We start from the raw sequence: 144,179 nt of genomic DNA, 5'->3' as shown, positions 1-144,179 counted from the left end.
CAATAGGCGGTTGGGGCCCAGCCAGCAATGTCAAATACATCCAGAAGAATTCAATCGCGAAAGGTAACAAATATGTCTCTAATTCTCCACAACACGCTTTTATAAAACAGAACTTATGCGATGAAGTCATAAGATTGTCTTTCAATACATTACCAAACCAGTTTTGTGTTTTAATCTTCAAAATTATAGCAGCTAATGCAATTGGGTGATAATTATCTAAATACTTCAACGACATTGTATACCCTAAATGGCAACTACATCTTCTATTACAAAATATCGGTACTAAATTGACCGCCAAAAATGACAAGCGAAAAATCCATCGCAAATATATTAATAAGACGCGCCATCACTTCATCATTCAGATGTATTAGATTTAGAAGCCAGAGTCATCTGCATTTGCTATGTACTTATTCTCTGAATATTTCATTGCGAGATGTCCAACTTTTATGCAATCCGGAGAGGGGCAATGTGGGACGTTATTTTTTAAGTTTTTTGCTAATTGAGAAATTTGAAATATGTTTGTCCTATCGGATAGATGAATGGTAAAAGTACCCGTGATATCATCAATTTTTTTTTCACGCTGAGAGACACATTCCATACAGTTAAAGAGTCAAACTTCAGCTTTCATAAAACTATATTATACAAAATCTATCTTTTTCACAAAGTTTCTGAACATTTTAATGATTATATAGTGCTTGTTTTCACAAAGGCCCTCATTCCACTGCGTCAGTTTTTTCGAGAGAATACAAAAACATTTTTTTCTTGATGTTTTCTTGAATAAAACACTCAAACAAAGGACATCTATTAACCAACGGAAAACAATAGAGACTGACATTAAACAGAAAATTACAAAGAACCAAAGAACAGAGTTGTTAGAAATCTCGCCTAGATCATTCCAAATAGCTTCCACCTCCTCGGTTTAATATACTCCTTTCTAGATATTTTGTTTTCTTTCTATTTGGCATATTCTCTTAGAAGAAACCTTTTGCTCGGCTTCACCTTTCGAATAAACAAGAATCCTAGAATAAACAAGATTTACGATACGTATTTCGAGTTATTATTTTTAAATCCAAAGCCACTACCGATAGCAGTAAATACTTTTTTTTCCTCCGGCCAATCTTTGTGGCCGGACGCACGTACTTCCTTATTAATAGATTTAAATAAAAAAAAAAAATTTTCTACTGAAAGTAAGGAGCAGCGTTAAAACTTAAAACGAACAGAAACTGTTCCGTAAATGAAAGGAGCTGTCCCCTACTCAATACTCAGCTTTTTACGCTAAAGTTCAATTCTTTTGTCTCAAGTCTTTAAGAACGATTCCTGAAACACAAGGGCCGTGTAATTAGAACCAGAATCTCTTTAAAGTTATTAAAAAACTTTGGCGTGAAGAGACAGGTATTGAGGAGGGAGCAACCCCGCTTTTGTACGGAATAATTTCTGTTCGTTTTAAGGTTTAATCAGGGGTATAATTTTCTATGGTCCAGGGGGGCAGATTCCCCTTCCAGAAATCAGAAATCAAACAAAATTTGCACTTGACTGAAAAAAATATAAATGTTTTTACTTTTATAACTTTAATAAATAAAATAATATTAAAATTTAGATTACTAAATATCAGTATATGTATATTAAACTGACAATGCACATTCATTTTTATTTTTTCAGTAAAGTGCAATTTTGTTCTGGTCTTGGGAAGGCACAGGGGTTTTGCGCACAACTTATGTCAATTTCTGCACGTTTTGAGTTTGACTCGGTTATTTATTGTAATTTCTGTTCGTTTTGGGTTTCATTTATTTATCGACGCTGATTTGTGGTAGTTTCACACTTGGTAGGTTATTTGATTTTATTTTTGCTCATTTTTTGCTTAATGGAGTTCTTTACTTTTTTTTGAAAAACTTATTCTGTAGAAAAAGTTTTTTTTAATTCATTTGTATTTTTCTCAGTAAAGTAAAAATTTTGATCTAACCTTGGGAAGGCATAGGGGTTTTGAGCCCTACCCATGTTAATTTCTTCTCGTTTTGAGTTTGACTCGGTTAATCGTTGTAACTTCTGTTTGTTTCGGATTTCATTTATTTTCCGATGCTAATTTGTGATACTTTCACATTTGGCAGGTTACTTGATTTTATTTCTGCTAATTTTTTGTTTAATGGTGTTCTTTACTTTTTTTGAAAAGCTTATTTTGTGGAAAAAGTTTTTTTTACTTAATTTATGTTCGTTTGATATTGACATAGTCTTTTCAGACAAAAAGAAAATAACACTTTAAATATTTTCGTTTTTTAAGACTTAATAGTTTGGCTTTATATTTATATACTGGAGAAACAATTTCAGCAAAATTTAACAACATACACCCTCTTAAAGTCTGGACACAAATAGTACTGTTTAATATCGCTTCATACCTCCATTAGTTGAACTGAAATGGAAAACTTGATACCATTCGTAAAAAAAATCTGTTTACTTTCTTTGATAGCTTGGATACACTTACGCTATTTTGATTTGGTTAAATTTAAAGAGCAGAAGTAGCCCCGAAAGTTTGAACATAATACTTATTTCTAGTCATGATTAACGATATTGGTAAGAACTTCCCCCAAAGGTGGAAATACGTGGATGACTTGTCGATCCTCGAAGTATGTTACAGGAATATTAAAAGTGATCCCCTTGAAATTCTAACCCACATTTCGGATGAAGCTAATAACCTAAATATGAAAGTAAATTCCACTAAATCAAATATAATGACGATAAATTTCTTGAAATCTACCCCCGCCTTCCTTGACCCTATCCCTCCAGATATTTCTGCGTCTTCCTTTGACTTACTTGGGGTTACAATTTCCTCTAATTTAAAGTGGGATATCCACGTGAAAGATATTGTCCGTAGAGCTAATGCGTCCATGTCTCTCCTTAAACTCTTTAATAAATTTAACGTCCCCTCATCCCATTCTTTAAGGATTTATACTTCCTTTGTCCGCCCGCATCTTGAATATGCTTTTCCAGTTTGGCATCCTAGCATCTCCCGTGATGAAGCAGATAAAATTGAATCTATTCAAAAAAGAGCCCTAAGAATAATTTTTAAAGAAACTTTGGTACCATATTCACCCCTTCTAAAAAAGGCCAGGCTGGAAACTCTTGACCACAGGAGAGGAACGCTGTGCCTCCGTTTTGCAAAAAATGCAATAATAAACCCTCGCACGGAAAACATTTTCCCCAAAAGACACTCTCCATCCAGACACCGCCTGCCACGTACTGTTTCTGAACCCGTCCCTACCTTGTCCCCCATCCGTTGTTGAGCCTCCAGATATGAAAAAACCTTTGTACCCTTCAATAATGATCAAATAAACAACTAGTTTTTTTTTTTTGTACTAGTGATACCCATGCTTGTGTCCATTTGGTTCTTCCGTTCCCTCCCCTTTTTATATAGTCTCTTTTAAACCTTTTTAACACTATTTTTATCTCAATTTTTAATTTTTTTTTGTTTTAGTTTTTGCCTTTTTAACTTTCTACCACTTGACACTTTTGTTTTTTAGACTTAAGAATGGCTTTGCCTTTCTGATATTGTTGTTTTTGGCATTGTTTAGCCAGTTTTTTAGTTGTTGTGCTATTTCTATGTTTTTTTTTTTATTATATGACCCCGAAATGCGAATTCGGCCCTTCGGGGCTTGTGATAGTCATTTTTTGAAATAAATATTTTATCTTATCTTACCTCAATCGTTCTTGGGATACTGCTGAAATGCCTTATTGGGAATTAGCATTATCACAGTGCATTTTGATTTAATCTTAAGGCGACATTTAGTTTTTAAACATAATGGGTAAATGACAGGGTGAGAGTGGAAGGGAGATTAGTTGCCCTCCAATCACTTTCGACTATTAAAAAGGGCATCAGCCCTTTCTATTTTCAGTCTAATGAGCCCCTTTCGAAGTTCCCACGACAACTCCTTCGATACGAAGTGCCTTGCTCTAAACAACAACAACAACAAAAACAAATATCACTAATCATTTTCGACTATTAAAAAGGATACTAGCCCTCTGAATTTCAAATAGAATGAGCCCTTTTTCAAGTTTCTACGACAAAGATTTCAATAAAAACCTTATATGCCTCCAAGGCATAGCTTATAATCCTTGCACTGTGGGTTGTGGGGGAATGTCCTCCTCAAAAACATATTTTCTATCTGAAAACCAACTACGCTGAACAAAATGGCTATCTCAAAATGTTGATTAGGTGTATTTGGGGAAATGAGGGGCGGGGGGGGGGCCCGGCTCGTGGCCCCCTAATTTATATCGGCTATTAAAAAGGGTACAATCCATTTAAGTTTCCAGTTGAATGAGCATGTTTTGAAGTTTCTACGACAACAGCTTCTATAAAAACCTTATATGCCCCCAGGCCGTAACTTAAAACCCTTTCCCTGAGTGTTGTGGGGAAGTGTCCTCCTCAAAAACATATTTTCTATCTGGAAATTAACTACGCTGAACAAAATGGCTACTCAAAATTTTGATTGGATGTGTTTGGGGAAATAATGGGCGTGTGGGGGGGGGGGGGGCTTGTTGCCCTCCAATCGCTTTTGACTATTAAAAAGGGCACTAACCCTTTGAATTTCCAATCAAATGAGCCTGTTTTGAAGTTTCTACGATAACGCCTTATATAAAAACCTTATATGCCCCAGGGCATAACTTAAAAACCTCTGCACTGAGGGTTGTGGGGGAGTGTCCTCCTCAAAAACATATTTTCTATCTGGAAATCAACTACGCTGAACAAAACGGCTCTCTCAAAATTTTGATTGGATGTGTGTGGGGGAATGATGGGCGCGGGGGGGGCCTAGTTGCCCTCCAATCACTTTCGACTATTAAAAGGGCACTAGCCCTTTGAATTTCCAATCAAATGAGCCCCTTTTGAAGTTTCTACGACAACACCTTCTATAAAAACCTTATATAACCCCAGGGCATAACTTAAAACCCTTGCCCTGAGGGTTGTGGGGGAGTGTCCTCCTCAAAAACATATTTTATATCGAGAAATGAACTACGCTTAACAAAATGGCTATCTCAAAATTTTGATTGGATGTCTTTGAGGGAATGATGGGCGTGGGGGGGGGCTAGTTGCCCTCCAATCACTTTCGATTATTAAAAAGGGAACTAGCCCTTTGAATTTCCAATCAAATGAGCCTGTTTTGAACTTTCTACGACAACGCCTTCTATAAAAACGTTATATGCCATCAGGGCATAAATTAAAACCCTTGCCCTGAGGGTTTTGGGGAAGTATCCTCCTCAAAAACATATTTTCTATCTGAAAATCAACTAGCCTACGCTGAACAAAATGGCTATCTTAATATTTTCATTGGATGTGTTTGGGGGAATGATGGGCGGGGGGGGAGGGGGCTAGTTGCCCTCCAGTCACTTTCGATTGAAAAAAGGCACTAGCCCTTTGAATTTCCAATCGAATGAGCCTGTTTTGAAGTTTTGTATGACAACGTCTTCTATAAAAAACCTTATAGTGTCCTCCTCAAAAACATATTTTCTATCTGGAAATCAACTACGCTGAACAAAATTGCTATCTCAAAATATTGATTGGATGTGTTTGGGGGAATGATGGACGTGGGGGGACTATTTGCCCTCCAATCACTTTCGACTATTAAAAAGGAAAAAAGCCCTTTGAATTTCCAATCAAATGAGCCTGTTTTGAAGTTTCTACGATAACGCCTTATATAAAAACCTTATATGCCCCCAGGGGATAACTTAAAAACCTCTGCACTGAGGATTGTGGGGGAGTGTCCTCCTCAAAAACATATTTTCTATGTGGAAATCAACTACGCTTAACAAAATGGCTATCTCAAAATTTTGATTGGATGTGTTATGGGGAATGATGGGCGTGGCGGGGGGGGCGCTAGTCTCCAATCACTTTCGACTATTAAAAAGGGCACTAGCCCTTTTAATTTCAATCGAACGAGCCTGTTTTGAAGAACACCTTCTATAAAAACCTTATATGCACCCAGGGAATAACTTAAAACCCTTGCCCTGAGGGTTGTGGAGGAGTATCCTCCTCAAAAATATATTTTCTATCTGGAAATCAACTAGCCTACGCTGAACAAAATGGCTATCTCAAAATTTTGATTGGATGTGTTTAGGGGAATGATGGGCGTGGGGGGGGGGGGGGCTAGTTGCCTTCCAATCACTTTCGACTATTAAAAAGGTCACTAGCCCTTTGAATTTCCAATCGAATGAGCCTGTTTCGAAGTTTCTACGACCACGCCTTCTATAAAACCTTATATGCCCCCAGGGCATAACTTGCCCTGAGGGTTGTGGGGGAGTGGCCTCCTCAAAATCATATTTTAAATCAGGAAATCAACTACGCTGAACAAAATGGCTATCTCAAAATTTTTACTGAATGTGTTTGGGGGAATGATGGGCGTGGGGGGGGGGGGGCTAGTTGCTCTCCAATCACTTTGGACTATTAAAAAGGTCACTAGCCCTTTGGTTTTCCAATCGGTTGAGCCTGTTTTGAAGTTTCTACGACAACGCCTTCTATTAAAACTTTATATGACCCCAGGGCATAAATTAAAACCCTTGCCCTGAGGGTTGTGGGGGAATATCCTCCTCAAAAACATATTTTCTATCTGGAAATCAACTCGCCTACGCTGAACAAAATGGCTATCTCAAAATTTTGATTGGATGTGGTTAGGGGAATGATGGGCGTGGGGAGGGAGGGCTAGGTGCCCTCCAATCACTTTCGACTATTAAAAAGGCCACTAGCCCTTTGAATTTACAATCGAATGGGCCTGTTTTGAAGTTTCTACGACAACGCCTTCTATAAAAACCTTATATGCCCCCAGGGCGTAACTTGCCCTAAGGGTTGTGGGGGAGTGTCCTCCTCAAAAACATATTTTCTATCTGGAAATCAATCACGCTGAACAAAATGGCTATCTCAAAATTTTGATTGGATGTGTTTGGGGGAATGTTGGGCGTGGGGGGGGGGGCTAGTTGCCCTCCAATCACTTTGAACTATTAAAAACGGCACTAAAACTCTCGATTTCCAATCGAATGAGCCTCTTTTGAAGTTTCTACGACGACCCCTTCCATATGAAGTACCCTGCTCTAAACGAAAAAAAAAATAATAATAAATGATACTTTGTGCCAACATCGTTCCTATAGGCTAATGCCCTCAGGGCATAGGTTAAAACCATTGCCCCGAGGGTTGTGGGGGAGTGTCCTCCTCAAAAACATATTTTCTATGTGGAAATCAACTACGCTTAACAAAATGGCTATCTCAAAAATTTAAAAGGATGTGTTTGGGGGAATGATGGGCGTGGGGGGGAGGGCAACGCCTTCTATAAAATTTCAATTGAATTTCCAATCGAACGAGCCTGTTTTGAAGTTTCTACGACAACGCCTTCTATAAAAAAAAACCTAATTTGCCCCCAAGGCATAACTTAAAACTCTTGCCTTGAGGGTTGTAGGGGGTGTCCACCTCAAAAACATATTTTCTATCTGAAAATACACTAGCCTACTCTGAACAAAATGGTTATCTCAAAATTTTGATTGGATGTGTTTGGGGGAATGAAGGGCGTAGGGGGGGGGGGGGGCTAGGTGCCCACCAATCACTTTCGACTATTAAAAAGGCCACTCGCCCTTTGAATTTCCAATCGAATGAGCCTGTTTTGAAGTTTCTACGACAACGCCTTCTAGAAAAACCTTATATGCCCCCAGGACATAACTTAAAACCCTTGCCCTGAGGGTTGTGGGGGAGTGTCCTCCTCAAAACTAATTTTTTGTCTGGAAATCAACTACACTGAACAAAATGGCTTGTGTGTTGTGTTTGATGTGTTTGAATGGCGATGTGTTTGAGGGAATCATGGTCATGGGGGGGGGGGGGCTAGTTGCCCTCCAATCACTTTTGACTTTTAAAAAGGGCACTAGAACTCTCGATTTCCAATCAAATGAGCCCCTTTTGAAGTTTATACGACGAACCCTTCCATATGAAGTGCCCTGCTCTAAAGGAAAAAAAAAAATAAATGATACATTGTGCAAACATCGTTCCTATATGCCCTCAGGCCATAGCTTAAAACCCTTGCCCCGAGGATTGTGGGGGAGTGTCCTCCTCGGAAACATATTTTCTATGTGTAAATAAACTACGCTGAACAAAATGGCTATCTCAAAATTTTGATTGGCTGTGTTTGGGGTAATGACGGGCGTGGGGGAGGGGGGCTAGTTGGCCTCCAATCACTTTCGACTATTAAAAAGGGCACTAGTCCTTTGAATTTCCAATCGAACGAGCCTTTTTTGAAGTTTCTGCGACAACACTTTCTATAAAATCCTTGTATGCCCCAGGGCATAACTTGCCCTGACGGTTGTGGGGGAGTGTCCTTCTCAAAAATATATTTTATACCTGGAAATCAACTACGCTGAACAAAATGGCTATCTCAAAATTTTGATTGGATGTGTTTGGGGGAATGATGAGCGTGGGGGGGGGGGGGCTAGTTGCCTTCCAATCATTTTGGACTATTAAAAAGGGCACTAGCCCTTTGGTTTTCCAATCGAATGAGCCTGTTTTGAAGTTTCTATGACAACGCCTTCTATACAAAACCTTATATGCCCCCAGGGCATAACTTAAAACCCTTGCCCTGAGGGTTGTGGGGGAGTGTCCTCCTCAAAAACATATTTTCTATCTGGAAATCAATAACGCTGAACATAATGGCTATCTCAATATTTTGAATGGATGTGTTTGGGGGAATGATGAGCGGGAGGGGGGCTAGTTGCCCTCCAATCACTTTGGACTATTAAAAAGGGCACTAGAACTCTCGATTTCGAATCGAAAGAGCCCCTTTTGAAGTTTCTACGACGACCCTTTCCATATGAAGTGCCCTGCTCTAAACGAAAAAAAACAACAAAATGATACAGTGTGCCAACATCGTTCCTATATGCCCTCAGGGCATAGCTTAAAACCATTGCCCAGAGGGTTGTGGGGGAGTGTCCTCCTCAAAAACATATTTTATATCTGGAAATCACCTACGCTGAACAAAATAGCTATCTCAAAATTTTGATTGAATGTGTTTGGGGGAATGATGGGTGTGTGTGTGGGGGGGGGGGCAGTTGCCCTCCAATCACTTTCGACAATTAAAAAGAGCATTAGTCCTTTGAATTTACAATCGAATGAGCCTTTTTTGAAGTTTCTATGGCAACGCCTTCTATAAAAACCTTATATGCCCCCAGGGCATATCTTTAAACCATTGCCCTGAGGGTTGTGGGGGAGTGTCCTCCTCAAAGTGATTGGGGGGCTAGTTGCCCTCCAATCACTTTCGACTATTAAAAAGGGCACTAGCCCTTGAATTTTCAATCGAATGAGCCTGTTTTGAAGTTCCTACGACAACGCCTTCTATAAAATTGGGGGAATGATGGGCGTGGGGGAGGGGGGCTAGTTGCCCTCCAATCACTTTCGACTATTAAAAAGGGCACTAGCCACTCCAATTTCCAATCGGATGAACCCTTTTCGAAGTTTCTACGACAACTCCTTCGATATGAAGTGCCCGGGTATGGAGAAGAAGAAGCAAAAAGAAAAAACCAATAAATAATACATTGTGTCCACATCGTTCTTTACTTAGGCAGCGCTATCGTGCTGCCCATGAAAACTAGCAGGACACTGAAAAAAAAAAACAAGAAAAAAAAAACAAAAAAAAGACATCTGTTTAAAAGCTCGTTTGAAAGGAAGTTGCAATATCTAGAGCCTTATGTTATTGACAAAAAATGGTATTATAATAAAATGCAATCTTTGACAAAATTGCATCTTCACATGCAAAATGACGCCATGAATCGTAGGTTACAACCATTAGTAACGTCATATTGAAACAAGTCAAGTAGTCTCATAAGTTACTTTAGAGGGTGGCTTGTGATAACACTAAAATAATTGTATTATATCATAGTGAGCAGTTAAATACTGAAGAACGAAAAATGTCTGACAAAAGAACTGAACAGCTAAAAAGCAATGATTTAGAAAAGTCGTCTACAAAAATCAACAAAGGTACAAAAATCAACAGTGAAAGACAAAAGAGTCCCATCATGAGTGGTTTAAGTGATTTATTTGCTCCAGATAAATCCAGCATTGGTACACATTCTGACAGTAAAAGTAGCACAGTTACTACTGATGAAGATCTAACACTACACAAAAAGTTATTTGGCAAACAAAGATACAAGAATGACAAAGATAAACGTCGGAAGAGCAAACAAACATCAACAGAGCAAAAAGACGCACGTCCAATAGAAGGCGAAGCAAAATTTCACGCGCCAATAAAAATTTTGGTTGAAAAGGGGAACGCGGTCAAGTGTGATGACACAGCCCCCCTCATGCACAAAGAAAAAACTAAAACACCTAAGACAAAGAAATCGTCACAGGAACCAACAAGCAACAAGCTCGGAATTGCTTTACAGAGAGGAAAGAAAAGGGTTGGATGTACCGAAGCAGTCTTCGAAAACTACTCGGACTAAAATCGCAGATAAACCTCAGAATCATTCATCATTTTCTTTAAAAAAGAGATTAAATATGGTCTTGGATACGCTAGAAACGAATCCGAAAGCTAAAAAACCAAGAAACGTAACTAAAGTAAATAACCCTAGTAAAAGACATTTTAATGAAATCTAAGTTGAAGACGCTGAACCTCGAATACATCGAGATGAGCGTGACAAAGAATCTTGTTCTCAATCTGAGAGTGAGAAAAATAGCAGGGATCTTAGAGCGAAATAAACTAAAAAACAAATTGACAAAAATTACCACGAAAAAAAATTATGCTCATAGAAGGATGAAAATGCATTTCTCGAAAGCTACACATTTGATATTACTAAACCTTTATTATATCTTGGATCCAGAAATGAAGACAAAATTAACGTTGCAGTTAAATTCGTGCGGAAAGATGATGAACTAAGTAAGTACTATCAATGCAAAACCTGTTTAAAGGACAAACACAGTCAGGATTCGTTTTACTTCAATATATAAGATATTTTGAAACAGAGAGACTAGGTATCTACATAATGGAATATCAGTGGTATTTAGATTTACCCTTTAATATAAGCAAAGTCGGTCCCTTGCTAGAATGGAATACATTTAAAATGTTTATAAAAAATTAAAAAAGCTGCCGAAATCCTGAAAATTGGGTTTACACCAGAGAATATACTGGTAAACAAAATTATTGAAGAGATAAAGATAAACGAAACAAATGAATGTTGCAGCTTTTGGCATCGAAGAATATGCGAAGAGCCCACGTGCATCTTCCAGACGTGCGTTAGAAAGAACTCAGAGGTTCCACGCCTCAATAAAAACCCGTTTAAAGTGAGGAATACGGTCAAAAGTGATGACACAGGCCAAGATAAGTGTGACAAAGAATATTATTCTCAATTTGAGAGTGAAAAAAATAACAGAAATTTTAGAGCCGGAATAAGCAAAGAGCCAAAGTGCATTTTCCAGACGGACGTTAGAAAGAACTCTGAGGAAAATATTGCCTGGTCCTTGGGATTGAATCTGGCACACATACTGGGACTCTTGAAAGTAAATTGGAGGATGAAGAAATTAAGAGTTGGAAACTCAACCAAGGACGGGTCATCTTACCATCTCGTAAACACTTGGTTTGTCGGTGTCTGGAAGAGAAATCTGTAAAACGCGTCTCCTTAATCGAAATCCTACACCATCCTTGGTTTGCAAACTTGGGATTAAGATCCTACATTCAATCTATACTCTTACCTTCACCGTTCTATGGTTACCTTTCCCGAGATATAGAACCTGTAACACATCTAGGTTCGGTTAATTTTGAGACAGTATCAGAAATAGACACCGGGGTTCGATCTCACCAGTATCAGGCCCTGGAATTGTATTGAAAACATGTATTAACGTTTAAAAAAAGGAAGAAAAGGAAAGAGATCAGCTTAATAAGTATGAAATTGTACAAAATTTGAAGTTGAGCTTTCAAAACAAAAGAAGAAAGATCCATTTAAGCAACTTGCAGAAAAAAAAATTGCAATAGCTTTGGAATAAGCCATAATTTCAAAATAAAGAATCCGTGAAAAGTAAAAATTTAGGATACCAAAAAAATGTACAAGTTGATTTACTGAAAGAACGAAATTCTATTGTTTCTAGGGCTTCTATTTTAGAATTTCTCAAAAAAAATTATTAGATCTTCTTTTCTTTTTAATGTTAAGGACACAGCCTCTGGCGACTAGCCTTTATCGTGCACCGTAGTACGGTATTAAATGAAATATTGGTAAGGACCCTAACTTTTGTCAACTTGGAGAGAAGGCTCAAGCCACCTTGGCCATCCTTTAAACAAACTCATTCTAATTGGGATTGAAATACTTCGTTCATAAAGAGACACTGTTGGTTTTTCACCACCAAGCTTGATGGCTATTAAACAATAATAAAAAAAAAAAAATCAGCTGAAAGCTAAGAGCAGCATTAAAATTTAAAACGAACAGAAATTATTACGTGTATGGGGGGGGGGGGCTGCTTCCTCCTCATTGAGTCACGATTCAGTGTTCATGGTGTTAAGACCCTGTTTTTGGATTTAACCGATCGCTAATGATTGGCAAAGGATTATAGTCGTTTCTTGAGCTACAGCGAATATTTTGAAAATCATTAATTCAGTGACCAAAGGATTAGAATTTGAATAACCATTGCAACTTGAGTGAGAATTCATTCGGGACTGAGGATTTTCTTATTGACATTTTCATAGCAGTGACCTATACGATATAGGTCAAGATCAAGCAGTGAGATTGTAATTAGGACTATTCGATACTTATAGACAACTACGGTGCGATAAAGGTGACAGGAGAGAAATAAGCGAACGAGGGGTGAGACAGCTGTCTGCAAGAGCCGTGGTACCCGCTGGGCTTGCCCCTTCAATTACGGGACAAGTTAAACAGCCTCCGACGCTTCCCTTACTTCTCTCGTAAGTGAACTTGCTTCTAGCAATCAGTAAAACCTACACTATCAAATACGGTCTGCGATTTCGGACCTGCTGTGTTAATGTTGTTGTATATTTGCGATGGCCGGTAAACTCATTTGGAATCCTGCATTAAACTTTTTGTCACGTGCAGGAAAAATTGTAAAAATCCATGATGAAGTTGCGAAGAGAGCAGCTCAGTTTTTCCAAAAAAAAAAAGATATTATGAAAGCAAAAAAGATCTTATGGACAGAAGCAAACTGTCTTGCTCGAATGTCTACAAAGGTTGCTATGAGTGACAATGTTTTGGAAATCATAAAACTGTTACAGACTTGTGATGACGATAAGGTTGCTCTGCTTACTTTCCTTATTTCTAAGCCAGAAGAAGTCCCCTCGATCCCAGGCGAAAGTTCAGTGATTGTTCCTCGCAAGATTACGGAAATGTGTAACAAATTAGACATTTTGATGAAACAAAACTTCTCGAAAAGTAAACCTGTAACTGCTGAAATCCTTTCTGAATATATCTTCAAACCATCCTATGCCGTGATTGTCAAAAATGTACCAAGTGACCTAGCCAAAACGGAATCAAGAAAGAACTTCCTCGAACAAGCATGTGGTGACGTTAGCTAAAAAATTGTTGAGCTAAAATGCACCCGAGGTGACTGGAAAGTTATCACTGCATCCAAGTATGATGCTCACGGAATAGAGAATGCGCTTCGTAGCTCTAGCAGCATCATTAGCGCTAAGGTTAAAAGTCTTTCCCACTTTGGAATAATTAAAAGTGTTCCAAACGATCTAGCCTCTGATGACATCAAGTCCCTTGTGCCAAATTGTAGTGAAGCAAAGCAAAGTGGCTCCACCAGATCTTTCAGGCTGAAATTTGAAACAAAAGAGGATTTATTACGAGCAATGAAGTTCCCATTAGTGATCAATTTTGAACGATTCGCCACTCAAGAATTTTTGTTTCTACCCCCTCGATGCTATAAGTGCCAGTCATACGGACATATTGAAAGTACATGTATAAGCGAAATTTGTTATTCCGTCTGTGGAGAAAAAGGTTCATGGAAGTTCTAAAACAGCCCCTTGCCAGAAACCGACAAAATGTGCTCTTTGCAAATCAGACAGCAATCCATGTTACAGTTACAAATGCCCTATTGCACAGGCTCTGCTCAAAGGTAAATCTTATTCAAAATGAGATTCAGATGCCGTATTTTGTCGTTGAGCATTAATGGAAAAGTTACCGATCGAATCCCAATTCTTTCGGAGTTATTGCAGTCCCATGACCTAGTTCTGATTCAGGAGCATTTCCTGTTGGAAAACCGCCAAAGCCTGTTACCCCTATTTTCAAATTTTAATCTCCTCTTTCACAGTGCAATTGTGAGACCGAGAGGCAAACCATCTGGCGGTCTCGCTATCCTTTCCCAATTCCCTTGCAAGCTATTAGCAGAGACTGCAAATACATTCTTAGACCACACTGGCTATACATGACAAACGAAACTCAGAGAAGAGAGAAAGTAACAAAATGAAAAATAAAATCAAAAAGGGTGAAAAAACGAGGATTTTGTCAGCCAGCGAACCATGAAGAAGACAAAATATAAGCAAATATATCGACAAGGACCTCCACCAAGTCGTCCTCAGTGCTAAACAAAAACAAAAAAGAGATGAAAAAAAAACGAGAATCTAACCTTTCGAAGTTTCCTGTACAAAGACAGAATAGACACTGAATAAAAAACCAGGCAGGAATCAATGAAAATGAAATTTACCAAGATGAGTGTGTAAGGATCTTTCGTCTTGCATTAATTTTGGCGGGTCTACAATTTCGGTTTTCATTAGATATGCAAATAGGTTCTTTTAAGTTTTTTCGGGTGAAAATATTGATTGAGTCCTTCAAGATTAAACTGTCGTAAATTGGGCTTAATGAAATATCTCCAGTATCTCTATTTATGGCTAAATTTTGGTTCATATATTTTTTTATCTCAAATACCTCCTTAAAAGTTTGTGGTACGCCATTAACAGTTGATATTAAAGTTGCCTCGTCAAACAGAACTAGATGGGTCGGGTTTACGAAAATATGCGAAGCCAATGCCGAATCAAAGTTGTCATTGTTATTTTTTAATCTCAGGGACTTGTCTATTGAAATTTTGTCCTCATGCAAACGTTCACCTAGTTGTTGATGGGTTCTACCAATGTAAAATTTTCCACAAGAACACGGGATTCTGTAGACACCACTACCCAGTAAAGGGTCTGTTTTATCATTTCCTGAGTTAAAAAAATGTTCAACCTTTTGTTCGGTTCTGAAAGAAACAGAGAGATTATGTTTATTTAAAAATTTTCGAAGTCTATCGCCAAGTTTCGGGATGTATGGTAAAACGATGAAAGTTTTTTCTCAATTGCCGGTGTAACTGAATCAAGGGGGACAAGCTCCCTATTTTGTTCTTTTATCTTTTTTAATCGTCTATCTAATATATTTTCAATGAGTTTGATTGGGTAACCATTGCAAAAAAGAATATCATTGACATAATTTAGTTCAGAATTTATATGATTACGGGAACAAATTTTTAAAACTCTGTCGACTAACGAGATTATTACACCTCTTTTTACAGAAGGAGGGTGATGGGAAGAGAAATGTAGATATCGATCATTATGAGTCGGCTTTCTATATATAGAAAATTCAAGACCATGATTCGTTTTTATAATCAGAACATCTAAGAAAGGCAGCTTACCTGAATCTTCGAGTTCCATTGTGAAATGGAGATTCGAATCATTAGAGTTCAAATGTGCCAAGAAATCCCTTAGAGAGTCTTGTCCATGTTCCCAATTCGAATCTCCAGTTCCATGTCCATGATTCGAATCTCCAGTTCACAATGGAACTCAAAGATTCAGGTATGCTGCCTTTCTTAGATGTTTTGATTATAAAAACTAATCCTGGTCTTGAATTTTCTATATATAGAAAGCCGACTCATACTGATGGATATCTACATTTCTCTTCCCATCACCCTCCTTCTGTAAAAAGAGGGGTAATAATCTCTGTAGTCGACAGAGTTTTAAAAATTTGTTCCCGTAATCATATAAATTCTGAACTAAATTATGTCAAAGATATTCTTTTTTGCAATGGTTACCCAATCAAACTCATTGAAATTATAATAGATAGACGATTAAAAAAGATAAAAGAACAAAATAGGGAGCTTGTCCCCCTTGATTCAGTTACACCGGCAATCGAGAAAAAAACTTTCATCATTTTACCATACATCCCGAAACTTGGCGATAAACTTAGAAAAATTTTAAATAAACATAATCTCTCTGTTTCTTTCAGAACCGAACAAAAGGTTGAACATTTTTTTAACTCAGGGAAGGATAAAACAGACCCTGTACTGGGTAGTGGTGTCTACAGAATCCCGTGTTCTTGTGGAAAATTTTACATTGGTAGAACCCATCAACAACTAGGTGAACGTCTGCATGAGCACAAAATTTCAATAGACAAGTCCCTGAGATTAAAAAATAACAATGACAACTTTGATTCGGCATTGGCTTCGCATATTTTCGTAAACCCAACCCATCTAGTTCTGTTTGACGAGGCAACCTTAATATCAACTGTTAATGGCGTACCACAAACTTTTAAGGATGTAATTGAGATAAAAAAATATATGAACCAAAATTTAGCAATAAATAGAGATACTGGAGATATTTCATTAAGCCCAATTTACGACATTTTAATCTTGAAGGACTCAATCAATATTTTCACCCGAAAAAACTTAAAAGAACATATTTGCATATCTAATGAAAAACTAAATTGTAGACCAGCCAAAATTAATGCAAGACGAAAGATCCTTACACAATCATCTTGGTAAATTTCATTTTCATTGATTCCTGCCTGGTTTTTTATTCAGTGTCTATTCTGTCTTTGTACAGGAAACTTCGAAAGGTTAGATTCTCGTTTTTTTTTTTTGTCTTTTTTGTTTTTGTTTAGCAATGAGGACGACTTGGTGGAGGTCCTTGTCGAAATATTTGCTTATATTTTGTCTTCTTCATGGCTCGCTGGCTGACAAAATCCTAGTTTTTTCACCCTTTTTGATTTTATTTTTCATTTTGTTACTTTCTCTCTTCTCTGAGTTTCGTTTAGCAGAGACTGATTACTTTATTGCCGCTAAGCTTGAAAATCATGTATTAATTAATGTTTATGTGCCTACAAATTACAACAAGAACAGTCTGATTCACGGTTTGCGTCTGCCTGCAAGCTTCTAGGCAGGTCTCTTAAAAAAGTTGCCTCTGAACCTGTTATCAACAGCGGATATTTTAATGTAGATATAACTAATAAAATGCCTCCCCGATCACAAATCTTTTGGGGCTGCGTTCCTTCTGACTATTGTGTATGGCCTAAGAATGACAACTTTTCATACATTGGGCTGCTTTCCTCAACTTATAACTTAGACCAGGTTGTTGCTTCGTTCGGCAGTTACGAGGTCAAATTTTTAAAAGAAGGATTCTATTCTGACCACCTTACCTATGGCTCAAAATAAAGAATCAAATTGGTTTTCCTACCGAGATTGGAAAAATGTTTCAAGTGAGTCTGTGACGAGATGCTGAGCAAAATCAAAGTGCCTTTCAATCTTTCATGCGATCGTGCTGTGCTGCCACAAAATGAAGAGAAGACCTCAATTGAGCTCACATCCTACTTGGCACAAGTAAATCACGCGCTGAAATAAGCGCCGTTCCTCTTCGACGTGTTCGTAAAAAGTCTCAGCTAGAAGATTGGTGAAAAAACAGAGATCTAGTGAATGCGTGTAACTCGGCCAAATTCGGCTTTCTGTTTGGAACGACTGTGGCCGTCTGAGAGTTAACGCTGAAAAACCGTCAGTTAACGCTGATCTAGAAATATGTAATCCGTATTGCTGAAGACCCCTCCATACTCTGGAAGTATAGCAGGCCTAACAAAGCCCAGAGCGCTAGCGTACCTGAAAAACAGTGGGTTGAATATTTTGCGAGGGAGTTCAGTGCTCCCAACCAAAGCACTGAGGAGTTTTTTTTTTGAAAAACAGCTTGACCTTCCCCTTTCAAATAAGACGAAATCTTTTCTGTTTGTGTCGCCAAGTGCTGTTCACTCTTTGATTCCGAAATTAAAGAAAAATCTTCCTCTGGTGTTAATTCTATTTCAGTTTGGCACTTGTAAGTGGCAAGTTCTTACATCCAGCAACATCTAACACTACTGTTACAGATGATCCTTCTCCATGGTGCGGTCCCTGTGCAATTTTGTGTCGGACAAATAACTCCCATCCTTAAAAAAGGCAAAAAGACGCTTCTCTGTGCAGTTTTTATCGCCCCATTACAGTTTCGTGTACTACTTTCAAGCTCTTAAGAGTCATTTTTGATAAAAGACATTGACAGGGTTCGGACAGGTCGGTTCGTTTCAAATTATAGACTCTGTACTATTTTTATAGGATTTCCCGGGCCCAAATATAGGCCAAATATAGGATTCGGAAGTCCTCGGGATCAGATCTGTGGTAGATGGCGTGGGATGCCTGGTCGCATAAATTCGTCATTTCCCAAGTTTTTTTTTTTTCTTATTTTTTTTGAAATAAAAAATGTAAAAGTAGTAAAAAACAGTAAAAAATCAGTTAATCATGCTATGGCAATAATTGACTGATATAAGTAAAACATCTGGACTCCCTCTTCCTGCTTCTTAGGTATTAATTTTGATATGAGGTCAGTTTTTCTCTTTGCAAGAGACTGCTCCATTCTCGCAGATTCCACCATCTGCTCTCTTTCACTTGTTTTGGACTTCACAGCTCCTTCGAGCAAAGAAACAGCTAGGGCAATGTCTATGGAACTCTTGGACTCGGCAGCCTTATTCATTCTGTTGGTCGCTTCCTGAAGTAGAGTATCTGCTGCTGTACTCTTTTCTTGCTCTGATGCTCCAAGTTTTTTCCTTTTGCTTTCCAGGTCTTCTATTTCTTTCTTTTTGTCGTGGACCTCCTTCAACTTCCTCTTGCTGTCCTCTTCGAAAGCTTCTTTCTCCTTCTCGGATAGCTCTTCTTTTTTCTTTTCATCCAGATATTGTTGATACCGAGACCGTGCGGGACGTGCAAGATTCAACAGATCTTTTGTAATAAAAAACCCGTTCTGGTTTTCCTCCATAAAACCTCAACAGGTCATATACCATAAGTCTCGCATCCAGAACACGTTCAGACATCAAGGCCTGGTCTTCACTGAGAATCCTACCAGAACGCGAGAACCCACGCTCAACATCTGCGCTGCCATGCGACAACGCCAGTACCGCTTTGATAAGCTTGGTAAGTTCCGGGTACTTGCTGTCCCCGCGCTCATTCACCAGTCCAAAATAATGACTCCAAAAATGATTGATCCGAGTAATGTCCTCACGGGGTCCAGTTTCCGTTCGCAAAAGCAGCCACTCAGCCTGAGCGATGTCTCAGCTTACTCCAATCACAATCTCGCGTGCCACAACTGCTATGTCTGCAATGCTTCTTGAATCCTTCATTGATCAGACTCAAACAGCGTAAAGCCTCTAAAAAACCCTCTTTTTCCAGAGGATATTTGTTCAAAATATGGCGAATACCCACAATAAAATGTTTTCGTACATTGACATAGAAAATGGCCTTGTCTTTCAGTGTTGCTTTCTCACCGAAAGCTCGTTCCACATTTTCTGAAACTATGGGCTTTTCTGCAAATTTTTCAGCAAGGTTCAACATTTCTGGTGAGCAATTTTCAGTCTCGGTCACAAAATCTGCAGTACAGACCCGTCCGCAAAGCGTCACAACTATTCTTTTGATCTTAAAGTGCAGAACATGAATGAGTGGCTCTTCGTTCTGGAATAGTTGGGTGAAATTCATGAACAGTTCTGCTGAGGCTAGAACAAACTCGAGTTGGGCCTTCATCGTCGCACTTTAGATATAAGCCACAATCTACAGAAATTTGGGAGTGGACAGAAGATTCTTCAGGTTTTTCTCTCTCGGCATGAAGTTCAGGAAGTACTCAAAGATTGCCGGCCACTGCTGTATGATTCTATGATTCACATGCTTCATGAAAGCATTCTCTGGCACTCCCACTTTCTTTTGGCACTTTCGATGGTCTTCGCAACGTGCAGGCCAGCCGTCAAAAATGAATGCACAAGAATAACAAAGTCGGAACTTTCTTCTCCGAACACCTGAAGATCTGCCAAGAAAGCATTATGGATTATATGGATCCTGCAAGTACCAACGTTCAACATTCCCTTTTCTGTCACTTTCTTTTTTTTTGCATTGAACTTGTTCCAAATGCTTTTGTTGATGTTTGGTCCATCACTTCCAAGCGTGATCAGTTTTTCAAGTGGCAGCTGATTCTGCTCAATGGCTGACATAATCTTCCTATACAGGTCATCACTTGTCACGTGGCCTATAAAACTTGTGCATAAATCTCTGCTCTGGATTTCGTTTCCGTATGAGGACCAATATCGAACACGTATCTGTAACTCTTTCATACCAGCGTTGTTGGCTGTCTCATCATATTCTAGCACAAAATATGACTGAATGTCCTTCACAAGCATTTGCTTACAGTAAGGATGCAGCGCACCGGTGATCCGATACGTGAGTATCTTCACACATAGGGACATTCCGTCGGGGATCTTAACGGGAAACATCACATGGAAGGTTGCGACAATATGGTCTGAAGAGTTAGCAGACATGGAACTCTGTACCGTCTGAAGTGCCCATATTAACTCAGCTTTATAAGCGGCATCACGCTCACAAAACATTCCGTCGGGGATCTTAACGGGAAACATCACATGGAAGGTTGCGACAATATGGTCTGAAGAGTTAGCAGACATGGAACTCTGTACCATCTGAAGTGCCCATATGAACTCAGCTTTATAAGCGGCATCACGCTCACAAAACATGTTTGTACCAACTAATGGTTTATCCTTGGTTGTTTCATCAACTTGAGATTGTCCAGTCAGGTGAAGCTGTAGTGGATGAAGTTGAGCAGTAACTGCGGCTTTGAGTTCTGCAGATCACACATGTTGGTTTAGCTGAGCAACCCCAGCTGTGCAACCAAGATTTTTCAAGCAGAGTTTGCAAAAGAACGAGTACTGGTCGTTTCCAGTCTTACACCATTCGCCAATCTTTCTACCGCTGCAATCCGTCTTAGCAAGCCATGAACTATTGAACTTGGTGGGCTCTATATTTAATTACCAAGCATCACTTGCAAAATTGCATCCCGCGATTAAAAGGCCATAAAAAGAAAAAATATGGATATATCTGAAACTGGGCCGTATTCGCATCAGCCTTTTGTAGCGTTCAGCCAGGAAACGCATAAGTCACAAGAACTCACAGTCTCATTAAGCAGAGACTGCTAGCCTACATACTGATCTTCGCTCATTTCGGACAGGCTCAACATGACAAAAGACAAAACATAGGCTACTAAGTCAACACAATAGCATAGCCCAGGCAGAAGCAGCTTACTAATCCCAACCCAAAGCATTAGTTAATTTCAAACAGCTCAACAGTTGTAATTAATTATCGATCTACACCGAAAGACAGCACATTCTACAAGCAGAGTCAAAAGCAAAGAAAAGTACATCTTGGCTTACTTAACGAGCAGTGAAAATTGCAAATCATGAGCAATGTTCTTGGTGCCCTTCAGCTGAAAATAAGGAATAATAGGATTTTAACCAAAATATAGGAATTTTATAGGAGTGCATTAAAATACAGGAATTTATTGGAATTTATAGGCGAGTCCGAACCCTGCATTGAAGAGAACTGTTCCACCCCTCCTCGTCAGTTTGGGTACCAGCGAGGCTTCGGTAGAGAGCACGCTCTCTTTCTGCTTGTAAATGTGCTGAAGGATATTGAAGAAACAGGTGATTTCTTAGTCTTGTGTGCGCTCATTGTTGCAACAGCCTTTGACTTGAGTATATTTCTCCGGATTTTGCTTGAGGTCCATTTGAAAGGTACTGATAATGCGGTAATTCCTTTTTTAATATGCATGTATAGAAATCTGAAGGCTGGAATTAAATATAGTAGTCAAATATTTCTAATTTTGAAAGTTTTATGCCAAGGAGTTCTGACTTCTCCGATTTTGTCTAATAATTGTGTTACCGGTGCTCAGGATAAGTTTAACTGTACATTTATCTTCAAAGGAGCTGATCTCCCGCTAGTTAAGCTTATGGATGACTTACTGAACTATTTCTTCACTTCCCAAGGATACTCTTCGACTTTTGAACTTCTTCAACAAAAGTATAAGCACTTATGTTTGAGTTTTAGTGTTGATAAGACAGTTGTTTTACCGTCTGACTATAAAGGGAATTGTAATTAAACAAGTAGATCTTGTTCTGAGGCTCCTTTAGCTAGCAGTCATACTTACCTGGGCATACCTATTGGAGCAAACCTGAAAGAAACTGTAAACCTGGCAATGAAAAACTATGGTAATAAGATCCGGGCTGCGTATGGCTCCCTGGCTTCAAACGTGTCGTATATGAGTAGAGGTTACCGTTCTCAGTTATATAATAGCCTAGCAGTTCCTCACTTACTTTCCCTTGCTCCTATTTGGTCTTTTTTTAATTGTGGTAAGAGAAAGCAAGTTCATCGCCTTTATTTTAAATTTGCAAAGTATTTAATTCAACTTCCAACTTGGATAAGTAACTCTTTTCTGCAAAGAAAGTATCAATTGGTAAACCCAGCTGAGGTTATTGAGAAGCGCATTTATAATTTCTCTACTGAATGCCAGAAGTCTTCACATCTTTGGTCATCTGTATTTATCCCTTGTTTGTAGTTGTGTGTGTTTTTATTTCTGTTGTTTCGTTTTTGTTTTTCTTGATTTTTACCCTGTCTTTTTCTGAGCTCTGCCCAGATTTTTGTGATGAGTTATAAATAAAATGATTGATGAATACCTCGCTCTTTACGTTAAAGTTTGACTTTTTGTTCCAATTATTTAAGAATGACTCCTGAAACACAAGGGCCGTTTTATTAGAATAATAAGCATTTTTAGAAGTTAAAAAAAAAACTTTAGCGTAGAGAGCGAGCTATTGAGGAGGATGCAACCGACCTCGTATAAGTAATAATTTCTGTTCGTTTTAAATTTTAATCCTGCTTCTTACTTTCAGTTGAAATAATTTGATTTTAATTTAATTTCTGATCGTTTTTTAAATAATGCCGGGAAATCCGGCTTCCCCTCCATTGAAAATCCCTTCCCCCACGAAATATTTTTTCATAGAAAGATCCTCCCAAGTAACCCCCTCCAAAAATCGCCCCCTTAATAATGTCTGTATAATTCCCAATACGATATGTAAATAACGGACAAGGCTGATAGCTTGCAGCCCTTCCCCCGGGGACTGTGGGGGGCCAGGTCATCTTCAAAGACATAGTTATTAAATCTTTCGACTATGGTGAACAAAATAGCTATCTCAAAATTTTGATCAGGTGACTTTGGGAAAAAGGGGCATGGGAGGGGGGCTAGTGGCCCTCCAATATTTTTGGCTACTTAAAAAGGACACTAGAACTTTTGATTTCCGATCTTAGAGCTGAATAAATATTCCTCTGGGGATGAGGTAGTCCAAACAGCCCAAGAGCAAATGGGACTAAGTTATGCAAATTTCCATTGTCCGCAGATAGTTTTAATTGAAAAAGGCAGGCATATTTAGTCTTGGTTGTCCGATCGGATTAAAATTTTCAGGGATTGTTTCCTAAAACAACGGGTGTCAGCTCTAATCGGTTTGAAACTTAAATTCATAAATCCCAAGACCAAGAGGATTCAAATATACCAAAAAAGTCGGTTGGGATCACCGAGCCCAGGAATAGAACCCAATTATTTTATTCCTATCGGCTAAAAACTTATACTCTTAGGCCTCTGTGCCAAGGGTACCTCACAACAAAAAAATAGAGACAAAACCCCAAAGATAGGCCCTGGAAAGCTTTTAGCTATCCGATCAGCTCGAAAATTTCAGGTATCTGTCCTAGATCAAGAAGACTTGAAATGTGTCTGAAGGAGGGCGTTGTTCAAAGCTTAAGTCCCTGGGCTAAGAGGAGCCTAATATTCCAGAAACATTAGGTTGAGGGCATGGGTCAACCAAAAAAGGGAAATAAAGTGGGTCAAATCTTTTTTTATCAAATCAGCTTGAAATTTCACCACCCAAGGGAGTTCTGATGCCCACAAAATAGAAAAAAAAGATTGTTTAAACAAAAATAAGGCCCAAAAAACTGTATATTGTGTCCAGTCAGTTTGAAAGCTTTAGGAATACTTATCTATGCCAAGGGGCTTAGGTTTTTGTGGGTAGAGGGTAAGGGCGCTAGAGAAGAGGTCCATAAATCGAAGAAACAATTTTTCTCGCTGATAGCTTTGAAACGTGCATCCGTAAGTTCTCGGGAGACCGGCTCTAGAATTTACAAAACTTTGGTTGGGGGAGGATGGCACCCCCCCCCTCAAAAAACAAGAATGGGCAAAAATATTTTCTTACAGTCGTCTTGAAAATAATATCCCTAAGTCATTGGACCAAGAAAAGCTGAATTTTCAAAAAATGAAAATGGGGTTTGCCCGAAAATGAGTCAAAACTTTTTTTCTGTCTCATCAGTTGATCAGTTGAGGTTGAGCTGAGGGATGCTAAAGATTAGCATCCCTAAGTCCTTGGATTGAGAAGATCCCACAGTACCAAAGCAATTTTAAGTTTGAGGCCCGGGCTCTTCAAAAGAAGGACAGAAAATTGGCCAGAACAGCTGTACTCCGATCAGCTTGAAACTTATCTGTAAGTCCTTAGGCCCTGGCGGACCTCAATGAACAGAAAAAACTACACTGAAAAAATGACGGTGGATTGTCAGTTTAATATACCTATAGGCCTACTGATATTTATTCCTTAAAGTTTTAATGGTTTTTTATTTATTAAAAGTCAAAAAAGTGGAAATATTTATAATGTCTTTTGTTTCCTGTAAAGTGCAAATTCAATTCTGGTCTTGAGAAAGCATGAGGGTTGTCAGCCCTACTTATGTTAATTTTTGCTCGTTTTCAGTTTGACTCGATTATTTATTGTAATTTCTGTTCGTTTTTGGGTTTCATTTTTTTTTATCGATAGTGAATTGTGGTAGTTTTACGCTTGTAAGATTATTCGACTTTATTTCTTCTCATTTTTGGTTTATTAAAGCTGTTTACTTTTCTTTGAAAAAAATATTTTGTATAAAAGTTGTTTATATTAATGCTCATATAAAAAAATACATGACAAATTAAAATATATATGCAACATCTTTGGTTGGACGTTCGTACACATCTGATGGTCCACAATTTCTGTATATTAAATACCCAAAAGGCTATTTTTACAAATTTATTTTGTATTACCCAAAATGGATATTTTGGCTGAAGGGCCAATAAAATTGTACAACAAATTCGTGTTTAGCACCTAAAATTAACATATGGCTCATCTGATTTGTTTTCGACTAGAACTGAGCTTGCTACTGCAAAACAAAGACATGCCTTTAAAAAAAGCGAAGTTCGGCTGAATAAATTGGGGTAGCAGCTCCATTAAATCGAAAACGTTTCGTATTTGAAGCATTATGCCAAGCTTATACATTATTTCACCGTATTTATTACTTCATGTATTATGTTCAAAATTGCTATATTCGAAAGTTTTTTTTTCTTCTTTTATCTAAGTGTCATTGTCAAGCTTTAAAGTATCGACATTTGAACAGGTCTTACGTTTAAACGCCACATTAGGTTATTAAGCCACGATCATCTTTTGGGGTGACCGATTCACAATTTCTATTGCTTAGTGCACCTATAGCTAATTTCTAATGTACAATGAAGCTAGTCTCAAGAAGTAAAAAGCTATGGCGTTTAAATAATGACAAAGAAAAAGAGCTAAACTATTACTGCCAGAACATTTGATCAACAAAGCCCACCAAAGATTAGTGCAACAGTTCAAGTTGCCAAGAAAAGTAAGTGTAGTTTAAATTCATTTTTTAGGAGAAATTGCGAAATAACAAAGAACCTACATCAAAGGACAATGAAAAAGAGAGCTAAAAGAGCTGGGAAGCCTAAAACTAGTTTAGGAAGGATAAAGGTATTTTGAGGGGGAGCGACCCAAATCATATATAGAATTTCAAATTAGTTAGGATTTAACTGTCGAAAATTACTAGCAATAATTTACAGAAACCAATATTTCGAAATAAGGTTAAGTAAATAAGTTTTTCGAATCATTGCTTTGCTAGACATCATTATTATAAAAAAGGGTGAAAAAAATGAAAAATAAGACGGTTCAGTAAAATTTGAACCATGGTTCTTGGTCAAAAACGCCTCTGAATTTATTATAGATCAAGTTTCATAGAATCTAAATTTAAATGAATGTAAATTCAAAGATGTTTAAAAATCCTTTAAAATTGTAACTAATAATTTCACTTTTAAAGAAATTGACGCAGCATTTATTTGGACAGTGATAAGCCCTTTTGAACAATTAAGATGAATATAAATTCAGTAAAGCATACCTTGACAAAAGTAGTATTGAGAAAGCAATCTTCATTCTCAATGATTTTGAACAATAACTCCAATGCTTGCTTTCTTTCCTTGACCGTTTTTTCAGTGAGTGAAGTAATTAAGCTGAACAAAAAATCTTCGATGTCTGGAAAACAGTTTGCAATTTCCTCATTATGAATCAACGCTTTGCAAATATCTACTGGTTCCTTACAAAAGTTGTTATGAGGTAATTTACCTTCAGAGCTTCTAAGGAAAAGGCTTAGTTTCTTCCTTATGACTACGACATTACTAGTTAGACATAATAAAACTGAGCCCATACACTTTGCACGAACACTTGGAGCAGCGTCCCACATTTTTCCTAGTATGGTTCCTAAAATCAATTCAGGAATATCAATAGATCCATGAAATGTTTGAACACGGGCATCTTCTTCTTCCTCTAAATTAGCAGAATGAGTATCATCCGTTGACCTTTGCGGGATTGATTGCTGGTCAGCATCATCTGTCATTCTCAGTGGAGCTGATTGCTGTTCATTTTCTTTGAAATACGTTATCTCTTCATCAAAAGCACTCACCAAGAAATGAATAATAGATTCATCTGTGGCTATTTTGGTCACAATTTCTAGAGCATAAGACCGTAATGATACAGTGTTATGAAAAGTCATGAGCATCAACCATTTCATCGTCTTTAGAAGAAGTTCATTGGGGATAAGTCTCATAAGGATAAATATTGTGTCAGTAGCACGCTTTCTTGAATCTACTTTATCTTCGACGTGCAAGCAAAGCAACTGAATAAAAGAAACAAGAGCTTTCTTGCCAAAGGTACCACCGCAATCTGTCAACAGTGCAACAAAGCTAATACTCCTAGTCCGAATGCTCTCAGACATTTTGTTATTTTTTCCAGTGCCAAGAATAATTGGAAATACACAGCTCATGGTTTCCTTTATTGTCTCAAATGGACTACCGTGCATATCATTCATAAGCAATCTTAAATTTTGGTAACAGAGAATAAAGGGATTTGAAGTAGAAATAGAAAAATCTTCTTCACTTAGATAAGCACGTGTAGGCTCTAAACTGGCTATTTCGATCAAAAATTCGACAACATTTTGAACAATTTCTCTTCTACCTTTCAGTTTATAATGGCTTAGCATAAGCTGCATGTTAACCAATGGTATGGACAATTCATCAAACATTTCTCGGGAACTAAAAGATTTTAAAATACCAAGCGATTGAATAAAAAGGGAATCAACAAAAACCAAGTATGCTGAGCTTCCCCGCATTGATAAAAGGAGATAATAAATGGATATGGAAACCAAACTAGTTCTTTGACATTCATCACTTTCGTCTTTTCTTCCAAGTTCAAAAAGATAACTCAGAAGTGCAAGCAATCGTCTCATTTCTATCTGTTTGCTTGGTAAATGTTTGAAAAGATCATTGGGGCAAGGATCTGAATTCTGTTCATGATCAATATCAGAAAAATTTACACCAATTGTAGAAGCAAATGAAACCCTTTTGTTACTTTGAATCTCTTTTTTGAGGGCTCTTTGTAATTTTTCTAATGTGTCAATGAGACAATTATCAATCACAAATGAATCATATGGTAGTGACAGATCATCAATGGCACTCAGTTGAAAATCTTCGTCCCATACTTTCCGTGTCCAATCTCGATGGATTGTATCGACTTGTAGCAACTGGAGGAGATCTAATATTTCTTCTAAGTTTTTTTCTTGCATCGGAGCCGCCATCCAGATGTCAGTTACCTTAAAAATTTAAAACTACATTAAACAAAGTACTTCTACTTCCTTGATGTGTTTTGTTAAAATAAGCGACTTTTAATACTTCTGAAAACTTCTTAAATGGGAAATAAGCATTGCCTCACAATTTCCTTGGAGGTGTCTATTTGCAAAATCATGGAGGCATTTACCCACATCAGTGGAAACAGAACAGCATTACCTTCATAAAGAGCCAGGTGCATGGCATACATTTTTTTCGTTTTGACCATATGGAAGGCATGGTCCTAGAAACTTTGGAGGATTTGAGTGGAAATTAGAAGTAATAGCACACTTTCCGAGAGCCACGGCAAAAGCTCCTCTCCCGTGCGCCTTTACCTACAGGCACCGCCGTAGCCCCAGAGTACTGGATCAAAGTTTTTTTATAGCCATATTTTTCAGAGCAGTTGAAAGGTCAAATAATTATGCCCCGAGATTGACATGACCTCCACAGTCTTAGGGGTTAATGGCCCTAAAATACGTAAATTACCCATTTTCACAAGAGTATGCTCCCAAAACGACTAAGTTACTTCACTAAATCAAAAGGCGTTACGTGTAACCAAGTTTTCTATATATGTCATCCGCAATATTTATTGAATGGCATTGATATTGACATGATTAAGAAATATGGAATGGACGTTTTTGCTAATATAAATGCAGTGAAGAATGCGAATGTTAAACTTTGGGAGATGTGTGCCCCCAATGAGGACTGCCTAGTGAGAAAGGGTTTATAATTTCTTAAACCACATTGGCCTGACATCACATAAAGAAAGAAAAACGAGCAAAAATGGGGTTTTTATAGGCCAAATGAAGATACTGAAAAAACGAAGCGAATATTTCGAGAGGACAAACGCCTCTCTTCTTCAGCGCGAAACGAAACGATGTATCAATAAAAGCCAAAAATTAAAAGAATTAAAACCAACTACCTAACAGGTTAGGTTTGTTAGGTAGTTGGTTTTAATTCTTTTAATTTTTGGCTTTTATTGATAGATCGTTTCGTTTCGCGCTGAAGAAGAGAGGCGTTTGTCCTCTCGAAATATTCGCTTCGTTTTTTCAGTATCTTCATTTGGCCTATAAAAACCCCATTTTTGCTCGTTTTTCTTTCTTTATGTGAGAAAGGGTTTTATTGCTATTTCAAGCCAATTTAGTGAAATTATTTCATTCCTAATAGCAAGAGATAACTGTGGCGACTCTGTGCCAACTCTTGTGATTAGACCTCCCCACCGAGTTGCCATGCCTTCCGGCAACTGCTTATTCTTTGCTATTTGTTAAAATCAGCCAGCTGCATCAGACTGTCGCTGGTATGTCTTCAGCCCTCGATAACTACCAGCTTGATTATCCGAAACTCCCGCTACCCGTATCAACTGCTGATACCTATGCAACCATAGTTGTTTCGAATATATACACTGCCCTTTCTAATCCTCTGAAACAAAACAGTTATTGATAAGATCAATGGTTATGAATTAGTACGCGGTGTCAAGCCTGTAAAAGACAAATGGTATATAAACATTGAGAAATCAGCTAGTGAGGAATTTGTGGCACTGCTGGCTGGCGACTGGTACCAGTCACAAATAACTGGTAGTGCTACTAAAGTGCTTTCTAAGTGTTTATTTTTTGGAATAATAAGAGATGTACCAACCGGAGTGGACATTGATATACTCTCTATTCAAAATGACCCTAAAAATGCAAAGAGACTTGGCTCATCTCTGTCCGTTAAACTCGGCGTTGAAGATTCTCATTCTCACACAATTTTTTTAAAAGAAGGAGTGAACCTTGGCTACGAATTCTTTTGGGACAAAGAACTGCCCAAGTACTTTTTTAAATGTCACTCCCCCAGCCACTTTCAACACGCTTGTCCGGTTGATACCCCCAAATGTGCCCGTTGTGCTGGAGCACACATTTCAACTAAGGATAAATCATGCACTGCACCCCCCCCCCTAGACGTGCTAACTGCGATAAAAATCATCCATCTTACAGCTTAGTTTGTCCTGTTATGCAAGAGAGACTAAAAAAGGACACGCATCCATATCAATGACTTTTCAGTTTTCTGTGACATCATACAATATTAACAGAACTAAGGAAAAAGGCTTTTTCATTGATGAACTACGCAGCAAGTACGATCTAGTTTGTTGGGAAGAGCATCTTTTGAATTCAGCTAGCCTTAATTTTCTGCACCGCAGTCCAAATCACATAGCATTTTTAACTGCTACCAGGGTAGCTGGTCTGGCATGCATCTTAAAGCGTAATGCACATTTCCCCACCTCTATCCTTTATCGTCATGATGAATTCTTCGTAGCAATTCTTATCAGATCAACTATTCTGATCAATTTATATTTCCTGTATGATAATAGATCTAACCACTCAATTACAATTTTTGCGAAGGTTTGTGCTTCTCTGAGAAAATTAATTAAACATTTAATGTCTCAATCTCTAAATTACATAGCTATTGGTGATCTTAGTACAAATATCAATATTGACTGTGCGAGAAAGGATTAAGTTCTTGATTGTCTCCCGCAATACCGCATCATTCCTAAATCTCTACCTTTCACCTATATCCATCAATCTGGAAGTACCACTGACATTGACCACGTTGTGGGTTCTTCGTGCATCTATTCTATGATTGTAACTGTCCATGATGTTGCTCATATTGACCACCTACCACTATCTGTGATTCCTTTGCTTCCCTGTGTTCCAAAAAATTCGAGATCCAAAAAGAAATCAAAATGGTTTTTGAAGTATAATTGAAAAAAAAGCAGATATCTCATTAAACATATCAAAACTTACATCCCTTTATCTATTATATGTGTACCCTCTCATTTATTGCAGCTTCAGTATGTGGGACCTGACAGAGTTTCTGAGCTAAATTCGTATTATAAAGAAAAAGTGTCTTGTCTGAAAGAAGTTGAATGTACAGCTGTTCTGTTAGAACGAATCCGTATTGGTATTCAAAAATCAATCTGGTCAGCAGATCCCAATTTAAAGGCTCTAAAAAATAAAGCTAAATTCTGGCTTAGGGTTTGGAACGACTGTGGTCGCCCACGATCAGAGTGTGTAGCAGATTTAAAACAAAGAACTAAAGCTGATTACAAGAGGTATTCCTGCAGTACAAGAGGTATTCCTGCAGTAATGCTATGCCACCATCTATCTAGCAGAAGCCTTATTCTTCTATTTTTTTCATTTGTTAATTATTCTGTACATGCTGTCTATTTTCGCCTCATTACACCTTTTTTCTCTATTTGTATTTCGCAGCAACATGCAATTCCCATTACATGTTCTACTATATGTAGCGGTATTACGAATTTAAAATCTGGTTCTAATGATATAGATAGAATATCTAAAGTTCATCTTTTGCAAAGTTGCCCTGCAATTGTTTTTCATTTACAGTTATTTTTTCAGATGTGTATTTGCACATTAAGTGTTCCTGAGAGTTTCCTGAGTGACACTATAAGTTCAATTTTAAAACAGGGAAAATCTCCCGCTGATTTTTCTTCATACTGGCCCCTTACTGTTTCTTGTAAAATAAGTAAATTACTTGAGAATATTGTTCTTCCCCACCTAGCTTACAGCACCAAGGAAGGAGACAACGAGTTTGGTTTTCGGGCTGCAGTGGCTTGTCAGCATCTTCGTCGTATTTTAGCATCTCTTCTTCTGAATATTCCAATTCTAAGAGTAATAGAATTTATTTAGACCTTTTGAAAGCATTTGACATAGAAATCTATTCCCAGCTTTTTTATTCCCTTGGTATTTCAGGTATTAATTTTTCAGTTATTAAGCTTCTGCAGTATTGGTATTCTAATTCTTTCCTTAGTTTGAAATCTTATCCAACTACTATTATTAAAATTGAAAGAGGTGTAAGACAAAGTGGCGTTTTGTCACCAACACTGTTTAAAATTTGTATTTCTAGCGTGCTTCCGAAAATATCCTACATATATTTTTGTGAAGTTTCAGATGTTTCTTATCTTGTATATGCCGAAAATTTGCTCCTGATAAGTTAGACTAGGACTGGTCTCTCTAAAATGGCATCTTCTGTTTCCAATACTTTTTCTGGGATTGGCCTTTCGTTAAATGAAGAGAAGTCTGAGTTTCTATCCTTTGCTTCAACTTCCTCATTTCCTCCTAATTGTGATACTTTCTGTATTCTGTCTGTTGATTCTTAGCGGTGGTTGGACATAAACCTTACTAATAATTTTTCCCATTTTCGTTAGCACTCTGTTTTAGATATTTCTAAAAGAATACAATTTGAATATGGGGAAAATCGTTCACAAAAAGTTGGAAAAGTTTCGAAGGAAGCTCTCAGATACTGCTCTTGATCAAATTTTCTCTTCATAATCATCTTGTTAATTTTTTTTCTATAGTTAATACTTTTTGTTTATTGTATGTTTTGTATTTTTTTTGTGTGTGAATTTCATTTCTTGTGTGTATTTAATATTCAATTTTTTTATAGCTAATATTTTTTGTGTGTATTTAATTTTAAATTTTTCTATAGTTAATATTTTTTGTTTTCTATATAGGCTATTTTGTATGTATTTAACTTCTTTTTACTACACACTCTTTAATACTTGTACAGTGTTTTTGTGGGTAATAAATAAATTATTATCATTATTAATATCTTGGGAATGGCTTGGGGGATCAAGTTGAAACTTTCAGGATGCGTTGCGGGGGAAAGGAGGGCAAGTAAACGTCAAATTTTTACTTAGGGGTTGATCATAGGGGGAGGGTTGAACATTTTTGTCTTGAATCCACCTCAACGTTTTGGCTCTATAAGCCTCTGTACATGGGCGCCCGCAAGGGGTGGCAGGGAGAGGTACCAATTTGAAAGTTTTAGCAGAAATTGGTGGCCAATTGGACCTGACAGAGGTAATTTGAAAGACGCTTTATGTGCCAAAGTATTTGCAACGGCATGTCCACAATACCCCGAGAATGGCTTGGGAGGAGCAAGTCAAATCTGTCGTTGTTATAGGAGATGGAGCAAGAGGGACTGAAGTCGAAGGGTTAAGGGATCCTCATAGCACAGAAAAAAAAAATCAGAAAATAGTTTTTTTTTGCATTAAAATGAACCAATTTTTTTCTCATTTGGCCAGGATTCATAATGTTTTTGTTCAGCACAGACCAAAAGTAGTTATTAAATCCTTTTGATTATCCGACGCCCAAAAGACTAAAAGATTCTTGACATCCAAAAATTTGGCCTAAATTTCGTGTCTCCTGTTGGCTTTAAAATTGTATTCCTAAGTTTTTGGGCCTGGTGGATCCCAATACAGAAAAGAATTGAAGCTAATGTGTGCCCTTATCGGCTGGTGACACCTTCGTTTTGGGTTCCATTTATTCACTTATATTAACTTCTGTTGTGATAGTAATTCTAGTCATTGACCAATAATTTTGAAATAATAGTCATTGACAAATAATTTATCAGTCATTAAAAGAAAATTTTTTAATATTTAGTCAAAATTTTCTTTCAACATTAGTATTATTGCAAAAGCTTTTAAAAGATATTTTCCTACAGAATTTTGGGTTCATGGAGAGAGAGAGAGAGAGAGAGAGAGAGAGAGAGAGAGAGAGAGAGAGAGAGAGAGAGAGAGAGAGAGAGAGAGAGAGAGAGAGAGAGAGAGAGAGAGAGAGAGAGAGAGAGAGAGAGAGAGAGAGAGAGAGAGAGAGAGAGAGAGAGAGAGAGAGAGAGAGAGAGAGAGAGAGAGAGAGAGAGAGAGAGAGAGAGAGAGAGAGAGAGAGAGAGAGTGACAGACAGAGAGAGTGAGAGAGCGAGAGAGAGAGAGAGAGGGAGAGAGAGAGAGGAAAGAGAGGAAAGAGAGGAAAGAGAGAGAGAGAGAGAGAGTGAGAGAGAGAGAGAGAGAGAAAAATTGTTGAATTGACAAATATATGAATTGACAAATCTACTTAATTTTTAGGTCTTCTATAGGGCTAAAAGCAGGCCTGAACCTCATACCATAGACACACATGAATGTATAAGCCTCGTAATGCACCATTTTATTAAAAGAATTCCATGTTATATTTTGTTACAACTATTGCTTTTAAAAAAATCCACTTCAGGATCATTTATTAAAAAGAATTGCAACTTGAGTTTGTATCAGGATTCATTTGTTCATTTATAGTCACAGTTTATTTATTTATTTTATTTATTTATTTATTACCCGTAAAAAAAGGTACAAAAGACGGAGTATCACTAAAAAAGAAAAAACGCACACAAAAAACAAATTACAACACATTACACATAATCGAACAAATTACAAAGACGAGAAACAAAAACTCAATTATACACTGCACTGCAAGTACATAAGACATTTTACTTTTTAAACTCCCAAGTACTGAAGAAACATAAGCAATATGATTGATAACTTCGATTCAACTAACCTAACCTACGGCAAAATACTTGATAACTTCAATTCATAATCAACGGTCTCTATCAGCTATTCTAAATATGACAAGAGACGGTAAAAAGACTAAATATGACAAGAGATATGCAAATAAAATTAAATGGACAGGGATTTAGTGCCTTAGCAAACGCTACCAAGGGTGGGAGAAAACTTTCTCATTGTACCGTTTAATTTGTTCAATTATAGCTGCCGTTGGGTCCGCAATTTTAAAATTTTTAAGAAGGTGCAAATTTCTTGTCCACGGCGGGAGCCGCAACAAAAACTTCACATGCTTATAAAACGTGGGTCTGAGCTTTCTTTTCTCTGGCTCAGGAAAAATTCTCCAAAACGGGCTTATATGCATGAAAGGGGGACGGGATGCTGCGTTATAAAGCCGAGACAAAATTAAACGTTTGAAACAGATTTTAGATGAGACTACTCTACTATAAGCAAAAGCCAGGCGTTTACGGAGATGATCAATAAGAAGGGAGCGGGTAGTTTTTAGATCCTTTCCAATTGGTAAACCAAGGTAAATAATTTTCGAGACAGGGGCTACAGAGAGTTCTCCCAGCCTCAGAGACGAGACCTCTTCTTGGCGCCAGTTGAACAGAAGAATATCTGACTTCTGTGGGTTAAATTCAAGACCAATGTGACTGTAATTTGATTGTAGCGTGGAGAAGGTAGTCTCTGTACCGGCGACTGTACGGCTAGGGTTCAAAATGTCAACGGCGTAAGCTATCATTGTAACGTCTATGCCACAAGCTATGCATGTTGTCTTGATAGTAGACTGTGGTTCAATAATACAATTATTAAAGCCACAAGGAGATGTTACTGATCCTTTTCGAGCACCTTTTTTTACTGGGACAACAAGATACCCTCGGTAGGACAGCATCACGTCAGGTGTATATTCAGTGAGGGCTCGACCATGGCCAGGAAGTAGGAGTTCAGCCTGTAGGTGGTCGTACATATCTTTAATGGGTAGTAGGATGTCCTTCTGTACACCTCTCTTTCCCATATCCAGAATGAGTTGGTCAAAGAGAAGTGAATCGTAGGCACGGCAGATGTCATGTAACCATAAAAATATGAACTCCTTTGATTCATCGGCGTCAATCAATACTAAAACAAAATAAGAAATGGTGTTATTACAAACAAGCCCCCTCTAAAACTTAAACTGGGAAGGAAAGATTGAGCTTTTTCGCTGGATTTCATCAATGACCAAAAGTTTGAAGATTTTGCAAAGCGTTGGTGCTACTGTGATCGGTCTGAACGAAGCACATTCCGAAGTCCTTTTCCCTTTCTTCAGGACTGGCCTAAGCGAACCAGTGCTGAATGCCGATGGTACGAGTCCAGTAGTGAAGATCATCTGAAAGAGAAGAGTTGGGTGCCCCATGAAAGTTGGGCTACAATGGCTAAGGTGAAGGGCGGATACACGGTCAATGCCAGCCGACTTCTTCTTTTTCAACCGTCGGACCGCGGACGCAACCTGTGATTGTGTAACTATGAAATCTGTATCTGGAATTGATGAGAGGAGGGATGAAAGCTTTTCTTGAACAGAAATGTTAAGATCCTGTTTTGGGGCTGAAAACTCATCAAGGTAATACTTTATCCATGTTAAAGATGGGATGTCTGACTCGGGACCCGCTGACTCCTTCTCATCGAACATTTTCCATAACAGATTAGGATTTTTAGTTACTTTTTCAGAAAGCTCAGATTTCAACTGCAAACGGTGACGAGCAAGTTCCTTCCCAAATCTACGCTTAGATGCAACTCTAATTATCCAGTAAGTTTACCGCAGTTAATTTCTGGCTCTTCATTCTGGGTGCGAACAAAAAGCTCCTCCTACTAATTTCTGCACTTATTGTCCACTTATTGGTGAGCCGGCCAAGTGGTTTTGTCAGTACTTGTTCCGTAGGTGATTATTCTTTGTCTACCCGTGAAAAGATCTAATGCCGCTTATGTTTATACCTGTTTATACGTTCTCTGGAGCAATCGCACCTCGGTCCAGGTTTCTATAATAGGTGAGATAGGGAAAGATCATACTGCTAATTATATAAACTGTGATTTATAGTAGAAGCCGTTATCTTTATGATTCATGCTCGTTTTTGGTGCATTGGGTATTCTTAGCACAGAAATTTGATTTTTTTTTCCCTTTTTTATGTTTATTTGCTACAAAATTAATGGCATTTAGACACATAAACTAAAATTATAGGACCTAGTGAACCTCAATTGAGACAAAATAAAAAATTAGGACAACACCTCTGGTTGTACTGATTCATGATGTCAATTCTTTATTTATTTTTGTTTAAGGCAACAAAACAGAACTCTTATTAACTCATGCTTGTCATGTATTTATTCAAACAAACAAACAATTACAAGACAATATAACCTAAAAGATTATTTTAATAAAATGGCAGAGTAAGGTACGTGTATATTCAAGGGTGTCTAGAGGATGGAGGTTGGGATGGTTTCAGCCATGTAGAAGACTGAAAGTTATGCAGATGTTTGGTTCATATGAATAATAATGCTTCTCCTTATCCACCAAAAATTCTATTAGTAAAATTATTTTTACAAGTCTATTAAAATCTATAGTACAAAACGATGGTTGATCAAAAGCTTTGACTGAATACTAAAATTTTATCCAACATCTGAATTACAATCCAATATTTTGATTCTTATGCAGAAAACCTTAGCAGCAAGCAAATTTGTTTTCAGCATAGAGGTCAACCTGCCCAAGAACCTTATGAAGGTGATCTTCAAGTTGATCAGAGAGATGAAATTTAAGGCTCTGTTCTTTTTCATCTAACTAATTTTGCAAATAACTAATTTCAACTGCTAAGTAAATCAGAGGTTTTTAATGAAGCAAAACAATCTTTTAGACACAAATTGAAAATAGATGACGATAATCACAGTATATATAATAGCAGTATGATCTTTCCCTATTGTACCGTGAGTAATATGTGATATATTTAAAATAAAAAAAATAAAAAATAAAATTCTTTCCTTCTTGGGATACTTCCGATATAAATTAAACTCCCCCTAATTAAGCTTAAATCCCGCTTCAAACTTGAGTCTAAATTCTTAATCAGCAAAAGAGAAATTGTATTTTATTCTCAGCCGAACATCAGCACTAATCAAGGAAGACGGTTTCGAATTTCGCGAAAATACTTGGCAATAAAAAAATCACGAGATACAAAGTTCACAGGAAGTTTCAAGTTATTATAGGAGTATGAATGTTTAATCATCAAAATATTGAAAATAAATTATTGGACGGGAAGTTAGCATAATGAGTTTAGTTTGTAAACATAATGACAAGGTAGCGGCCCCTCCACAGGAGTTTAGCCAATCGTGAAATAGCTCTCACGGCACAGAATCAGGACTTAGGATATATGGTGATGAAAAGAGTTGTTCGTGTCATTATTATTGTTATGGGCATTATGATTACAGACATTATGTTCCTACCATTCTGCGAGCAATTATGAATTGAAGTGAAGCCTTGCTCATATACATACATTGCTCTACACCTGAAATGTAAGTTTCAATAAATCCGTTACTTTTCTATTTGCGTTTTTTCTTATCATATGCCTCTATCTCATCGCACAGTCGATAACTAGTTCAATTGTACTCTATAGGCAGCGCTCCCATGGAATCTGATAACCCTACGAAGAATGATTAAGCTCCTGGATTGACGGCTCCCCAGACTAATTAATTACCTCACAAGAAAATTCAAATTTATTATTTAATCTATTTTATTTTCTCCCATAAGGAGTGGCGCGGTCACCCATTTATCTTACTCCCCCTTACAAGTGGTGTAATCTTTCGCAGCAGAAGTTAAAATAGTAACGGCTTAATAAAACTTAACGGCACAAGTGGCGTGATACTTAATGGTACGAGTGGTGCGGTCCTTTCCATCCCCCATTGCAGTTGGCGCAGTCATAAGCGGCACAGGGCTGACAACCGTTGAAATTCACGAACCACATAAAATTCCCACGGCAGAACTGGCTGTATCTGAAGCTAATTAAGCAAATCCCCCGGCACAACTGGCGCGGTCGGTCTTTATTGCTACAACTGGCGCTGTTATTACACTTGTGTGAAAAGATGTAATCTACCCCTTCAGCTAGCTACTTAATTTAAATTTAGCCCACCTTAAAGATGGAGATGTATAAAGAAAGTTTTCTTTTACTAGAATTTCCAGACTACTATAGGGAGACGTGGTTACAAAATCTTGTATAATATAACAGCCTCCTCTAAATAGGTTAAGTGGAAAAAATAAATTTATTTTGAGTTATTCAAACGCAAAAATGTCAGAAGAATTAAGCGAACTATTAATTGCGCAAAAGTTGGTCGCTAAAAATATAGACATAACAAAATCTATTCCGCAATATGATGGACAAACATATGTCGATGAATTCAATATCCAATTGGCCCAATATGTAGAATTGACAAAAACAGAGCTAGAAACGTTAGTCGGTATGCTCCTCTTAAGATTAAGAGGGCAGGCCTTAACCTTCCTAAAGAAAATTGAAAATACTGTAGGAGATCATGACAATTTGCCAATAAATACAATAAAAAAATTGTTAACAGTATTCAAAGATACATTTATCGAAACTAGTTCAACAAATAAACTAAAACACGGAACTGTATGCTTTGACCATACACAGAACGTGAGAAAATATTTACATAATATACGAATTTCAGTAGAAGCAAAATTCGGAAAAGGTTCAGGAGAATTGTATAATAAAATCATACTACACACCTTTTTGCAAGGACTTCCCCCAAAATTATATAGAATGGTAATATCGAAAAATATTCAGACATTGGATTTTGCAGTTCAGGAGGTGCGACGAATGATCGAAATTGACACGATTGTAGCAACTCACAGTAAAACAAAAATAAATAGCCTAGGCGAATCGACCGCAAGGCTAGCCTCACTTGAAGGTCAGGTTTCTCCAAATTTCTTTTCAAGGGATAATTCCCAAGTGCCACAAAGAAATAGAACGCAAGAAACGTTGAGGCAGAAAACAGAACGTTTTCAGCCCATTAAACCAATCAATTATGGAAATACTTCCACAATTGTAAGATGCTATAAATGTAATCGACCTGGGCATATCGCGAGAGAGTGCCGCTTTAGGTTTAGAGACATAACGGCACCAAGGAATGCCGTCGGTAATACGCAAAATTTTGGCAACCAGTTGTTCGGAAGAATAAATTTTAGCGCCAATGGTGCACAAGGTTGTTGGCAGGGAAGATTGCAAACACCAGTACATCACAATGCGTACGAACAGAATTTGTATAACCCTCCCCCCAATAGAAAAAATAATTATCGATTCGAAAACCCAAATACTCGTCAAAACCAATATGGTTTAAGGATGGTATATAGAAATCTCGAAAATTTGCCGACGGGAAATGCAAATTTTTCAAGCCAACGGCATTTGCAGTTTTCGCCAGCATCCGGCACTGGCGCAAGAAATCCAAACTATCGCAATAATACATGGCAAAATCGACAAACAAATGTAAATCAATTAGCTAGAGATTCTATCGACTTATCTGAATCTATTGCAGACACCGACGTATGAAATAAATCCACAGAGAAACGTGTCAGGCCCCTGAGAAGAATAAATTGGAGTGTAATCTTTAGCACAAGTGGTGTAATCTTTAGCGGCAGAAGCTTAAAATAGCTACGGCATAATAAAACTTAACGGCAGAAGTGGCTTAATACCTAATGGTATAAATAGTGCGGTTCTTTTCACCCCCCATTGCAGTTGGCGTAGTCAAAAGCGGCACAATGCTGACAACCATTGAAATACACGAACCACATAAAATTCCCACGGCAGTAATGGCGGTATTTGAAGCGAATTAAGCAAATCCCCCGGCACAACTGGCGCGGTCGGTCTTTATTGCCACAAGTGGCGCGGTCGGAAAACTTGGAGGAATACATGCGAACTAGTTATGCTAAGAACTTCTTAATTTAAATTTAAATCATTGGATAGATACAGACTTATAAGAAAAAGTGTATAGGCCTATAACCGCTAAGCTACAATAGAGTAAGGCGTTAGCGAAATTATTTTTAAAATTTGGCATTCCAAATAAGGTTATAAGCGATAATGGAAGTAATTTTGTTTCTAAGGTGACAAAAGATTTAATGAGTTTTCTTAATATAGAGAAGTTGGTGACGTCCCCATATCATCCACAAGCTAATGGTAAAATAGAAAATAGGTATAAATATTTTCGAATGTATTAAGCATTTATACAAAAGACAACAGGAACGACTGGGATCAATTCTTACCTTATTTAACCAACATAATCAATACTGCTTATTCAGAAACAACCAAAGAAAACCCTTTTTATTTACTATTTTGTCGCTATTAGAGAATACCGTATCATGATATTGTTGAATCCTGACAATACTATAGTAACTTGGAGGTTTACACACAAGAATTCATAAATTGGACGAGGAAAACTTATAAAATAGTAGAACAAGACTTGGAAAAATGTAAAATAAGTCAAGAGCTAAGAAACTTACCCAAAGTCAAAGGGAATATAGATTTTAAGATAGGAGATTGCGTCTACCTAAAGAACGAGGCAAAGACAGAAGGCAAAAAACTTTCCAATAAATACTCTGGACCGTATAGAATAGTCAAAAAGTATGATAAAGATTTTACTTTTAAAATGGCGAACCCCGATTATGGAAGAACCTATAAGGCACATGTTAGCCGAATAAAAAGAGCCAAATTCCCGGAAAGATGGGTATTGCGTCCCTCGTCTACCGTTTGTCAGACGCAGAAGACGAGCCCCCTAAATCAAGATTGGCAGAGCTAAAACCCTTTAATTTCAAGCAAGACTATTTCGAGAATGATAGTGATGAGGAAAACTTTGAAGAATTTTTAGCTATGAAAAATCTAGTTATTCCCAAAAGAAAACCCCTAGTAAAAGCAAGAATAAAACCGCCAAAAAGTCGAGAAAGCTAGTCATCAGAGAGCGCAGGAGAATTAGATAATACGATATCTCCAAAAACCCAATTTTTTCCTAATAAAATTTCTACCCCTTGTCCCCCTAAAATATTTCCAGACGATATAGCTTCCCCACCAAACCCATTAGAGAGACACTTGTCACTGCAGAAGGAATTTAACAGGGCTGTAAAAACTCAGGGTACTATTATGAAGCAAACTCCTTTCAAAGATTTAATTAAAACAAATCTGCGAGAAGCTATGGATTTAATAAATTTCCCCATAAAAACGAGGCAAAGAACATTGCATTGGAATCAAACTCCCAAGGATGACCAGCAAGGACAATAACATGATATAACTGTGTCCAAGGTCAAGCCTAAACAATGGAGTTCATGGAGGGAAACACTAGTGCAAAAAATTCCCCATCCCCCTGAAGACATGGCATCTAAACAGTGGAGGAACCCCGCAAAAACTGTTGATTTCTCTCAGAGTTCTCAAGAATCTTTCAAGTCTCCTGAATTAAAAACTCAAAGCAAGGATTTAGAGAATAAATCTTCTACTTCGAGAGGAGTAGAAATTTACGAAGGAAGGGCAGGTGATACCTCAAAAACAAAAAGTGCCACTTCTAAAAGTTCTAATGTGGAATCATCGGAAAACAGTTCCGAAGAATCTGACGGCGAATCAGACCATATGGTAGTTAAAGAAATAGGGAAATCAAAACCGAATTCAGCGGCCACGCACGCGAAGGAAACAAAATTAAAAATTCAAGAATTCCTGAAAAAACAATACAAAAAGTTTAATCTTATATCACTAGCAAAACCTAAAAAGAAAAACTAAAAGGGACCGAAGAAAAAGTAACCACACAGTCAGGTAGAACGGTTAAACAAAACTGATAGATGGAATTCCCCATAGTCAGTACAGGATTAAGAGATTTTTAATGGATAGGCGTCATAAAAGAATAATAATTTAAAAACTTTTAGCTCACAAGTAAAAATCATACAACTACAAAAATGCTATAGAAACATTTTAATATGAAACATTTATATCATTTTAATATGAAAATGCTATAGAAACATTTATATCAGTTCCCGAAAACAAATTCTAATTAAAAAGTCACATTGCATATAATTAATTCAAATAGTTTCCTTTAATATAAAAAGTCTACCCGTACTATTCCAGTACGATGTATCCAGTCCAACTGAAAGAAGTCGGGGTGTCGCCTGGCGGTTTGGAGTGTGGTGGGTAAAGATATTGAAGTTCCCCAGGCCATACTTCGAGCCGACAGACTGGCTCCCAAATCTCCCAATTCCAGGACAATTCCCAACTCCAAAGAACATTTCAAGTGAAATTAGATGAAAAATTGTGAAGGCACTGTTAATTATAAGACCAACCCAAAGGTCAGGCTAAGAGTTTTCATATAAATGACAATGTCTCATATTGTACTCCCCAGAGCAGTATTATCAACCGTAAATCACTATAGTTTAATTCAAAATATAAGTGGCTAACGAGAAAGGCCTGATGTAGGAAGCTCGTGGTCGACTGATGACGACAAGTGGTGTTTAAAGTTCTATTTGGCACATTATGCCTACATGCACAAATATACTAAGTCCCAAAATAATCAATTTTAAGGCAATCAACCTGTCGTACACTATTCCCAATATAGAAAGCGAGGAAATAAAAACCTCAATATGGTCCAAAATAGAAAAGAATAAAGGGACATTAAGGCTTACAAAAATAAGAAGCATTAGATTCCCAGATCCCCCTATTTACTAATGAAGACCAGAGATTAACGTACGTGGATAATAGATACGGATTATTCTCAAACAATTTTTGGTGGAACATACTACTGACCGTATGTTTCGTTTTCGCGATTTCCCTGACCATGAGAACCTTACTAACTTTTAATTATGGAAGAATCCTGAGACTCAGAAAGCAAAACCCAAAGGAAGAACACGGGGAAACGGCTGAAATGCAGAAGTTAAACCCGGAACCCCATGAGAACGTCCAAGCCTAGAAAAAGGGAAGACATTAGAAAACGAGTGGGTATAGAGGTCTGCATTCGTCCTTGCTATGTCTAGTTCCCTCATTGTAAGTGTCGTTTAGGTAAAACCGTGCGCTTACGACGCTGCAACATGCGTTTCTTAAACAGCAAGGACGTGCGTGAACAATGAAGGCATGAAATATGTTGTAAACTGAGACCTCAAACTTAAGGATGTAGCGTAACTTACGTTTAAATGGTTATTTTAAATCTAATGTAGAATTAAATAAGTGTTTGATGACATTAAAACAAAATGTGTGTGACAGCGCATACTAAAGAACATTATAAGATACCTTTCTTAAAGTTAAAGGAAACAATCTTTTATTTCGTCGTTATTTTATAAACACTTGTAAGAAAATTCAATGTTTTAGGTTTCCCAGTGCAAATTCTTTATATTTTAAACCAACATGAGAGTAATGTCGTTTTGTTAAAATCAATATATGTGTAATAATATTAGTGTATTTGTTTAATATTGTCTTGTAGCGTAAAATTCGCCATAAATGTACCCAATCGTATTACCTATTATGTATTATGAATACTCATTTTAACGAACGTGTGATTCTGCCTCGTTATTTTTATTACAGGAATTGGAATGACTTATCAGAAATCATTCATCACAATACGTAATCCAGGGCAGATACAACCTAGTAGCATCTATCTTCATCATCCCTCTACCAACGAAGAGTACTCACCATAAATTACAGGCAACGAAGCTAGGACGAAAATTACGGTTACCTTTTTGATTGCTGTTCCTCGATCACAAACCATATTATGTACCGGGTAACACTGTCTAATAAATCTCAGTATCCAGTGCATTATCAAACTATATAAACACATCAATTTTGAGAACCCCATCAACCAGTGCAAGATAAATGTACACAAATGTGAGCCGTGGTAATCCTTATGGACGCTTATAACATGCTCGTGTATGGTTATGATACTTAATAAGCCCAAGTTATTAACGTGTTACAAATTTACGCGTTGAATCCCTTTCGGAATTTTTATGGAACCCATTCTATCACCTCTATCAAATGCGAATATTTCCTATCTCTGTTATCCCATAAATGTTACGAGATAATTTCTGAAAAATGGACCTGGAAACCAACCACTGAATTACAGAGACCATTCAGCTCCTGGATTGACGGCTTCCCCGCCTAATTAATCACCTCACAAGGAAATTCAAATTTATTGCTTAATCTATTTTATTTTCTCCCATAAGGAATGGCGCGGTCACCCATTTATCTTACTCCCCCTAACAACTGGTGTAATCTTTAGCGGCACAAATTTAAAGTAGTAACGGCATAATAAAACTTAACGGCAAAAGTGGCGTGATACTTAATGGTACGAGTGGTGCGGTTCTTTCCATCCACCACTACAGTTGGCATAGTCATAAACAGCACAGGGCCGACAACCATAGAAATTCACGAACCACATAAAATTGCTACGGCAGAACTGGCGGTATCTGAAGCCAATTAAGCAAATTCCCCCGGCACAACTGGCGCGGTCGGTCTTTATTGCCACACTAACTCACCCATTATAAAAACCTGGACCGAGGTGCGATTGCTCCAGAGAATGTATAAACCAGCATAAACATAAGCGACATTAGATCTTTTCATGGGTAGACAAGTCAGATCTCTCTTGAACGCAAAACTTTGGCTTCAACGTTGGAACACAAATTTTGAAGAAACTAATTTTAAATTAATTTATTCCAATACATACATGAAAATCGGTAATTAGTAGTGCAATGTAATTATTAGATTTTTTAAGAACTAAAAATAGGTTTCGAAGTCTCCAGTTGGTTTTAAAGGCATTTTGAGAAAGTTTCTGGCAAAATACGTGTTCCAGGATAATTGGACTGCTGATGGCAGATCAAATAAGAGGAGCTGTTTGTAGATATCAATAAATATATATATATATATATATATATATATATATATATATATATATATATATATATATATATATATATATATATATATATATATATATATATATATATATATATATATATATATATATATATATATATATATACATATATATATATACTACGAAAACTGTATTATTTCTAAAAATGTATTATTTCTTACAGTTCCCCATTAGAAAAAAGTTTTAGAAATATTTTGGAAATTGTGCAGTAAAAGGTCTAAGATTATACAGACTCAGCAGTAAGAAATGCATTTTATTTATTTTCTGGTAAACAAACTGGAAGAATATTCTATAATAGGATTTTTTCTAGTGTAAAGCCCCTTAAAATTTTCGATATGGCACTAAAATGTGTGATGTCCTTCAATTTTCTGAAAACTCCCTAAGAATTTTACAAAAAAACGCTTCTTAACAGACGTTTGGTATTTTCTTTGATAGGGCTATTGTGGCAACTTTTACCACAGCAACCAATAATTAGAATCCAAGTCCTAAAATTGGCTCAATCAGAAACCCTTATCGCTATCTAAATTCACAAAGTGCAAAGATTTTCAAACAGATGTGTTTATTGTTAAAATTTCAAAAAAGTTCTGCCCATTTCATACAAAAACATTGCTTGAAAACGAAAATAGTCTTATCAAGAAAATAAATATCGTAGAAAATAAATATCACAACATGAAAAAAAAATTATAAACCATCCAGTGGCGGATCCAGAGGGGGGGAGGGGTGCCCCCCTAAAGTAGTCTAAAGTAATGTAATTTACCTAATTAACGCAAGTTTGAATTAATTAAACTTGCTCCTAACCTAAGTTTATTGGATCAACCTATTTTGGGCCCCCCCCCCATTAAAAAATTCTAGATCTGCCCCTGAAACCATCACACCTATTCCACCAGTTATTAGAAGAAAACAAAATTTTAATTAAGTCATAAAATATAAATTAAAAATAAATTAAGTCATACCTGTGAGATGGGACACTTGCAAACCCCTTGGCTGGCTCACCAAGTTTTTTTCTGCTTTTGCAATTACGAATAATGTACTTTGTAACCATTTCTCATTGATCGACGCATACACGCTAACCCATAAGTGCAGAAATAAGTGGGAGGAGCTTATTGATCGCACTGAGAATGAGGAGCCAGAAATCATCTGTGGTAAACTTACTGCTTAATTATATAAACTGTGACAATAATATACCCCCCTTGTCTAACCCATCTCCTAACTACTACTTCATCTGCAGAAATTATAGATCCCAAGGCAGTGCAAACTTTAAGTCCAGAATACCACAAACAAAAAACATTAACCAGGTTGTGTGGTAAACTATATTTTAGTAAGCTAAGTAGAGAAGATGCATGAGAAAGATTATCAAAAGCTCCTTTAATATCTATTAATAAACAACATAACAGGTCTTCTTTGAGCCATGAAGAATTTAAAATTTGAAAAAAAGTAGTATGTGCGTGATCACAACCCATACCCCTAGTGAACCCCGATTGATTCGAACCAAAATCAAGCAAAACAAAAAGAGATTTAACACTAAGTTCAAACATCTTACTGAATTGAGAGCCCTTAGTAACAGGCCAAAAAGAATTGCATGTCTGGTACTTGATTTTTCCATGCTTTGGAACCAGCATAATTATCCCTCTTTTAAAAGAAGTTGGCACTTGCCCAGACAAAAGAATCAGATTAAAAAACACAAAAGCTTAGCAAAAAATAAAGCCAGGCAAGTTTCAGATGATTGGAAAAAATTCCATCATGGTCTGGAGCAGTTTTATTTTTAAGACCCTTCATAGCTACATTCAGATCATAACTAGTAAGACAAAACTGAGGATCTTGGCGAGAAAGAAGTTCATCAAGCTCTTGGACCTCTTCAGGATTAAAATTACATAAAGACATTACATTCGAAAAATGGTCAACCCATATTTTCTTTCTTGGGGCTTTATGAGAGATTTTATTGGAACCAGCTCTTTTCCTATTTTTTAAAGTTCTCCACAATGACTGCTGATCATCATCAACTTTTTCTGAAGCAACTTTTATCAGATTATCTTTATGCTGCTGGAGTTCTCTTTGGAATGCCGCCTTTCTTGCTTTCATCTAAAAAAAAAAACGCGAGGTGATCTGGGGGCTTACCAATGTCTTGCCAACAGAGATAATTAAGCTTAGCTAAATTGTTTGCTGCTACCAAATCTGCATTATTAGACCAACAAGGTATCTCAGTTCCTACTTTATATCTTTTCTTCTCAAAAACTAGATCTGCACTAAATTTAAGGCAATGGACAATCTGGTGAAATGTACAATCTATATCTAATAGTGTAGACTCTGCAGGTTTAAGACTTGAATACTCTGGTATAATAAATTTCGAAACTTCAGAATCTACACAGACCCTATAAGAATCAACAAGATTTTGATCCCAAATCAACTTAGATCTCCAAGGTTGATTTTTTCCTTCATTTCTTTGCTGATACCAGTGAAAGCCAAAATTTTTAAGGTCTATGATCCCTAATCGGGAAATCTACAACCACTTCAATAAAACCAGAAACCAAACTAAAAGTAAGAACAATAATGTGATCAAGATTACTAGTTGACCCTGAATTATGAAAATAAGTACAATTATCCATTCCACTGCCTTTTACAACTGACTAATTATCATCTTTGTAATATGAATCATACTTTGATTCCTTCTGCTTCCTATGTAAGGTCAGACTTCAATCCTGTAATTACAAGTCGTATTGTGTGGAATATGATGCCTGAATTGGCTCAAAAGTGTCATTTGCTTAGCTTCTTCAAAAAATTGTTTAAACCTTTCAGTTTCTCTTTATGTGTGTTTTTTGGTGAAGGTTTAACTGGAATCTATTTTATATTTTCCATTCAATTGTTTTTATTTCTGAGCGATGATACAATTTTTATGATCTTACTTTTTCTCTTTGAATTAATCTTTAAATTATTTGTGTGTCCTCCTCCTCCTGTGCAGGTTAAGGAGGCTTCTTTGGGATTAGTACCATACATTTATTGCATCTTTATATGAGTAATTCTTATTTTATGATCACCAGGCAAAGTAGAGTCAATTTTGATTTACCTTGCTACTTCACCATGGATAAATTATGAGCCTGATAAAGGTTTAGGAGCAAAAACTTTAATGTAAATTGGAAAGAAATATTTTTAGCCCTGCCCCTCTGCCCTCCTCCCCCCAGACAAAACTTAAGACCCAATTGGCCCCTAACAATCCCAGAAAGTATCAAACTAATACCCCAAGCCACTCCAGAGATACAGCATTTTGAAAACCTCATATCAGATAACACCTTCACAAGCTGTGGTGGCAAGTTATTGGACCAGTTACTCTGGACAGTCTAAACAACAACAGATTAAGACTCCTACAACTTTGCAGCAGTCACAATCTTGTCACCTTAAACACCCTGTTTGCCAGGAAAGACATCCACAAATACACATGGTACCATAATGATGGCCGTACCAAAAATTATCAGTCATATCATCATTGCACAGAGATGACAATCATGCATTAGCAATTGTAAGATCTATAAAGGATATGGAATCAGCAATATTCATCTAGGCCTAGTAGTTGCAAATGTCTGTCTATAGCTCAGAGCCTAGATGATCTCAAAACATTAATGTACCACATCTCTGCAAACCTGAAGTATGCTCCATATACACCTTGTGATATTTTGGATTGTTTTAATGTGAAGTTCAAGTTCTTTTCATATGATAATATTATATATATATACACATATAGTTTCAATCAGTAGTTTATAAATAAGTTGTTCAAGAGTAATATATTCCAAAAATACATATTTACAACAATTCAAACCTCCTTTAATGGGCAACTCAAATATAAACCATTTTCCTAACGTTTAAAGTTTCTCAAATGCCATCAACAAAAATATATATAAAAATAAATATATATATATGTATATATATAAATATATAAATATATAAATATATAAATATATATATATATATATATATATATATATATATATATATATATATATATATATATATATATAATAGTGCTATTTTAATTTAAAATTTAAATTTGTAAATTTGGCAACCATGCTGTGACAGAAATTTTTAAAATAAAATTCTATTCCATGTGTGGACTCAGAGAAGACATGGTGTTTGTTGTAAAGCAATGTACTTGACTCCTCAACTCCAGTTGCTGGAGAACAGAAGCATGCAGACCAGCCATGGATCAAGGCAGACACAATCAACATAATAGAGCAGAGACATCAGGCCAGGCTGCTTGGCCACATGCCAACCTACAGAAGACTCAACAGTGTCCACAGTAGGCTTATTCAACAAGACAAGAAACTCTTTCTAGAAAGGAAGACAAACAGTTTGGAGGAAGTTGCCATGAAAAGTGATGTCAGAGGCCTCTACAGAAATATTTTTGATCATACAGGAGATTATGCTCCTTTGCTTGAACCAGTTGTGTCTGTAGACAGCCATCAATTCAATGACAAAACTGCCCAGTTAAATCAATGGACCAACCACTTCTCTAATCTCCTAAATATTGATGTTGTTGTGCAGATCAACAAGGACTTAGCAAGCTTTGCAGGTAGCATTCAAAAACTGCCAACAGAGGAAAGTAAAACCTTTTTCACACTAGAAGAAATCTAGTCATCAACAAAGCATTTGAAGAACAATAGAACTGCAGGATTCATGGAATATCAGCAGAACCCAGAAGAATGCAGGCTAGCTATGCTGCTCTGGCTCCAGATGTTCTTCTCTCTAGTGTGGCACACAGAATGGGGTCTGAAGATCTGGTGTGCAAGCATCATATATACTTTTATTTTTGAGATGTCTTAATAATCCATAGGGGTATGCCATTGTGGTTCTATGTAATATTTGAACACCAGACAAAGAGCCTTTGGTGAGACAGCCAATATCCAATGCCTAAATCCAGAAACAAGGTGAAGGGGTGTATGGCAGTTGTTTACCACACCCAACCACTTAGATAACAAAAAAAAAAACTGAAAACTGTCAGGGTCAAATCTTTTGAAAAAATAGTTGTTAGAGGGCCTGAATGGCTAAACTTTGATAGGGATACTATAGTTTCACTACTTCTGTAATTTATCTTTACTTATATATAGATACTGACAGACTTTCAACCTTTTTAGCAGGAAATTTAGCCTTCTTATTGGTCCAAAATTATTTGTTATCTGCAAAGAAGGTGAATACTTTAAACCTCCTTTGCCTCCCTATTTTATTTCTTTACTTTTCTAAGAAGTCCCAATGAGTAGGCACAGGAAACTAATTGGGAAACTAACCTTAAAACCAAATAAGATTGATCAGATCTAATAGATGTAGGTTGCAATAGGGATTGTAATTTACAGGCTGAAGAGGACATCAACAAAGGTGCCTAATATGGGTTTACAAAACTCATATTAAGGTTTACAAAATGGGTTTTACAAAACCCACAATGGGTTTACAAAACCCATTGACGAGACTGCATTTTGAAGGAGGTTTACTAAACATGTCTCTTTTTCAAAAACATTTGCTAAACTTCGGTTCATTGCAGTCAAAGATAATCAAACACCTACTCGCAGGTAAATACTACGACTGTTGTTGATCTGAAAGAGAGGAAGGCGTGGACTCGGGATATGGCGTAATTAGCGAAAATCGTAAACACAAAGAGGAAAAAGCAAAAATTGATAGCAAGATTTGTTGATGTGCTTTAAAGACCATACACGTTACTTAAAAACGCCAAATAAATCAAATTCACTTATAAATTACTGTTAAAAAAAACTAACGAGTTTTTCGAAAAATGTTAACAAAAAACTGCCAGAAACAGATGTTGGAAGCACAATACTTTTAGGAAGCGGTGTATTTAGTCGGAGGTTTGCTAAACATATTTTACAAATTATGTTAAATGTTGATTATTAATTTTAAAGTTATTTTACAAAATCAACAAACAAAAGGAGGCATCCCTCCACCTAAGATTAAAGCTAATTGTTAATTATTTAGGCTATCATGGAAATGAATCCTATCAGGTGTAGGGTCGATAACCTATTTATGAAAAAATAAATTTTAAATTCAAAATAAATTTCTAATTAAAATAAAACCTCAACTTGATTTTCTGTTTTTCTCGAAAAGACAGTGGCTGCATTACTTCCAGACTTTATATGATACTTTTGTTCATTCTGAAATAGCCTGTCATTAACCGTCAATTGAAGGTGAAACTAATAAACAGGAGGAGGCAGATGCAGTTTTCTTATACTTCATTTAAGCAGAAAATCTGTTTTTGCAAGGTTTCACTTTCATAACACAAAGATTTTTAGATAAATTTGCAGGTGGCACTATAATTTAGCTAGGATGAAAGTGAAAATATCATTTCATGCCTGTTTTTATGTTCTTTCATAATTCAATAATTGCTTCTGTTGCAAATTGCATCTTGAGGCCTTAAAGGAGCCCCAAAGGTATTTCATTTTTGTAACCACACAAAGAAGTTATCAACACTAGTTAAGTCATTTAAAAGTTGTTAAAAACATATTACTAGTTTATAAATAAGTTTTTCAAGAGTAATATATTCCCAAAACACTTATTTATAACAATTCAAACCACCTTTATTGGACAATTCAAATACAAACCATTTTCCTAACATCTCTTGTTTCTCAAATGCCATCAACAAAAATAGCACTGAATTTGGCAATTTGAAACTTTGCTGTTGACAATTCAGGGTATATATTTTCATATGAGGGGGGGGGGAGGAATTTCATGGTAACTTTGCAGTGGCCAATATAATTTAAGGGGTTTTTCTGCTGTCCAACAGTAAACTGTTAGCTAACATTTTTCCCAACAATTGTTTTTCTGCCATCCAATTAAAAACTGTTACCTAACACTATTAGAGGATTTCTCTATAAATCAAATACTTTTTGAAGGAAATTATTGGGGAATTTAAAGCTAAATATTCAAAAATCAGCAAGATGGGTACTTTTTATGCTTACAGTATTGATAGAGACTCAAGGACTGCTACTATTTCTTATTTTTCTTCATTTTCTCTTTTAGTTTCTTAGAAATATCTTTTCTGGTAATCTAATTGAAAAAAAAAATCAAATCTTCTGCCGAAAAAAAAAAATAAAATTGCCACATAGTCATAGCAATTTGATATGATCAAAAATATAACAATTTCACTTATGCAATCAAATTATGTTTTTTACTAGGTTGATCCCCATCCCCTATACATGGGACAATTTATCTAAATGCACTAAACAGTTACTTTAGGAAAGATTAAGCATTAGTAGGCTATTTTAATTTTTGCCTAAATTCAATGTATTTTGCCAATTAATAAAATGTTTTGTGCCTCTGTTTCACTTGCTGGCATTAATAGTTATATTTTTTTTCTATTCTTATTCATATATTCTATATCTTATAGAAAAAAATATTAATTGAATTTCAAAGCTTTGGTGTCAGTTGGGTATTATCAAGCTGAAATAAACTCACAGCAACACTATCTTGGTCAGAATTTTTCTTTGAATTTCCTGCCCAATATCATGTTTCTGCGAATTGTGAGCCAACTATTTCTGTTAGTGAACAATTCTGTTTCCACTGTCCAAACAAATTTTTGTTACCTAACCTGTCTTGGCTTTACTGTTAGGCTACCTAACCTAGCTAACAATTGGACAGCAGAAAAAAACCCTTTAGCTAGGATGAAAGTGAAAACATCATTTGATGCTTTTTTTTTAAGCTCTTTCATAATTCATATAAAATACCTTTGGAGCCCCTTTAAGGGCTCAAGATGCGATTTGCAACAAAAGCGATAGTTGTATTATGAGAGAGCATAAAAAAAGGCATCAAATGATGTTTTCCCTTTCATCCTAGCTAAATTATAGTGCCACCTGCATATTTACCAATTTTTAAAGGTCATAAAAGGTCACTACCCTCTATAGGGAGAAGGAGTGGATGTAGGTAGGCTACTTCAAAATACCTTCCAGGAACTTACTTCAGTCTGTAGACCCATCCCTGAATGTTTCATTTCCCTAGCCTAACCTCTTTTAAAGATAGTAAAAAGTAGCCAAACTAGAATTTTACCAAAATAGGCTGAAAAACATACAGTTTTCCGGTCAATATAATAATTTACTTGTTTCTATTCAGGCCAACGTGATTTTTAAATTAAAGTTTTGCCTTAAATAGTTTAATCCCTAAATGAAAAACATTATATCTATAACTACTTAAAAAAGCAAAATACTTCAATAATCTATATTCAATTACTCTGTTTAATGAAATGCTGAATCTAATCAATGAAATATGCTTTATAGTTGATTTTCGTACAATGGATTTTGCTGATTTATTTAGGGATCATTGTAGCGCAAAAAAATATAAAACGTAAACTGCATGTTCCGTGTAGTGGCTTTGCAAAGCAGGAGAATATGTCTTTTTTCATAAGAAACTCTAGAAAACCAACAAAAAGGGTAGATATTTTCGATAAATCAGCAAGCTAGTAGATGTTGCGGTAAAATTCTACTTTAATTACTTTTGGCTATATTGGAAAGGGGTTGGGTTAGGAAAATGAAACTTTCAGGGATGGATGTACATGCTAAGGTATGTCCCTGGAAGGTACTTTGAAGTACTGGTAAAATTCTACTTTAGTTACTTTTGGCTATCTTGGAAAGGGGTTGGGTTAGGAAAATGAAACTTTCAGGGATGGATGCACATGCTAAGGTTTGTCCCGGGAAGGTACTTTGAAGTACCTGCCTCCACTCATCCCCCCCTCTATATAATGGTAAATTACTGCACATTACTAGTTGTTTTTAACTCCCATTTCATCCTATATTACTATCATAAATATAAATCACTGCTTACCTTACACAACTTCTGCTTTTAACCTTGTTCATTAAAATATATTCCAAAATCCTATTTAAATCCTAAGCCATTTAATTTTCAACCCATGCCAACTCTCTTTATGGTATATGAAACCAGGTTTGTTGTGATGTCACACTTGTCTTATCAGAAACCCTTACCCTTAAGGGTAGCAGGCACATGCCAAACAACTCTGTTGATAAGACCATTTAAACTGTATTAATTAGGGAAGGGATTTGACAAGAGAGACCAGTAAAAATAACCCAATCCTTTTTAGAGGACAAATTATGTCGTGGGAAGATGTTTTTGAAAGTCCCATGCTACCCAAACTTAAAATTTTCTCAAATTCTACTCAAGAGGTTTTTAAAACATTTCTAAAGTAGTAAAAGATACAGTACTTAAATCATTAGAATTGACTTCAGAGGACATATTATATCACAGGAAGAGGTTTTTGAAATCCCCCTCCCCCCAAACTCAAAATTTTCCAAAATTCTACTTTAGAAGCTTTTAAAATATTTCTAAAGAACTAATACATAGAGTTCTAAAAACATCAGACTCAAATTCATAGGACAAGTTCTTTCACGAGCCGATGATTTTAAAATCCACCATCCCCCACAACTCAAAAGTATCCAAAATTATACTGTAGGAGCTTTTAAAATATTTCTAAAGCTCTAAAAGGTAGAGTGCTAAAAACATCAGAATTGACTTCAGAGAACACGTTCTATCACGGGAAGATATTTTTTAAATCCTCCTTCCCCCCAAACTCAAAATTTTCCAAAATTCTACTTTAGAAGCTTTTAAAATATTTCTAAAGCACTAATAGATAGAGAGCTAAAAACATCAGAATCGACTTCAGAGCACAAATATTGTTACGGGAAGATGTTTTTGAAATCCCCCTTCCCCCAAACTCAAAATTTTCCAAAATTCTACTTTAGAAGCTTTTCAAATATTTCCAAAGCACTAATAGATAGAGCGCTACAAATATCGGAATCGACTTCAGAGGACAAATTATGTTATGGGAAGATGTTCTTGAAATCCCGCTTCCCCCAAACTCGAAATTTTCCAAAATTTTACTTTCGAAGTTTTTTTAAATATTTCTAAAGCGCTAAGACATAGAGCGCTACAAACATCAGAATCTACTGTTGAGGATAAATTTTATTAAGGGAATATTATTTTGAAATCCCCCGTCCCCCCAAACTTAAAATTTTCTAAAATTATACTTCAGTAGCTTTTTAAATATTTCTAAGGCGCTAAAACATTGAGTGCTAAAACATCAGAATCGACATCAGGGGACACAGGATATCACGGGACGAGGTATTTTAAATCCTCCTTCCCCCCAAACTCAAAATTTTCCAAAATTCTACTTTACAAGATTTTTAAATATTTCTAAAGCACTAATAGATAGAGTGCTAAAAACATCAGAATCGACTTCAGAGGACAAATATTGTTACGGGAAGATGTTTTTGAAATCCCCCTTCCCCCCAAACTCAAAATTTTCCAAAATTCTACTTTAGAAGATTTTTAAATATTTCCAAAGCACTAATAGATAGAGCGCTACAAATATCGGAATCGACTTCAGGGGACAAATTATGTTATGGGAAGATGTTTTTGAAATCCCCCTTCCCCCAAACTCACAATTTTACTTTTAAAGTTTTTTTTAAATATTTCTAAAGCACTAAGACATAGAGCGCTATGAACATCAGAATTAACTGTAGAGGATAAATTATGTTATGGGAAGATGTTTTTGAAATCCCCCTTCCCCCCAAACTCAAAACTTTCTAAAATTCTACTTTAGGAGCTTTTTAAATATTTCTAAAGCACTAAGACATAGAGCGCTAAAAACATCAGAATCGACTTCAGAGGACACGTTATATCACGGGAAAAGGTTTTTAAAATCCCCTGTCCCCCCAAACTCAAAATTTTACAAATTTATACTTTAGAAGCTTTTTAAAATATTTATAAAGCTCTAAGACATCGAGCGCTACAGACATCAAAATCAGCTTGACAGGATAACTTATATTATGGGAAGATTTTTTTTAAATACCACTTCCCCCCAAACTAAAAATTTTCCAAAATTCTACTTTATAAGCTTTGAAAATATTTCTAAAGAACTAATAGACAGAGTGCTAAAAACATCAGAATCGACTTCAGAGGACATGTATCACGGGAAGAGGCTTTTAAAATCCCCCTTCCCCCCAAACTCAAAATTTTCTAAAATTCTACTTTAGAAGCTTTTAAAATATTTCTAAAGCGCTAAGACATAGAGCGCTACAAAAATCTTGATCCTCTTTAGAGGACAAATTATATTATGGGAAGATGTTTTTGAAATCCCCCTTCCCCCCAACCTCAAAATTTTCTAAAATTCTAGTTTAGAAGCTTTTAAAATATTTCTAAATCACTAATAGATAGAGTGTTAAAAACATCAGACTCGACTTCAGAGGACACGTTATCTCACGGGAAGAGGTTTGTAAATTCCCCCTTCCCCCCTAAATGGAAATTTTCAAAAATTCTACTGTAGTAGATTTTAAAATATTTCTAAATATTTCTAAACATAGAGCGCTACAAACCTCAGAATCATCTTTAGAGAACAAATTATATTATGGTAAGATTTTTTTTAAACCCCCCTCCCCCCAAACTCAAAATTTTCTAAAATTCTACTTTAGAAGCTTTTAAAATATATATAAATCACTAAGACATAGATCTCTCAACACATCAGAATCTACTTCAGAGGACACGTTATATCACGGGAAGAGGTTTTTAAAATCCTCCTTCCCGCCAAACTCAAAATTTTCCAAAATTCTACTTTAGAAGCTTTTAAAATATTTCTAAAGCACTAATAGATAGAGTGCTAAAAACATCAGAATCGACTTCAGAGGACAAATATTGTTACGGGAAGATGTTTTTGAAATCTCCCTTCCCCCCAAACTCAAAATTTTCAAAAATTATACTTTAGAAGTTTTTTAAATATTTCCAAAGCACTAATAGATAGAGCGCTACAAATCTCAGAATCGACTTCAGAGGACAAATTATGTTATAGGAATATGTTTTTGAAATCCCCCTTCCCCCAAACTCAGAATTTTAAAAAATGTTAAGTTTTAAGTTTTTTTTAAAAATGTCTAAAGCAATAAGACATAGAGTGCTAAAAACAACACAATATTCTGTATAGGATCACTTATTTTATGGTAAGATTTTATTCAAATCCACCTTCCCCCCAAACTCCAAATTTTCTAAAATTCTACTTTATTAGCTTTTTAAATATTTCAAAAGCACTAATAGATTGATCGCTAAAAAAAATCAGAATAGAAGTCAGAGGAAAAGTTATTTCATGGGAAGATGATTTTATAATCCCCCTTCCCCCCAAACTCAAAATTTTCCAAAATTCTACTTTAGAAGCTTTTTAAAATATTTCTAAAGCGCTAAGACATAGAGCGCTACAAACATCACAATCATCTTTAGAGGATAAATTATATTATGGGAAGATGTTTTTGAATTCCCCCCAAACTCAAAATTTTCCAAAATTCTACTTTAGAAGCTTTTTAAAAATTTCTAAAGCTCTTATAGATAGAGTGCTAAAAACATCAGAATCAACTTCAGAGGACACTTTATATCACGGGAAGAGGCTTTTAAAATCCCCCTTCCCCCCAAACTCAAAATTTTCCAAAATTCTAGTTTAGCAGCTTTTAAAATATTTCTAAAGCTCTAATACATAGAGCGCTACAAAAATCATTATCCTCTTTAGAGGACAACTTATATTATGTGAAGATGATTTTGAAATCCCCCTTCCCCCCAAACTCAAAATTTTCTAAAATTATAGTTTAGAAGCTTTTAAAATATTTCTAAAGCACTAATAGATGGAGTGTTAAAAACATCAGAATCGACTTCAGAGGACACTGTTTATCACGGGAAGAGGTTTGTAAAATCCCCCTTCCCCCCAAACTCGAAATTTTCAAAAATTCTACTTTAGGAGCTTTTAAAATATTTCTAAATATTTCTAAACATAGAGCGCTACAAACCTCAGAATCATCTTTAGAGAACAAATTATATAATGGGAAGATGTTTTTGAAATCCCCCTTCCCCCAAACTCAAAATTTTACAAAATTTTACTTTCGAAGTTTTTTTTAAATATTTCTAAAGCTATAACACATAGATTGCTACAAACATCTGAATAAACTCTAGAGGATAAATTTTTTTATTGGAAGAAGTTATTGAAGTCCTCCTTCTCCCCAAACTCCAAATTTTCACAAATTCTACTATAGGAGCTTTTTAAATATTTCTAAAGCACGAAGACATAGAGCGCTAAAGACATAAGAATCGACTTCAGAGGACACGTTATATCACGGAAAGAGGTTTTTAAAATCCCCCTTCCCCCCAAACTCAAAATTTTCAAAAATTCTACTTTAGAAGTTTTTTAAAATATTTCTAAAGCGCTAAGAAATAGAGCGCTACAAACATCACAATCATCTTTAGAGGATAAATTATACCATGGAAAGATGTTTTTGATATCCCCCTTCCCCCCAAACTCAAAATTTTCATAAATTCTACTTTATAAGCTTTTAAAATATTTCTAAAGCACTAATAGATAGAGTGTTAAAAACATCAGAATCGACTTCAGAGGACACGTTATATCACGGGAAGAGGCTTTTAAAATCCCCCTACCCCCCAACCTCTAAATTTTCTAAAATTATACTTTAGTAGCTTTTAAAATATTTATAAAGCGCTAAGAAATAGAGAGCTACATACATCACAATAATCTTTAGAGGACAATTTTTTTTATGGGAAGATGTTTTTTAAATCCCCCGTCCCCCCAAACTCAAAATTTTCCAAAATTCTAGTTTAGAAGCTTTTAAAATATTTCTAAAGCAATAATAGATGGAGTGTTAAAAACATCAGAATCGACTTCAGAGGACACGGTATATCACGGGAAGAGGTTTGGAAAATCCCCCTTCCCCCCAAACTCGAAATTTTCTAAAATTCTACTTTAGGAGCTTTTAAAATATTTCTAAAGCGCTAAGACATAGAGCGCTACAACCTCAGAATCATCTTTAGAGAACAAATTATATTATGGGAAGATGTTTTTGAAATCCCCCTTCCCCCCAAACTCAAAATTTTCTAAAATTATACTTTAGAAGCTTTTAAAATATTTCTAAAGCACTAAGACATAGAGCGCTAAAAACATCAGAATCGACTTCCGAGGACATGTTTTATCACGAGAAGAGGTTTTTAAAATCCCCCTTCCCCCCAAACTCAAAATTTTCCAAATTTCTACTTTAGAAGCTTTTTTAAATATTTCTAAAGCGCTAAGACATAGAGCGCTACAAACATCAGAATCATCTTTAGAGGACAAATTATATTATGGGAAGATGTTTTTGAAATCCCCCTTCCCCCCAAACTCAAAATTTTCCAAAATTATAGTTTAGAAGCTTTTAAAATAATCTTAAAACACTAAGAGATAGAGTGATAAAAACATCAAAATCGACTTCAGAGGACACTTTATATCACGGCACGAGGTTTGGAAAATCCCCGTTCCCCCCAAACTTGAAATTTTCTAAAATTCTACATTAGAAGCTTTTAAAATATTTCTAAAGAACTAATAGATAGAGTGCTAAAAACATCAGAAACGACTTCAGAGGACAAATATTGTTACAGGAAGATATTTTTGAAATCCCCCTTCCCCCCAAACTCAAAATTTTCCGAAATTATACTTTAGAAGCTTTTTAAATATTTCAAAAGTACTAATTGATAGAGCGCGACAAATATCAGAATCGACTTCAGAGGAAAAATTATGTTATGGGAAGATGTTTTTGAAATTCCCCTACCCCCAAACTAAAAATTTTCCAAAATTTTACTTTCGAAGTTTTTTTTAAATATTTATAAAGAGATAAGACATAGAGTGCTACAAACATCAGAATCAACTTTAGAGGATAAATTTTGTTATGGGAAGAAGTTTTTGAAATCCCCCTTCCCCGAAACTCAAAATTTTCCAAAATTCTAGCTTAGAAGCTTTTAAAATATTTCTAAAGCACTAATAGATGGAGTGTTAAAAACATCAGAATCGACTTCAGAGGACACTTTATATCACGGGAAGAGGTTTGTTAAATCCCCCTTCCCCCCAAACTCTAAATTTTCTAAAATTCTACTTTAGGAGCTTTTAAAATATTTCTAAATATTTCTAAACATAGAGCGCTACAAACCTCAGAATCATCTTTAGAGAACAACTTATATTATGGGAAGATGTTTTTGAAATCCCCCTTCCCCCAAACTCAAAATTTTATAAAATTTTAATTTCAAAGTTTTTTTAAATATTTCTAAAGCTATAAGACAAAGAGCTCTAAAAACAACATAATCAACTTTAGAGGATAAATTTTGTTATGGGAAGATGTTTTTTAAATTCCCCGTTCCCCCAAAATCAAAATTTTCTAAAATTCTACTTTATGATCTTTTTAAATATTTCTAAAGCTAAAATACATATAGCGCTATAAAAATAATAATCTACTTCAGAGGACATGTTATATCACAGGAAGAGGTATTTAAAATCCCAATTCCCCCCAAACTCAAAATTTTCCAAATTTCTACTTTAGAAGCTTTTTAAAATATTTCTAAAGCGCTAAGACATAGAGCGCTACAAACATCACAATCATCTTTAGAGGACAAATTATAATATGGCAAGATGTTTTTGATATCCCCCTTCCCCCCAAACTCAAAATTTTCCAAAATTCTACTTTAGAAGCTTTTAAAATATTTCTAAAGCACTAATACATAGAGTGTTAAAAACATCAGAATCGACTTCAGAGGACACGTTATATCACGGGAAGAGGCTTTTAAAATCCCCCTTCCCCCCAAACTCAAAATTTTCTAAAATTCTACTTTAGGAGCTTTTTAAATATTTCTAAAGCGCTAAGACATAGAGCGCTACAAACATCATAATCATCTTTAGAGGAGAAATTATATTATGGGACGATGTTTTTGATATCCCCCTTCCCCCCAAACTCAAAATTTTCCAAAATTCTAGTTTAGAAGCTTTTAAAATATTTCTAAAGCACTGATAGATGGAGTGTTAAAAACATCAGAATCAACTTCAGAGGACACTGTATATCACGGGAAGAGGTTTGGAAAATCCCCCTTCCCCCCAAACTCCAAATTATCTAAAATTCTACTTTAGTAGCTCTTAAAATATTTCTAAAGCGCTAAGACATAGAGCGCTACAAACCTCAGAATCATCTTTAGAGAACAAATTATATTATGGGAAGATGTTTTTGAAATCCTCCTTCCCCCCAAACTCAAAATTTTCTAAAATTCTACTTTAGAAGATTTTAAAATATTTCTAAAGCACTAATACATAGAGCGCTACACACATCAGAATCGACTTCCGAGGACAAGTTTTATCTCATGAAGAGGTTTTTAAAATCCCCCTTCCCCCCAAACTCAAAATTTTCCAAAATTCTACGTTATAAGCTTTTTTAAATATTTCTAAAGACCTAAGAAAGAGAGCGATACACAAATCACAATCATCTTCAGAGGACAAAATATATTATGGGAAGATGTTTTTGAAATCCCCCTTCCCCCCAAACTCAAAATTTTCCAAAATTCTAGTTTAGAAGCTTTTAAAATAATATTAAAACACTAATAGATAGAGTGTTAAAAACGTAAAAATCGACTTCAGAGGACAATTTATATCATGTCAAGATGTTTGTTAAATCCCCGTTCCCCCAAAACTTGAAATTTTCTAAAATTGTACATTAGAAGCTTTTAAAATATTTCAAAAGAACTAATAGATAGAGTGCTAAAAACATCAGAAACGACTTCAGAGGACAAATAATGTTACAGGAAGATATTTTTGAGATCCCCCTTCCCCCCAAACTCAAAATTTTCCAAAATTATACTTTAGAAGCTTTTTAAATATTTCAAAAGTACTAATTGATAGAGCGCTACAAAAATCGGAATCGACTTCAGAGGAAAAATTATGTTATGGGAAGATGTTTTTGAAATCCCCTTTTCCCCAAACACAAAATTTTCCAAAATGTTACTTTCGAAGTTTTTTTAAATATTTCTAAAGCGCTAAGACATCGAGCACTACATACATCTGAATCAACTTTAGAGGATAAATTAAGTTATGGGACGAAGTTTTTGAAATTCCCCTTCCCCCCAAACTCAAAATTTTCCAAAATTCTAGATTAGAAGATTTTAAAATATTTCTAAAGCACTAATAGATAGTGTTAAAAACATCAGAATCGACTTTAGATGACACGGTATATCACGGGAAGGTTTGTAAAATCCCCCTTCCCCCCAAACTCTAAATTTTCTAAAATTCTAATTCATGTGCTTTTAAAATATTTCTAAAGCGCTAAGACATAGAGCGCTACAAACATCAGAATCATCTTTAGAGGACAAATTATATTATGGGAAGATGTTTTTGAAATCCCCCTTCCCCCCAAGCTCAAAATTTTCTAAAATTCTACTTTAGAAGCTTTTAAAATATTTCTAAAGCACTAATAGATAGAGTGCTAAAAGCATCAGTATCGACTTCAGAGGACAAATTATGTTATTGGAAGAAGTTTTTGAAATCTTCCTTCCCCCCAAACTAAAAATTTTCCAAAATTCTACTTTAGAAGCTTTTTTAAGTATTTGTAAAGCGCTAAGACACAAAACGTGCAGAAATTATTTAAAAAAAAACTACGTTTTTAACGTTACTATGTTTTACTTTAAATAGGCTGAGTCACAAGTTCAAACAATAAACCGGACAGGGGTTAGGAGGAACAGTTGGGGGGGCCTGCCACCCCCCAAACTCCCGATTTTGCATCCTTTAGATAAAAAAAACAAGTTTTTTAAACTGAAAATAAGGAGCGACATTAAAACTTGAAAATGAACAGAAATTATTCTATATATGAAAGGGGCTGTCCCCTCTTCAACTCCTCGCTCTTTACGCTAAAGTTTTTTATTGTTTAACAAAAATAGTACCTCCTAACCCCTGTATGTTTTAAGGTTCGAACTTGTGACTCAACCTATTTAGTCCCCCCCCCCCCCCCCCCCCCGCTATCAAATCCCCGTGCAGCTAACCTTTCCACCCTCGAAAGAAAATTTTTATATAAGTTCCAGCATTTTCTACATATTTTGAATCGCGGATGTAAAAAAGAAAAGTAAAATTTTTCAACATTATAGGATTAAGCTATTTGAAAATGTTTTATGTGGTTACCCAACTCAAAATGTTAAGGGGTTTCCAAAAAAAATAATCAAAACGAATATAGATTATTTGGTACTTGTGCATTATAAATAACCCACCGCTATAGACTGTACATGGAAACCAGACAAACGGGTATTTGTTAGACAAATGGATCAAAAAGCGTGATTTCTTATTGCGTTTACAATATTTAAACTGTTGTTTTTTTGGGTTTAGAGAGGGAAAAAGGTACCTAGGTTAGGTTACGTATTTAATATATGCTCTAATTTACACCCACCCCTAAATATGCAAATATGTAGCCCAAATTTGTTTCTAAAATAGTATATTCATCCTATTTTATTTTATTTCATTAGCAGTAACCAAACTTAAATTCTTTCGTGTATGGTGGTGGGTTATTTATAATGCACAAGTACCAATTTTTCTATAGTTAAATATTTACTTCCGCCCCCTCTCTCCCCCGCACTCTTTACACTTCAATAACGTCTCGCAGCTTCAAGACTGAATATTGCTACACTAAACTATTTGGAAAACAAGATTTGGATTGCTTTAAGAACAAATGGGGTTAGATATCCTAAATTGCCATATTTTCTGTTACAACGTTTTAAAAATTAACTAGTAAATAATACCCATAAAAAACAAATTAGTTGGGGTTATAAAGCTCCGATATATGTTTCATGAAATGGTGCATTCTCGAGGAGATTGAATATTTTTTAGAAATAGTGCTCTGCTAGATATCCTTCCATATGTTCTTCTCTTCTGCCATATGTGGGTATATTTTCTTGAACTTCAAGCCAGTGTCTTTCAATGTTTTGTGTGAGCACCTGTTGCAGCGTCAACAAAATTTATGCTGTGGTTGACGTGTAAATGCTAATAGCTCTGGCTAGCTAGGCAATCGTAGGCCCTCCAACAGTCACTGATAATTGTTGTCCCTGGCAGGATTCGGTTTTGGATAATTCCCAACAACGTGGCACTACTTCTATCCGGCACAGAAACCATGAATGAATTACCAGTTCCTCACTCTATTCCACCAAATACCCAAGCACCCGTAAGAATCCAACCACGTTTATATTTACGCTTCCCAAATTTGGCTTCATCTATCTCAACAATGACCCCTTCTCCTCCCAAATGAGCGGAGTTTGAATGACATATGTACATACAAACCTCTCTGTAGAACTGGCTCCAATCCACAAAGGTTTTTTTTTACAACAAATAACATTTTTGATCATGAAATTCTCCCTTGGAGGCGGTATTTGAAGCCAAATCATCAAAAAACAGAAATTTTTTAGCAGAGAAAGGTGTGAACCAGCCATCCATGCTTTGTCATAGACCGATTTTGAAAAATTACACTTTACCTGAGAATATTCTCGGCCACCTCGGATAGGTATAAGCCTATACTTCTGGCAACAAAACGAATTTCTATATTTTACGCAAATCTGGCCACAGTTATCACAATTCCTGCTTCTCAATAACATGCTATGGTTATAATACAACTCTAAGACTGCCTCGACAGTAGAAAATTGAATCATTTTGCTTGTTTAGTCCCAGGTTGCAGAAATTTAACTTTGGTAGAAACCGTAATGCTTTCGAGTCGGCACTGATGTCTGTTCAAAAAAAAAAAACTTAAATGAAATATTAAATTTAATTTATACAAGGATGTTCTTTTTTTTTTTTTTTTTTTTTTTTTTTTAAAAAAATTTAAAGAAACCTAGCTATTCTTCTGTAATTTTTTTGTGGGCCTATTACCTAGAAATAATTATTTTCTGACTTCAAACTGTCCAAATACTTTACCCCCCGGGGAAAATATCCCCCCCCCATGGAAAAGAAGGCTAGAACTTCACAAAATTGTGAGTTTGTGGCGAAGGGGGATTTCAAAAACTTCTTCCCATAATATAATTTGGTCTCTAAAGTCGATTCTTATGTTTGTAGCGCTCTCTGTCTTAGCGCTTTACAAATATTTAAAAAGCTTATAAAGTAGAATTTTGAGTTTGGGGGGAAGGGGGATTTCAAAAACATCTTACCATGACATAAATTGTCCTCTAAATTCGATTCTGATATTTGTAGCGCTCTATCTATTAGTGCTTTAGAAATATTTAAAAAGCTTCTAAAGTTCCTTTAACATTCCTTTTTAATCCATTTAAACTTGTTTTCTATATAACTGACCTGCTTAGGAAACCGGTTTGTGATGTCACAACTTTGCTTATCATAGCATGCAAATGCCATGGGGTTGAAGAGTGTGTTGATAAGCCAAGCCATTTAAACTGTATTAATTAGGGAAAGGATTTGACAAGAGATAGCCTTGACCAGTAAAAAAAATCCAAATTGTTTTTAGAGGACAATTTATGTTATGAGAAGATGTTTTTATTTTTACAGGTCCATGCGCTCATAAAGTTTCTGTTGAGTTTATTGAAACACTAGCATGGACTTCGTGTAGTTACGGACTCTCCATAAAACGTTTAGAAGTGCAAAGATGCACCTTACCCCGGGGGGAAGTTGTACTTGGGGTGGATTTCGCAGGGAAGAATTTTCCTGTGGGAGGGAACTTTCAGATGACTGAATATTCTGGGGGACATGTTACACTATGGGGTCCTGACAGAATTACTATATTAAATTCTGTTTAATTGTTTTACATTCTCTGCAAAATTTTTTATTTGGAAATGTTCTGGAAGCTTTTTTCTGTGCATTTTATTTTCTGGAAAATAATTTCCATAGAAGGGGGTATTTCTGGAGTGACCGAGACACAGATATAAAGATTACAATCTTATTCCAAGTAAAAAATGCTACTGAGCCTAAGTCAGGGTGAAGCGGAAAAAAACAATGTTCCAGAGAGGGGGGATACTCGAAAAAGAAAGACTTGTCTGGAGGGACGGGTCCGGGGGGAGGTGAACTTTACGTTGGATGAAATGTCCACGGAGGAGGTCCGTGAGGGGGAGGGGTATATTTCATAGAAGGTGAGCCAGATTTAGCAGCATTATTCAAAAACAAACAGAAATTATGCCATATATGAAGGATTGCCCCTCCTCAATACCTTATTCTTTACGCTAAAATTTGACTTTTACTAAAATTGAAAAAAAGGGCTATTTAATTAGAATAGGAAGCTTTTTTAAAAGTGCTAACAGCTTTAGTGTAAAGAGCAACCTATTGAGGAGGTGTGACCCTTCATATCTTGAATAAATCTTCCAAAACTAATAAGCCAATTGTGTTTTAATTTTTCATGCACTGGGAGCCAAAATCAAACCAGTATTAGTTGAAAAACGTTCAGAAATTAAATAAAAGCAAATTTTATTAACTGAAAGTAAGGAGCGACGTTAAAACTTAAAATGAACAATAATTATTCAGTATATGAAAGGGGCTGTCCCGTCCTCAACCCCTTGCTCTTTATGCTAAAGTAACATAAAGAGCACGGCGTGAAGGAGCGGACAGTCCCTTTCATATACGGTATATTTGCTGTTCGTTTTAAGTTTTAATGTTGCTCCTTACTTTCAGTTAAAAAAAAACTTGTTTTTATTACTTAATCTCATAAAGACGATACTTTTTTCAACATATGAAGAACCGTGTATATTGCAATTATATCTGTCTGGTTTATATGCAAAGTAACACAAGAGACGAAAATTGACAAACAAGAGAGTAGTGAAGAATTATGGTGTAACTAGTGATAAATCACTTGGGGTGGCAACATGATTGGATGATTTTCGGGGATTTGGGGAACCAAATTTTTTTGTGGATAGCAAATAGATTTTTGGGGAAATCTCCGAAAATTTGGAAATAGTACCAGCCCTGCTTGATTTCTAATCAGGAAATCGAAACACTTAAACCACACGAGAAAAGAAAAGCTTCGACTTTGCGGTTGACGCAATAAAGAATTGCCGCCAAATTAATTCAAAGTCAACCAAACACCGCCGCCCCTTCCAGCGGCACGCCAGCGACGTTGTGACACTTCAGTGGCGGTCAACCGAGCCTCTCGTTGGCAGCGGTTGGTTGATGCGCCGGCGTGGTGCTGGGGTCTAGGTAAGACACAGAGCGCTACACACATGTTTTTGTAGATCGTGTTTTTGTAGATGTTATTGTAGTGTTTGTAGTGTTTGTTTTTGTAGTGTTTTGTAGTGTTTCTTGATAGTGTTTTTGTAGATGTTAAGTTAATCTGAAGATCAACTTAAGAGCACAAGTTATGTCATGGGAAGATGTGTTTGAAATCCCCCTTTGCCCCAAACTCAAAATTTTCCAAAATTCTACTTTAGAAGCTTTTTTAAATATTTCTAAAGCGCTAAGACATAGAGCGCTACAAACATCAGAATCAACTTTAGAGGACAAATTATGTTATGGGAAGATGTTTTTGAAATCCCCCTTCCCAGAATCGACTTCAGAGGACGCGTTATATCACGGGAAGAGGTTTTTAAAATCGCCCTCCCCCCAACTCAAAATACCCCCGTGGACAATTTGGCTTTTCAAATTTCAAATTATCAACCAGATTTTAGAGTATGTAGGGGGACTGGGATGAAAGGTAAGGGGGATTTCAAAATCATCTTCCCATAACATAATTTTTCCTCTGAAGTCGATTCTGATATTTGTAGCGCTCAATCTATTAGTTCTTTAGAAATATTTAAAAAGCTTATACAGTATAATTTTGGAAAATTTTGAGTTTTGGGGGAAGGGGGATTTCAAAAACATCTTCCCATGACATAAATTGTCCTCTACATATTCCCATGACATAAATTGTCCTCTAAATTTGATTCTGATGTTTGTAACGCTCTCTTTAGAAATATTTAAACAAGTTTCTAAAGTAACAATTTTGGAAAATTTTGAGTTTGGGGAGAAGGGGGATTTCAAAAAGATCTTCCGATGACATAAATTGTCCTCTAAAGTCGATTCTTATGTTTGTAGCGCTCAATGTCTTAGCGCTTTACAAATATTTAAAAGGCTTCTAAAGTAGAATTTTGGTAAATTTTGAGTTTGGGGCGAAGGGGGAACTCAAAAACATCTTCCCATGACACAAATTGTCTTCTAAAGTCGATTCTTATGTTTGTAGCGTTCTATGTCCTATCGCTTTAGAAATATTTAAAAAAACATCTGAAGTAGAATTTTGGAAAATTTTGAGTTAGGGGGGAAGGGGGATTTCAAAGACATCTTCCCATGCCATGAATGGCCCTCTAAAGTCGATTCTGCTGTTTGTAGCGATCTATGTCTCAGCGCTTTAGCAATATTTAAAAAAGCTTCTGAATTAGAATTTTGGAAAATTTTGAGTTAGGGGGGAGGGGGATTTTAAAAACCTCTTCCCGTGATATAACGTGTCCTCTGAAGTCGATTCTGAAATTTGTAAAGCTCTATCTATTAGTGCTTTATAAATATTTAAAAAAGCTTCTAAAGTAGAATTTTGGAAAATTTTGAGTTTGGGGGGAAGGAGGATTTTAAAAACCTCGTCCCGTGATATAACGTGTCCTCTTAAGTAGATTCTGATGTTTTTAGCACTCTATCTATTAGTGCTTTAGAAATATTTAAAAAGATTCTAAAGTAGAATTTTGGAAAATTTTGAGTTTGGGGGGAAGGGGGTTCCAAAAACATCTTCCCGTAACATAATTTGTCCTCTGAAGTCGATTCTGATATTTTTACTTCTCTATCTAATAGTGCCTTAGAAATATTTAAAAGGCTTCTAAAGTAGAATTTTGGGAAATTTTGAGTTTGGGGGGAAGGGGGATTTCAAAAACATCTTCCCATAACATAATTTGTCCTCTGAAGTCGATTCTGGTTTCCGTAGCACTCTATCTATTAGTGCTTTAAAAATATTTAAAAAGCTTCTAAAGTAAAATTTTTGAAAATTTTTGAGTTTGGGGGGAATTGGGATTTAAAAAAGATATTCCCTTAAGATAACTTGTCATCTCAAGTCGATTGTGATGTTTGTAGCACTCTATCTCTTAATGCTTTAGAAATATTTAAAAAGCTTCTAAAGTAGAATTTTGGAAAATTTTGAGTTTGGGGGGAGGGGGGTTCCAAAAACATCTTCCCGTAACATAATTTGTCCTCTGAAGTCGATTCTGATATTTGTAGTGCTCTATCTAATAGTGCTTTACAAATATTTAAAAAGCTTCTAAAGTAGAATTTTGGAAAATTTTGAGTGTGGGGGGAAGGGGGATTTCAAAAACATCTTCCCATCACATAATTTGTCCTCTGAAGTCGATTCTGGTGTTTGTAGCACTCTATCTATTAGTGCTTTAGAAATATTTTAAAAGCTTCTAAAGTAGAATTTTGGAAAATTTTGAGATTGGGGGGAAGAGGGATTTTAAAAACCTCTTCCCGTGATATAACGTGTCCTCTGAAGTCGAGTCTGATGTTTTAGCAATCTATCTCTTATTGATTTATAAATATTATAAAAGCTTCTAAAATAAAGTTTTTTAAAATTTTTAGTTTGGGGGGACGTAGTATTTGAAAATACTCTTCCCGTGACATAACTTGTCATCTAAAGTCTATTCTGATCCTTTTAGGTCTATATCTATTATTGCTTTAGAAATAATAAAAAAAGCTTATAAATTAGAATTTTGGAAAATTTTGAGTTTGGGGGGAAGAGGGATTTTAAAAACCTCTTCCCGTGATATAACGTGTCCTCTGAAGTCGATTCTGATGTTTTTAGCACTCTATCTATTAATGCTTTAGAAATATTTAAAAATCTTCTAAAGTAGAATTTTGGAAAATTTCGAGTTTGGGGGGAAGGGGGATTCCAAAAACATCTTCCCGTAAAATAATTTGTTCTCTGAAGTCGATTCTGATTTTTGTAGTGCTCTTTCTATTATTGCTTTAGAAATATTTAAAAGGCTTCTAAAGCATAATTTTGGAAAATTTTAGAGTTTGGGGGGAAGGGGGGTTTTAAAAACCTCTTCCCGTGATATAACGTGTCCTCTGAAGTCGATTCTAATGTTTTAGCACTCTATCTATTAGTGCCTTACAAATATTTGAAAAGCTTCTAAAGTAGAATTTTGGAAAATTTTGAGTTTGGGGGGAAGGGGGATTTCAAAAACATCTTCCCATGACACAACTTGTTCTCTAAAGTCGATTCTGCTGTTTGTAGCGATCTATGTCTTATCGCTTTAGAAATATTTAAAAAAGCTTCTTAAGTAGAATTTTGGAAAATTTTGAGTTTGGGGGGAAGGGGGATTCCAAAAACATCTTCCCGTAACATAATTTGTCCTCTGAAGTCGATTCTGATGTTTTTAGCACTCTATCTATTAGTGCTTTAGAAATATTTAAAAAGCTTTTAAAATAAAATTTTGGAAAATTTTGAGTTAGGGGGGAAGAGGGATTTTAAAACCCTCTTCCCGTGATATAACGTGTCCTCTGCAGTTGATTCTGAAACTTGTAGCGCTCTATCTATTAGTGCTTTAGAAATATTTAAAAAAGCTTCTTAAGTTAATTTTGTGAAAATTTTGATTTTGGGGTGTATGTTGATTAACTATAAAAATTCCAGTTATAAAACTTGACATCTCACTTTTATTCTTATGTGTGTAGAAATCTCTCTCTTAATGATTTATAAAAATTTTAAATTCTACTAAAGTATAATTTTGGAAAATTTTTAGTTTGGGGGGAAGGGGGATTCCAAAAATATCTTCCCGTAACATAATTTGTCCTCTGAAGTCGATTCTAATATTTGTAGTGCTCTATCTATTAGTGCTTTTGAAATATTTAAAAAGTTTCTAAAGTAGAACTTTGGAAAATTTTGAGTTTGGGGGGAAGGGGGATTTCAAAAACATCTTCCCATGAAACAAATTGTCCTCTAAAGTCGATTCTGCTTTGTGTAGCGATCTATGTCTTAGCGCTTTAGAAATGTTTAATAAAGCTTCTTAAGTAGAATTTTGGAAAATTTTGAGTTTGGGGGGAAGGGGGATTTCAAAAACATATTCCCTTAACATAATTTGTCCTCTGAAGTCAATGCTGGTTTTTGTAGCACTCTATCTATTAGTGCTTTAGAAATATTTAAAAAGCTTCTAAAGTAGAATTTTGGACAATTTTGAGTTTGGGGGGAAGGGGGATTTCAATAACCTCTTCCCGTGATATAACGTGTCCTCTGAAGTCGATTCTGATGTTCTTAGTACTCTATCTATTAGTGCTTTAGAAATATTTAAAAAGCTTCTATAGTAGAATTTTTGACAATTTTGAGTTTGGGGGGAAGGGGGATTTAAAAAACCTCGTCCCATGACATAACGTGTCCTCTGAGGTTGATTCTGATGTTTTTAGCACTCTATCTTTTAGTACTTTAGAAATATTTGAAAAGCTTCTATAGTAGAATTTTGGAAAATTTTGAGTTTGGGGGGAAGGGGGATTTCAAAAACATCTTCCCATTACACTAATTGTCCTCTAAAGTTGATTCTGATGTTTGTAGCGTTCCATGTCTTAGAGCTTTAGAAATATTTAAAAAAGCTTCTGAAGTAGAATTTTGGAAAATTTTGAGTTTGGGGGGAAGGGGATTCCAAAAACCTCTTCCCGTAACATAATTTGTCCTCTGAAGTCGATTCTGATGTTTTTAGCACTCTATCTATTAGTGCTTTAGAAATATTTAAAAAAGCTTCTAAAGTAAAATTTTGGAAATTTTTGAGTTTGGGGGGAAGGGGATTTTAAAAACCTCTTCCTGTGATATAACGTGTCCTCTGAAGTCGATTCTGATGTTTTTAGCACTCTATCTATTAATGCTTTATAAATATTTAAAAAGCTTCTTAAGTATAATTTTGTAAAATTTTGTGTTTGGGGGGAAGGGGGATTTTAAAACCCTCGTCCCGTGATATAACGTGTCCTCTGAAGTTAATTCTGATGTTTTTAGCACTCTATCTATTAGTGCTTTAGAAATATTTAAAAAGCCTTTAAAATAAAATTTTGTAAAATTTTGTGTTAGGGGGGAAGGGGGATTTTAAAAACCTCTTCCAGTGATATAACGTGTCCTCTGAAGTAGATTCTGAAACTTGTAGCGCTTTATATCTTTGTGCTTTAGAAATATTTCAAAATGCTTATAAATTAAAATTTTGTAAATTTTTGAGTGTGGGGGGACGGGGGATTTTAAAAACATCTTCCTGTGATATAACGTGTCCTCTGAAGTCGATTCTGATGTTTTTAGCACTCTATCTATTAATGCTTTAGAAATATTTAAAAAGCTTCTAAAGTAGAATTTTAAAAAAATTTTGAGTTTGGGGGGAAGGGGGATTCCAAAAACATCTTCCCGTAACATAATTTGTCCTCTGAAGTCGATTCTGATATTTGTAGTGCTCTATCTATTAGTGCTTTTGAAATATTTAAAAAGTTTCTAAAGTAGAATTTTGGAAAATTTTGAGTTTGTCGGGAAGGGGGATTTCAAAAACATCTTCCCATGACACAAATTGTCCTCTAAAGTCGATTCTGCTGTTTGTAGCGTTCTATGTCTTAGCGCTTTAGAAATATTTAAAAAGCTTCTGAAGTAGAATTTTGGAAAATTTTGAGTTTGGGGGAAAGGGGGATTTCAAAAACATATTCCCATAACATAATTTGTCCTCTGAAGTCGATTCTGGTTTTTGTAGCACTCTTATCTATTAGTGCTTTAGAAATATTTTAAAAGCTTCTAATGTAGAATTTTGGACAATTTTGAGTTTGGGGGGAAGGGGGATTTCAATAACCTCTTCCCGTGATATAACGTGTCCTCTGAAGTCGATTCTGATGTTTTTAGCACTATATCTCTTAGTGCTTTAGAAATATTTATAAAGTTTCTAAAGTAGAATTTTGGACAATTTTGAGTTTGGGGGGAAGGGGGATTTTAAAAACCTCTTCCCGTGACATAACGTCTCCTCTGAAGTAGATTCTGATGTTTTTAGCACTCTATCTTTTAGTACTTTAGAAATACTTTAAAAGCTTCTAAAGTAGAATTTTAGAAAATTTTGAGTTTGGGTGGAAGAGGGATTTCAAAAACATCTTCCCATGACATAATTTGTCCTCTAAAACCGATTAGGTTATTTTTACTGGTCTCTCTTGTCAAATCCTTTCCCTAATTAATACAGTTTAAATGGTCTTATCAACACAGAGGTGTTTGGCATGTGCCTGCTACCCTCAAGGGTAAGGGTTTCTGATAAGGCAAGTGCGACATCACAACAAGCCTGGTTTCATATACCATAAAGAAAGTCAGCATGGGTTGAAAATTAAATGGCTTAGGATTTAAATAGGATTTTGGAATATATTTTAATGAACAAGGTTAAAAGCAGAAGTTGTGTAAGGTAAGCAGTGATTTATATTTATTACCTTTATGATAGTAATATAGGATGAAATAGGAGTTAAAAACAACTAGTAATGTGCAGTAATTTACCATTATATAGAGGGGGGGATGAGTGGAGGTAGGTACTTCAAAGTACCTTCCTGGGACAAACCTTAGCATGTACATCCATCCCTGAAAGTTTCATTTTCCTAACCCAACCCCTTTCCATGATAGCCAAAAGTAACTAAAGTAGAATTTTACCAAGTTCAGTAAAATTCTACTTTAGCTACTTTTGAATATCTTGGAAAGGGGTTTGGTTAGGAAAATAAAACTTTCAGGGATGGGTCTACAGGCTAAAGTATGTCTTGGGATGGTATTTTGAAGTACCCACCTCCACTCCTTCTCCCTCTAGACGGTCCTGACCTTTGATGACCTTTAAAAATATGTGAGTTATAGAAGTGAAACCTTTATATCACGATTTTACGGGAAGATCACGTTATATCACGGGAAGAGGTTTTTAAAATCCCTCTTCCCCCCAAACTCAAAATTTTCCAAAATTCTACTTTAGAAGCTTTTAAAATATTTCTAAAGCACTAATAGATAGAGTGCTACAAAAACCAGAATCAACTTCAGAGGACAAATTATGTTATGGGAATAGGTTTTTGAAATCCCCCTTCCCCCCAAACTCAAAATTTTCCAAAATTCTACTTTAGAAGCATTTTAAATATTTCTAAGGCACTATTAGATAGAGCACTACAAACATCAGAATCGACTTCAGAGGACAAATTATGTTACGGGAAGATGTTTTTGGAACCCCCTTCCCCCAAACTCAAAATTTTCCAAAATTCTACTTTAGAAGCTTTTTAAATATTTCTAAAGCACTAATAGATAGAGTGCTAAAAACATCAGAATCTACTTCAGAGGACACTTTATATCACGGTAAGATGTTTTTAAAATCCCCCTTCCCCCCAAACTCAAAATTTTCCAAAATTATACTTTAGAAGCTTTTTAAATATTTCTAAAGCACTAATAGATAGAGTGCTACAGAAACCAGAATCGACTTCAGAGGACAAATTATGTTATGGGAATATGTTTTTGAAATCCCCCTTCCCCCAAACTCAAAATTTTCCAAAATTCTACTTTAGAAGCATTTTAAATATTTCTAATGCACTATTAGATAGAGCACTACAACTATCAGAATCGACTTCAGAGGACAATTTATGTTACGGGAAGATGTTTTTTTAACCCCCCTTCCCCCCAAACTCAAAATTTTACAAAATTCTACTTTAGAATCTTTTTAAATATTTATAAAGCATTAATAGATAGAGTGCTAAAAACATCAGAATCTACTTAAGAGGACAAGTTATATCATGGGAAGAGGTTTTTAAAATCCCCCTTCCCCCCAAACTCAAAATTTTCCAAAATTATAATTTAGAAGCTATTTAAATATTTCTAAAGCACTAATAGATAGAGCGCTACAAATATCAGAATCGACTTCAGAGGACACGTTATATCACGGGAAGAGGTTTTTAAAATCCCCCTACCCCCTAACTCAAAATTTTCCAAAATTCTACTTCAGAAGCTTTTTTAAATATTTCTAAAGCGCTGAGACATAGAACGCTACAAACAGCAGAATCAACTTTAGAGGGCAATTCATGTCATGGGAAGATGTCTTTGAAATCCCCCTTCCCCCCTAACTCAAAATTTACCAAAATTCTACTTAAGATGTTTTTTTAAATATTTCTAAAGCGCTAAGACATAGAACGCTACAAACATCATACTCGACTTTAGATGTCAATTTGTGTCATGGGAAGATGTTTTTAAAATCCCCCGTCCCCCCAAACTCAAAATTTTCCAAAATTCTAATTTATAAGCTTTTCAAATATTTGTAAAGAGCTAAGACATCGAGCGCTACTAAAATAAGAATCGACTTTAGAGGACACTTTATGTCATAGGAAGATCTTTTTGAAATCCCCCTTCTCCCCAAACTCAAAATTTTCCAAAATTGTTACTTTAGAAACTTGTTTAAATATTTCTAAAGATAGCGTTACAAACAACAGAATCAACTTTAGAGGACAATTTATGTCATGGGAAGATGTAGATGACAAATTATGTTATGGGAAGATGTTTTTGAAATCCCCCTTGCCCCCAAACTCAAAATTTTCCAAAATTCTACTTTAGAAGCTTTTTAAATATTTCTAAAGCACTAATAGATAGAGCGCTACAAATATCAGAATCGACTTCAGAGGACAAATTATGTTATGGGAAGATGATTTTGAAATCCCCCTTACCTTTCATCCCATTCCCCCTTCATACTCTAAAATCTGGTTGATAATTTTAAATTTGAAAAGCCTTATTTTCCACGGGGGTATTTTGATTTGGGGGGAGGGCGATTTTAAAAACCTCTTCCTGTGATATAACGCGTCCTCTGAAGTCGATTCTGGGAAAGGGGATTTCAAAAACATCTTCCCATAACATAATTTATCCTCTAAAGTCGATTCTGATGTTTGTAGCGCTCTATGTCTTAGCGCTTTAGAAATATTTAAAAAGCTTCTAAAGTAAAATTTTGGAAAATTTTTAGTTTGGGGCAAAGGGGGATTTCAAACACATCTTCCCATGACATAACTTGTGCTCTTAAGTTGATCTTCAGATTAACTTAACATCTACAAAAACACTATCAAGAAACACTACAAAACACTACAAAAACAAACACTACAAACACTACAATAACATCTACAAAAACACGATCTACAAAAACATGTTTGTAGCACTCTGTGTCTTACCTAGACCCCAGCACCACGCCGGCGCATCAACCAAACGCTGCCAACGAGAGGCTCGGTTGACCGCCACTGAAGTGTCACAACGTCGCTGGCGTGCCGCTGGAAGGGGCGGCGGTGTTTGGTTGACTTTGAATTAATGGTGCGACAAGTCTTTAGTGCGTCAACCGTAAAGTCGAAGCTTTTCTTTTCTCTGGTGGTTCAAGTGTTTCGATTTTCCTTATTAGAAATAAAGCAGGGCGGGTCCTATACCCAAATTTTCGAAGATTTTCCCGAAAATCTATTTGCCATCCCGAAAAAAATTTGGTTCCCCAAATCCCCGAAAATCATTCAATCATGTTGCCACCCCTAGTGATTTATCACTAGTGACTATCCCTCCCAAATATTACTTTGTATACGATAATTCTTCGCTACTCTCTTGTATATTAATTTTCGTCTCTTGTGTTACTTTGCTTATAAACCAGACAGATATAATTGCAATATACACGGTTCTACATATGTTGACAAAAGTATCATCTTTATGAGATTAAGTAATAAAAAAAAGTTTTTTTTTAACTGAAAGTAAGGAGCGACATTAAAACTAAAAACAAACAGCACATAGACCGTATATAAAAGGGACTGTCCCCTCCTCCACGCCTTGCTCTTTATGTTACTTTAGCGTAAAGAGCTAGGGGTTGAGGAGGGGACAGCCCCTTTCATATACGGAATGATTATTGTTCATTTTAAGTTTTAACGTCGCTCCTTACTTTCAGTTAATAAAACTTGTTTTTATTTAATTTCTGAACGTTTTTCAACTAATGCTGGTTTGATTTTGGCTCCCAGTGCATGAAAAATTAAAACACAATTGGCTTATTAGTTTTGGCAGATTTATTCCGGATATGAAGGGTCGCCCCTCCTCAATAGGTTGCTCTTTGCACTAAAGCTGTTAGCACTTTTAAAAAAGCTTCCTATTCTAATTAAAAAGCCCCTTTTTTTCAATTTTAGTAAACAGTCAAACTTTAGCGTAAAGAATAAGGTATTGAGGAGGGGCAATCCTTCATATATGGCATAATTTCTGTTTGTTTTTGAATAATGCTGCTAAATCTGGCTCACCTTCTATGAAATATACCCCTCCCCCTCACGGACCTCCTCCGTGGAAATTTCATCCAACGTAAAGTGCAGCTCCCCCCGTCACAGTCCCTCCCGACAATTCTCTCCCCTCTGAAACTCCCCCCTCTCTATAACAGTGCTTGTGGACAATTCACCCTGAAAAATTCTCCTTAGGATTTTTTCATTGGAATAAGACTTTAATCTATATATCGGTGTCTTGGCCACTCCAGAAATACCCACTTCTATGTAAATTATTTCCAAGAGAACAAACCACCTAGAAAATAGCTTCCGGAACATCTCAAAAAAAAAAATTTTGCAGAGAATGTAAAACAATTAAACAGAATATAATATAGTAATTCTCTCAATACCCCCCAGTGTAACATTTCCCCCAGAATCGTCACTCATCTGAAATTTCCCTCCCAAAGGAAAATTCTTCCCTTAGAAATCCACCCCAAGCACAACTTCCCCCTGGCTAAGGTGCATCTTTGCACTTCTAAATGTTTTATGGAGAGTCTGTAACTACAGGAAGTCCATGCTAGTGTTTCAATAAACTCAACAGAAACTTTATGAGCGCATGGACCTATAAAAATAAAAACATCTTCTCATAACATAATTTGCCCTCTAAAAAAAATTTGGATTTTTTTTACTGGTCAAGGCTATCTCTTGTCAAATCCTTTCCCTAATTAATACAGTTTAAATGGCTTGGCTTATCAACACACTCTTCAACCCCATGGCATTTGCATGCTATGATAAGCAAAGTTGTGACATCACAAACCGGTTTCCTAAGCAGGTCAGTTATATAGTAAACAAGTTTAAATGGATGAAAAAGGAATGTTAAAGGAACTTTAGAAGCTTTTTAAATATTTCTAAAGCACTAATAGATAGAGCGCTACAAATATCAGAATCGACTTTAGAGGACAATTTATGTCATGGGAAGATGTTTTTGAAACCCCCCTTCCCACCAAACTCAAAATTCTACTTTATAAGCTTTTTAAATATTTTTAAAGCGCTAAGAAATAGAGCACTACAAACATAAGAATCGACTTTAGAGACCAAATTATATTATGGGAAGAAGTTTTTGAAATCCCCCTTCCCCCCAAACTCAAAATTTTGTAAAGTTCTAGCCTTCTTTTCCATGGGGGGGGGATATTTTCCCCGGGGGTAAAGTATTTGGACAGTTTGAAGTCATAAAATAATTATTTATTGGTAATCGGGCCACTAAAAAATTAAAGAACAATAGCGAGATTTATGGAAATTTTGTTAACTAAAAAAAAAAAAAAAAAAAAAATAAAATCCTTTTATAAATTAAATTTAATCTTTCATTTAAGTTTTTTTTTTTGAACAGACATCAGTGCCGACTCGAAAGCATTACGGTTTCTACCAAAGTTAAATTTCTGCAACCTGGGACTAAACAAGCCAAATGATTCAATTTTCTACTGTCGAGGCAGTCTTAGAGTTGTATTATAACCATAGCATGTTATTGAGAAGCAGGAATTGTGATAACTGTGGCCAGATTTGCATAAAATATAGAAATTCATTTTTTTGTCAGGAGTATAGGCTTAGACCTATCTGAGGTGGCCGCGAATATTCTCAGGTAAAGTGTAATTTATCAAAAACGGTCTATGACAAAACATGGATGGCTGGTTCACACCTTTCTCTGCTAAAAAATTTCTGTTTTTTGATGATTTGGCTTTAAATACTACCTCCAAGGGAGAATTTCATGATCAAAAATGTTACTTGTTGTAAAAAAAACGTTTGCGGATTGGAGCCAGTTCTGCACAGAGGTTTGTATGTACGTATGTCATTCAAACTCTGCTCCTTTGGGAGGAGAAGGAGTCATTGTTGAGATAAATGAAGCCAAATTTGGGAAGCTTAAATATAATCGTGGTCGGATTGTCGCGGATGCTTGGGTGTTTGGTGGAATAGAGCGAGGAACTGGTAATTAATTCATGGCTTCTGTGCCGGATAGAAGTAGTGCCACGTTGTTGGGAATTATCCAAAACCGAATCCTGCCAGGGACAACAATTATCAGTGACTGTTGGAGGGCCTACGATTGCCTAGCTAGCCAGGGCTATTAGCATTTACACGTCAACCACAGCATAAATTTTGTTGACGCTGCAACAGGTGCTCACACAAAACATCGAAAGACACTGGCTTGAAGTTCGAGAAAATATACCAGCATATGGCAGAAGAGAAGAACATATGGAAGGATATCTAACAGAGCACTATTTCAAAAAAAATATTCAATCTCCTCGAGAATGCACCATTTCATGAAACATATATCGGAGCTTTATAACCCCAACTAATTTGTTTTTTATGGGTATTATTTACTAGTTAAGTTTTAAAACGTTGTAACAGAAAATATGGCAATTTACGATATCTAACCCCATTTGTTCTTAAAGAAATTCAAATCTTTTTTTCCAAATAGGTTAGTTTAGCAATCTTCATTCTTTAAGCTACGAGACTTTATTGAAGTGTAACTAGGGAGTGGGAGAGAGGGGGCGGAAGTAAATATTTAACTATAGAAAAATCGGTACTTGTTCATTATAAATAACCCACCACCATACACGAAAGAATTTAAGTTTGGTTACTACTAATTAAATAAAATAAAATAGTATGAATATACTAGTTTAGAAACAAATTTGGGCAACATATTTTCACATTAGGGGGTGGGGGTAAATTATAGCATATATTAAATACGTAACCTAACCTATGTACCTTTTTCCCTCTCTAAACCCAAAAAAACAACAGTTTAAATATTGTAAACGCAATAAGAAATCAAGCTTTTTGATCCATTTTTCTAACAAATACCCGTTTGTCTGGTTTCCTTGTACAGTCTATAGTGGTGGGTTATTTATAATGCACAAGTACCGAATAATCTATATTCGTTTTGATTATTTTTTTGGGAAACCCCTTAACATTTTGAGTTGGGTAACCACATAAAACATATTCAAATAGCTTAATCCTATAATGTTGAAAAATTTTGCTTTTCTTTTTTACATCCGCGATTCAAAATATGTAGAAAATGCTGGAACTTATATAAAAATTTTCTTTCGAGGGTGGAATGGTTAGCTGCAGGGGGATTTGATAGCAGGGGGTGGGGGGGGGGGGGGACTAAATAGGTTGAGTCACAAGTTCGAACCTTAAAACATACAGGGGTTAGGAGGTACTATTTTTGTTAAACAATAAAAAACTTTAGCGTAAAGAGCGAGGCGTTGAAGAGGGGACAGCCCCTTTCATATACGCAATAATTTCTGTTCGTTTTAAGTTTTAATGTCGCTCCTTATTTTCAGTTTAAAAAACTTGTTTTTTTTATCTAAAGGCTGCAAAAGCGGGAGTTTGGGGGGCGGCAGGCCCCCCAACTGTACCTCCTAACCCCTGTCCGTTTTATCGTTTGAACTTGTGACTCAGCCAGTTTAACGTAAAACGTAGTAACGTTAAAAAAGTATTTTTTTTTTTAATAATTTCTGCACATTTTTTGTCTTAGCGCTTTACAAATACTTAAAAAAGCTTCTAAAGTAGAATTTTGGAAAATTTTTAGTTTGGGGGGAAGGACGATTTCAAAAACTTCTTCCAATAACATAGTTTGTCCTCTGAAGTCAATACTGATTTTTTTAGCGCTCTATCTATTAGTTCTTTATAAATATTTTAAAAGCTTCTAAAGTAGAGTTTTAGAAAATTTTGAGCTTGGGGGGAAGGGGGATATCAAAAACATCTTCCCATAATATAATTTGTTCTCTAAAGATGATTCTGAGGTTTGTAGCGCTCCATGTCTTAGCGCTTTATAAATATTTTAAAAGCTCCTGAAGTAGAATTTTAGAAAATTTCGAGTTTGGGGGGAAGGGGGATTTTCCAAACCTTCCCGTGATATACCGTGTCCTCTGAAGTCGATTCTGATGTTTTTAACACTCTATCGATTAGTGCTTTAGAAATATTTTAAAATCTTATAAGCTAGAATTTTGGAAAATTTTGAGTTTCGGGGGAAGGGGGATTTCAAAAACTTCTTCCCATAACATAATTTATCCTCTACAGTTGATTCTGATGTTTGTAGCGCTCTATGTCTTAGCGCCTTAGAAATATTTAAAAAAACTTCGAAAGTAAAATTTTGGAAAATTTTGAGTTTGGGGGAAGAGGGATTTCAAAAACATCTTCCCATAACATAATTTGTCCTCTGAAGTCGATTCCGATATTTGTAGCGCTCTATCAATTAGTACTTTGGAAATATTTAAAAAGCTTCTAAAGTAGAATTTTGGAAAATTTTGAGTTTGGGGGGAAGGGGGATTTCAAAAACATCTTCCTGTAACAATATTTTGTCCTCTGAAGTCGATTCTGATGTTTTTAGCACTCTATCTATTAGTGCTTTAGAAATATTTTAAAAGCTTCTAATGTAGAATTTTAGAAAATTTCGAGTTTGGGGGAAGGGGGATTTTCCAAACCTCGTCCCGTGATATACCGTGTCCTCTGAAGTCGATTTTTATGTTTTTAACACTCTATCTATTAGTGTTTTAGAAATATTTTAAAAGCTTTTAAACTAGAATTTTTGAAAATTTTGAGTTTGGGGGGAAGGGGGATTTCAAAAACATCTTCACATAAAATAATTTTTCCTCTAAAGATGATTCTGATGTTTGTAGCGCTCTATGTCTTAGCGCTTTAGAAATATTTAAAAAAGCTTCTAAAGTAGAAATTTGGAAAATTTTGAGTTTGGGGGGACGGGGGATTTTAAAAACCTCTTCCTGTGATATAACATGTCCTCTGAAGTCGATTCTGATGGTAAGTACTTCAAAGTACCTTCCCAGGACATACCTTAGCATGTACATCCATCCCTGAAAGTTTCATTTTCCTAACCCAACCCCTTTCCAAGATAGCCAAAAGTAACTAAAGTAGAATTTTACCAAAGGATTTGACAAGAGATAGCCTAGACCAGTAAAAAAAAATCCAAATTGTTTTTAGAGGACAAATTATGTTATGAGAAGATGTTTTTATTTTTATAGGTCCATGCGCTCATAAAGTTTCTGTTGAGTTTATTGAAACACAAGCATGGACTTTGTGTAGTTACGGACTCTCCATAAAACGTTTAAAAGTGCAAAGAGGCACCTTAGCCAGGGGGGAAGTTGTGCTTGGGGTGGATTTCTAAGGGGAGAATTTTCCTTAGGGAGGGAAATTTCAGATGAGTGAATATTCTGGGGGGAAATGTTACACTGGGGGGTATTGACAGAATTACTATATGAAATTCTATTTAATTGGTTTACATTCTCTTTGCCAAAATTTTTTATTTGGAGATGTTCTGGGGGCTTTTTTCTGTGCATTTTGTTTTCTGGGAAATAATCTCCACTGAAGGGGGCATTTCTGGAGTGGCCAAGAAATTGATATATAGATTAAATTCTTATTCCAATGAAAAAATGCAAAGGAGAATTAATCAGGGTGAATTGTCCACAAGCAATTTTACAGAGAGGGGGGATTCTCAGCAAGGAAAGAATTGTCTGGAGGGAATTTGACAGGGGGAGGTGCATTTTATGTTGGATGAAATTTCCATGGAGTTCTGTGAGGGGGAGGGGTATATTTCATAGAGGGTGAGCCAGATTTAGCAGCATTATTAAAAAAAACAAACAGAAATTATGCCATATATGAAGGATTGCCCCTCCTCAATACCTTATTCTTTATGCTAAAGTTTGACTGTTTACTAAAATTGAAAAAAAAGGGGCTTTTTAATTATAATATGAAGCTTTTTTAGAAGTGCTAACACCTTTAGCGTAAAGAGAAAGATATTGAGAAAATATAATCCTTCATATCCAGAACACATCTTCCAAAATTAATACGTAGGTTATGTTCTAATTTTTAATGCATTTGAAGCCAAAATCGAACCATCATTGATTGAGAAATTTTCAGAAATTAAATAAGAAACAAGTTTTATTAGCTGAAAGTAAGGAGCGACATTAAAACTTAAAATGAACAATAATTATTCTGTATATGAAAGGGGCTGTCCTCTCCTCAACCCCTAGCTCTTTATGCTAAAGTAACGTAAAGAGCAAGGCGTGAAGGAGGGGACAGTCCCTTTCATATACCGTATAATTGCTGTTGGTTTTAAGTTTTAATGTTGCTCCTTACTTTCAGTTAAAAAAAAACTTGTTTTTATTACCTAATCTCATAAAGATGATACTTTTGTCAGCATATGAAGAACCGTGTATATTGCAATTATATATTTCTGGTTTATATGCAAAGTAACACAAGAGACAAAAATTAACATACAAGAGAGTAGTGAAGAATTATGGTATACAAAGTAATATTTGGCAGGGATAGTCACTAGTGATAAATCAGTAGGGGTGGCAACATGATTGGATGATTTTCAGGGATTTGGGGAACCAAATTTTTTTGGGGGTGGCCTATAGATTTGTGGGAAAATCCCCAAAAATTTGGGAATAGTGCAAGCCCTGCTTGATTTCTAATCAGGAAAATCGAAATACTTAAACCACACGAGAAAAGAAAAGCTTTGACTTTGCGGTTGATGCAATAAAGAATTGCTGCAAAATTAACTCAAAGTCAACCAAACACCGCCACCTCTACCGGCAGCACACCAGCAACGTTGTGATACTTCAGTGGTGGTCAACTGAACCTCTCATTGGTGGCGTTTGGTTGATGCGCCGGCATGGTGCTGGGATCTAGGTAAGACACAGAGCGCTACAAACATCAGAATCGACTTAAGAGGACAAGTTATGTCATGGGAAGATGTGTTTGAAATTCCCCTTTGCCCCAAACTCAAAATTTTCCAAAATTTTATTTTAGAAACTTTTCATAATATTTTTAAAGCACTAAAACATAGAGCGCTACAAACATCAAAATCAACTTTAGAGGATAAATTATGTTATGGGAAGATGTTTTTGAAATCCCCTTCCCTCAAAACTCAAAATTTTCCAAAATTTTACTTTAGAAGCTTTTTTTAAATATTTCTAAAGCGCTAAGACATAGAGTGCTACAAACATCAGAATCAACTTTAGAGGACAAATTATGTTATGGGAAGAAGTTCTTGAAATCCCCCTTCCCCCCAAACTCAAAATTTTCCAAAATTCTACTTTAGAAGTTTTTTTAAAATATTTGTAAAGCGCTAAGACATAGAGCACTACAAACATCAGAATTGACTTTAGAGGACAATTTATGTCATGGGAAGGTGTTTTTGAAATCCCCCTGTGCCCCAAACTCAAATTTTCCCAAAATCACACTTTAGAAGCTTTTGAAACATTTCTAAAGTACTAATAGATAGATTGCTACAAACATCAGAATCGACTTCAGAGGACAAATTATGTTATGGAAAGATGTTTTTGAAATCCCCCTTCCCCCCAAACTCAAAATTTTCCAAAATTCTACTTTAGAAACTTTTTTAAATATTTCTAAAGCGCTAAGACACACATCAGAATCGACTTTAGACGACAATTTATGTCATGGGAAGGTGTTTTTGAAATCCCCCTTTGCCCCAAACTCAAAATTTCCCAAAATTCTACTTTAGAAGCTTTTTAAATATTTCTAAGGCACTAATAGATAGAGCGCTACAAATATCAGAATTGACTTCAGAGGACAAGTTATGTCATGGAAAGAGGTTTTGAAATCCCCCTTCCCCCAAACTCAAAATTTTCTAAAATTCTACTTTAGATGCTTTTTTAAATATTACCAAGGCTCTAAGACATAGAGTGCTACAAACATCAGAATTGACTTTAGAGAACAATTTATATCATGGGAAGATGTTTTTTGAAATCCCTAGTCCCCCCAAACTCAAAAATTTCCAAAATTATACTTTATAAGCTTTTAAAAAATTTCTAAAGCACTTAGAGATAGAGTGCTAAAAACATCAGAATCGGCTTTAGAGGACAGGTTATGTTACGGGAAGATGTTTTTGATAACCCTCTTACCCCCAAACTCAAAAATTTTCCAAAATTCTACTTTAGAAGCTTTTTTAAATATTTGTAAAGCGCTAAGACATAGAGTGCTATAAACATCAGAATCGACTTTACAGGACAATTTATGTCATGGGAAGATGTGTTTGAAATCCCCCTTCCCCCCAAACTCGAAATTTTCCAAAGTTTTACTTTAGAAGCTTTTTTAAATATTTCTAAAGCGCTAAGACATAGAGCGCTACAAACATCAGAATCAAATTTAGAGGACAAATTATATAATGGGAAGATGTTTTTGAAATCCCCTTCCCCCAAAACTCAAAAATTTTCAAAATTTTACTTTACAAGCTTTTTTTAAATATATCTAAAGCGATAAGACATGGAGCGATAAAAACACCAGAATCTGCTTTAGCGGACAATTTATTTCATGGGACGATATGATTGAAATCCCCCATCCCCCCAAACACAAAATTTCCCAAAATTCTACTTTAGAAGCTTTTAAAATATTTCTAAAGCACTAATAGATAGAGTCTTAAAAACATCAGAATCGACTTCAGAGGACACGTTATATCACGGGAAGAGGTTTTTTAAATCCTCCTTTCCCCCAAACTCAAAATTTTCTAAAATTCTACTTTAGAAGCTTTTTAAATATTTCTAAAGCACTAATTGATAGAGCGCTACAAACATCAGAATTGACTTTAGAAGACAAGCGATGTCATGGGAAGATGTTTTTGAAATCCCCCCTCCTCAAAACTCAATAATTTCTAAAATTCTAATTAAGAAGCTTCTTAGATATTTCTAAAGAACTAATAGATAGAGCGATACAAATGCAAGAATCGACTTTAGATGACATTATATATTAGGGGAAGATGTTTTTGAAATCCCCACCCCCCCAAAACTCATATTTTTCCAAAGTTTTACTTTAGAATCTTTTTTAAATATTTCTAAAGCGCTAAGACATAGTGCTTTATAAATATCAGAATCAACTTTAGAGTATAAATTATATTATGGGAAGATGTTCTTTAAATCCCCCTTCCCCCAAAACTCAAAATTTTCAAAAATTCTACTTTAGAAGCTTTTTAAATATTTCTAAAGCACTAATAGATAGAGCGCTACAAATATCAGAATTGACTTTAGAAGACAAGTTATGTCATGGGAAGATGTTTTTGAAATCCCCCCTCCCCAAAACTCAATAATTTCTAAAACGCTACTTAAGAAGCTTTTTAAATATTTCTAAAGCACTAATAGATAGAGCGCTACAAATATCAGAATCAACTTCAGAGGACAAATTATGTTATGGGAAGATGTTTTTGAAATCACCCTTCACCCCAAACTTAAAATTTCAAAAATTATACTTTAGAAGCTTTTTAAATATTTCTTAAGCACTAATAGATAGAGCGCTACAAATATAAGAATCGACTTCAGAAGGACAAATTATGTTATGGGAAGATGTTTTTGAAATCCCCCTTCCCTCAAACTTAAAATTTTCCAACATTATACTTTACCAGCTTTTTTAAATATATCTAAAGCGCTAAGACATAGAGCACTACAGAAATCGGAATCAACTTTAGAGGACAAATTATGTTATGGAAAGATGTTCTTGAAATTCCCCTTCCCCCCAAACTCAAAATTTTTCTAAAATTTTACTTTGAAGTTTTTAAAATATTTCTAAAGCACTAATAGATAGAGTGCTAAAAACACCAGAATCGACTTCAGAGGACAGTTATATCACAGGAAGAGGTTTTTAAAATTCCCCTTCCCCCCAAACTCGAAATTTTCTAAAATTCTACTTTAGAAGCTTTTTAGATATTTCTAAAGCACTAATAGATAGAGTGCTAAAAACATCAGAAACAACTTCAGAGGACACATTATATCACGGGAAGAGGTTTTTAAAATCCCCTTCCCCCAAACTCAAAATTTTCCAAAATTTTACTTTAGAACCTTTTTTTAATATTTCTAAAGCACTAATACATAGTGCGCTACAAACATCAGAATCAACTTGTGAGGGCAAATTACGTTAGGGGAAGATATTTTTGAAACCCCCCTACCTCTCAAACTCAAAATTTTCTAAAATTTTACTTTATAAGCTTTTAAAATATTTCTAAGCACTGCTAAAAACATCAGAATCGACTTCAGAGGACACGTTATATCACGGGAAGAGGTTTTTAAAATCCCCCTTCCCCCCAAACTCCAATTTTTTTAAAATTCTACTTAAGAAGCTTTTTAAATATTTCTAAAACACTAATAGATAGAGCGCTACAAATATCAGAATCGACTTCAGGGGACAAATTGTGTTATGGGAAGATGTTTTTGAAAGCGCTCTTTCAAAAACATTTCACAGCGCTCTTTCACGGAAGATATTTGTTGCGCTCTATCTATTAGTGCTTTAGAAATATTTAAAAAGCTCCTAAAGTAGAATTTTGGAAATTTTGAGTTTGGGGGGAAGGGGGATTTTAAAAACCTCTTCCTGTGATATAACGTGTCCTCTAAAGGTGATTCTGATATTTTTAACGCTCTATGTCTTAGCGCTTTAGAAATATTTAAAAAAGCTTCTAGAGTAAAAATTTGGAAAATTTTGAGTTTAGGTGGAAGGGGAATTTTTAAAACAAATTGCCATGATATAACTTATCCTCTAAAGTTCATTCTGATGTTTTTAGCGCTCTATGTATTAGTGCTTTAGAAATATTTAAAAATCTTCTTAAGTATAATTTTTGAAAATTTTGAGTTTAGGGGGAAGGGGGATTTTAAGAACATCTACCCGTGATAAAACGTGTCCTCTGAAGTCAATTCTGATGTTTTTAGAACTCTATCTATTAGTGCTTTATATATATTTTAAAAGCTACTAAAGTAGAATTTTAGAAAATTTTGAGTTTGGGGGGAAGGGGGATTTTAAAAACCTCTTCCCGTGATATAACGTGTCCTCTGAAGTCGATTCTGATGTTTTAGCACTCTATCTATTAGTGCTTTTGAAATATTTTAAAAGCTTCTAAAGCAGAATTTTAGAAAATTTTGAGTTTGGGGGGAAGGGGGATTTCAAAAATATATTCCCATAACATAACTTATCCTCTCAAGTTGATTCTGATATTTTTAACACTAGATGTATTATTTATTTACAAATATTTAAAAAAGCTTCTAAAATAGACTTTTCTAAAATTATGAGATTGGGGGGAAGGGGATTTAAAGAACAATTCGACATAACATACTGTATACTCTGAATTTGACTACTATGTTTTAAGCACTATTTGTCATAGCGCTTTAGAAATATTTATAAAAGGTTTTAAAGTAGAATTTTGTAAAATTTTGAGTTTGGGGGGAAGGAGGATTTCAAAAACATCTTCACACAACACAATTTGTCCTCTAAAGTCGATTCTGATGTTTGTAGTCCTCTATGTCTTAGCGCTTTAGAAATATTTAAAAAAGCTGAAGTAAAATTTTGGAAAATTTTGAGTTTGGGGGAAGGGGGGTTTCAAAAAAATCTTCCCATAACATAATTTGTCCTCTGAAGTTGATTCTGATGTTTGTAGCGCTCTATCTATTAGTGGTTTAGAAATATTTTAAAAGCTTCTAAAGTAGAATTTAGGAAAATTTTGAGTTTGGGGGGAAGGGGGATTTCAAAAACATCGTCCCATAACATAATTTGTCCTCTAAAGTTGATTCTGGTGTTTGTAGTACTCCATGTCTTAGCGCTTTAGATATATTTAAAAAAGCTTCTAAAGTAAAATTTTGGAAATTTTAAGTTTGGGGTGAAGGGGGATTTCAAAAACATCTTCCCCTAACATAATTTATCCTCTAAAGTTGATTCTGATGTTTGTAGTGCTCTATGTCTTAGCGCTTTAGAAATATTTAAAAAAGCTTTTAAAGTAAAATTTTGGAAAATTTTGAGTTTGGGGGAAGGGGGATTTCAAAAACATCTTCCCATAACATAATTTGTCCTCTGAAGTCGATTCTGATATTTGTAGCGCTCTATCTATTGGTGCTTTAGAAATATTTAAAAAGCTTCTAAAGTAGAATTTTGGAAATTTCAATCAATCATGGTTTAATCAATCGATTGACGGAAGCTTTCAATCCAAATGATTGGCCGTCTAGGGCGTCCTTTACTTGAAACTGAGGTTTTTTCTTCCATGATGACTCAAAGGGAACTTAAAAAAAAAAATATCAAATATTATTCATGCACGTAAGAATATATTTTTTAAATAGTTTATAACCTACTTACTTGAAACTTAGGTTTCTTCTTCTATAAGTCTTAAGGGAACCTGAAAAAGAAAAATATTAAGTATTATTCATATGCTTAAGAACAATGTTTTTCAAATAATTTATAACTTACTTACTTAAAACTGAAGTTGTTTTCTTTCATGTTGACTGAGAGGGAACCTGAATAAGAAAAATATAAAATACTAGATATTTGGTTAAGAACAATCTTTTTGAAATAATTTATAACTTAATTACGTGAAACTAGAGTTTTTTCTTCCATGTTGACTCAGAGGGAATCTGAAAAAAAATATCAAATATTAGTCATATGTTAAGAACAATATTTATCAAGGTGCTGATAGGGTGGTAAATGAGTTTCTTAAATATGGTGGCTCTGAGGTTAGAAATAAGTTACTGAAGATTATGAATATGATTTTTGAAAAAGTCGAAGTACCTAACGATTTTAGGATAACCTTAATTAAGCCACTTTATAAGAAAGGTGATAAAAGTGAGTGTGGTAATTATCGAGGCATTGGTCTGGTATCTGTAGGTAGTAAATTACTTAGTAATATGATAATTTTTAGACTGAGAGATGCTGTAGATAAAGTTTTAAGAGAAGAACAGTGCGGTTTTAGAAAAGGCAGAGGATGTGTTGACCAAATTTTCACTCTTAGGCTAATAATTGAGAAGTGCCTGAGTTTTCAAACACCTTTGGTCCTCAGTTTTATAGATTATTAGCAAGGGTTCGATTATATTAGTCATATGCTTTAGAACAATCGTTTTGAATTAATTTATTATGCTAAACCTACGTGAAACTAAATTTTTTTTTGTTTCATGATGACTCAGAGGGAACCTGAAAAATGCAAATATCAAATATTAGTCATATGCTTATGAACAATCTTTGTCAAATAGTTTATAACTTACTTACCTGAATTTAAAGTTGTTTTCTTCCATGTTGACTCAGAGGGAACCTGAAAATATCAAATATTAGTCATATGCTTAAGCAAAATTGATTTGAAATAATTTATAACTTACTTATATGAAACTAAAGTTGCTTCTTCCATGTTGACTCAGTGGGAACCTGAAAAAGAAAAATATCAAATATTAGTCATATGCTTAAGAACCATCTTTTTTAAATAATTTATAACTTACTTACATGAAACTAGTTTTTTTTCTTTGATGTTGACTCAGAGGGAATCTGAAAAAAAATATCAAATATTAGTAATATGCTTAAGCATAATTTTTTTGAAATAATTTATAACTTACTTATATGAAACTAAAGTTGCTTTTTTCATGTTGACTCAGAGGGAACCTGAAAAAAATATCAAACATCAGTCATATGCTTAAGAACAATCGATTTGAAATAATTTATAACTTACCTATGTGAAACTAAAGTTGCTTCCATGTTGACTCAGTGGGAACCTGAAAGATAAAAATATCAAATATTAGTCGTATGCTTAAAACAATCTTTTTTCACATAATTGATAACTTACCTATGTGAAACTAAAGTTGTTTTCTTCTATGTTGACTCAGAGGGAACCTGCAAAAGAAAATATCAGATATTAATCATATGCTTAAGAACAATACTCTGCGAATAATGGATATCTCACATTCCTGAAACTGAAGTCGCTGTCAGCAACTTTGACTCAGAGCGAACCTGAAAATGAAAAATGTAAAATATTAGGCATATGCTTATGAACAATTTTTTTCAAACAATTTATACCTTACTTACGTAAAACTAAAGTTGTCTTCTTCCATGTTAACTCAGAGGGGACCCGAAAAAATATCGAATATTAGTCGTATTCTTAAGAACAGTCTTTTTTAAATAATCTATAAGTTACTTATGTGAAACTAAAGTTGTTTTCTTTCATGTTGACTCAGTGGGACCTGAAAAAGAAAAATATAAAATATTATTCATATGCTTAAGCATAATCTTTTTGAAATAATTTATAACTTACTTACGTACCTGAAACTACAGTTGTTTCTCAGAGGGAACCTGTTCTTTCATGTTGACTCAGAGGGAACCTGGAAAAAAACCATATCAAATATTATTCATATGCCTAAGAACCATTTTTTTGAAATAATTTATAACTTACTTACATGCAACTAAGTTTTTCTTCCATGTTGACTCAGAAGGAACCTGAAAAAGAAAAATATCAAATATTAGTCATATGGTTAAGCACAATGTTTTTGAAATAATTTATAACTTACTTATATGAAACTAAAGTTGTTTTCTTCCATGTTGACTCAGAGGGATCCTGAAAAAGAAAAATATCAAATATTAATCATATACTTAAGAACTATCTTTTTAAAATAATTTATAACTCACTTGTGTGAAATTGAAGTTGATTTCTTCCATATTGACTCAAAGTGAACCTGAAAAAGAAAATTCAAATACTATTCCTATGCTTGAGAATAATTTTCTTTAATTGTTTATAACTTACTTAAGTGAAATTGAGGTTTTATCTTCCATGTTGTCTCAAAGGTGTACCTGAAAAAGAGAAATATAAAGCTATGCTCTTGTGGATTAGAACAATCTTTTTCAAATAGTATGTAACTTATATGCAGGAAAGTGCATTTAATTTCTTCTATGTTGATAAAGGGAAAATATGAAAAAGAAAAAAGAAGAATGTTATCTTAGGGCTTAAGATAATTTTTCTTGAAATAATTAATGATTTAATCACGGGGAACTAAAGTTCTTTTTTTCCATGCTGATTCAGAGGAAACCTGAAAAATGCAAATATCAAATATAAGTCACATCCTTATGGACATTATAACTTACCTACGTGAGCTTAAAGTTGTTTTCTTCCATGGTGACTCAGAACACACCTAATAAAGAAAAATATCAAATATTAGTCATATGCTTAAGATCAATCTTTTTCAAAAAATTTATAACTCACGTACATGAAACTAGAGTTGTTTTCTTTTATGTTGACTCAAAGGGAACCTGGAAAAGGAACTATCAAATATTAGTCATATGCTTACGGGAAATTTTCTTGAAATAAATTGTAACTTACTTACGTGAAACTAAAAATCTTTTTCTTCGTGCTGAACTAGAGGTAACCTGAAAAAGAAAACTATCAAATATTACTCATATGCTTAAGAACAGTCTTTTTCAAATTATTTATAACTTACTTATGTGAAACTAAAGTTGTTTTCTTCCATGTTTACTCAAAGAAAACCTGAAAAAGGAAATGTAGAATATTAGTCATATGCTTAAGAACAACCTTTTTGAAATAATTTACAACTTACTTATGTGAAACTGTAGTTTTTTCTTTCATGTTGACTCAGAGAGAACCTGAAAAAGAAAAATATCAAATATTAATCATTTGTCGAAGAACAGTCCTTTTGAAGTAATTTATAACTTTCTTACGTGGAACTAAAGTTGTTTCCTTCCATGTTGACTCAGAAGGAACCTGAAAAAGAAAATTATAGAATATTAGGCATATGCTTAAGAATCTTTTTCAAGCAATTTATAACTTACTTACATGAAACTAAAGTTGTTTTCTTCACTCAGAGGGAACCTGTAAAAGAAAATATCAAATATTAGTCATATGCTTAAGAACAATCTTTTTCAAATAATTTATAACTTACTTACGTGAAACTAAAGTTTTTTCTTCCATGTTGACTCAGAGGGAATCTGAAAAGAAAAAAATATCAAATATTAGTCATGTGCACAATCTTTTTGAAATAATTTATAACTTACGTAGCTTATATGAAACTAAAATTGTTTTCTTTCATGTTTACTTAGAGGTAACCTTAAGAAGAAAAATATAAAATATTATTCATATGCTTAAGAACAGTATTTTTCAAAAAATTTATAACTTACATTTGTGAAACTAAAGTTGTTTTCTTCCATATTGACTCAGAGGGAACTAGAAAAAGAAAAATATCAAATATTATTCATATGCTTAAGAACAATCCTTTTGATATAATTTATAACGTACTTACGTGAAACTAAAGTTGTTTTCTTTCATGTTGACGCAGAGGTTACCTGAAAAAGAAAAATATAATATCCCTCATATGCTTAAGAATAGTCTTTTTCAAATAATTTATAATTTACTTACTTGAAACTAAAGTGGTTTTCTTCCATGTAAACGCAAAGGGAACCTGAAAAAGAAAATGTCAAATATTAGTCATATGCTTAAGAAGAATCTTTTTGATATAATTTATAACTTGCTTACGTGGAACTAAATCTGTTTTCTTTCATGTTGACTCAGAGGTAACCTGAAGAAAAAAAAATATCAACATTTAGTCATGTGCTTAAGAACAGTCTTTTTCAAATAGTTTATAACTTACTTGCGTGAAACTAAAGTTGCTTTCTTCCATATTGACTCAGAAGGAATCTGAAAATAAAGTATCAAATTTTATTCATATGCTTAAAACAGTCTTTTTGAAATAATTTATAACGTACTTTCGTGAAACTAAAATTGTTTTTTTTATGTTGACTCAGAGGTATAATTTATTATAATAATTTATAACTCACTTTTGTGATACTAAAGTTGTTTTCTTCCATTTTGACTCAGAGGGAACCTGAAAAAGAAAAACATCAAATATTAGTCACATGCTTAAAAACTATATTTTTGAAATAACTTATAACTTACTTGGGTGAAACTAGGTTTGTTTTCTTCCATGTTGACTCAGAAGGAATCTGAAAAAAAATATCAAGTATTAGTCATATGCTTAAGAACAATCTTTTTGAAATAATTTATAAGTTACTTATGTGAAACTAAAATTGTTTTCTTCCATGTTGCCTCGGATGGAACCTGGAAAAGCAAAATATTAAATATTGGTCACATGCTTAAGAACCATCTTTTTCAAATAATTTATAACTTACGTGAAATTAAAGTTATTTTCTTCCATGATGACTCAAAGGGAAACTGAAAAAGAAAAATATCAAATTTTAGTCATATGCTTAAAAACAATAATTTTGAAATAATTTATAACGTACTTACGTGAAATTAAAATTGTTTTCTTTCATGTTGACTCTGAGGTAACCTGAAAAAAAATATCAAATACTTGTCATATGCTTAAGAACTGTCTTTTTCAAGTAACTTATAATTTACTTACGAGAAACTAAAGTTCTTTTCTTCCATATTGACTCAGAGGGAACCTGAAAAAGAAAAATATCAAATATTAGTCATTTCTTTAAGAACAATCTTTTTGAAATAATTTATAACTTACTTACGTGAAACTAAAGTGAAACTAAAAAGAAAAATATCAAATATTTACGTGAAACTAAGAAACTAAATTTATAACTTACTTATGTGAAACTGAAGTTGTTTTCATCCATATTGACTCAAAGGGAACCCGAAAGAGAAAAATATCAAATATTATATTAGTCATATGCTTAAGAACCATATTTTTTAAATAACTTATAACTTACTTACATGAAGTGTATTTAGAAAATTAAAAATATTGCTGACAGTTCATAAGGTTATAGAAGACTAAGGGCTGCTTAAAATCAAAATCAATTAAATTGACCAGTCTGTTGAGTAATGTGTTCTTTTGTTACCAAGCTAAATAATGTAAAAAAAAAGATAATAATAACTAAAATACCATATTAGACTTACAAAATAGCCAGCCTTCATCTAACTTCTTCTTTACAAGATAGGCTTAAGTCTAGCAAAGAGCTCCTTACTTAAAGTTCTATAAATGTGCATTCAGAAAAAGTTGGTGTTTACCCCATTGAATGGAGATACTTTTAGTTCAGTCAAACTTTAGTCAGATGTTGGCTAATATCAAAGATTTTTGGTTGAGATACGCTAGCAAGCTAATTTCGAGTCAAGTAGTGTGGTTTCCAAAGCCTGATTCAGTTGGGGGGGGGGGGGTACCGGAATTGAACCTCCCACCTAGGAAGTTTAGTCCGAATCGTGAAAATGTAACCACATACATATAAAAAAAAATTGTGTTTTTAAACCTATCCCCCCCCCCCCGAAACAAAAATACTAGATATGCCCTTGATGGTTTATACTGCAGATATCCATATAAAAGTCTAAAATTTTAATCATCCTTCGTGCGTAAGAAATATCAAAAAAAATCTATGAGAAAGTGTATTCATACACATTAATTTCAAGATTCTTAGGAGTATCATTGTACGGAATTCTATCAACTGTCTATTTGGATAAGACACATTATGTCCCGCCCATTTTAAATTAAACTCCCGACTAGAATTAAAAATAACTAATTATTTTACAAACGCTGAATAGAAATTACTATTGGGCTTAGCCTCCCCTTTTTTGTTTATTTAGGTGGCGTGGAGCAAGTTTTATCTAAAAAATTAATCATCATTAATTATGATCGTTGCGCGGAATGCGCCCAATGAAAAGGGAAATTTCAAGTATTAGCTATATGCTAAACCTGAAGTTTTTTTTAAGTAATTTGTTACTTACGTAATCGAATCAGAAGTTTCTTTCTCTACGTTTACTTAAAAGAGAATCTGAAAAGGAAATTTCAAATATTTGATAAAACCCTGAAGTTTGTTTTAATAATTCTTAACTTTCTTACTTGAAACAAAAGTTACTTCCTCCTTGTTCACTCAAAAGAGAACCTTAAAAAGGGATGTATAAAATATTATTGTTGAATATATTGACGTACTTCTATCTGACTATCACCTTTCTCTTCTACGGATCGCAAAAAACTGAAGTGACGCGAACATTACTTCTATGGGTATAGCTTTCTTTTTAATATGACGTCATCCTATCTTATGAATGCATCTTGTAGAGAGAATGTGACGTCATGTTTTCTTTCAAACAGTGGTTGTAATTAGTTTGTGATACCTTTCTTTAAATATGATTTTGTTAAAGTCATCTAATTTTGTTAATATATCATCTAATTTTGTTAATACATCATATAGACAGTAGGCCCATGTGAGTCAAAATAACTGTGCTCCCTTGCTCTCGCTTGAAACGGAAGTTTCTTACTCAATGTCGATACAAAAGAAAAATTGAAAACAAGAAATATCAGATATTAGTTATACTCTAAAGTGTACTAGGTTCGTCAAATAGCTTAGATCTGATTTGCTCGAAACTCGTTCTTTACTCCATAATTAAATAAAAAAACAAGTTTTTTTAAACTAAAAATAAGGAACGACGTTAAAACTTAAAACTAACAGAAATTATTCCGTGTATGAAAGGGGCTGTCCCATCCTCAACGCCTCGCTCTTTACGCTAAAGTTTTTATTCTTAAAAAAAAGAGTTGTGAGAAAGTCTTTGCATTTAAAATTTGCATTTAATTTTACTTTTATTTGGTTAAATGACTTTCTCGAAACTTGTTTAACTTTATTTACGAACGTTTTTATTAGCAATAAACATGCGTAACTTGCGAATTAACTTACGTAACGAACTTCTATATTCATATCTTTTTAATACGTATATTAGGGGGTCCGTCCCCTAGTCAATACCTTGCTGTTTAAGCTAAAGTTCGAATTTTGTTCCAATTCTTTAAAAATTACCCCTTAATCACAAAAGCCGTTAATTAGAATAAATAGCTCTTATGAAAGTACTAAAAAATCTTTTGCTTAAAGAGCGAGGTGTTGACTAGGGGGTGAACCCAATCATATACGTAATATTTTCTGTTCGTTTTAAGTTTTGATGTTGCTCTTTACTTGCAGTTGAAAAACTTGTTTTTTTATATTTAATTTCTTATCTTTTTTTTAAATAATACTAGGAAATCCGGCGCCCCCTTTATAGCAATGTCCCTTCCGCCATGAAAACTTCCTTCATGGAAAAATCCTCCCAAATAAACCCCTCCCCCACCCCCCCACTACCTGAAAAAATCTCCCCTGAAAACGTCTGTATACTTCCAAATAACCAATACTATATGTTAACATTGGGCAAAGTTCATAACTTTCAGACCTCCCCCCGGGGACTTCGGGGGATTAAGTCATCCTAAAAGACGTATTTATCATGTTTTCGACTATGCTGAACAATATGGCTAGCTCAAAATTTTGATCAGGTTACTTTAGGAAAAAATGAGCATGGGAGGGGGCCTAGTTGCCCTCCATTTTCTTGGTCACTTAAAAAGGACACTAAAACTTTTAATTTCCGTTCTAATGAACCCTCCCACGATATTCTAGGACCAGTGGGTCGATACGATCACCCCTGGGAAAAAACAAAAACAAATAAACACGCGTCCGGGATCTTTCTTCTGGCAAAAAATGCAAAATTCCACATTTTTGTAGATAGGAGCTTGAAACCTCTACAGTAGGGTTCTCTGATACGCTGAATATGATGGTGTGATTTTCATTAAGGTTCTATAATTTTTAGGGGGTCTTTCCCCCTTTTTTCGAAAATCAGCCAAACATTCTCAGGCGCGTAACTTTTTATGGGTTGGACTAAACTTGATTAAACTTATATATTTGAAATCAGCATTAAAATCTGATCCTTTTGATGTATCTATTGGTATCAAAATCCCGTTTTCTAGAGTTTCGGTTACTATTGAGCAGGGTCGCTCCTTACTTACAGTTCCTTACCACGAACTGTTTGATTACCACGAACTGTTTGATAACTGAAATCGGAAAAAAAGTCAAACATCACACAATTTTTGTCAGCACAATTTTGTTTTCAAATAACCTTTAACGTTTTTACTCGAGATGGAGATTTCTTCCTGTATGTTGACCAAAAAAGAAACGGAACTACGGAACAAAACGGAGAAACGGAATTTTGTTACGTAGCCTACTCGAAACTGAAGTTTAATCCTCCGACAAATATCAAACATTAGTCATAAGCTAAAGTAAAGCATATTTTTTTTTTTTTTCAACTGATTTTTCAATAGTTTTAATATCTTTTAAGAAATATCAGATATTGGTTTTACCCGAAAATACAATAGGTTTTTCAAACAGCATAGAACTTATTTTGCTGGAAACGTGTTTGAACCCCCCCCCTGGTTATTTCTTTGTGCTACATACTTTAATCTTTACAGATTTTCTTATTTAAACCCGGAAAAAGAAATTCCTTACAAAAAATTTAACAGCATATGTGTAAAAAGAATCTTCGGTATGCTCATTGGAGCAAAACAGTTTGGATATTTTCTCTTTGTTTTCATCGGTTACAGTTTTGAGCAATATTCTCTGGCTTTTTTGGCGGAGGGGGGGATTTAGGCATTTTGAATTTTAAAAACGATGAAATTATCAAGATCTTTTTTGTTTTCTATTCCAAATCCAAACGTAATCAGATGTTTCCCTAGCACCCTTATAATGATTACGTAGTGATTTTTAAGTTAAACAAGTGATTATACAAACTAAGGGCTGACTCGAAATTTCAAATGCCAAATTATCTAGTGAACAACCCTGGTGGCCCAATGAGCCCGGTGTTCCGATTCACAGCCATTAATGCAAGTCGGTGTCCTTGTAGATACTCAGTTATACATACAAGTATAAGGAACATATTACAATGTTGTTTTTTTCTTGATTGAGTACTCAAAACCTATTTTCCAGTTTCTTAGATACAACCCTTTCAAAGGATTTTTATTTACTAATGTTTTTCCTTTTGTCTAACTTGTTTTATAATTTTGTGTCATTTGTTTTAGAGCTAATTTCAACTCTATGGACCATCATTTTGGCCGTATTAGCAGTTGCTCCTATGTTTACTGGATTTATTTTGAATTGAATAAAAAAAAAAAGTTTTTTTTTTGAACTGAAAGTAAGGAGCAATGGTAAAACTCAAAGCAAACCGAAATTGTTCCGCATATGAAGGGGTTGCCCCGGCCTCCTCAATACCTTGCTCTTCACGCTAAAATTTTTAGCTCTATTAGAATAGCTTCCTATTCTAATTAAACGGCCCTTGTTTTTCAGGAGTCGTTCTTGAAAAATTGTGAAAACAGTTAAAATTTAGCGTAAAGAACAAAGCATTGGGGAGAGGGGCAACCCCTACATATACGGAACAATTTCTTTTCGTTTCGAGTTTTAATGTTGCTCCTTACTTTCAGTTGAAAAAAAACTGTTTTATTTATTTAGTTTCTGCTTACTCTAGTCTTGCGTCCTCTCACTTTCCTACCTTATAAGGAATGAAGTTCATTAGCTCTAATGTTCATAGCCTCCCTAATAAGCTTTCCGAACTTTCCTTTCGTATGATAAGAGAAGAAGTGGATGTTGCAGCAATTCCAGAAGTTTCACCAAAAAACACCTTGTCTGTCTTGTCACCTCGTGAAATCAAAATCAATGGTTACCAACTCTTTTCTAACCTGAACTGCCCACTTTGCCACAGAGGAGTGTGCTTATAAACGAGGCGTGTTTTTTTAATTAAGGTTCGTTTGAACATTAGGACACAACGAAAGATTATTTTAAAAAAAGTAAATTTATTTTCAGAAAGTGCATACTTTACTCTATTTTTCGAAATACTTACCCAAGTTTTTTTGAAACACTTATCATACCTCTTAACTAATTTTAAAGTAAAGTCTTTATAAGAACTTGTCGCCGGCCCCAATACCCAAGAGTTTACTACTGTCTTACATGGTCGTCATCTTTTTAACGGTTGCCACTGAGGTGGCAACCGGTTGAACTTGAGCCGAAACATGGGTTTTGTATATCACGCCCAGATCGAAGCAACAGAACATGGAATGGAAACACACACACTCCCCTGAAAATTTGAAGGCCAAACATCCTCTCTCCAAGCGGAAAATCATGGCGTCGGTGTTTGGGAATAGGCATGGTGTTTTTTCGGTCGACTTCATGCAACGGAGGAACCTCTATCAATGCAGAAGCATACTGCCTAACCCTCAGAAAGCTCCGCAGAGCGATTAAAAAAAAAAAAAAAAAAAAAAAAAAAAAAAAAAAAAAAAAAAAAAAAACTTGGCATGCTGACAAAGGAAATTTTCCTTCTTCATGATAATGCAAGACCTCACACTGCTGGTTAGATTTGTAATTTGTTGGGCAGTTTTGGCTGGGGAGTTTTAGATCACCCACAATACAGTCCTGATCTTGCGCCGAGTGATTACCATCAGTTCCTCCGCCTCAAGCAACACCTTAGTGGCAAACGTTTCAATGATGATGACGATATAAAAATGGAAGTGATGTCTTGGTTAGCGAAACAGGTATAAAGTTTTTATGCAGAGGTTAATTTTAAATTAGTTAAGAGGTCTGATAAGCAACTATGCTTTCAAATACAATAAAGTATATACTCTTAGAAAATAAATTTACTTTTTTTAAATAATCATTCGTTGTGTACTTATGATCAAACGGACCTTAATTAAAAAACACGCCTCGTATATAAGAGATGGACTAAAGGTTAGTCTCATTCATTTTAATTCTATGACTACTGATGGAATTGAGTGTTTGGATAAAAATACACAATCAAACAATCTCAATTATTGTAGGTGTTCTTTATAGAAGCCTCAGTGCCCCCTGTGTTTTGGACTCCAAATCTAATTTGACTGCGATGTTATCACATTTGATTTCGCCAATTTCGCCAATTATGATCTTGTTCTCCTGGGGGACTTTAACCTTCCTGAAATCCAATGGATTGATGGATCTTGTTTTTGCACTAGAGATTCTCCTTTTTTGTCTGCCCTCTCTGATAATTCCGTCTGTCAAACAATATCTCAACCAATACGTTTCAGGGAATGTAATAACTACACCTCTTGGCGTGGTTATAATAGTGACCTTGTTGTAATTATTTCAGAGTTATGTTTACCTACTAAACAACCTTCTTCTAAGCAACAAAAATATGTCAACTACAAACTAGTCTACGAAAGACTCGCAAATGTCAACCGGAAATAGCTTATTACTGATGATATTGCTGAGAGTTGGTCAAATGTAAAAATGGAAATTCTGCATGTTGGAAAGTCTTGCACCAGAATTTTTGGGCAAATTAGGCAAAAGGTTTACCCTTTTTAACTACCAAAATTAGTAAACTAATCAATAGAAAACACCAAGCATGGAATCGCTATAGAGAAAACAAGAAGGAGTTGAAGCGAAGGTTTGAGGAAAAATTGGCTGCGGATGTTAAGGATAACCTTAAATCTTTATAGCGTTATGCCACTCAAAAATTTAGCAACAGGCGCACAGTCCCAGATATCCTGCACAATAGTCAATCAGTTGCTGATCATGAGCTGAAAATTTAAATTTTAAAACAACAATTCTCATCTGTTTTTTCCTCGAATTCCAGTATTATTTATCCCGCACATCCTTTTATGATGTATCACCTAAAATGGAACCAATTCTGATTACTGATACAATTGTTTTAAAGGAACATATATCCCTCAAACTGAATGAATCTGCTGGTTCAGATGGTATTCACCCGCGTATCCTACCTGAATGTTATACAGTTTTGTGTCAACCTCTTTCCCTGCTGTTCCAAGTTATCATTAAATCTTTCCAGACTACCTCCGGATTGGGAAACTGCACATATCATTCCTATATTTAAAAAAGGTAGAGGGCCTAGCTGAAAACTATCAAACCCATAAGCATGACATCAGCAGTTGTTAAGGTTCTTGAAAGAATAATCAATTCTGTAGTTGTTACGCATCTTGAAGCAAATAATGTTTTGCACAGTTCAAAAAATGGCTTTTGTTTCGGAAGATCTGTTGATACCAATATCCTTGAATCATATGATCACATCACCAAGTGGCTTGCAATGGGGGTGCTTGCTCACATGATTCTGCTTGACTTTTCTAAAGCTTTTGACAAAGTTTGTCACAAGCAACTTGCAATTAAATTACGTGCAGTCAAGCTTGAAGAGAAATCCCTTTTCTGGATCCTTGATTTTCTTTATTTGCGATCTCAATGTGTTCAGTTTTTTTATGATTCTGGTAATTGTATTCTTTCTTCCTCTATGCGTGTTTTGAGTGGAGTTCCCCAGGGAAGTTTTGGGTCCTAGACTATTTAATATCTTCATCAATGATACTCCTTTTATTATCAGCAGTAAATCGATTCTAAATGCAGACGACCTGAAGCTTCTTGGATCAGCCTTGTCCTGTGAAGATCATCCCCTTCTACAAAATAATCTTTGACTGCTTGGTCAGTGGGCTGAGGCTTGACTTCTTGAATTCAATGTTTCCAAGTGCCATATGATTCACTTTGACAAACAAAACCCTTGTTGCTTTTATTTTTCTTAGGCCACCCACTCTCCTCTGTAAATAATGAGCAAGATCTTGGTGTCACTATTGACAATGAACTAAAATTCAGCACTCATGCTAAGAGGCCTGCTGATGGTGCTAGTCCAAATCTGGGACTGATTAAGTATACTCTTTCTACTCGTTCCCCTAAAGTCATCAGTCTTCTGTATAAGGGACTTGTGCATCCTATCCTTGAAGTTGGAATGTCTCTTGCCTCCCCATATTTAAAAAAAACATAAAAGTTCTTGAAGACGTGCTGAAACGTCCCGCCAAAATGATATCTGGCATGCGGGACCTTTCCTACCGAGCAAGACGTATCAAAGCTGAATCTCCCTACGCTTGTTTACAGGACAAAAAGAGAGGATGCCGTTTTAGCCTATAAGATAATGAGGGCTAATACTCTCCCAACATTATTCCCTACTGTTGGTCCCCACTCATGAACTAGAGTTCATCACCTGAAACTTGTCAAGCAGTCTACCATATCTAGAGTCTACACTCAATTCTCTTCGTCACGAGTTGTCAACAATTGGAATCAACTATCTAGTAAAACAGTTACTACTGAAACTATTGATGTGTTCAAACGAAGGCTGGATGCTGATTGGTCCTCCAGAGAGGGTAAACTCAATTGGGATGCTACTGATCCAAGGGCGGATCCAGGAATTTTTTTTTTCGGGGGGGGGGGGGGTTACTAATTTTGACTTTTTCGGGGGGGGGGGGGGGTTACTAATTTTTGACTCAGTTTTCGACTAATTAACCTAGGTTTTACTAATTTTCGACTCGGTCAAAAATTTCGGGGGGGGGGGGTCAAACCGGGTAACCCCCCCCCCCCCCCTGGGTACGGCCTTGTACTGATCATGCAACAGCACCTGGTCACTAAAGAACTTTGAATACAACTTAAGTCTTCATTCTGGAGCTCGACGAGGAGAAATTCCTTAGATTGCTCCTAGCTGCAATTTAAGGTAATCTTTCACATGAAAGAGAGCTCAGTGCAAGCTTTTGTCTTTTGTCATAATGTTGCCCCCCCCCCCCCAAAAAAAAAAACAACAACTAATACACCCCAAAGTAATATAGAACAAGTTCTTGAGGAGCCAAGCTCTGCTTTGACCCACTAAGAGGAGAAAACCGGAACCTTGTATTTTACTTATTCCAATTGCAAAGTAAGTCTCCCCCCCCCCCTTAATTGAGTTTGTTAAAAAAAAATACCCTTGATTATTGAACAAAGAAATGTGTGTTCTCTAATGCCTTGAAATGCTAGCGCATAACATACCTCTTGTTGTGTCAAATATATAAGTGACATTAGAACCATTTATTATAGTAGTTGAACAAGTGGTGCTGACTCTAATTGTAATTGTCTTAGCATTCTCTCCAGAGGATAAAAGATGCAGTATTATTTGGCTACTGTTCATTGTCTGTATGCCTGTTCCTCTGGAATATGCCTTGTACCATCTGTTATATGCCTCTGTTATTACCTTAAATCACGCTTGTCAGTGATAGGATGATAAAGTAAGATATAGCCTACACAAACTACTAGGGAAATGCTCTGGGATAGCCAGTCAATATAGAACTATCAGAAAGCTTTTTGTTATCCCCCCCTCCCTGTATATTGGATCATTTGGAATTTGAATTAAAAGTAAACAACAATTAAACGAAAGACAAGTTTGGTTTCCAAATGTAAGGAAAGAGCACTTTTAAAACTTGACAATAGATAAATTATTCTTAATATGATGTTCTGTCCCACTCAATGCCTCACTTTTTGTGCCAAGTGTCACTTTGTCTCTCAGTTTTTTAAGTATTATTGCTCTTAACACAATGACAGTACAAATCTTTGTTTTTTGTCAGATTAGCTCTAGCATGAAAGGACTCATTTAGTTGTATTTGCTTTGAACAGTATAACTGTTTGTTTAAATATGTTCAAAAGCAATTAGTAAATAAACACCTAAAATTACCAACCAGCTATATTTCTTGTATTTGAAAATGGTTTCAGGATACCATTTGTCAAACTGAAGCTTAAAAAGTGGAGGATGGAGGGCTTGTATGTAACCTCCATGATGTATAGCATAATTTCTTTTGTTTTAAGTTTTACTGTTTGTTCTTTTATTTCATTTAAAAAGCTTGATTTTCTGTTTCTCATCAAACTGCTAAAATCTTAGTTTTTAATGTAAGGTGTTGGTTTCTTTTCTCACAATCTCCTGGATTATGGGTTAGTATGCTGCCTTTTTTACTTTTTACAAAATTAGGGATTTAATCTCTTCAGACAACAAAGTACTCTGTGTTGTGTTTTACTATTGTAAAATGTCTTTTATCCTGATCAGAATGGTAAGGAGTTTGATTGGAAAATTCTCAAGATCTTTATCAAGGTCCTTTTCTATTTGTGGATAGCCAATTTTTATTAGAAGATGTAATCGTGGTATTTTGCTTGTTGTGAACTGATGCAGTACCGTGATGTTGTGAAAAAAGCATACAGATAAGGCATACCGTACAGCTCAAATTAAGGGAAGAGAAGAGGTGTTCAAATCCCTACCTCCATCTCCAGCTGACACAGAATACTTGAGTCTCACTAACTTAAATAGTTTTTGTACTATGTGAATGAAATTTCCATGAATAGGTATATGCCTCTCCCCTCTTCTGGAAGCTTGTTCTGATACCCCTCTAGCCAAACATGTTGGCTGTTTTCCCCAAACATTGCTTCTTTTTGTTATTATTATTATTTATTTATTTATTTTTTGCTGTGACCACAGTTCCACGAGTATAACCATAAAGATTCAAAAGAATTAAAGTACTTACTATATTATGAGAGATTAGTTCAAAGGATGATTGGGACTAGACCCATAGACATGTTAGATTGTAATCGACTAGAGACAGCTTATATTTTTGCAAACTCCTTGTGCTTTTTTTCATGCCATCCGCAATGGTTTCCTAGGCCGTTTGAAGCAGTTGACATAGGAAATTGATTGGTTCCATTATTCTTGTCAGATGGGTTTTGGCTGTTAACCTGTTCCTGTATTGTAATGCATGTTTTGGTTGTTAAACTATTCCTTTATTGTTATGCTTCTTCTATATTATATCTGGTATCAACTCAGATAATAAATCTGCAGCTAGACCAAGTAATCTCTACAAAGAGCACCTGAGGTTAAAGTATTCTTTTGTTTGCCATTTTAATTAGAAACGGGCTCTGTGACTAACCAGAGTAAAGAATCTAGTTATTTCCTTGAAAAATTTTATTGAGAAAGGGCATTTTTACAAGAAATATATGAATATTTTTTTGTGAATTCTATGAGTGAGAGAAAAAGAATGAAACAGAAAAATGTCAATTTCTATATTTCAGATTTTTTTTTTTAGATTTAACCAAAGAGAGTATAGTTTATTAGTTAAACATGTGTGCTTATGAATTTGTTTAAAGGCCTTTGTATTTTAGGTGAAACCCACAAAAGGTAGTGCAGTTAAAGTACCCAAACTTAAAAAGACAAAACTAGAAGATGAAGAAATCTTAAGTGAAGAATCAGATATAGAGGAGGGAGATTTGAGTAGTCAAAAAGAAAAAACTCTCATTTCTGAAGATGAAACAGAAACAGCACAAGAAAAAAGGTTAAGGCTTGCAAAAAGGGTTCTTGAAGAAATTGAAAAGCAAGGTTAGCGGATTTATTTACATATGCCAGTCAATAGAAGCGTTTTTAGACATGTCAGTCAATAGAAAGTTATTAGACATACAGCCCCGTTTTGTTTACTCTTGTTCCATAAATAACACTACTGTCCTGATAATGCTGGTCTTGAACACTTCTGCTCTTCTAGTTTAAATACAACAGCTACATTCATTGTAATCAGGCTCAACTATTTAGCTGGCGAATATCTACTGGCGAAGACATCTGCCCCCTAGATCCTCCCTCTAGATTTTGAAAATACCCTCTTCTTTTGGTATTTTTATTGATATCCTGTTTTGGTATTTTCTTGTAAAAAAAAATTAAAAATTCAACAGTCTCACCTGTATTCTGAAAAAATTACCCCCCCCCCCCTAATTTTCATGAATTTACACAATGTCTTAAGGGTGATCTATTACGAATTAAAATATGATGATCCAAAATGACTAAATTAAAAAACAAATGTAAATTACCATCTAGCCTTAAGGGAGATTTTGGTAAGGTAGGTGGCAGGTGAAATAGAGTTCTACTTAACTATTTATTTTAATTTGTATTTGTGTTAGTTGAATTTACTTGTCCATAGTAATATCTGCTTGTCCTAAGTTTGTGTTCCCATAAGAGTTCATTTCTGTTCATTTTAAGTTTTAACATTGCATTTTAATTTTTGTTGATTTATTTTATTAAGTTAATTAACTGAGTGAGAAGAAATTCTGCAGTAAACTATTCTTGAGTGAATTTAAGAAAGAATTGCTCATACTCTGCACCAGGAGTCTAGCCTTAAATTCTAAAATTATTTTTACAGATTAGAATAACTAAGATATTCCTTGCAATCTTGAAGTGTTCAACAAATCTTGTTTTCAGCTGACACAGAAAGTCATTGACTTCTGCTTGAAAAGGCCCATTTATAAGTCTGTATTCATTTCAACATTTTGTATTTTCACTAAAACATGTAATGTACTTGTTTTCCTTTCATGGTTTATCAAAGTTTGATAGAATGAAAGATAAACATAACAAAAAATGCTGAGAAGTGTGTAACAGATGCTTTAAAACAGTGTGAGTGAGCTCACTAGTGTTTTCAAAGAGCAGTTGAGTAATATATTACATGCTCAAATGTATCCTCGTTTTGTCAAGAGCCTTGTTGGTTTCTGGTTAGAGCTTGGTTGTTTTACTAAAATTTAGAATTAACTCTTTAGACATGCATGTGCGCTAGTGGAGAAATCCCCTAAGGAATATTATTATCGATTTAGATTTTAAAATACACTTTTCGGTGGTTTAAGGCATCTCTGTTGAAGAAAAAATGATATTTTTGTATTGCCTGACATCGTTGTATGTAGCAGATTATCATAGAAAGTTGTGAAATGGGACATTTGATCACAAGTTTTGAGACACAATACTTACAACCACGTTTAGTAACTAAGCGTTGGTTCCCAGCTGTTACCAGTCAAGGTAACAAGGTAACTCAATGTTTTTAGGGCGACGCCGAAAATATTCACGACCCCCCCCCCCTCCTTTAGTTCGTGTTCCATTCGACTTTCCGTCTTATCCCCCTGCATACCCGTTACAGCGCAGTATACCTCAGGAATCCATCCCTCGAAACAATCCTCCGCCCCAAGTACTTACGTCTGCCCAGTCAGTCCAACCCCCACAATCACTTTACTCAATTCGGACTATCCCCAAACCCCCCGCACTCATTTTCCTCCCAAAAATCCACTTCCTTTTGACTCTGTTCTTCTCCGTGCGTCCAAGAAGTTACCGACCGGTTCTGGACTCCACCCTTTATTTGCCGACACCAACCCCACCCCTCCCCACTCAGACACCCCCCCCGTACTTCCCTCCCTCAGCATCATCTTGCCCCCCCCCAACCGCCATATAAAGAACACTCCCAATTTGACTTACTCCCAGATCACCAGGAAACCTTTCTCCCTTCCCTTGCACTTTACCCCCCCCTGGCTACCCTACCAGTATGACTCTGGTTTAAGAGTAAGTAGGCAGAACGATCCACAGGTAGCACATCCATGCAGAGTTTCTAAAAATATAAATAGTAAGATGAATTCCACCGTAGTTCCATCCCAACTTAATAATATTCCCATAATTTGTTCGCTGTCCTCCTTTTCTCTCAAGCCTGGTCCAGTCCCGCCTTTTAATAATGCCTCAAAACCACACCCTTACCCACAGCATCCTTCTCATAAACTTCAACCCCAAATAACTCCCAGCCCTCCTCCCGAAAAAGATGCCTCTCCCCTTCCAGATCCACGTTCCTCCCACCCCCCACTACCGCCCAAGAATAAAAAACCAAAAATTGTTCTCTTTAGTAACCGTTTTAACATCCCAATGTTGCTTGTTACGAAAGCCGAAAGCCTGAATTTCGACAAATTGATTGAGCTAGAGGCCCTCTGTCAAGTACACAAAATTGATGTAATTGCCATAACTGAGGTCCAAGCACAGAACCCTGATTTATTGAAAATCAATAAATACTCCCAATTCATAAAACTTCGTCCCCATGATCACCCCCTAGGTAAAAAGGGAGGTGGAATATTATTATATGTAAATAATTATCTCTTTCCTAAATCAATTCATACTCCCAACCTTTCAGATTACGATGAAATCATTTGGGTAAGTGTAAGACCCAAAGTTTTACCACGGCCCTTTAATTTGATTTTGTTTTTCTGCTTCTATTATTCCCCAGATCAAAACGCTGCACAAAGACAGCGATTCTACCAACAACTGCATAGCAGTGCCGATTTTGTCCTATTCCCGAACGCCGGTATTTTCTTAGTAGGTGATGCTAATAATCTAAAGTTAAATTCCGTTTGTAGTTCCCTAAACTTGAAACAAATAGTAAAAATACAAACAACAAAAGGAAATTCAACCCTTGATTTGATTTGCACCAATATGCAGGCTTTCTAGGTCCCTCCTGTCCCCTTGCCCCCGTTAGGAGAAAGTTACCATTTTTGTTTATTAACGAAGCCTCTCAATAGCTTTAATCATGCTTTTTCTGTTACTGAGTTCTCTTTTGGATCTCGGATTACCACTGAAAACTGGCTGGCCCTCAAAGGAAAAAATGACATTAATTTTAAAGTCTCCGAATTCCAAAATCTGATTAAAACAAAATACATAAATTCCTTCCCTGTGAAAAAAATAAAAACATGTTCTAATGACAAACCATACATTACTAGCCAATTGAAAAAACTAATTAGAATTAAATTGAATCTACTAAAGAGTGATAAAACAACCGAAGCTAACTCACTGCTTAAACATATAAAAAAAAAAATGCGTAAATCTGCTTCTTGATATTATAAATGCAAAGTCGAGGATTTATTTTCTACAAAGCCAAAACAATGGTATAATAGAATAAAGAAAATTTGTGGGAAAACACATAATGATATAGATTTTCATTTCCAAGAAGACCCTTCAGTTACAGCCAATGATCTGAACATGTTTCTTTCTTCCATAGTTCAGAACCTCCCTCCCCTTTCTTTTGACACTCCGTATGATTTGTGCTCTCTCAATTTTCCCGTTATTTCGCCCTTGGATGTAGAGGCAAAAATTAAGAACATTAAAAAGTGTAGTACATGTCCATTAGACATTCCGATTGTACTAATTAAAGCCTTTGCCGACAACCTCTCAGAACCTTTGTCCTTACTTTTTAATGAAATTACCTCTACTGGTAAGTTTTCAAATTGTTGGAAATTAGGTTTTATTACTCTAGTAAACAAGAAAGGTAAAAATAAAGATTTGATGGTGTCCGTCCCATTACTCTTACTCCAGTTTTTTCGAAGTTATATGAAAGCTTTTTAGCTGAGTGGTTGAAAGTAAAAATAATCCTAAATTTTGACCAAAGACAATTCGGAAACCTACGCTCTACATCTACTACCCACTATCTTGTTCACCTTATGGACACAATATGCAAAACACTCGAAAAACCCAATACCTGGCTCAATGTTATCACTGTTGACTTGCAAAAAGCTTTTGATTTAATCAACCACAATATACTATTAGAAAAGCTATCTTATGACTTTCAAGTTGACCCTAATTTAATTCGAATAATTGCGTCTTTCCTCTCTAACAGAACGCAAGTCGTGAAATACCTGAATGTATATTCTGATCCCCTTCCAATTTATAATGGTGTGCCCCAGGGAACCCTCTTAGGTCCAATATTATTTCTTACGATGATAAATAACCTTGGTGTTTATTTCCCGGATAGATGGAAATTCGTTGATGATCTTACTGTCTTAGAGACATGTTCCAAAAATTCCAAAAGCAACCCAATGTACATCTTGGAATCGATATCAGCCGAAGCTCTTACTGATGATATGAAAGTTAACCCTTTAAAGTCAACTGTTCTTACTATTAATTTCCTTATCACTCCTCCTTCCTTCTCCTGTCCAATCCCCCCTGAAATGTCCGTTACCACTATGAAATTACTGGGCGTTACCATCTCAAGCGACTTAAAATGGGATTGTCATATTAATGACATCTTAAAACGTGCAAATGCCGCATTTTCCCTCCTTAAACTCCTTAAAAAATTTAAATGTTCTAAATTACACTGTTTGAGGATTTTCTTATCATTTGTACGCCCAACCCTTGAGTACGCCTGTCCTGTTTGGTATCCTGGCATTTCCATTGAATTGTCGGACAGAATAGAGGCAGTACAAAAAAGGTGCCTAAGAATTATCTTCAATAAGGGTAAAGTACCTTATATTTCCCTTCTTAGGAGAGCCAATCTTGTCACCCTTAAGGAAAGGAGAACAAAAAATACCTTTCGTTTTGCTAACAATGCCCTTCATAACCCTCGAACAACTCCCCTTTTCCCCGGTCAATATTCACCCCTTCAACCTCGCCTCCTGCGTTCTGTGTCAACAAAAATCCCCCTTCTTGCCCCAATAAGAGTTTGCACAGAAAGATATAGAAGAACTTTTATCCCTTACATGGTTGACATTTTCAACCACTGAATCTCTGCTGCCCCCCCCCCCTCACTTGCTCCTTACCTTTAGTTATTAATTTAATGCCCATTTTGCAAATTTGGGGTTTTTTATATTTATGTTTGTTAGTCACCAACTAACTTATGTTTTTTTTTTGTTTGCTGACGTTTGACGTTGTTATATTTTTTCTGACGACATTAGCCTTCTAATTTTATGAGTTTACTTTGTACTTTGTTTTTGTTTTTAACGTTTTTACGTATTTGACATTGACTCTTTTATAATTTGCTGTTGTTGTTCGATTGTTTGTTTTTGTTATTCTTTTTTCGCTGTATTTGACGCTAAAGTGCGAATTCGGCCCTTTTGGGCTTGTGATAGCCATTTTTCAGCAATAAATCTTATCTTATCTTAAGCGTTTTTAAGTAACAAAACGAAACACAAGGCACCCTTTTTGCTCCCTATGCAGCCCAGTGGTCCTAAATAGCATGGGAATAAAAATGTAAGATCCAATTTTAATCAAACGGTTCGAAAGGTCTTTAAGATTAGCACAGTCTGGTAGGTCTGAGGGGTTTTAAATTTCTAAATTTAGTATTTTAGGTAATTTTCTTTCTTTCTATGAAAAATACAAACAAACTCAGAAACTGTTACTTATCCTTCTTTTAAAATAATTTATCTGATAAGCCTTATGTATTTTTATTATGTACTGATTTGTTTGTTGTTTTTTTTCAATACAAATTAAGAAAAGGAACGGTTTGCTGAAGAAGCTGATGTAACAGAAGCGGTTGGCAAACGTTTGAGGGAGGAAGCCCTGGAGCAAGCTGGAAAACTTAGACGAAGAGTTGCTGATACTTTAGAAGTAGATACAGAACATTCATTTTTCCTGAAATGTAAGGACCACAAACTTAGTGTAACATGTACAGTTGCCTCTTCAGATGGACTAATGTTTTCTGCCAGTAAAGACAGTAGCATTGTTAAATGTAAGTTAGAGTTTTTTGTCGTTACTGCTACTGATTCACAACTGATAACTGATATATATATATATATATATATATATATATATATATATATATATATATATATATATATATATATATATATATATATATATATATATGTATATATATATATATATATATATATATATATATATATATATATATATATATATATATATATATATATATATATAGATATAGAGAGAGAGAGAGAGAGAGAGAGATAGACAAGTCCTAGGCTGAAACCTGGTAGTTTCTATTTTTAGCTAGACAGATTCATGGGCCTATGTAAAGTAAAATAGTGGGAATTTAAGGGTAATGGTAACTTCTGGGGAGGGTGTAAAGAGGGCTGTAAAGATCTTTTAATAGATTGGAAGGAGGAGTGTACGTAGCTGTATTGACCTCAAGTGGCGTGGTGCTTCAGTGAGCTGTTAGTAGTAGTAGCTGTAGTTTTCTGTCGTATCTAACATGTTTTGTTTTTTCCCAATTTATTTCATCTCTCTCTTGCTTATTTACAAAAGTATTTGGATAATGAAGATTTTGATATTAAAATTCTTTGGCCGTGTCTTCAAAGCTTTAAAAAAAAATTTAATAACTGGTCATTAAGAATAGTCAATATGAAAGTCAAATTACTGTAATTTTGCTGCTCCTTATTGTTTACTCCTGCTGCTACGTCCCATTACTCCTGCTGCTATGTTCTATTCAATTGACCAGTAGCGAACTAGGTTAGTTTGGTCACCGAATAGCTGACGTTAGTTCACTTCTTTTCTGACAATCATCGGGTAAACCCTATAGGGTTACCTATAAACTTATGAAATCATACTATAATTATTTGACTTTACATCTAAGAGTGAGACTTAGATAAACTTTATTCCAAAGAAAGCTGGATTCTTTCAGTTTAATATCTGAAATTTTTCTTCAATTACAGGGACTATTAGTAAGCATATGACTATACTAAGAAAAGGGGGCCTATGAAGTTAATTGGGATTTTAGCACTAATCTGGAAATTCCTCTTTTTGTTGGTCTACAAGAGTTTTAATTCGATTCCTTTCATTTTTTTATGTTCCCAGGGTGCCTGAAAGAAAAAAAGAAGCTTAATTGCATTCGTGGAGGGAAGAATTCTGGGAAAAACGGACATGCAGACCCTGTTCAGGCTTTGGCATTGTCTACTGATGGAAAATTCTTGGTTTGTATTTTGCTTTTATTTCTACTTCTTCTTCTTTTTTCCTTTGTCTATTATTTGTCCTATCTGTCTTCCTCTGGAATTGAAATTCAAGCAATATAAGACGTAAAAAGTAGTAATTAATTAGAGAAAGAGCAATATTCAAATATATGTATAAGCTAGAAGCTTATACAGTTTCATATTTCAGTGGTTGTAACTCCCTGCCCCCCCCCCTCCATATACCCAAAATCGCCTTCTTAGAACATATCTAGTTAGTGTTTCCAAATTTCGTTTCTAAAAGAGATTTCTGTCTGCAGCCTTATTCGGAATTTTTTACATGCCCGTGAAATTTTATTTAATGCTTTTTTACAAATAGCTTTGTAAGAACTTGGTAATGACCTTTATCATTTACCAGGCAGTGGAGAAGTGCTCCTTGCTATATATCAGGATACCTTTGTGTATTAATGTCCTCATTGACAAAAGGTAGTCCAAGATTGATGTCACTCCACATCCTGGCCTACACCATCAATTCATGGGGATCTTATATGTTGGTTGAACTCAATCATTTATGGTTCTGATTACTTCAATAAAGTTAGATTTCGCCGATTAATGTCTCTGTTGTCGTGCAAACTTGCTTCAGTAGTGAACAAAATCTAATTTGAAGATCCATGTTTACTTGGTTAAAGCCCATAAAAAAAAAATACATTGTGCATTTTCTAATGTATGGAAACTCCTGGTCCATACTCTAGCCTATTGCAAAAGAAGTGGAAGTTATTAAAAATCAAGGCTTCGTAGTGGGGGATGCGTAGAAATGGAGTTTTTATGGTGTCCTTTTCCTTTGTTAATTTTTGGGAATAATTATCAGCATGCCTTTTCAAACTTTTACCTAAAACGCTATCAAACTAAAACACTTGCAATAGTCAACTGGTCATATTTTTTATATTCCAAATGTTTTCAAGAAGGCACTAATCAAGCTTTAGAGTTAAGATAGGAGGGTGTTTAGAGAGGTCACTCCTTCATTTATGTGATAATTTATTTCCTGTCAAGTTTTAACGTTGGTATTGACTTTAATTCTAATGAAAAGATCCTAATTTTTCTTTATTTTTCTATATTGTGCTCGTACAAATACACCTTAATGAACACAGTCCGTCTTGAAGCATTATGATATAAAAAAAAGATTTTATTTCTATGTAATCGAAGAATAATGGATTCAAGGGGTAATAGCCGCCCTCTTATTTGGGATAATTTGTGTTTGTTTTTATTTATTAATGTCACTCTTTACTTAAAAAGTTGACTCTCTTTAATAAATTATCGTTCTGTAAATTTAATAATTATTAAGACTCAGATTTAGAGAATTACGCACTATTATGAAAAAGCTCAAGTCCAACTCTGCCTTAGAACTTTAAGTCGAGACTGCATCCTCTGAAGCTAAAGGAGTCAAACCCCAAAACACGAAATATGTTCAGTATACATCTTGAACATACCGACTCTAGAGCCCTACTTTTATGAATGGTACGTGTTCCTCGTCCCATCTTGTTTAAGCAGGCCTGTTATATGAGGACGTCAAGAGGTCTAGTACTCTTATCCTGTGTCATATTTTTAAGTGTGAACAATGCTTTTTACCTGCAACAGAAGAGTAACAGAGGAAGAGGATTTTTGAACACAATGTCTGGGATAGCTCGTAATAAAACCATGTTATTTTTTTACTTTTGATCCTTCCACATTAGTTGAATGGATTGTGGAAATACCTACACGCTGGAGGAGTTGGGGACTATATAGGAAAAGTCTTGGGAGGCTTCACTAGACTGATCTGAAGGACCCTTGATAAAGTTAAAAAATAAAGGACTAAGAATCAGACATTTCTACACGTGTGAACACAACTAACAGTTGGTGTAACTTATACAGTAAACATAATACTTTTCATCAAGAATGTAGTTTGATTTATATCGGTCATATATTTTGTAAAATAGTGCTACATTAAGTAATAAAAGTCAATATTACTTCAAAAGCTTTTCCGTTTCTAGGCATCTGGCTGTGAAGGGAAATTAATTCACATATGGGATCCCTCCAGTTTAACTCATGTACATACATTCAGAGGACATAGAGATGCTGTAACTGGATTGGCCTTTAGAAAGAATAGCCATACTCTGTTTTCCTCATCAAAGGATAAATCTGTCAAAGTGTGGGATTTGGATGAGATGGCATATGTTGAAACATTGTAAGTATCCTTCGATAGTGTTTTTTGGGGGGAAGGGGGGTGCCATAGTTTTAGGTAATGACAAGCACTTAGCTGCCTACCGGAACTTTCATTTCGATTATTAAGCAATAGTGCATAGTTTTTCCTTTATTGTCCTAAGGATTTTGTCCTATGAGATTTTGAACTAGCTTACTATCTGTCTGTGGTATTACTAAGGTAAAACATTTTTTCTTTTTTTTCTTAAGCCACATGCCTTTGTTAATAATCTTCGAGTCAAAACTTTCGCAAAAGTAAATTTGACTTTGTCCTCATATGGGTGAATATTGGGCTCCCTTTGGTTTCAGATCAAAGCTGACAAATTCTTTATTGGGTTTTCAAATTTGGGTTTCAAAATTGGGTTTTCAAAATTAGGTTTAGAATTAAAAAAAAACCTACTGTGTGTTTTCTGTAAAATATGCAATTGGGATACTTTTCAAAAAGATATTCAAAGGAGTTTTTTTCGAAATGTTTTCTGGTAAGACTTCAGAGAATTTTGTTTCCCTTAGACATCTCCGCAAGGATTTACATACCAACGTTGTTTTGTCGTTTTGTCAGGACGCTGCTGTGGATTGTATCAGATCGAACTGCTGGACTATTTTGACTAATTCGGCTCGTTTTGCTGCCATTCTGGGGTGGTTCAATGGCAATAGGTGCCCGACAACACGTCATGACAGCCCTGAATCTTTGCACATTCTTCTATGGCCACCACTCGAGGATAAACAGTGTTCTGATGAAATATGTACAGAATTGCATGAGATATAGCCAAATTTGTGCCAAACTGTCTTCTTCTGGTCATTTTTCAGAAATTCGAAACAAAATAAATATTTAATTTGGCGAAAATAGTGCATAATACGAAATTATAGTTTGCCTAACTTTATCTTAGTTTTGAACTGTGCTACAGAGTGTGTTGCGCTTTAGTTTCCCAACATTTTTGGTTAATTAATGCATATCATGCTCCGGGGTTAATTTTTGCAAAAATTTCTTTTGAAGCATATCATTTTATTTTTAGATTTGGACATACTGACTCAATTACTTCAGTTGATGCCTTAATAAGGGAGAGGGCCCTTACGTCTGGTGGGAGAGATGGAACAGTTCGACTTTGGAAGATAGTTGAAGAATCACAGTTAATTTATAACGGTCATTCAGGGTCAATCGACTGCGTCAGATTTGTGAATGATGAGCACTTCGTCAGTAGTGGAGATGACGGGTTGGTAGATCTTTTTTCTCCTATTTAGATCACATCAAATTATGTATGAAAGTTTTTTTTTAAATATATATACATCGTCTAAAATAAATTTATGCACTGCAGGTTCGGAACATAGGCGATGACTAGCATTGGCAAGAGCAAATCAACATTTACAGAAATTGACATTTACTTTAGGCTTAGATGAAAAATCATATGCGAAAATTCACTCACGTCATTATAATTCTTGCTTAAAAGGATATAAGACCTGGTAATAGATATTTCTGATTTAAATTTAATACTAAACTAGCTTGGCTACCTTATTAAACAGAAAATAGGTTTTCTTTTCCAGATGATTTCACAAGAGAGAAAAATGTTTAGTGCTTTCAAATATATAAGGGAAATGACAATAACTAATAAATGAAATTACTTCTATACAATTCCGAAAAGGGCTTATACCAGTTTTTCCTCTCACTCAGACTATCTGTCTTGACTTTTTCTCCAATTAGCCATGGCTCTCTACTTTTTCATCACTGTTTACTAAGTTGAATTTAATTCAATTTTTTTTTTTTTACAATCGCGGTGCGTAGTATATCGTGATCCTTCCATGTGCTGCATCGCGTTTATCCATTTTAATCACTTGGTTTTACATACCCGTTTGACATTTGCATGAATAAATCAACAAAGGGGTTTGAACCCTAATGCAGTCGGTTCCAGATGGGCTACATCTTGCGTTTAGCACATATCTTGACGTTTCCTCTTTAAGGTGATCAAAGCAAACGGGTACGCCTATATTTTTTACATGTCGTCTTGATAAATGGTGGCGTGAAAGAAAGCCTTTCAGCAGGCAATGAGGAGATGTACTTTGAAATACAGTCATTGACACCACATCAAACTTTGCCTTTAAAGGTAGTAGTTTGTGTTTGTGGGTGTTGCAATGCACTCTAGCTCTGTTCTGGTTTCTGTGGAGTGGTGCCGAATGACTTTCGAGTCCCTTGAAGCGGAAGCCATGTTTAGGAACGGCTCCTATGCAGAACTTCTATCAAAGGATTACTGAACTACAAGGAAGAGGGCTTTTGAAGTGTAGACTTATCTGAGCTGTCTATCACAAGAGCATCACTTTTGATGGAGTAGGGTGATTCAGAAACGATCAACGGAGAAATGAATTCCCAAGACAACAAGTTCATTAATTTTCTGGACTGATTCAATCTTTTAAGTTAAAGCTGGAATGATGGTATAAAACATACAATCAGGAAATAAACATCTTTGTTATTTTTATCGTGTCAAAGAGGGTCATTCAGACAAAGACCATGTAGTTTTTGAATCTTCAGATGATTATCTTTATGGGAAGAGGAAGTATTTATAGTATGATCGTTCTTTCAAACAACCATTATGGCTGTTGTTTCATCGGCAAAGTTGTGAAGGAGCCTCCTTGGTTGTTCCTCATGCCCTTGCGATATGCAAAGAAAAATGAGGAATGCAGGGTACTAGCTTATGGAACTCCAGGACTCGCCATGTCCTGGATTCCTCGCCAGGACGATCAACTGATAAACTTTCAGCTACACCATAAAGTAAACTGTAAATTCTACATAATTTGCGCCTTCTTAGTAGGCATGTATTTCCAACTATATCGAAGGCCTTGAACTGTCGAAATCTTTGCCCTTAAGCCAGAAGCTTGATCCGCTCCTGATGCTGTCAGATTGTAGTGAAGTCTAGGTTTTTAAAGATCTCGTCAATTTTCCTAGTGCAAGAGACAAAAATTTTAGAGCTAGGTAATGGGAAACGCATCCATAAATTCTGCTGAGTCAACTTTTTTGTGGGTTATTAATTTGACAGTTTTTATAAATTTTTTTTTTTTTTTTTGATTATTAAGGACTTGAACAACAAATGAGTTTTATACCTGATAAATTTCGAAAAATTGTCTAAAAATTAGAAATGCCGCTTTGATGTCGCTGGCTGAAGTAGGTTTCTAATTTCCTATTTTAACATTGTCTTATTGTCTGTTTTAAAGCCTCTAATTTGCTGTCATGTTTTAATTCAGATGTCTAATTAGAGTCAGCAATGCACATGAGGGTACAAACATGCAGACGTTGAAATTCCAATTAGCGTATTTTGACCAAAATTGTGACTTGTGTTAAGCTTATGATGTTTTTCTCAACACGCTGTAAGTTGGCTGAAATACGTATTACTTTCATCATTCGTACTCAAAACATTTATATAAAGTTCAGAGATTAGCTTTTTGTTAATAAACTTCGAACAATATTTTTTGTTATTGAATTTTGAAAATTCTACAAACTAATCATGTGAATGTTTTAAATTTGAGCACGAATCACTATTAGTTTTAGTACACGCTGTAAACCTTGATGTTTTTTGGTTTCTTTCTCCTCGGGTGCTCATTCATGCAGTCTGTATTTACCTTCATCATCTTAACTGTAATTATGTTCATACTATAGTACAGGGGTGGAAGATTATCCCTTCAAAACTGGTCTGAAAAATGCTCTTCTCTTAAACGTTGGATACCTGCTTTCCAAGCAGGTATCCAACCTGCTCCAAGCAGTATACCTGCACCCCAAATTTTGGCTGTTTCTTCATGCACCTTCGTCGTCTTAAATGTAGTTGTGTTCATATCGCCATACAGGGGAGGGGATTATCCTTTTAAAATTGGTTTGAAAAATGCTCTTCTCAGATCTCTGCTATCTGAGAGGGTGGTTGCACCTTCTTCGATACCTCGCTCTGCACGCTAAAGTTTTTTAGCCCTTTTAAAAATGCTTCTTATTCTAATCAATTCTTATTCTCCTTATTCTGATTCCCACGAATATTCAGTGAAAACAGGAGTTCCCCTGGGCAGTGTCTTGGGACGTACGCTTTTCCTCATTTGCATAAATGACATGGGAGACAACTTTGTAAGCTGTCCCAAAATAAAAAGACCTGACACAAACCTCCCTCCCCTACAGATGGATCTTTTTAAAATCGAACAGGGATTTGATGCATGGATGATCAACTTCAGTACATCGAAAACAAAGGAGCTTCTTATTACTCGGTCAAACGTGCCACGTGAGCACCCCGGCTTCATTTTCAAAATTAAAACTATAAAGAGAGTCGACGAACTTCTCTACTGGGGATTTATTTCTCCATCGATCTCTCTTGGAATAACCACCTTGATCGGGTGAGGACCTTCTGCGCAAGGAAGCTGGGAGTTGCTCTTGGCTTCAAAAACCTTCTTCCGTTTTTTTGTTTTTTTTTTTTTTTTTTTTTTTTTTTTTTTGAGAAAAATGTGTTTTATTAAAAGAAATAAAACACATTAACAACAAAACCCGAAGTCTATTAAACTTGTATAATGCGGTTAGAACCACTTCAGAAGACCCAGAATAGGGCAAATGGGGGGCTGGGGGGGGGGGGCTGCGCCTCCAAACATGACTCGTTCCAGCCTCTGAACGAAAGGTTTGATGTAGTGTTGATGGCTGTTTTCTACAAGTACATGAATGTGCCTCCCTCAGACGAGCTCTCTTTTATCTTCCTCCCCTTTGTCCAGCCGTCAAGGCAGACCCGAAGGCACACGGCTAGGTCCAATTATCTAAAGGAAGACACACCAAGAACTGAGTACTTGAGGGACAGCTTCATCTGGCGTTGCACTTCTATCTTGAATGATCTTACTGGGGAGACTATTCCTGTAAATCTCTCTGTTGACTCCTTCAAAAGAAGGTTTAACAAACATTTAAAGCATCGAGGTTTCTAAACGAGGTAATGGATCAGCGGCATATCAGATACATTTAAGTACCTGGCGTCATGAATATAAGGGGAAAAGCACGTAGATGTAGCAATTTCCTTTAGAATGAGCCCTTAAAGAGCTCTCCATTGTGTTCCAGTGCCTCACTACCTGTGGAGAACGATAAAGTGGGGAAAAAGGTGCTTGTCATGCAAAAATTGTTTTTGTTGTTGTTCAAGACAAAGGATTTTTCTTGTTGTTCCTGCCAGGGGACTATAAGTTTCATATTTATAGTCTGGGAGCCACAAGAGAGAATCGTTGGTATTTAAGGTTTTGGGTGATCAGCAAGCAGCAGAAGGTTTGAGAGTGCAATCTGATGTAATCAATCATGCTGAATATCAAAATCAACGTTATATAGTTGACAAATGGGTACTACATCCCCATTTCTTCAAATTCCCTAAAATTCGATCTCAACTGACAAAAATTTCCTTAAAATGAAAAAAAATTCCAAGCTGCTCAATTATTGGTCAGATTAAAGGAAATTATTAAACTTCATTATTTTTCCTCCAAAATTGCTTTATCTCTTGCTGTTCAATTGTAATCTTTAAAAATCAATTAAAAACATACCATAATTTATAGCGTTTTGGGAAAATTTTTGATCCATCTTGAAAATTTGCCTTAATAAGGTGTACTTTTTATTAATTGACTAGGAAGAAAATTCATCGTTCTACAAAATGAGTAATCTAGAAACTTTGTAACCCGTTTTATTTTTGAACTATTAGTGAAGACCCGGAGTGATCCAATTGTTTGCTTTTATAACCGTTCTCAATTATCCAGCATGGGTACGCCTGTCTTGGTGGATCTCTGTAACTTAGCTGAATAGAAAAACTCTTTCAAAACATTCGAATCTACGCACGAGCATGCTGCTGCTACTTAAATGGAGCCTGATGCTGGAGATATAATTACTGATGGAGAGTTTTACGTGTGAAACGTATGAAACAATAGAAATATCATAAATGGAATTTCCAAAAAGTTCCAAAAATGAAATAGAAACTCTTCGCTGTCATCTTCAAATCTTATTCAGCCAGGAAAGTGTGGTAAAATTTACTTAAAGCGAAACATGCAGGTGACAAAAAGATTTAAAGATCTCATTGGTTTTCCATTTAATCAGAAAGATCCCATGCAGACTTTTTTGCGATCTGGCTTCTTGTAGAGCGTTGTCAATGCAGCCAATGTGTATGACTCAGCAAAATCTCAATCATATTTTGGTTGAAAAGTTTTTTCTTAGCTGCATATGACAACTTACTTACTTTGAGTTATATCTCCCTACACCTTGGGGTGCATTGGGCAGTAACGGTTGACCTCCAACTTGGCCGATCTTGTACCAAAGACCAAAGCTCATTCGGCGTGGTTCGGAGACTCGTCGCCTCTTTTTCCAGGGACCGACCAAGTGTGCTGTGTTGTCTTCTACTCCTTTGAATGCCGGGTGGGTCCAACACTATACATAGTGTGGGAGGCACCCTTCGCCCTTACGGGTCATATGCCCCCAGTACTTCCATCATCTGATTCTGATCTCGTCGGTCGCCAGTGGTTGCTCGGTATCTGCCCTTATCTGGGCATTCGTTACTCTGTTGAAATTTATTGCAAGGATTCTACGTAGGCATTTGCTGAAAAACCCAGCAGTAGTAAAACTGTAAGAGAACTACGACTGAGTTTCCACCGTTGTCACATGCGACCAGGCTTTATATGAAATTGTACATGCTGTAAACGCATAAAATCCGGCAGCATATTCTGACGTCCTCAAAATGGGTGGTATCAATATTTTTGAACTTTATGGGTGCGATTGGCTGTATAATGGCCTGTTCTGGTTTAGAAGAGCTGATGTGTGAGGCTGGAATTCCACTAGAAGGAACCAAAAAGAAAGTGATGAATATAAAACTGTTGTGTAAAGCCCTTGCTGCTCATGCCTTTGTTCTTGAGGCTTTATCTCTTATGTACTTGGAAGAAGGCTCATTACAGAACTTGTAAATCTCAAAAACGGATATTCCCATTGATGAGAACGTTCAGTGTCTTAAGTAAAAACTTGCCACATCATCCTCCTGGTTGGAAATGTTTGAGAATTCCTGTATATCCTCAAAAACCCACAAGTTTTGGAAACAACAAATACGAGATACCCTCAGGGTAGATCCAACATTCTGCAATGGACTGTTCAAAGTGAAGAGGCGAAATGTCAGATTCAACTCTATATCCGCTGACCATGCAATAGAATCTGCTATTGCTGTGGATGCAAAGACAAAGGGTGAAATGATAGGGATTGCCATGAATGAGTTAGGACCTGTGAAGCGGACTTTAACTCTTCCTTTTTGTGCCTCAGTCTCTGCTAAATTCCGAGAGATCCTGTGTATTGTACCTCAAAGTGAGTTTGACACCGCTCATTACGAAGATCACCAATCCTGTAACATCACAAAGCATTTGTTAATGTGAATTGTGTTCTGGAATATTTCTGGGAAGATTGTAGTTTGGTCAAGAACCAAGTCACCTCTTCTGGAGTATCTGGAAACAAAAAATAATTTGAATGATTGACTTGTTACCGTGGAGAGTATTAGGAATCGACTCAATCAAGGGTGGTATACTTAATGTTGTACCTCAAAAGCCATTGAGAGCTCAAAAACCAATGAGAGCCATGCAAAACAAACGTTTCTATTCTTGTGTCTTTTCACGATAACTTTACAGAACTGCATGTCCTTGTAGATAGATATGATGGAATATTTGGATATTGTTACACAGAAGACTATATGATCTGCTTGGCGGATTGCGTGGTTGCCTCGAGTGCAAGGATCTCCTTACAAATTTATAGCATTTCCAGGTAGGCACTCAAAACTAGATGATTGGAACTCGATGCTATCAAATTCCAAGGAAAAAGAAAAAATGATTAAACTTTCATTTGACGAATTTGAAGACTTAATTCTTGTGCTGCAAGCAGCTTTAAGTGTCTACCTCTGTGAAGGCTTGCAAGACTGGAAGAAAATAGTAATGTTCGGCAGAAGAGGAAGCATTGATACTGGCTTTGAACAACGTTTGAGCTGTACTAGAAAGAGGTAGACACTAGAGTTGTGTTGCACAGGACTGCTAGAAAAGGGGTACCGGTATTGTATGTTTCGATGCGAATAACACAGCTATTGTTTTCCTTATGCTTTGTCATTATAAGCTATTGCTTGGATACCACTCAAATTGTGAAAAACGGAAAGTTTGTGTCTGATTCCATGAATATTCAGTACCTGTGCATCAGCTTTGCAGGAATTTGCCAAACGATCTGTTTTTTTTTTTTTTTTTTTTTTTTTTTTTTCATACACTTTGGATCTGTGGTATAGTTGGTTTTATGTTCTCTAAGGGAAAAAGAATATCGGTTAAGGCTACTGGGAAATGGGGATTGCAGGAACGGATTACTTTACTTGTGGAAGAGATAGAGAGGTGTGGGCTTGACCTTCTGTGCAAGAAAACTGTCTTTATATTTGCAGGAAGTCATTGTAGCCGTCTGTGGTAAAAATCCACTCCTCCGTACCTCTCCTTACGACTTTTGAATATATTTATACCCTCAAAAGCGGGAGCTCAAATATTTGCCACTATCTGACATTACCTTCGAGTGCTACGCTGTACGATCAAAGCTACAGTTTCTAGATCCCCTAGATGTTTGGATGGACTTTCCAGGATGGCAAGGTTCACTTGTGTCAACCCTGAAGCTATTCCCAGACAGTGTGGCCCCTGAGTACTGGTTATGCGATCGGTGTACAGAAAACTGCTCATCTGCGGGAAGTAGACCAGGCGATTTACTTTGTGCCTGTGGTGGGGAATGTTTGAGTGCTTCTTTTATGCTGTATAATTAATTTTTCTAGTTCTGTAGTTTTCAAAGTTTCTTCTATCTACAATTTAGACTGAGGTGGAAAAATTTGAAATCCTGAGCTGGTATATTTTAATGTTTGTTTGTTAATATGTACATTGCGTGAAATAGTTAGCAGTTGCTGTTAGAAGGAGTCATAGTATAACTTTTCGTTATTCGTCAAATGCTTGAAAATTTGAGCGATTTTTTTTTTAGCAAAGAAAACAATGAAAGTGTGAGTTTCAAGGTCATCAGCAATGCGGGGTACTCTTAATCAGTGGTATCGATTACCATAGGCTGCGTGATTATTTTTGAAAGTTTTTGTAAAACATATTTTTTAAGAGCAAACAAACGTGATTTTCTCAAATTTATATCGGTCGAATATATAACTTTCATATTCGTAATCAGCACTATTGATTACGCCATATTCCGTAGTCAAACTTTTTCCTGCTTATTGATCACCTACTAGTCACATTTTTGGCGAGTGGCTCCCTGACTATTAGGGTTTTTGGCCAAGGCGATTTTAATGGTGTATTTTTTGTTTCAGTCCGACGCCATTTTTAGGGGTTTCCGGCTTTTTTTTTCTTTTTTTTTTTTTTTTTTTTGTTACTATGGGTAGCTACCGCTGCAACCATGATTTAAAAATTGTTGTATTCATTGATTCCATAAATTACGAGCAAGTGGCAGTGGCCTGATCTGGTCTATTTTAGGAACCTGTCGCTTTGGGGACTCATGAAGAAGAAGCCTCTTTACACTCAACAAAAAGCACACGGAGAAGAAGAAAACGGTGTACCTCGTTGGATTTCTTCGGTTGCTGCTCTTCAAAATACTGATTTGATTGCCTCTGGTTAGTTATTTTTTCCTTTTTGTGCTTCGTCTGGTTTATTTTCACCTGACCGCTTTTTAGCCAGTTTTAATGTGCATATTCCCTTGCGTATTTTTAATTTTTCAGCAAGAGAAATGTGGAGCAATCACCGTTGTTGTTTAAACAAATGTTGCTTTAAACACAGTATTTAATATTTTACTTTAAAGAATTTTCTTTTTTAACAGATTAATGGAAAATCAGTAAACCCTCTTATCAAAAAAAGAAAATTTAAGTTGGCCTTTTTAAATTTATTTTGGTTTTAACCATAATAAATGTACTTTTTAGACCTCAATGATGCTGTGGAACAGTTTTGAATTAATGTGTTGAATATGTGAAGGAACGAGCATTATGAGAAAACAAGGACGCTATCAAATCGAGAATTAAAAAAAAAAAAAATTAAACTCTGCAGTTAGAAGACGTGTGATAATGAGCATCACAACGAATCACAAATGGAAATTATGCACACCGAAATCCACGATAGGAGATAAGTGACAATGAGGACCACAAAATATCGCAAAGGAAAATGATGCATAACAAAATTTGACGACACAAGACAAGCAACGGCGATAATCACAACGAATCACAAACAAAAATGATGCATAACAAAATCAGCAAGCATATGCAATGATGTATATCACAAGCATCAATAATTGAGAATCATTGAATAATTGAGCATCGTTCAACTCCGAAGTAACCTTATTGAAACACTCGGTCCAAAACAGAAAGCGTTTGCAAAATATATCCTGGAACTGAGAAATGGAAATCCTTCAATAATGACTTCAGTGGTAATTTAGTGGAAGAAGTGTTTGAAAATTCCCCAAAAAAATTGCTGCTTTGCACTTTATGCAACTCATTTTTGAAAGACTATTTCGAATAAACTGGTTCATGATACGTTCCTGTATTTTTAGAATTCTGAAAAACTTGTACTTTTTCTGAAAACTAAGCTTTCTTAAGTTCTTTAGACAATTAAAATGTTGTAGTAACATTTATGAATTTCATGGCCGGCAAAAGACTACTGAGAGTTTTATGAATTTTTTTTTTCTGATGGCAATATCTACATACTTGTTGTAACTAATGAAACATAATATCGAATAAGTAAATAAAATACAACTTTTGACAAAAATAGAGAAGGGCCTAAACAACGTAAACTCACAATGGGTGTAAATGAACAACCTGGACCATCAAATGAGACAAGACCAATCCGAAACTTGAATTTATGTTTTGCTTTAGCTTCAACTCAACGCAAGCAATGATCGAACCATCAATAGTCGTAACGCTTTCAGCTTTAAAATAGCTGAACAAATTTTTCCCAAAATAAATTTAGTGGGACTTCCACTGCAAACCACTGAAGGTGGTTTTGAACCACTTTTATATTGCAAAATGTACTTTTTAGACCATAATGAAGCTTTTGAAGAACGCCTTGCACATCTTTTAGATTAAGAGATGTTTCCAACGCTAATTCTGTTGGAAAAAATATTGCGAGACACAAACAACCATGCCAAAGGTTATTTGAAAACACAAGAAGTGGAGGCTGATGTCAATCAGCGTTCACATGGTGGTTAAATCGAACCTAACCCGACGTCTTGACATCAAGAAGAAGTTTACATTATCTGTGGTTAGAAGATAAGTGAACAGAAACAGAATCAATATATGCTAGCCTTCCGCGTGCCGAAAAGATATATATATATATATATATATATATATATATATATATATATATATATATATATATATATATATATATATATAATATATATATATATATATATATATATATATATATATATATATATATATATATATATATATATATATATATATATATATATATATATATATATATATATATATATATATATATATATATATATATATATATATATATATATATATATATATATATATATATATATATATATATATATATATATATATATATAATATATATATATATATATATATATATATATATATATATATACATATATATATATAAAATTTCTATATATATATATATATATAAATCAAGAAAAAACGGGTTTTAATTTCTATAAAGCAGTGAATACAAACACGCCTTCTCACAGTATATAAATGGAAATATATTAAATAAACATTTCCATTCACTGGCGTATAAACAAAATCGAATGTTTATATTGATTGGAACACGCCTTCTCACAGTATATAAATGGAAATATATTAAATAAACACTTCCATTCGCTGGCGTATAAACAAATCGAATTTTTATATTGATTGGAACACGCCTTCTCACAGTATATAAATGAAAATATATTAGATAAACACTTTCATTCGCTGGCGTATAAACAAAATCGAGTGTTTATATTGATTGGAACACGCCTTCTCACAGTATATAAATGGAAATATATTAAATAAACACTTCCATTCACTGGCGTTTATCTAATATATTTCCATTTATATACTGTGAGAAGGCGTGTTCCAATCAATATAAACATTCGATTTTGTTTATACGCCAGTGAATGGAAGTGTTTATTTAATATGTGAGTTTTGTTTTCCTATTTATTTATATTTTTTCTTTTGTTTGTTTAGTATGTTTTTATGTTGATGTAAGTTAAGGTTTTTTAAAAAAGAATTTTTTGTTTGTTTCATTTTTTTTCCCGTTGAGAAAGGCTCCCGGATGTGGGGCCGAAATATTCGGAGTATTTTGTTTAATTAAGTGTTCGTATTCACTGCTTTATAGAAATTAAAACCCGTTTTTCTTGTTTAATTTTTTGGATATACATATATATATATATATATATATATATATATATATATATATATATATATATATATATATATATATATATATATATATATATATATATATATATATATATATATATATATATATATATATATAATATATTTATATATATAATATATAATAATATATAAACATGTACACAATTATTGCTCGTTTAATTGATTAAATTAAATAAAAAAGCAAATTTTTCCAACTGAAAGTGAGGAGCAACATTAAAGCTTAAAACAAACAGGATTTATTATTTATATGAGAGGGATTGCCCCTTCTCGATACCTCGCTCTTTGCGTTAAAGTTTGAATTTTGTCCCAATTCTTTGAGAACGACTCCTGAAACACAAGGGCCGTTTGATTAGGTAATGAACTTTTTTTAAAAGTTCTAAAAAAAATATTAAAGAGCGGCCTATTGAGGAGAGGGCAATCCCCCTCATATACGTAATAAAATTGTCCCAATTCTTTAAGAACGACTCCTGAAACACAAGGGCCGTTTGATTAGAGTAATAAGCTTTTTTAAAAATTCTAAAAAAAACATTGGCATAAAGAGCGACCTATCGAGGAGAGGACAATTCCCCTCAAATACGTAATAATTTCTGTTCGTTTTAAGTTCTAATGTTGCTCCTTACTTTCAGTTGAAAACTTCTTTTGTTTTATTTTATGTCTGATCGTTTTTTAAATTATTGCCGGGAAATCCGGCTCACCCTCTAAAGAAAATTCCCTTTCTCAATGAGAAATTCCTCCACGAAAGATTCTCCCATGTACCCCACCACCCGTCCAGTAAATACCCCCTTCTCCGAAAAATGTCTGTATACTTGCCAATAACCGATACTATATGTAACAGTTGGCAAAGTTCATAGCTTGCAGCCCTTCTCCCGGGGACTGTGGGGGGTCAAGTCATCCTCAAAGACATAGTTATCAGATCTTCCAACTGTGCTGAACGAAATGGCTATCTCAAAATTTTGATCGATGGACTCTGGGTAGAAAAGGGGCGTGGGATGGGCGCTAGCCGTCCTCTAATATTTTGGGTCACTTAAAAACGGCGCTAGAACTTTTGATTTCCGATAAAATGTGCTTTCTTCCGATCTTCTAGGGTCACTGGCTCAATACGATCACCCCTGGAGAGGACCAACAAAAAACAAAGAAACAAATAAACACGCATCCTTGATCTTTCTTCTGGCAAAAAATGCAAAATTTTGCATTTTTGTATATAGGAGCTTGAAACCTCTGATCTATCGTTCTCTGATATGCTGAGCCTGATGGTGGGATTTTCATTAAGATCACTTGATATTTTGGGATGTGTTTCCCCACTTTTTAAAAATTGGGCAAATATTCTCATGCCTGTTACTTTTGATGGGTAACATTAAACTTGGTTCTTTTGGTGTACCTATTGTTATCAAGAATCTTTTCCTTAGAGTTTTGATTGCTGTTGAGCCGCATCGCTCCTTACATACAGTTTGTTACCACGAACTGTTTGAAAAAGACATATAATATTAACAAAAAATGTTTCGCTTGGAGTGTTCAATTCTGCCTTCCACACAGCATTACATGTTGGTTGTTCCTTTTCAGGTGGTATCAGAAATTTTAATCTACCTTGTCGTTTAACACAAGAAAATGCCACGTACAACATGTTATTAAAATGGGGGGAACAGAGGTCAACGCTGACAAATTCGAAAGTCTTCCCTTGCAGTGTGTGTTTGTCATTGCAAACGCCGATGGAAGTGGAAATGTCGTTGAACTGTACATCCAAGTTGGTCTTTCCTGGAGTCGAGCGTAACTCGTGAAATGTGACCTTCTTTTCCATATTTTTCCCCAGTAATTGTATTTGCCTTAATTATCGACACGCACATTCTTTTAACGCAAAATTTCTGTAACACTTTTAGAGATGACTTTCTTTTTATTGGCAAATCTGAATGTTTCACTGCCATCACTTCGGATTGAACGATGCTCAATTATTTAATTGCTAACTATTCAGGAATTATTAATTATTGATGTTCGTTGTCGCATGTCTTCTAACCGCAGATTTTGTTGTGCATCATTTTGTTTGCGTATCATTGTAATTCTCACTGCCGCTTGTCTTTTAATCGCAGTTTTCATTGTGCGTCTTTTTCAGTTGTGATTCGTTGTGATGCTGATTGCTGCATGTCTTCTAACCGCAAATTTTTTTGTGCTTTGTTTTTGACTTGAGTTGACAGCATCCTTGCTTTTCTCATAGTGCTTTTTTCTATACGTATTCAGCACTAATTCAAAACTGGTCAACATCATTGTTGGGGTCTAAAAACTACATTTGGGAAGGTAATTCGAAATCACCTTAAGTGGTTTGTGTCACATATGCCACTATATTCTTTTTGTGATAAACTTGTCCAGCTGCTTTGAAGCTAAAAATATTACGACTATTGATGGTTCGATCATCGCTTGCGTTGAATGAAGCGAAATCGAATCATGAGTTAAGTTTCAGATTCAAATATAGAACTCATTAGTGAAAGGGTAATTCATTTGGAAACTGTGTAGGTTGTCGCAAATTTCGATTCACATCATTTTCGTTGGCGATTCGTTGTGATGCGCGTTATCGCATGTCTCCTAATCGCAAGTTCTGTTGTGTAATAATTTCGTTTGTGATTATCGCTGTTGTCTCCTAACTTTAGATTTCGCTGTGCGTAATCTTGTATAATTTTGCATCGCATCATGGATACAAAAAATGTTCGATACAATCACATTTGGAAAAAATAAATTTCTCCCAAGTCGTGACCTATCTAGATCATTTTTTCAAGCCAGAAAATTTTAGTGTTCCAATTTTCAGAAAATGTTATCGAGCATCATTATTGCATTGGCATCATTATCGTTTTGTTTGCTAGTTTTAAGTCATATCGTAGCAATACTCATAGATACTAAAAACGATACTAAAAATAATCATAGATACTAAAAACGATACGACCACTCTTAGGAGGAAAATGATGGAGTTTTTGCTCTTGAAATGTATATAAATGTGACGTCACTCACATGCATTTTTTTCCCAAATTTAAGACTAAACAAATTTTCTCAAACTTGTGACCTTTTTAGATCGTTTTTTTTTTTTCACCAGAAAACCCAGATTGCCAATTTTCAAAAACAAATATAGAGCAGTTTTCAATAAAAAATTTGTACATGCATAAATACACAGTTGCTCGTTTAAAGAGAGTAGATATGTAGCCAAAGAGTCAGCTCTTCACCAGCTATGCATAGTCTCAACCGTAATTGAAGGATATAAACAAATAGATGGCAGGATACATTCTAAGTTTTTACTCAGTATAAAAGAAAATACTGAATTAGGCGCAAACTGGCATCAAGGAAAAGAAAAGTTCTTCAAAATTCATCATAGGAAAAAAAAGACCTACAATGGCTTGTATCAGAGAAAATGTATTTGCAGTGATTTCAATTTAAATAATTGTTGCTCATAACTTGAATACAGAAGATATGGAGAAGATTGGAAGAATTAGTAACAGTGCTTAAAGGACTAAAAAATAATGAGACCCCAGGTCCTGAAATTGTGGTAAATGAGTTTTTTTTAAACATGGTGGTTGTGAGCAGAGCCGTTCTGGGGTTGCTGGGCCCCGGAGTAAAATTAATTACAGTCCCCTCCCCTTCACGACTGAAATATAAGCAAAAAGGCAGCTCCTTAGCCATGGCGCCTGGGGCATCTGCCCCGGTCGCCCCCTCCCCCTTTAGAGGCTCTGGTTGTGAAGTTAGAGATAAATTACGGAAGACTATGAATATAATTTTTGGAAAATGGGAAGTACCATCGATTTTAGGAAAACTCTTAATTACCCTTATATAAGAAAGGTGATAAAAGTGAGTGTGATAATTGTAGAGGCATTAACCTGGTTACTGTGGGAAGCAAATTACTTAGTATGATGATAATTTTTAGACTTACAGATGTTGAAGATAAAGTTTTAACATAAGAACAGTGCGGTTTAAGAAAGGGTAGAGGATGTGTCGATCAAATTTTCACTCTTAGATTAATAATTGAGAAGTGCCTGAGTCATCAAAGGCCTTTAGTCCTCAATTTTATAAGTTATGAGCAAGCGTTTGATTCAGCTGATAGAAGTGCTTTTGCGAAGGTCCTATCCTTTCATTGTACCCCAGATAAAATGTATTAAAGGGGTTACTGCTATGTATGATAAAACATTGCTGCGGTTAAGGTTGGAAATGAGGTTAGTGTCTGGTTTCGTATTAAATCAGGAGTTAAGCAGGGTTGCGTTATATACCCATTTAGAAGGAGCACGCAAAGGCAATAAGAGAACATGGAATCAAATAGGGAAGTAAAAACTCTTCTAGACTTAAATTATGCTGATGATTTAAGCATTTAGATGAAAATGTTAGCAAAATGATTGACCTTTTGAGGTTTTGCAAATTCATGGTGCAAGAATGGGTTTGAAATTAATGTCAAAAAGACCAAGTCGCACAAAATACTAATACGTGAAGGTTAAGAGGTAATGTTTGGTAATGAGAAAATAGATCAAGTGGACAGCTATACTTAATTGTGTAGTACTGTTAGTAAAGGCGGTGGTGGCAATGAAGATGTTAAAAGTAGAATAGCAAAGGCCCAGGGTGTTTTTTCACAGTTGAAAAAAGTTTGGCAGAGTAGGAAGATGTCTGTAAGATTAGAATATTGGAAGCTACAGGGATGACAGGGGTCAAGTATAGTTCTGAAGTGTGGGAGTTCCGAAAAACAAAGGAATATTTGCTATATATTTTCAAGAAAAATTGCCTACGGATTGTTCTGGGTACCCGGCTGACTGACCGTATTTCAAACAGTAGGCTCTACGAAAAGTGTGGTTAAATCCCGTTTTCTAGCGCTGTAATGCGAGAAAGGACGAGGTGGATAGGGCACGTTCTACGGATGACAGATTGCCAGAGATTGTCCTTGTTGGTCCAAACGAAAAGCAGGTCATCTCAGAATGGGATGGGAGGATGTCTTAAGGAAATATTTAAGGGAAATGGGAACTTCTTGGGAGGGTAAAGAGGGAGGCTATGAATAGATTGGGATGGAGGAGAAGCGTCCGTAGCTCTATTAGCCTCAGGCGGCTCGGTGCTGCAGTGAGTTAGTAGTAGTAGTAGTATTTCTATAGTAGTAGTAGTAGCAGTTTTTCATTTTGTTTTTATCAATGCTTATTATCTCTAAATCAGTTAAAGGTTTGAAGAAACGATACTGATTTAACTATTCAAATTAAATTGCACTAAGTTTTATTTTATTTTTTTAATAAGTGCTATTATGCCCTATTTTTTTTTGTTGTCTTCATATTTCTTTGTTTTAGCAGGCTCGAATAGTGGTGAGATCAAATTTTGGAAATGTGGAGAAAACTTTAGAAACCTGTTAACACTTAAAAGTCATCCAGTGGAGGGTTTCGTCAATAGTTTGCATTTTTGCCCAACTTCAGATGGCGCTATATTATTTGCTGGAATAGGCCAAGAGCATCGTCTGGGAAGATGGTGGAGACATAAAGAAGCCAAAAATGGTATTTTATGTATAGCTTTGAAGAAAAAGAGTTAATAAAGTTTTTGAAAAGTAAATCCTTTGTGTTAGTAGGTTTTAGTTTTAACTGATCTTTTGTCTTCGTCCAAATATTCCACTAAGATACAGAGTTATTTTTCAAAAAAAAAAAAAAAAAAAAAAAAAAAAAAAAAAAAAAACTTGCATTCTATCACCCCAGCTCATTGGGCGTATTTATGTTTATGAAAATATTCCAGGTGAGACCATGAATTCACGTTTTTCTAAAATTACATCTTTGATTTTTTTCGGGGGGGGGGGGGTCATGTGAAAGGCGCCGTCTATGCTGCTACATTATGGAATCGTCAAGACCTATATAGAGATTTTGTACATGGCATCCATTCGTATATCTTTTAAGATTTGTTATCCTTCTTTTCACAGCTTTGACTCACGTGGAATGCTACTATATTCACGGACAGAAGGAGCCGTCACGTATGCAAGGGACTATACCCACTGCTCACCCACCCATGTCAATTCGATTGGTCAGTTGTACCTGCACAGAAAAAAAAATACAGGTTTGAGTCAGTCTCCAAAAACTTGCAGCTCCTAAGCTTTTATACTTATCTAGTGAGAATCTTTTGGTAGATTATAGTGTGTCTAGTTATAAGTCTCACTACAAGACACTAACGTCCTTTTGGGTTCTCCAGAATACTGCAGATGTAGATAAATACTTTTCAGTGAAGTATACTATTTTGAATCGTCAGTTTTATGGATTAGAAAAAAGGGAGGACGCAGCAATCCGACTAGGAATAGTTTTACCTGCAGCGAATCAAGAACAAACTTTTTAATAGTTTAGAATTGCGATACATTCGTTTTAAATAACTATAACCTGAAAATTAATACACAGATGCCAATATGATGTAACAGTTGTATAGCATCAACTTCAACACTAAACCAAAACAATTTTATCACAGCACGTTGCTGATTTAATTGGTATTCTTTTTCAGATTGACAAATCTGGCAATTAAAACTTGCATTGACATAACCTAGACAGTCACCATTTCCCCAACAAAGATGTTATTTTGAACTGCCTCGTTTTCAGAAAATGTAAGCACAATGTTTTAAATGATCTTTGGCCGTTACTATAAATATACAGAGCAAATCTCAACAAACATGTTTTATTTCAAAAGCTATAACCTCCAAACTATGACACTAGAAAACTTTTTTAAGAAGATCGCATATTTCGACATTAAAAATACATAGTTCTTCAGTGACAAAGTCACCATAAAAACAGGAAACATCGTTGTGTAAGCACTGAACCACTTATATAAAAGAAAATACTTGGAATTAAAGCAAGAATTACATTTAACTTTCTTCTTCTGATGGAGGGGGAGTAGTAATTGGACGACGAAACAGCAGAATATGAGGCTCTGAAAATGAAAATCCTCTAATATATAGACTATACTTAATACATAACTTACTGACATTATTACACAAAGATGAGCAAAACTAAAACCAAATGAATTAACTCAAAAACTTATATATAAAAAAAAACCAGATAAAATGACAAAAAGTATGCATAACAGGTGTTTATATTAATCGAAATACATGCCAAATTTCTTTTGTGTGTGTGTGTGTGTGTATCCATCTGCCAAAGTATTTTTTGTCATTTTGGGGAATTACTTCTTATTTTAAGAAAAGTACAAAGTTACATGTCAATCTAGTGCTTAAGTACTTTACCCTAAGATCTCGTAAATTTTAAACAGCAAACACATTTTTTATCACATTGGCGAACTAGTTCATATTTTCAAGGAATTTCTATATCAATGTACAAAGTTACAGGTTAATCAAGTCCTAAAGTACTTACCCTAAAACCCCGTAGAAATTAAACAGCCAAATCAATTTTTGTCATTTTGGAAAATTAATTCTTGTCATCAGTGATTATATATATCGACGACGATTTGGAAAAGAATTATGATGAGCAGCTTGAAATTTTTTTGACACAGAGATCGTCTACTGATTTTTCTGTTTCCCTCTCTGCCATTGAATGTATTGTCAAGCGCCTAAAGTGGAAAGCTTCTTGCAGGATAGATAAGGTTAGCGCTATGAATTCGAACAACAGAGGAATCCAGCTTAGATGCCATCTTGCTCTTTTAATGCAGATGATTTTCACACAGGGAGTTGTTCCATCATCTTCCTGCATTGGTGACTTGACACCTATTCCCAGGAAAGAAAATTCGACAACTCAGTGTTTTCTTTCGGCCCAATAACTGTGTAAACTACCCCCTGCAAGCTTTTCGAGCTGTTGTACATCGAATGTCTTGGTCATCGGTGGCGAATGTCTTAGTCGACGCAGATGATAGTAGTGAACGCTTGTTTTGGCTGGACATGATGTCCATTGGGCGTTGGACTCGCTGTTGTCGCTATCCTTTTGTTTGCAGCAAAACGACTAGTAAATAAGTCCAACATTAGTGCTTCGTGAGACATGCACTGAGGCTGAAAATTCGCCTTAAGCTGCCTCCTGACAAACATACTCCTTCCGTACCGTGTGACAAACTTTCCGATATTTGCAAAGGTGCCAGACAGGGAGCTGTCTCTTTACCAACACTCTTCAATAATTACGTCCTAGCTCCCCAAACGCAGTCATCTTGTGTCCTGTTTGGTCTTCTCTCTTGTTTCTTATGCTGATGACATTCTGATTATCAGCGGTTCTTAGAGAGGAATTTCAATATTTTTGAAATAATAAGCCAAGGTTACACCAACACAGGTCTTGACTTTAACCCTGAAAAGTCAGAAATATTGCATTTAAACTGGAAAAACTTGCCTTGACCCTCTTCATTCCGTCTAGGAAGTTCTGAAGTCAAACCTGAGACTCCCGATTGGCTCATCTCTTAAACATATTTGCCAGCTGCTAGTGACCCATATTCAGCGCCTTAATAGAAGAACACTTGCAACTCTGTACAACACAATTGCAATGCCCCACATTTTTTATTACACATCCTTTTTGAAAATTTTTGCTTAAACAGATAAAAAAAAGTTAGGTAACATTACTTCAAATTAGCCAAATACCTACTTTGCCTTCGCCGTGGACTCAAGATGCAACACTGATTAAACATTACAAAATCACAGAAGCATATGGAGCAGTTGAAAAGTAAATTCGAAACCATAATTCAAAGGTTAATAATTACCAGTAGCAGAATTTACTTGTTTGCACATAATTTACTTATTGTTTATCAATATGTAATGTTTGGTTTATTTGTTGAATCCTTTGTTTTGTTGTCTTTTGTGATTCTGTTGTTGTTTTCTTTGGTCTGTCATGATTTTTGTTAATTCAACAGGTTATCAATAAATCCATAATGGAGAAAAACACTATTATATAGCCCATGCCCCTTAACTCACCAGATGTAGACCCCTCTTGCCCCCCCCCAATAAAAATGCTGGAGATACGACCCTGTATACTAGGTAGAAAGACGGCAATGCCTTGCAATTAAAAGAAATGCATCACTAGAAGAACAGATAAACAAATAGATAAATGGACACATTTTAAGTTTCTGTTTAAATAAAAGCAACTTTTGAATTTTTTACTCACTGTCTATCACTAATAAAGTTTTTAAACTCTAAAAAAGAAAAATTACAATGAAAAAACTTTTTATTGTTTGGGAAACAATAATCATTTTCAGGGAATTTCCTAATGAATGCACAATGTTGCATGTCATCTGAGATCTTGTAAATTTAAATAGCACTTTCTGTCGTTTTGGGAAATCTAATTCATCTTTTCAGATAATTCTTTTAGAAAATACAAAGTCACAAGTTAAACAAATGCTCAAGTACTTTTACCCTAAGATCCTATAAAATTAAAACATCCAACACATTTTTTGTCAGCTTGGAAAATTTTTTCTTATTATCAGTGAATTTCTTTATGAATCCACAAAGTTGCAAGTTAATCAAATGCTTAAGTACTTAACCCCAAGATCTAGAAAAATTAAAAAAAAAGTTTGGTTAATCGATTTGACTTCTGATCTAAAAGATCAGAAGTCAATAACAACAGTAAATAACATAAATAAATAATAGTAAATAACAAAAAGGTTGAAAATGATCCTGAAAAGGGAACTGTCACAAAGAAATAATTCAATTTCACCTAAACCTCAATTTAGTTAGGCTCAACTACAGGATCATTTAAATTACAAGCTTTCTTTATTCTCTTCAATAATTTTTTTTAATTCATTGATCCTATAGGTGGCAGCCAAACAATACCTGGAAGAGCAACTTTTAAGGCAGAATCTCAGCTTTATTCTCAAAAAGCGCCTGAGAAACCTCAGACAACTATCTATGGTGGTTTTGTACAAATAAACAATTCTTTAGCTCATTGTTAATGTATTAGCGACCTTGTAGACACCTCCAAGAAATATTTCTAACCAGAGTCAACCTGACTAATGTAGGAAACAAAATGTGTGTATGTATTAATGAGTGTTCTGAGGTAAGAGGGCCCTCATTCATCTGTGCCTTCCTTGGTGATATTCCCATACCGATGCCATGATTTTGACTCACTATTGCCTTCCCATCTACTTAATGGATACATGAAAGTCAAAGGCACGCCCCAATACCTAGACAAAGAAGAATCTCTGTGAAGCAGGCACTTTTCTTGCAAAGTTATTAAAGCTCTTTAGCAAGCATACCATGAATAAAAGATTTGACAAAAAGATTACCTGGCTTATGTACCATATAGTGAACCCATCCTTGGCTCTGCTGTACTCCTAGTGCCCTCCATTCAGCTTCTGACATAAGCTTGGTTTTTGGAACAAGCTTCACTAGTTCCTTTGGCAGCATCACATGCCTAAAAATATATAAATACTTTCAGTTTGAGAGAGAAGGACAAAACTAAGCTTCTGTGAATCAAATTGACCACTACAGTATTAACCACAAGCTCTTGCTATCTGAGCTGCAAAATTTTGTAGTTGTTATTCAATGTATACAGATTGTTATAAAATATAGTATGTCCACTTAGTAAGTTATATATTTAGGTCATATTTCCACTTCCATACTTATGCACAAAGAGGGGAAGCTCTTCCATGTTTCCCCCAGATTGGCCTTCAATGCATCCTGCTCCCCATAAAACATCCTGGCTCCAGCACTATTTTGTATTTATTCTTCTTTTTACCTCTGTCCCCCATAAAACTTAAAAATAGTGGCCTACAAATGTGCAGTTTCCATGTTCTTACTCCACCTTTAGGAACCCCCCCCCCAAAAAAAAAGTTTGACCTTAGTTACACTTCTGTTAACTTGGTTATATTATATCTTTTCTAAGTCATTTTCATTCAAGGAAAAAAATATGCACTTTCTATATTCTAATGGGTTGTATTGAAGAAACTAATGTGTATATAATTCTACCACATGACAGAAGGATAGGAAAACTGGAAAAATGTTGGCCTAAAATGTTCTTTCACTAATCTCCCCCCTCAGCCAACCCTTCAATATCTCCTCTAATTCTTAGAAAGCGCTTAAGCCTAAATAAAAAATATTTGTAAATAGATGTATATATAGCTTTACTAAAAAGTAAATAGATTGCTTCAAACATTGTCAACAAAGTTTTCTGAAAGTTTTATTCATCCACCAATGTTTGTACACTTAAAGAAACAGACTTAAAGGGAGGTAATATTGATGGGAATCTTTGTCATATTAAAATAGAAAAACTAAATAGAATGTCACAAGAACATTTATTTCAATGATCTTTTCCCCTGCAAGTTTGACTAGTAGTTTTATTTTAAATATTATAATGGAAAAGAAATGCTGTTCAAACTACTATTTTCATTAAAGCACAAATGCAACTTATTCATTTAATTACAAATATTCACAAAACTTAACATAAACACATCCCCTCCAAATGCCACAGCATGATCTGGAGGAGGGAACTCCATATACTAGCCTATAAAAGTTTGACTTCTTAAATGATCAATGTCTCCTGTTTTTGTTTTACTGCCATACTGGTTTTTAATTTTCATTGAAAAACTTTGTTCTTCAAATTTAATTTGTCATTAAATGGAATAAGTTTATTATGTAACAGCAGAAGAAGAAGATGTAACAGCAGCAGCAGTACCTATAACAATGTTCAAAATAAAAACTGCAATTGTAGTATGAGCACTATCCCCTTATTCAATATAGTCTCCTTTGACTATATGCATTTCATTCTTTTCTGCCAGTCAATGATAGTTGAATGTCAACTATCTTTGAAAAATGAGGTTCTTAAATGTTAAACAATTGACAACAATAGTTTCTAAATTGATCCTGAGTTTAAGAGGTATGTTTTGCCAATATACACAATGTTAATGGAAAGCAGAACTGGGACCTTCAGTGGCCTTCCCATTATGCAAACTTTTGACATGATTTAGACTTCCACAAGATGAAGAATAGTGAGGCTATATAAATAATTACTCAAATATTTCCTCATTAATTAAATCACTTGTTGACTAAAATAATGATTAATATTAAAATTTATCTAATAAGTAAAGTAATTGATAACTGGCATTGATTAAATTGAATATTTAAACTAATACTAAATGATCAAATATTAACAATCCCTAAACTGTGATCCTAATTTGAAGGAGGTTTCATAGACCTTGCGCCAAGTCACAAAAATGCAGTGGAGGAAGGATGTTTTTTTTACTTTTTGCTACAGATAACAAAAAAAGCTATTTTTCAAAAACTAGGGGAAAATCTGGATTTGGAAGAGCTATAACATCTGTATGTACAAGGTTGGGGAAAAGAGATTTTGCACAATAGACCACAGCAGCAGACTTATGTAGACATTCAATTCTTGTCTGATATTAATTTCAACAAGGTTTAATGTGTCTACCTTTCTATTAGAATTTGTCTATGAAGATTTTTTTATGTGTTAGCTTTCTTCTTCAAAGACAGAATTTTATTTGGTTGAGTTTTTTGAAAATTCTACATATTCCACATAACTTACTTACTAACTTTCAGCAGGAACCAGACAAAGAACTGTCCTGCCTTGCACCAATGGACTATAGAATTATGTTCAATGACCACTTAGATCTGTCAGTTGCAGCTTCTCCGCAATCTTCAGCCAGTCCCTATCCCATCTCCTACCATGCCTACAGAAGCCTCCCTATGGCACAAAATATTTTTCATCTGTCCTCCCCAATGTTGTCTCTAGGATGGTATTGACTTGCAGATAAGGACATCTTGACATATTGTACCTTTGGGTTGGTGCAAGGTGTGGCCAAGAAGTTTGAGGCAATGTCTTTTGATGGTAGAGGATAGCTCTTCAGTCTGGCCACAGCAGCTTCTTACTTAGCTGTTAGAAATTCTTGACCATCTGCTAATTTGAAGAATATAGCAAAGGCAGCAGTAATTGAGTGTGTCAAGAGCTCTAGCTTCAACAGCCTTTAGTGGTCATGTCTTGCAGGCATACAGGAAATGATAAAAAGTGTAATAAGTCTATGTGTACACAGTTAGAAGCTAAAAGGGGAGCAGGCTACACTACAACATATGTAGCACCAAGTTGTGCAAAATACCAAACTTTGTAAAGATTTCTATGTTGGTTGAAGCCACTTGGCTATTTTGCATTCTTTCCTGAATCCTTGCCTTGTGCACTTTCAACCTTGCTTCTCAATCTCCCTCTTTGTGAGACTTTTTTCATTTACCTTCTACTATTTCTCTCTTTGCCACCATTTGCTTTGGGAGAGAATAAATATGATTTATATGCTGCTGAGCATATAAAAATTAAAATTATAAATATATGACAGGATGATTCAAACTGTACCTACATATGAGAACAAAATGTAAAATTAGAACATATATATTTTCTGATAAAAAGGTCCTAATTTGAGATTCAGCAGCAAAAACACAAACTAAATCAACAATCTGGGAACTTAAAATGAAAATAGAGTGATCAAGCTGAAATTCCACCTCAGGTGTCAGAAGACATCTGAGATGGATCTTATTCACAAAGAAGCCAAATTGTATTTTATTAAACTGCACTTTTCTGAAAACAATGTTTTTTTTACCTGTGTGTGTCTATTTCTCATAAAAAAAAAAAAAATCATCATCATACCCTAGATTACTGAATAAAACAAATAAATGTGGATTGAAACTTTAATATATATACTGATCTTCATTCCTGAAAATTAAGGAGCAATGTAGCTCAATGTTAACCAACACTCTGAGAAACAGAGTCTTGATAACAATAGACACATCAAAAGAATCAAATTGTGATGCATATTCAAAATATATAAAATTCATCAAATTTAATGGTACCCATCAAAAAATAAAAGCCTGTTTAAAATCTGTCCATTTTTTGAAAAAGGGGGAGAACATCCCCAAAACATCAAATGATCTTAATCAAAAACACTCTATCAGATTCAGCATACCAGAGAACCCTGCTGTACAGATTTCAAGCTCCTATGTACAAAAATGTGGAATATTGCATTTTTTCTCAGAAGAAATATCATATATGTGTGTTTATTTGTTTCTTTTTTGTTGTTTTTTTTCCTAGGGGTGGTCATATTGATCCAGAGATCATAGAAGATAGGGAGAGGGTTCATTTGATTGGATGTCAAAAGTTTTAGAACACTAAGAAGAAACCAATTAAGGACACTCAAAAAAAAAAATCTTGGATTGTTACTTTTTTTTATTTAATTTGGTATCACTTAAGCACAATAAGCTCAGTCTAATGATTGGATCTTGTTTTGGTTCTGAAAAAGACAATTCATGATTATTTTGTAGATAAGTGCAAAATGAAGCCATCTGATAGTATGAGAACTATAGACTAGCTTTGGAATTTGCATCATAGCTTGAAATTCTCCATTGTATAGAGAGAAATAATTAGATTTCCAGAGTTCATATTATGGTTTATTTGTTCTTCATTTTGAGCAATACTACTGCACATTTTTTTTTTCAAAATTGTATCATTATTTTCTTGGTGATACACCTGTTTCCTCTGCAGATTAAGTAAGGGATTTAGGTATTCACTTTGATAACCAGTTGAAGTTTCACAAGCATGTGTCAACAATTTTGCAAAATGCTAATTACAGTCTGCTTTGAATTAAGAGAAGTTTCATGAAATTTAACCTTTGCACTTTTATGACACTATACAAGACAATAGTACAGCCCAGTGATAGGGCTGTACTTGCATCTACAGGAAAGTATGTCCCAGGAAGGGGTAAAATTCTACTTTAGCTACTTTTGACTATCTTGGAAAGGGGTTAGGTTAAGAAAATGAAACTTTCAGGGATGGGTCTACAGGCTAAAGTATGTCCTGGGAAGATATTTTGAAGTATCCACCTCCACTCCTTCTCTCTCTAGAGGGTCCTGACCTTTGATGACTTTTTAAAATATGTGAGTTATAGAAGTGAAACCTTGCAAAATAGATCTTCTGCTTAAATGAAGTACAACAAAATTGTTTTCAGCTTCACAACTTTGCTCAATCCCAATTTATAAAGTTACCTTCCTGGGCATCGAATGGTGTATTCACTTCTGTCCTAACTCAATAATATGATTTTGTAGAACTTTACCTTTCAAAATAGCCTACCTTCCCAGGACATACTTTAGCCTATAGCCCCATGCCTGAAAGTTTCATTTTCCTAACATATCCCCTTTCTCAGATAGCCAAAAGTAGCTAAAGTAGAATTCTACCTTATTTTCAGAAATTCATGGTTCATTCTGGGCTCACAATGGTTTAGTCTATAACTAAGTAATGGCCTAACCAGGCTAGCCTATTCTGAAATAAGAACTCAGAATTAAGAGATAGAAACCATTTTACCTGTATTCGAACTTATCATCATAGTATTTGTCAGAATAATATATTTCTTTGCTATATGATGACATTTTTCAAAGATTCTTTACAAAACACGCTCAAAATTTGAATTTGTTTTTCCAGTTATATAGCTGTTCAATTAATTTAATTTATAGATGACACTGTCACATATTATTTGCGTTTTAAGGCACATCGGCTCCAACATGGGGCTAAAAAAAAGATTTAAAGAAATTTTCCAGGGAAGGAGCAAGGTATAAAGCTCTGTGGGTGGGAGGAACACTCTGAATATGTTTGTCGTGCTCAGGTAGTTTTCTGGTGTAATGAGTTGTTAGCTTAGTAAATTAGTATGATCTACTCTTGTTGTTGGTAAGAACTAAAGCAGTGTCTTCAAATTGGTTTTTCCCGGTAAAGATTGCCAAGTGTAACGTCAGTGAAAGCTTTTTAGTCACCGAACGAAATTTCCCTGGAAGAGCCATTTATGCATCTAATTTACCTTAAAAAGTCTCAGTACGTATTTAGAGTTTACAAAAAAAAAGTCCTGCATTATTTTATAAGTAGCAGAGTCTTCATGAAAATTTATTAAATAAAATATGAGTTTGTAAAAAAAGAAGGTTGAAGTTTGAAACTCCGTTCAAAATGGAATGACAAAAATAAGAATAATGCACTAAAAAAAATGGGTGGATTGGAAGCGTATATTCAGGAAAATTCCAGTTTGACGATTGAAAAACTATCGTAAATAACAAGACATTTGGCTGACTTAACCTGAATAAGTCACAATGAAAAAACACCTTGCAGTAAGGATTTTAGTTCAAGCTGCTTTTTATTTGGCTTTTAGGGACAAATAGGAAAGTAAATCAACCAAAGAAACTACGAGAAAAGTGATTTTTATTTTTGTACAACGCAGGGAAATAGGGTTAGAAATTGACCAATTTGTTTAACATTTTGGATGGGAAACAGCAACCGAAATAACCACTGAATCTAGAAAGTAGGAATCAAGGGTAAAAATCTATCAGCACACTTTATTTTTCAAAATCTCCAAAACACCCAGATAAGCAGCCAAACATG

The 144,179-nt window shown here is 35.2% G+C and overlaps 3 protein-coding genes across 4 annotated transcripts in view; 1 reads left to right on the top strand and 2 right to left on the bottom strand.

Moving 5' to 3' along the window:
- Positions 1-46,355, bottom strand: part of LOC148948607 (condensin-2 complex subunit D3-like) — a 155,899-nt gene extending 109,544 nt beyond the window's left edge. The window contains exons 1-2 of the mRNA XM_089094006.1: positions 46,329-46,355; positions 26,345-28,090 (exon numbers count right to left, since the gene is read on the bottom strand). Of these exons, the coding sequence (XP_088950132.1) occupies positions 26,345-28,075 (1,731 nt within the window). The 5' untranslated portion in view covers positions 28,076-28,090; positions 46,329-46,355. The remainder of the gene's footprint in view (positions 1-26,344; positions 28,091-46,328) is intronic.
- A 7,343-nt stretch (positions 46,356-53,698) lies between these two features.
- Positions 53,699-133,419, top strand: U3-55K (U3 small nuclear riboprotein factor 55K). 2 transcript variants are annotated; one of them, XM_089094501.1, is made up of 8 exons: positions 53,699-53,786; positions 105,941-106,154; positions 111,820-112,056; positions 113,145-113,260; positions 115,261-115,454; positions 116,482-116,679; positions 124,949-125,085; positions 133,173-133,419. In XM_089094501.1, the coding sequence occupies exons 1-8, from the start codon at positions 53,745-53,747 to the stop codon at positions 133,403-133,405; spliced, it is 1,371 nt and encodes a 456-aa protein (XP_088950627.1). In that variant the 5' UTR covers positions 53,699-53,744; the 3' UTR covers positions 133,406-133,419. The 2 variants fall into 2 exon arrangements, with proteins under 2 accessions (XP_088950627.1, XP_088950626.1); XM_089094500.1 differs by having other exon boundaries at positions 133,170-133,419.
- Positions 133,420-134,504: 1,085 nt separating this feature from the next.
- LOC148948605 (cyclin-dependent kinases regulatory subunit-like) lies at positions 134,505-143,278 on the bottom strand. The gene is made up of 3 exons (XM_089094005.1): positions 143,121-143,278; positions 138,049-138,176; positions 134,505-134,772 (listed from the first exon to the last, which is right to left on the bottom strand). Exons 1-3 carry the CDS (start codon positions 143,183-143,185, stop codon positions 134,708-134,710), a joined length of 258 nt encoding a protein of 85 aa, XP_088950131.1. The 5' UTR covers positions 143,186-143,278; the 3' UTR covers positions 134,505-134,707.
- Between the last annotated feature and the right edge of the window lie 901 nt (positions 143,279-144,179).

This window comes from Artemia sp. Qi Xiang Cuo, chromosome 9 (assembly GCF_049724085.1).
Source record: "Artemia sp. Qi Xiang Cuo chromosome 9, ASM4972408v1, whole genome shotgun sequence".
Taxonomy (NCBI): Eukaryota; Metazoa; Arthropoda; class Branchiopoda; order Anostraca; family Artemiidae; genus Artemia; species Artemia sp. Qi Xiang Cuo.
Note: the sequence above shows the minus strand (reverse complement) of the source record. Positions and strands in the feature narration are given on the sequence as shown.

Excerpts from the sequence above, each read along its gene's own strand:
- LOC148948605 (XM_089094005.1), bottom strand. The coding sequence starts at position 143,185 with ATGTCATCATATAGCAAAGAAATATATTATTCTGACAAATACTATGAT. Across the intron at positions 138,177-143,120 it reads GATGATAAGTTCGAATACAG|GCATGTGATGCTGCCAAAGG; the intron begins GTAAAATGGTTT and ends ATATATTTTTAG. Across the intron at positions 134,773-138,048 it reads CTATATGGTACATAAGCCAG|AGCCTCATATTCTGCTGTTT; the intron begins GTAATCTTTTTG and ends TTTCATTTTCAG.
- U3-55K (XM_089094500.1), top strand. The coding sequence starts at position 53,745 with ATGTCTTTTTTCATAAGAAACTCTAGAAAACCAACAAAAAGG. Across the intron at positions 113,261-115,260 it reads CTACTGATGGAAAATTCTTG|GCATCTGGCTGTGAAGGGAA; the intron begins GTTTGTATTTTG and ends TTCCGTTTCTAG. Across the intron at positions 115,455-116,481 it reads ATGGCATATGTTGAAACATT|ATTTGGACATACTGACTCAA; the intron begins GTAAGTATCCTT and ends TTTTATTTTTAG.